The 144,179-nt window shown below is 41.9% G+C and overlaps 1 protein-coding gene across 1 annotated transcript; it reads left to right on the top strand.

The window, feature by feature from the left end:
• The first annotated feature begins 33,680 nt into the window (after positions 1-33,680).
• Positions 33,681-110,244, top strand: SFRP1 (secreted frizzled related protein 1). Its single transcript, XM_043987889.1, has 3 exons — positions 33,681-34,329; positions 42,090-42,167; positions 109,903-110,244. Exons 1-3 carry the CDS (start codon positions 33,786-33,788, stop codon positions 110,223-110,225), a joined length of 945 nt encoding a protein of 314 aa, XP_043843824.1. The 5' UTR covers positions 33,681-33,785; the 3' UTR covers positions 110,226-110,244.
• Positions 110,245-144,179: the final 33,935 nt, after the last annotated feature.

Here is a 144,179-nt window from a genome sequence, read left to right as displayed (position 1 = left end):
AAAAAAATAAAGAGGTAAAGCAGATATATCTCTTATCTGTGCTGGTATTTGACATAGTCCTGGATATACTAGCATTGCCAATAAGACAAAAGAAAAAATAAAAGTATAAACTTTGGTAAATACATAAAATTATCCCTATTTATAGATGATGTGATGACTTACTTAGAAAACCCTACAATCAGCTTTAGTAAAATAGCAGGATGTAAAATTAAACCACAAATATTAAGAGCTGTTCTATATAGTAATAACAAAAACTAGGAGGAAACAATAATATGAAAAATTCCATTCAAATAACCACAAAAGGCATAAAATATTTGGGAGTTAACCTACCAAAACACAATGAAAGCTTTTATAAATATGATTACAAAACACTTTTTACAGAAATAAAAGAAGAAAAATATTTGGAAGGCTATTCATTGCTCATAGTTAGGCTGCACCAATAAAATAAAAATGATGCTGCTGCCAAAATTAATTTATAGGTTTAGTACCATGCCCATCAAAATAACAAGGGGTTACTTTATAGAAATAGAAAAAATAATAACAAAATTCATTTGGAGGAACAAAAGGTCTATAATCCCAAGGGAAATAATGAAAAAAAAAGTAGGAATGAAGGAGGCATAGAAATTCCAGACCTCCATCTATAGCATAAAGCAGTAATCAAATTTTTTCAGTACTGGTTAAGAAATTTTAAAAAGTGGATTAATGGAATAGGCTCAATGAACCATAATCAGAAACAAACATAGTATTGCTGTGTGTTGGGGTAAATAGTCTGGGAATGACTTATTGAATATGAATTTCTAGGAATACAGAAAAACCATTTGGCAAAAGATAGGTTTAGAGTAACATTTTATAGCATATGTCTTCAGGTGTCCCTTGTCCCTATTGTCCCCTACATTCTCCCTTTTTCCTCCCTCTTCTCTCCCCAACAAACCCTAGACCACATAGATCAGATCCACCCTGGGGGTCTGACCTCTTTCTCTGCTATTTTAATGTGCCCACCTGAGAGTAGAACTCAAGGAATAACTCTAAAACAAAGCTTAGGTACAGCTCATGTTTAGGGTTTCCACATATATATGTAACAGGTTCCCCTTCTACAAAGGTGCTTAAAGTACAATATGGATATTAGGCAAGGGATAGCTTTTTTTTTTACTCCAAAACCAAAAAGACAAAAACAAAAAACCCAACCCAACAACAACAACAACAAAAAACCCTATAAGACACAAAAGACTCACATGATGAAATACAGGAAGCATAAAATACTCGAATAACCCATTGTACTCATTTTACTACTCTGGAAGGTAAAGACCATTTGAAGATTCTCAAACAGATATTGCCCATTTAACTAAGACTTGAACAATTCAAGCAACTTATACCAGTTATCCTGAATGGTTGGCAGATCTTCTGACTCCTCATCACATGACTTAAGTCATAGTATCTCATAGGATTATTGATTTTGAGTTCAAAGGACCTCAGGTCATATAGTTCAACCCCTTCATTTTATAGAAGAAACTAAGTCCCTGGGAGGTTAAAGGACTTGTCCAAAGTCATATTTCAACTAAAGGACAGAAGTCCTCCAATTGGTAGCACTCTCCTTCTCTAAGAAGCATGTTATAGAGGAAATCTTCTCCCACTGGGTGGCAGGTGTCTGATTCAAAATGACCTATGATATAACCCCTAAAGCTGGAAAAATCCATTTCTTAGGGTTCCCACTTATTGCTTTTTGCAAAGAAAGTGTAACGATTGGAATGACGCCACCCGCTGGATACTTACTGTAGAAGAGTTCTGCCCATGAAGGGAAGGTCTTTGAGGGCAAGACCAGGAGTCAGGAAGTGACGCGAGCTAGTGGGAGGAGGAAGGAAGAGACTGGCGCTCAGTCTCCCTTTTTTTTCCTCTGGACTCTGGTGGAGAGCGGAGCTAGAAATGTGCTCTCCCTTTAATAGATAGGAATCTAGGCCTTTCTCTCTCTTTACCAAATTCTTATTCTCCTTAATAAATGCTTAAAAGTCTAACTCTTGCTAAAGCTTATAATTTATTGGCGACCACTCATTAGATATTTTAGACAGTTTAGCTAGAATTTTAGCCCTTAACAGATGGCTGACCACAAAGAGGAAAGCTGAACCTCACTTCTGATCTTCCGGTTGGGTAAGAAATTTCTCCTACCCTTTAAACTGCTAAGTACTGGCGCACTGGCTGTGTTTTCCCTTTAAATTTTTTCGAATGGACCTTTTAAACTCCCTAATTACCCTATTTTTGATTTTAGTCTGTTTAACCAGACAAATGGGAGATAAGATCATGTTAATGCTTTGTTTTTGTGGATTTTCTATTTTTCTTTTTCTTTTTGTTAAAAGAGCCAGCAACTTACTCACACAAGGAAATATCTCTCCCTCTCCCAACCATGCTTTTTCAGAGAAACCTGAGGAGATTCCCGCAGCTTTTCCCAGTTCTAACACTAATTGTTGCTTTAATTTTGCATGCCTGGAGGCAATGACCCACCCTCTAGAAGTTTTTAATCCCCTAGCACCTGGAGGCAAAGTGGGGGAAGAGGAATCCAGGCCTGAGTTCAAAATCAAGTCTGATTCAAATTGTGCTGGTCCCTCCCCTCCTCTCCAGACCCCACCCTTTACTCCTCCCATGGCCAAGCCCATTGCTTCCCCTGCCTGGGAAGTCCAGAGATCTGATGCACATGCGCAACTTTCTGTAACTACATTTGCAGCTTCAGGCTCAGCCCTTCCCCAACCTGGATGTGCTTCTGAGACAACCTTAGAAAGCCCTTTAAATTCCACATATGCCTGTTTTGTTCACAATTTTGCTAACCTGCTTTTGTCTTTAATTAGTATTCTTATAAAGCATTTGTATGGTGAAAACACTGACAGACAATATAGAGGGGTTAAAGAAGAAAACCTTAAGCTGAATAAGGATGACAATCATCACCATAGTTCAAGACTCCGCTTCTTTTGCCATGGAAGGGTATATATTGTACAGAAATGTAGAAGTAAGCAGCAAGGTGTTGATATGAGTATTGGGGATTTTAGATACCGAAATCAGAAGTGTTCTGAATTCACTCAGAGTATTAATGTCAGTTCAGAGGTTACATAGAATTTCTATGCTATTACATATACATTTTGAAATTAATGGTATGGGTTTATTTTCATAGAGATTTTCATGCTTTTGAGATTGTGTCTTATACTTAGTTTCTAAAACAAGGAGAATATTTGTAAAAGCTTTTTATAGTCATGTGATCAAGTTTATATTTTATAATACTCTTATTAATATTAAGTTCACATTCATTTAGATTTCCCTAGTTTGAATTTCATTGTCTTTTATTGTTCCATGTGTATTTTTTTCTATTTATTCATCTCTCTAATTTTGAAACATTACAAGATGGTTTTGATTTCATAATACAATGTTAATTCTAGGAGTATTGTGCTCCCATATTCTGAGTTGTTTGTTTTTGTTATTTTTTCTCAACTGATTATTTGATCAAACTCTTTAAAGCATTTCCCTGGCAAATTGGTTGCCATGGCAAGTGTAAATTGATTCTAGAAGTATTATTTTTGATAAGCATATTCCAAAAAAAAAAAAAAAAAGAGGGGAATGTTTGTAAAAGTTTTCTTTTTTCAAAAAAAGTTTTCTTTGAGATTCTGTTGTGCTTTAACTTGTATTTAAATATGTTCTGATTTTTCACAAAAGTGATTGTATACTAAGTAAAAAAAAGGGGTATTATTTGAAATTGTTGCATAAATATATATTGTGTCAAGTCAAGATGTATTCACATTTTTTGCAATCATTTATTATCCTCAATTTTTAAATCCATATGAGACTTGGATTATGGGAACTTATCATTTAAGACATTAATTGCCTTTATTCTGAGTTATCAGATGCCAGTTGGCCAAGATGCCATCCAATCACAAGAGGAATACATGCAAGAGCAGACACTGAACTGTCACATGAGGGGAGACATGCATGAAGTCAAGGTATGGCCGAGGGAACGGCTTTTGACAGATGTTGAGGTTGGATTCTCTTGGTTTAATATTTTGTTCTCTTTTTCCCCACAATATTGTACAGATGGCTGGAAGTATTCATCCCACCCATCTCACTTCTCCACCTGGCTTCTATGCTCCCTCCTATATGCCTGATGCCATGGACATCTGAATCCCATGCATCTGATTAAGTCTGACTCAGTTTCCTCCAATATGTTTGGTGGCATGGACATGTATTCCATCCACCTATTTTAAGCCTGGCATACTGCATGGACAGTATATATTGCTCAAGTGTGGGAATGCTCAAATCCCATCATTTCTCTGTTCTTTTATGGTAACCCCCATAATTATCTCAGGTGTCATGATAAATAACAGTGTTGAATTTGGCCTTGACATCTGTTACTAATTATATTAGATTTTAAAATTTCTCATAATGGCATGAGGATAATTAGGCAGATGATGCAAAAAGTGATAAAAGAAAGATAAAAATTATTTTTATTACTTAATATTGCAGCAATTGTCTTCTCAATTACCCTCCATAAGGGGGGACTATAGTAATATTATAATTTTAAAGAATGTTTCAATTTTTGTTTTATTATATGTTTCATGTGTAACAACTAAGATTCTGAATTCCCTTAGACATGTTTTTGAGAACTTTCATTGTTTGATTTGATTATTGACAAAGCTATTTTAAAGTTGTGTTAAGCTCAATTTTGTAGGAAATTTTCCTGGCTGATTACCAGCATCCACACATCAACCCCTGAAAAGACTTCCATTCCACGACTACACCTAGAGGACATCTGAGAAAAGACTTTCAGAGACTTTAAATGAACAGTTTTGATTTGTTGTTTTGTTGTTTTTTTTCTCTTTCTGTTATAATATACACCATCTGTAACATGTATTCTCTGCAGAGGCCCTCCCTTTGCAAGACTAATGTCAAAGCGTCGGTTCATGAGGACAAAAAAAAAAATCGCCCCTCTGGACAAAACTTTCTTCTCTTCCTTTTCTATATTGTTGTTCACATATTATTAGTTAGCAATAGTTATATTGTTTTTACTGTTCCGTCAAGGAAACATTTTGTTTCTTGAGGAACAACAGGGGGGACTGTAACGATTGGAATGACGCCACCCGCTGGATACTTACTGTAGAAGAGTTCTGCCCATGAAGGGAAGGTCTTTGAGGGCAAGACCAGGAGTCAGGAAGTGACGCGAGCTAGTGGGAGGAGGAAGGAAGAGACTGGCGCTCAGTCTCCCTTTTTTTTCCTCTGGACTCTGGTGGAGAGCGGAGCTAGAAATGTGCTCTCCCTTTAATAGATAGGAATCTAGGCCTTTCTCTCTCTTTACCAAATTCTTATTCTCCTTAATAAATGCTTAAAAGTCTAACTCTTGCTAAAGCTTATAATTTATTGGCGACCACTCATTAGATATTTTAGACAGTTTAGCTAGAAAAGAAAGGATCAAAGTAAAAGATGGAAGCTCCAAATTGGGAAGCTTTTGACCTCCAGTTTCAGGCACACCTGGGCAGTCACATATTTTCCATGATCATGTGCTACTGTTATAAACCCCCATTAATCTTGGGACTGGGGAGGGAGATACAAGAAATCTCTTCCCAATTCACTTGCTGGAATTCCGAAGGAGAGAAATCATGTTAAAAATGACATGAGTCCACTAGGACAGAACCATCCTATAGATTACTCTTCTTGATCACAGAATGGGGCAATTTCTCTGATAATAGCCTTCCTTCCCAGTTCTCAGTTGCCTGTCATTGAGTGGCAGCCCCAGTCACTAGGGTCTAATCAGAGAAGGGCATTGTGTCTTCACAGGAAGGGGCTAGAATTCATGTCTAGCTCCGTAGGAAATTCCCTCTTCTAACTATGCCCTATGGCAATCTCTTCAGCTTTCTTGGGAGACTTATCAAGGGTTCTCCTTTTAATCCCTACTACAACAATTTCCAAATGGATAGGCCAATTAAATATAAAAGGTTACTTCATAAATAAATTAGAGAATAGGAGGATATCATTTTCACAACTATGGGTAGGGGAGGAATTCTTATCCAAAGAAGGAATGGAGGTGATCATAAAAAAGAAAACTATTTCGATTACATAGCATCAAAAAAGTTTTTGCATGATTAAAATCAATGCTGTTGAAATAAGAGAAAGGGTCAAGGGAGAAAAATCTTTGCATCAAATATATTTAATAAAAGTCTGATATACAAGATTTACAGAGAACTGAAGCAATGTTATAAATAAGACCAAGAATCGTACCTTAAAGAACAGTGGTCAAGGGATTTGGATAGTTTTCAAAAGAATTGCAAACTCAACTACCATTTGAAATATTGCTCTAAATCACTAATATTAAGAAGAATGCAAATGTAAACAACTCTATTGGTTCACTTTTCACCCTCCTAGAAAATTAGCAAAGGTGACAAAAGACAGAAAAAATTAGTGTTAAAGGAGCTATGAGAAAGCAGGTACCTTAGAGGAATTATATATTGGTTCCAGTATTCTGGGAAATAATTTCTAATTATTTGGGGAAAATCACCAAACTGTCTATATGCAGGGAGCCAGTATATTTGGGCATATAACACAAAAGGGTCAAAGACAGAAAAATATTGTATAATGGTATGTGATAATATTGTATGCATAATATTATTATATTAATGTAAATATATCTAATATATCATCATATATACATTAAAATACATGTATCAAAATATTCATAGTAGTACTTTGTGTAGTAACAGTACCAAACTAGAAACAAAATAGACACACTGATTTTGGAGTGACTGAACAAATGGTATTTGAATGCAATGGAATATTATTATAGCAGACAGATATAAAATGACTTCAGAGAAACTTGGGAAGACTTGCGTGAACTGATGTAGAATGAAGTGGATAAGGACTTTAGAGTTGTACATGAAAATTACATTAAAATGAAGTAAAAAATCTGAGTGGTTGTAATGACCAATCTTAGCCCTGAAAAACAAATGATGAAATGCATCTCCTTCCTTTCAATCAAGAGGTGCGAGACTTCAGATATGGAATGTTGCATATGTTATCATATGTGGTCATTGTGTTGGTTTAGTTTGCTTAACTAGTTTTCTTTCCTACTAGGGTGTTCCTTGTGTGGTTGGGGAGTATGTACAGAAATGTCTCTGGGACAAAAAACAAAATCATCAATAAAACTGATTTTTCTTTAAAAATTCAGAATATAACACAGCATATAATTCAGAGCTGTTCTGACCAGAGGAGAGTGCAATGGGGATTATCACACTCCTCATTCTGGACATGATAATTTTATGAAGTCAGCCCAAGATTGCATTAGCTTTCTTTGGCTTCCATGTCACTTTTTTTTTTTTTTACTAATATCAAGATTGTAGTCCATGAAAAACCCTAATTCTACCCACCAAACTGGTGACCCTGAGCTGGGTGGAGATACTCAGCTTTCCCCTGAAGGGTTGGAAGTGCCTTTTGTGAACCACTGAAGCAAGGCATCGTTAGTGAGCAGAGAGGAGGAGAGAACAAAGAGCAAAGAGCCCAATTATTAATAAGGCAGCAGTCCCATCCATCTTAATGAGACAGGGCAAAGAAAACAGCAGCCAAGCAGGCAGTATACAATTACAGGCCTCATTGTCCTATAACAAAATTTAATTTAATTGAAAAAAAATCTCTCCTAAACTAGAAAATAATCCCCAAATCTACATTTTCTGGGATCCTCAAAGATGGTGTTACCAGATGGCAGAGTTGTGCTCGCCATATAACTATTAGTATTTAATAATCTTTAGCAGCTCTTTAATAAGTATTAATTAAGTGCTTACCTTGGGCCAGGCAATGTGCTAAGCATTGGGGATGGAAAGACAGAATCAAAAATAGTACCTACTTTCAAGAAGCTTACATTGTACTTGGTAAACTATCCATATCTAGATCTGTGTATATGTATATGTATATGTATATGTATATGTATATGTATATGTATATGTATATGTATATGTGTGTATGTGTATGTGTATATGTATATGTATATGTATATGTGTATGTATATTATATACACATAAATAACTATATAGAATATTATATACATATAATTTATCATATAGCTATTGTGATATACATTATACCAGGGCTTCTTAAACTTTTTCCACTCATGACTCCTTTCTGCCTGAGGAATTTTTATGCAACCCTGGGTATATAAGTATAATAAAATAGGTATAAAAATCAAACATCTACTTCTAAATTTTTCTCGACCCCTACATTCAGTTACCCAATTCTATATGGGGTCACAACCCATAGTTTAAGAAGCTTTGCATTTATATATAGCAGTTTAAGGTTAAAAAAAAAACACCTTTCCATGCTTTATCTCATGTGATCCTCCCAACAACACAGTAAGGTAGGGGCTATTGTCCTCACTCATATTATAGATGAGGAAACTGAATCTGAGAGTGGTTGAGTGATTTACCTGGCTAGTAAGTGTCTGAGGCAGGACTTGAACTTGGGACTTTTACCCGCAAATCTATAAGATAATGTATAATAGATTATATGTAATCTGTTATAAGATAATATATACAATATATAATAGAATAGAATAGACATATGATATATAGATATCTCTATATATTTTATATTGATAAATCTCTATCTATTGAGAGAGAACCAAATGCAGAAAATATAAAAAGTAAAAAGAAAATAATATGAAGGTGGATGTTAGGGTCCTAAAAGTTGGAGAAGCCAGGAAAGACCTCATGTAGGAAGTGGCAGTTGAACTGAGCCTTGAAGGAAGCTAGGATTCTAAGGGACGAAGTTCAGTAGGGAGTGCATTTCCAGTATGGAAATGAAAGTGAATACTAGGTACAGATAGGGTCCCTGAAAAGGCATGGAGATGGGAGATGGAACGTCATGGATGGGGAATAGTAAGTAGGGCAGTTTGGCTTGAACAGAAACCATATGAAAAAGACTCATTTGTGATGAGCCTGGAAAGGAAGACTGGAGTCTCTGGAGTGCTTTGATTTCTAAGCAGAGAAGTTTGTATTTTATTCTCAGAGAAATAGAGGCTATGGTAGCTTTTTTTTTTTTTTTTTTTTTTTTTTTTTTTTTTTTAGTGAGGCAATTGGGGTTAAGTGACTTGCCCAGGGTCACACAGCTAGTAAGTGTTAAGTGTCTGAGGCTGGATTTGAACTCAGGTACTCCTGACTTCAGGGCCGGTGCTCTATCCACTGTACCACCTAGCTGCCCCTATGGTAGCTTCTTGAAAAGGAAAGTGACATGGTCAGAACTATGCTTTGGAAATATCAATTTGGGAGCCAGGGGAGGATGGATTGGGGAGGGGAGAGCCTGGTAGCAAGGACTTCCGCTAGAAGTTTATTGAAATAATGAGGTGAGAGGTGAGGAGGCACTGAATTAGGTTGGCAGCTGTGTTAGTAGAGAAGGGGACAAATGTAAGAGATATTGTGGAGGTAGAATCCATAAGACTTGGCAACTGACTGGATTGTGGGATGAGAGAGAACGAAGGGTCAAAGATGATGGCAAGGTTGCAGACTTGGGTGACTGAAAAGATGGTGGTGACCTCAACAAAAGTAGGGAAGTTAGGAAGAAGGGTGTTTTGGACATTTATGGGGCATCTGGATGGAGATGTTCAGCAAGTAGGTGACAGTTCAGTACTGGAAGTCATCTGCATAGAGATGACAATTAAATCCATGTAAATAGATGAGATTCCTTTGATTAGAGAGAGAATCTAGTTTGGAGAAAGAAAAGAAGGAGGCTTTCTAGGTTTGATAGGATTTGTTGTTGGAAGGGACTTTAGACATCTTCTGTTCTGATTTTCTCATTTTACGTGAGATGAGCCATAACCTTTGGCTATCAACATTTCTGACTGTTTTATTGGGAAACCAAAAGGTAGGATTTTGTGCAACTGATACATGTTCAGATACACTGGTCATTGAGAGGGAAAGTGATTTGCTCAAGATCATACAGAGCTAGGAAAACTGAACCCATCTGACTTTTTGGACTCAAAACCCAGGTTTTTTTCAATGATACCATAGGAAATGGTTCTAGGGTCCTAAATATACCTTTCAACTGAAACCTCTGTACATGGCTCAAGTGAATGTGATCTGGTCTGGGGCACAAACACTCACCTAGGCAAGGTGTAAGGCTGGAAAATTGGCTTAAGGTATTTATATCTTATAAAAATTCACTAGTAAGAGTGTATTAATTCTTTGAAACTGGTACCTCTTCCTCTTTCTGTTCAGCCAGGGGCAAAATAGGATAGAGGCCAATAAAAAGGGAATGGGTATTAATTGATAATGTCCAATAGTTAGAAAGATGGAGGGGTGAATCTGACAGCCTATTGGAAAGAGTGATTCAACTCTGCCCATTGTGCCAGATGTCTGGGGGAGGTCTCCAAGGAGGGGGTGGTGAAGCAATGATGGGAAATTGCTCAATTCATCCATGCACATAATCAGTCCTTCTGGGGAGGTTGGGACTCATTCCATTAGAAGATGGATCATTATATATGTGGCTGCTAGCATTTCTGACTGGTTCCTTGGGAAAAGAAACACGAAGATTTCATGGCACTCACATGTGCTGCAGGCACACTGGGGTCCCTTGAGCTGCCAACCCTCATTCTTATATCTGCCCTGCTCTACTGTTGGTGGAAAAAGCACTGCTTACCCTGTGGCGCCCTGGAATCAATGCCCTGCCTGGTGTTTGCCGGAAACTCAGGCATCTGAAGAACATGTTTTTGCCTTGCAGCACCTCTTGCCATCTCCACCCTCCCTGGGACAGAGTCCAGTCCCACAGAGGAGGATGCGTTTTAGATGGCAAGTTATTACAGGATGAGAAATACCTATGTATTTTCAATGAGCAGCTGCCAAAAGTTCTCTCCTGGTATGACATGGTCTATGACCATCCAAGTCTTTCTGTTTGGCACAGTTCTGAGATATGGGATTACTGCAAGCAGCTATTTCTTTTCTCTTTTTGTGTGTGAGGCAATTGGGGTTAAGTGACTTGCCCAGAGTCACACAGTAAGTGTCAAGTGTCTGAGGCCGGATTTGAACTCAGGTCCTCCTGAAGCCAGGGCCAGTGCTTTATCCACTGAGCCACCTAGCTGCCACCTAGCTGCCCCCCAGCTATTTCTTTAAGTAGAAAATAATACAGGGTATGTAGGCACAGGATGGAGAGTCAAGAGGCCTGGCTGCTGATTTAGTTTCTTTTTTTTTTTTTTTTTTGGTGAGGCAATTGGGGTTAAGTGATTTGCCCAGAGTCACATAGCTAGTTAAGTGTTAAGTGTCTGAGGCTGGATTTGAACTCAGGTCCTCCTGAATCCAGGGCCAGTGCTATATCCACTGTGCCACCTAGCTGCCCCTGCTGCCTTTAGTTTCAAAGCTGACTTACTGTGAATTTGGGCAAATTATTTAAATTATTTGAGCCTGTTTCACCACTGCTTGCCCTTCAGGCTGCTTTTGAACTGTGTGTGTGTGTGTGTGTGTGTGTGTGTGTGTGTGTGTGTGTGTGTGTGTGTGTGTGTAATGGAGCCTTTTGGCACTCAGTCTGGTGAAGCCCATGGGCCCCTTCTCAGAATCATGTTTTCAAATGCCCAAAATAAAATACATGGGATTACAAAGGAAATCAATTATATTGAAATATAGCTATTAAAATATCTTTAAAAAAATTTTCAAGGACCATAGGTTTAAAACTCCTGTTTTAGAACAATGGGGAAAATCCTTTGCACAACCTTTTCCTGTTTTATTTTTTAAGGCAGTGGCCTTTTCTGCTTCTAAACCCTATGACCTATGAAATCTGATCATGTTTCACCTTTGCTCAGGGATTCTTAATATAATAATAACAGAATGCAATAAAAGCCTTTAGGCAGTCATGCCACAATGGAGGTAGGTAGGTTCTAGCTTGCCTTTTCAGACTTATTTCCAAGGCAGTCTCCTTCACTCATACACACACACACACACACACACACACACACACACACACACACACACACGCACATGGGACCCTGATCTCACTCTGCCCATTCCTGCTTTGGTGTTCCCCATTGCTACAATGGATTGCCTCCTATCCACAGACTTCCTTTGCTTTTTTTTCTCCGTACACCCCAGGAACTGACTCTCTCATGAAGCCTCTCTCCTCTTTGCATCTTTTTGCCCACTCTGTTTTACATCTTCTGTTCATGAAGTCATTTTCTGCTATTTATTGTATCATAGTTTCAGAATACTTTCCTCCACCATGGATCCCTATATGCATGTTTACTTTCCCCACTACTTCATTCACCAGAATATAAGCTCGTTTTTCATGTTGGTCTCTTCATTGCCCAGGGCACTGGATCATAGAGCTAGAAGGTACTTTGGAGGCCATAAAATCCAATCCATTCATTTTATAGATGAAGAAGCTGAGGCATGGATTGGTTAAATGACTTGACTAGGGTCACAGAAGTAGTAAGTGATCCAAGGCAGAATTTGAACCCAGCTCTTTCTAAGTCCAAGCCCAGTGCCCTCTCTGCTTTGTCATGCTGCTTCTCCCCTGCACACTCAATGATGGTTCATTGAATTGAATTGAATTGAATTGAGATGGGGCCAGGGAAGGGTCAAGGCATCTCTAAGTTACCATGTTTTATGGAAAATATGCTAGAAGTATAATGCAGAATCTGCAGGTTTCCTTTCAGTGTGGAGACTAGAGGGCAATGAAGAGAGGACAATGGTAGAAGAAAGACCTACAGTAAAGGGTTATGCTGCATGCACACCCTTCTCATAATGTTGGGGAGCTGAGCTGGTATATGTGTGTGTATGAGGGTAAGGGAAGGAGTTACTTATCTTTTTCTCCATTAACATATGCATTTTCAGCATGAAATTTTAGCTGCTTGATTCCAGGTCCAGGTCTGGATTGTGTCTTTTTCTGAGGCAGTTAGGTGGCACAGTGGGTAGAGATCTAGACTTGGAGTCAGGGGGAGCTAAGTTCAAATCCTGCCTCTGTCACTTAATAGCTGTGTGATTAGTTGTTGAGAGGATCAAATGAGTTAATATTTGTAAAACACATTGCAAACCTTAAAGTGCTATGTAAATACTAGTTATTCTGATTGTGATCCTGATTCTGGTACTTGCAGAAATCTCAGGGGACTGGATTTCCATGGCAAAAGAGAATGGAGGGGCAGCTAGGTGGCACAGTGGATAAAGCACCCGCCCTGGATTCAGGAGGACCTGAGTTCAAATCTAGACTCAGACACTTTACACTTACTAGCTGTGTGACCCTGGGTAAGTCACTTAACCCCAATTGCCTCACAAAACCAAAAAAACCCAAGCCAAACCAAACTAACAAACAAACAAAAAAAGAGAATGGAAAAGGGTGAAGTGCAAGGAGCAGTAGTCAGGATAATTGTTTATAGTTTGAATGAATGTTATTAGACCATCACCCCAGTCTTGTTAAGTCAAGTTGTATTTTCATGTGTGTGTGTCCTTCCTTTAAAAGACATCCACAAATACCACAAAAGAGCACAGATGAAATCTGACATTAGCTAATTGTTCTCAGGAGAGTGGAATGAATTTGAAACAAACTTTGTAGTTTGATAGACACCCTTGGAGTGTGAGTGGCTTGTGCTTGAGTTCCGATGATTCCCTGGGACCTTTCCCTGGGAGAAGTGCCCAGAATGGGAAGCACATAGGGATCTCAGGTAGAGCTTGAGACTGAGTATCTGTCTACTTGTATCCGTGTGTAGGCCACTTTTACCAGACCCAACCCAGCAACTGAATCACTAGTCCCTGGAGAATACCCCTTTGTCATTGGGTCTGTGAGATTATCCCATCTGCAGCCCTAAGAAGACTTTCTTTGGTGGTCCTGCCTCTTGTCTAATGAACTAAAATCAGTCATTTGGTAAAAATCATCTCAGTTGCTGCTATTGTCCTTGCAGAGGTAGAGCTGAATGGGGCAGGAGGAGGGAGGGAGAATTGGAGAAGGGAGATGGATAGGGGAGGGCCAACAAATCCACCATGCAACCAGGACAACTAATATATTCTATTATGCTCCTTGAGGCTGGCCTCTGGTGAGGGAAAAACTTTTAATCTGAAGGTTTAGGAAGATTCTACACCAGCATGTCCCACTCTATCTCGAACACTTGAGGGCCCTTATCCCAGAATCAGCCTGGGAGCAACTGTACAAAAGGGTTATGGGGCTTTGGGTAATCTTGTATGATAATCTCAAGTAAACCCACCAGAAGGATGGGCTGGCCTTATGGAATCTGCAAAGCTGGGGGAAGGGTCAGAAGGAAGAGTGGTGTAGTTTTGAGTTGCATTGATTTAGGCGAGTATATCTGGAGCAGGGGAAACTGAGTCTGAGAGTCCAGGGAGAAAGCCTCCAGGTTCAGCAGTGAGAAGGTGGCAAGGGGAATGTGGGTGACTGAGATTAATAGGCTGATGAAGTTTGTGAGAAGAATAGTCAGGCCTCCTGGAGTTTACCTGCCCAGGCCCACCTCTCACTCCCCATTTTTCCTGCCTAACAACTCAGATGTGCAGGGAACGCTCACCTCACTGTGCAGTCTGTGTCCGCTAGCCCTCTCTGTGTCCCAAGGCCCCTCTACCCCCCCCCCCCCCCCGCAGATGTACCTTGAAGTCTGACTCCACCAGAAACATTCCTCCCCCAGAGAATAATGGGTGGGAGACAGTGTTCCGCACAGCCCACGGATCTCATGTTCCGAGGCTAGTTATCCTTGGAACAATGGAAATATTACGTGTCAGAGACAAGCTGAGAGAGTGAAAGGGTTTGAGGAGAGAGGGTCATGTTCTCAAGCCTTTATCATGCCCTTTCAACTCAGGAAGGGGGGATTTGCTTCCCTGGGTTTTTTTCTCAGCAGTCTGGGTCAATGCACACGGTCCCTGGTTGTTCTTTTCCCCCTCCCCCCAACGCTGACCCACCTCTACTCTGGAATCCACTTCAACTTGTAAAGGCTGGAGCTGAACAGGGGAAGCTGAGGGAGAAGAGGCAAGAGCTCCCTGAGGTAGCCTAGGATCCCAGCTTTAGCTCTGCAAGGGAAGGGAAGAGAATATAAAAATCTTCATTTAAAAAAAGGAGAAAATTGGGCCAAAGAAACTACTTGTCCAGGGCCGCACAGATGGTAAAAGTGGCACAGCTGAGATTCGAATGTAGTTTCTTTCCACACTGTTCCACACATGATATGGTATTGTTCAGTCATTTCTGTCATGTCCAACTTTTCATGAACCCATTTGGGGTTTTCTTGGCAAAGATGCTGGAATGGTTTGCCATTTCCTTTTCCAGCTCATTTTTACAGATGAGGAAACTGAGGCAAATAGGGTTAAGTGATTTGCCCAGGGTCACACAGCTAGTGAGTGTCTGAGGCTGAGTTTGAACTCAGGATGATAAATCTTGACTTTAGGCCTGGCACTTTATCCACTGCCCCACATACCATATGTATTAGTACATGCAAAGTATGAAGGCAGAGGCTCTAGGAAATTATACTGTTTCCCTTCCACTTATCCTCTGCTTCTGAGACTGGCGGAGAGTTTTGATAACACTGTATCCCATTTTCTGAACCATATGTCTCCTTGGCATTCCATAACCAAGTGTAAAGGATACCCGTTCTCATAACCAATAGCTTATTTAACCTTTCGTCTTCTTCAGCATTGGTATCCAGATAGGAGAAGACTCTAAGCCACTGTCACTGGTACCTGTAGGAAGGTGCTTACTCTCTTGCCCTGTAGGTCTTGTTTTGTTTGTTTGTTTGTTTGTTTTTAGTGAGGCAATTGGGGTTAAGTGACTTGCCCAGGGTCACACAGCTAGTAAGTGTTAAGTGTCTCAGGCTGGATTTGAACTCAGGTCCTCCTGACTCCAGGGCTGGTGCTCTATCCACTGTACCAGCTAGCTGCCCTCCCCCCTCCCCACGTTGCTCTTTAAGAACAGGAAAGGCTACCAATTTGGCAGTCAGTCATTAAAGATTTATTGAGCACTTAGCATGTGCCAGGCACTGTGATGAGCACCGAGGACACAAGGAAAGGTAAAAGATGGAGCAGCTAGGTGATGCAGTAGATAGAGCACTGACTCTGGAGTCAGAAGGACCTGAATTCAAATCCAGTCTCAGACACTAGCTGTGTGACCCTGGGCAAGTCATTTATCCCAATTGCCTCCAAAAGCCAAAAAAAAAAAAAAAAAAAAGAAGAAGAAGAAGAAGAAAAAAGAAAAGAAAAAAGATGGTCCTTGCTCTCACGTAGGTCCTAGTCTAATGGGAAAGACAACATGCAAACAACTGTGTACAGTGAAGTTATATACAGGATAAATTGGAAATAATCAATAGAGAGAAAGTACTAGAATTAAAGGCTTTCTGTAGCAAGTGGGATTTTATCTGGGACTTGAAGAAAGCAGGAACGATGGGAGGCAGAGATGAGGAGGGAGAGCAGTCCAAGCATGAGAAGTAGTTGCTGAAAATGGCAGCAGGTAGCAAGGAATGTGGCAATCAGAGGGTGTGGGAGGAGCATCCAGCTTTGGAAAGGATATTAAGAGATGGAGGGTCTTGTCTGAGGAATAGCAACAAGTCCAGGGTCCCTGGCTCACAAATACTGTGTGTGTGTTTGTGTGTATATGTGCGTGTGCATGTGGTCTAAAGTTTAAGAAGAATAGAAAGGTGGAGGGGGGCAGGAGAATTTAGGGAGCCACTGGAGTTTATTGAATAAGGAGATGGCATGGTCAGACCTGGGCTTTCATAAAATCACTTTGGCAGTTAAGTGGAGGATGAGCTAGGGTGTGTATATATTTTTCTGGATAGTTTTAGGTATAGAATTATTAAGAGGCTATAAATTAGCAGCTAGGTGACACAGTGGATAGACTTCTGGCCCTGGAGTCAGGAAGACTCATCTATCTTCCTGAGTTCAAATCTGGCCTCAGACACTTACTAGCTGTCTGACTTGGGCAAGTCACTTAATCCTGTTTGCCTCAGTCTCCTCATCTGTAAAAAATGAGCTAGAGAAGGAAATGGTGAATCATTCCACTATCTCTGTCAAGAAAAATGCAAATGGGGTCACAAAGAGTTGGACACGACTGAAAAATGGCTGAAATGACATTTAGAGGGAGATTTTTTTTTTCTGCTCATATAATATCCAGAACTGGAATGAGATTTCTCTGAGCATCATTCATTCATTTATTCAGCCAACATTACAGAGGCAGCTAGGTGACACAGTGGAGACTGATTTGGGGGTAAAAGTCCCAAGTTCAAATCCTGCCTCAGATACTAACTAGCCAGGTAAGTCACTCAAGCACTCTCAGCCTCAGTTTCCTCATCTATAATATGAGTGAGGACAATAGCCCCTACCTTACTATGTTGTTGGGAGGATCACATGAGATAAAGCATGGAAAGTTTTTTTTTTTTTTTTATCCTTAAACTGCTATATATAAATGCTATGTCTTAACAGTCATTAAGCACCTGCTTTTTGCAGAGCACTGTGTTGAGCCATAGGGGAAAGGAAGAGATAATCATATGTTAATTTTATTTATTATTTTGTGTGTGTGTGAGGCAATGGGGGTTAAGTGACTTGCCCAGGATCACACAGCTAGTAAGTGTCAAGTGTCTGAGTCTGGATTTGAACTCAGGTACTCCTGAATCCAGGGCCAGTGCTTTATCCACTGCGCCACCTAGCTGTCCCTAATCACATGTTTATTAATTGACAATTATGTACCAGGCTCTGTGCTGGAGATAGAAATGAAGCAGTCCTAGATACAACAGAGAAGGGCACAGGGTGGGGCTGGAGGGGTTATGATACATAAATAAAAATTGCCTAAGTATTTACACATGCACTAGTCATCCTTCAGGGAAGACTATGACAAGAACATATGAGAGATCCAAAATACCATGTGATGTCTGTGGAAGAGATACCGATTTCTGACTGCTTCATGGAGGAATTGGCACTTGAACTAGATCTTGAAGGATGGATGGGATTTCAACAGAGGGTGGGCACAGTTCCCCAGTGGAACAGCAATGAGGGCTCCCTTGGAAGATTACCATTTGGTATTCTTTCTAGAGTTTCAATCTCTTCCCCTTGGCTGGATAATCTCTTAGATAAGGGAGAGATACATTTTCTAAAATGGAGTAGAAGGAAAGCAGATGGGAACATGATCTAGTCATATGTCCTTTGTGTATATTTCATCTTCCCGACTGACTGTATATTCCTTATAACCTTTTCCCTCCACCCCCCACCATACCTCCAGAGAACACACTGGACTTGGGATGCTTGGGATTAAATAGGGAGAGATTATTAGTATAGGGGATATTTGCATTGGTTGTGCAACATACTGGGCTGGCCCCTCTCCCTTGTCCATATAGTAAACTTGCCAGTCAGTTCTTTAGCCCTGCATTTCCTTTTTTTTTTGTCCTGCATTTCCAAGACTGCCTCTGGACTCTCTTCTGTTGTGGGAAAATTGGGAATTGGGGGGGATTTAGAATACTAGCTGTGTGACTTCAGCAGCTAGGTGGCTCAGGATAGAGTACCAGGACTGGTGTCAGGAAGACTTCTTCGTGAGTTCAAATCTAGCCTCACACGCTTACTAGCTGTATGACTTGAGCCATGTTTGCCTCAGTTTCCTCAACTGTAAAATGAACTAGAGAAGGAAATGACAAACTGCTTTAGTATCTTGGCCAAGAAAATCCCAAATGGGATCACAAAGATTTGGACACAACTGAAACAACTCAACAACAGCTGTGTGACTCCTGTTAGTCCCTCCACCTATATGGGCTTTAGAGTCCTTATCTGTAAAATGAGTGGATTAGACCAGATGACCTTTTTGGGTCTCTTCTATGGATCTATAATTATAGATCTCATCCTCTCATATTCCTTGCATCTTCTGGTGTGCACTTAAATCTAACTTTCTCCTGGGAAGATCACCACATTCATACATGTGTACCTTGGTACTCATCTGATGCCTTCAGAAGTGTTATTCTTATTTTCTCCCTCCCTGACCCCTGTCTCTCAGAGCACCCCATCTTCTGGTGCCCCTTCTCAAAGTGGATGTTCCTCCTCTGATACTCAGGACCAAGAGGAAGAATTGTCCAATTCCTTGCTCCATGATGCCTCTTTCAGAACTGCCTTCTGCTGCTTTTGGTTAGCTTTAACTACTTTACCATCTTGTCCAGATCCTTGTTATCACCTTCCAGGGTCCTCTGCCAGCCTTTGCAATAAGTTCAGAAGCTAACTCACTGTTTTCTTCACCCCAGCTATCTCTCCCTTCAATTATTCTGGTTTTCTAGTTTGTTGACTTCCTTAGCTCCTCCAGTCTGTCTCTGATGTACTTCCACCACATTCTACAGTGACCACAGACACCATTCTCCTACCATCCCAGTCTAAATAGAGCCCATAACTCCTGGTTATGGTTCTGGCTAGGCAGAAACTCATAGACTATTAGAAAGAGACTTTTAGAAAGTACTGAATTTTGTTTTACAGAGGAGGAAACTGAGGCTCAGAGAAGAGTTATGACTTTGGATCATAAAACTTTAATAAAACTGGAAATTAATTAAAAGAGCATGTAATCCAGCCCCTCGATTTACAGAAGAGGAAACTGAGGCCAGGGAGGTGAAATGATTTGTCAGAAACATGATTAATGCCTAGGTCTCCTGACTTCCATTCCAATATTCTTTTCTTTTTTTTTAAATTAAATTTTATTTTTAAAAACCACATTAGCCTGTGATTTTTTTGAGATCAGGAACTACCCCCCTTTTTATCCCCAGAACCTAGCACAGTGCCCAGACCATAGTAGGTGCTTAATAAAGGTTAGTAGATTGATTTTTTTTCCTCTCGCTTTCATCTCCCAGACCCTCACAAATTGGGGGGGGGGAGGAAGGACAAATAAAACCTTTGCAACAAATATGCACACTGAAGCAGAACAAACTCCCACGTTGGCCATCTCCATCAATTGGGGAATGGCTGACCAGACCACGTTATAGTATTTGAATGTAATGAAATCCCTACTATGCTATAAGAAATGAGGAAAGAGATAATTTCAGGAGAACCCGAGAAGTCTTGTATGCAGTGATATGGAGTGAAGTGAGTAGAAGGAGGAGAATAAACTATAGTATAATTGTAGCAACTTTGTAAAATGAAGAACAGATGGTAAAAACGAACAATTCTAAAAGACTTAAGGACTCCAGCCAATGCAGTGACCAACTGGGATTCCAAAGGACCAAGTCTGAAGACTGCTATCCATCTCCTGACAGAGAAGTGTGACGTAAGACATTTACACAATGACATCCCTAACTGGGTGTGGCCAGGGCTCTCTTCACTGTGCTCAAAGCTTTCTAAGGCAGGAGTGGGAGAGAAATCAAGGTTAAAAGGTGCAGACTAGAAGTGCTCATTAATCACTCAGTAGCAATTCTAGACGGGTTAGAAGTAAAATCATGATGCTAGAAAAGGTTGGTCAGTTACAATAATGGGAAATGCTACAGCATTTCAACTTTCCAGGAGAATATTTTATTCTGTCATGGGACCAAGGATAATGGCAATAAAACATAAAGGATAGTATTAAGGATTACACAGTAATATAAGAAGCAGCTAGTTCTATATTTACGGACTGAAATCACTGGAAAAACCTTACCACTGGAGGAGTTAATGTAGGGCTTGGAGAGGGCTTCAGGCTTAGTGTTCCTATTTGGGAACTTGTTACTTATGAGGCTTTATATGGTGTATTAAGCAATTTGGGGGTCTAGACCGTAGTGAAAAAGCAAAAAGGAAACAACAACAACAACAAAAATCCTTCATAGACAAATTAGGTTCTGTCGAGAGTTTATGGCTTTTCCTCTGATGTTATGAGGGATTTGATAAAAGGCAATGTTCTTATAAATGCAGATATTAAATATTAAATACTTGTTGATTGAGTGGTGGTGCAAGGGACAGAACGTGGATATTCTAAAATCATAGACAGGAGAGAGAACAAGGGTCACAGACTCGTAGGCTTTTAGAGTTGGAAGGGGTCCTGATCCAATGGCCTATTTTTTTTTTTTTTGAGAAAGAAACTGAGGCCCACAGAAGGTCAGTGACTTATTCAGCATTACATAGTGGCAGAGTCAAGACCCTGATGCGGAATTCCTGATGTTGTGATTGTCTCCTATTTCTAGGAAGAGGAGGGAAAGAAGTAAACAAGTATTTATGAAGAGCTTACTATGGCAAGTCACATAACCCTGATTGCCTCAAAAAAAAAAAATTGGGGCAGCCAAGTGGTATAGTGGATAGAGTACTGGCACTAGAGTCAGGAGGACCTGAGTTCAAATTTGACCTCAGATCAAATTTGTGACTGTGGGTAAGTCATTTAACCCCATTGCCTCCCCCACCCCTTCCCTAAAAAAAAGCCTGCTATATACCAGGCACTGTGCTAAGTGATTTTTACAAATATTAGCTCATTTGTTTCTCAAAACATCCCTGGGAGACAGGTATTATTATTATCCACATTTTACAATTGAGGAAACTGTCAGAATTACACAGCAAGTAAATGCATAAGGCCAGACTCAAACTTTATTGGAAGATGCTCTAAGTTTATAGAAACCTTATAAATAGGCTAGCTACTCACATCTTGGGGGCACTGTGAACGTTTTCAGAATGGTAGTTCTGTTTAGCTTAGAATCAAGCAAAGGAAGAGATGGAGCCCATGCTTATCTCTCTTGGTCTGCCCAGGTATTTCCTTGGAAACACTGTGAGTAGCTTGTGGGGTTGGGTTTCTTGGCAGAAGTCTCACTCCCCGCCCCCATCCCCCTGAACTAGAATATTGTTGTAAATTGAGTGTCTGAGTGATGTATGTTGCTGGAAGGTTGCTGACCTTTCAGAGCTCCGTATTCTTTGTACATGTCTGTAAAGTGGGGCTTTCATAGGTCTCTTCTACTAAGCTCTCTTGAGCCTAAACTGATACTACAACAAGGACTCCCTATTACCTCTAGGATCAAATGCAAATTTATCTGTTTGACTTTTAAATACCTTGTCCCCAACCAACTTGTCTAACCTTATCTTCTCCCCCTTGGCCTCATTCCCTTTATTGAATTTAAGCCAAATTGGTAATCTTCCTGTTCCTCACAGCCAGGTGGCAAAGTGGCTAGAAGGCTGGACTTGGTATCAGGAAGTCCAAAGATGGCCTCAGACAATTATTAGCTGTGTGATCCTGAGCAAGTCACTTAACCTTTGTTTGCCTCAGTTTCTTCAACTGTAAAATGGGGGTAAATAATAGCAACTACCTCTCAGGGTTGTCGTGAAGCTCAAATGGGATAATATTTGTGAAGAACTTAGCACAGTGCCTGGCACATATTAAGTACTTAATAAATGTTTATTCCTTTCTCCCTTCTCTCCTTCCTTACAAACAGCACTCTATCTATGCCTTTGTACTGGCTGGAGTGCTCTTCCTCCACTTCTACCTCTCAGAATTCCTTGTCTTTCAAAATTGTGCTCACCACCTTCTACTGGAAGCCTTCTTTGATCTTTTCAGGCATTAGTGTCTACCCCATTAAAAAACAAAATAAGGGGGCGGCTAGGTGGCACAGTGGATAAAGCACTGGTCTTCGATTCAGATCTCTTTCAGATCTAATACTTCATGATTCTATCACTCTAAAAATGAGACACGTATATGCTATAGTTTAACATATGGTCTAGGATTACATAGAATTTAGATGAAATGAGAACTTCTATCCCTTGACACTTACTAGCTGTGTGACCTTGGGCAAGTCACTTAACCCTCACTGCCCTACCAAAAAACAAAACAAAACAAAAAACAAAAACAAAACAAAACAAAAAAATAAAACAATACTTAGTATTTAGCTTGCATATACTTTTTTCATTTTTAGAATCACAGAATCATGAAATGTTAGAGTTGGAAGCTTTCTTATAAATCCCCCTTATTTTGCAGTTAAGGAAAATTTTACAAATATACATACATGCGAATACATATATTTATCTATATCTATACTATATTATCTATACTTCTACATTGTCTCCCAAATTTCCTTGAGGATAGGAACCGTTTCGTGTCTGTATCCTTAGCATGTGACTTAACCATAATAGATACTTAATAAATGCTTGATGATTGATTGATAAGTAGATGGACAAGGGGCAGATAGGTGGCACAGTGGATAAAGCACCGGCCCTGGATTCAGGAGGACCTAAGTTCAAATCCGACCTCAGATACTTGACACTTACTAGCTGTGTGACTCTGGGCAAGTCACTTAACCCTCATTGCCCTGCAAAAGAAAAAAAAAGGATAATTAGATGGACATAAGCAAAGGTTAGAGGACTTTGTATTTTTATTAATCAGTTAAAAATGTTTATTAATTGCTAATTACCTAGAATATTCTGGCTATTTTACTGCTCTTCTTTCACAGAATCCAGGGATCTGAGAGTTGGAAGGGACCTTAATGGGTATACTGTCCAACCCATACACTAAAAGAAACCCCTGTATAACATGCCTGAAAAGAGGTCATTTGGGCTCTGTGTAAAGATTTCCAAAGAGGGGGAACTCCATCTCTCAAGGTAGATCTTTCACTTTTTGGAGATCTCCAATGGTTAAGAACATTTTTCTCATATCCAAACCAAAATTGACTTATTTTTTTGTTGCAACTTCTATCCATTGTTGCTGGTTTGACCTCCTAGGGCCAAACAGAACAAATCTAACCACGTTTCCACCTGCTAGACCTTCAAGTCCTTGACAACTGTTGTCATAAGCCCCCTTAGTCTTCTTTCCCCTAGGCTAAACATGTCCAGTTCCTTCAACTTCCATCCTCTTATGTCATGCCCTCAAGGATCTTAAGCATCTTGGTTGCCATCTGGACGCTTTGCAGGTCATCGATGTCCTTCCTAAACTGTAGCCCCTGGAACTAAACATCAGACTCCAGATAAGGTCCAGTGAAGGTAGAGGGGCAGTGGGACTGTCAACTCCCTATTTCTGGATGCTGTGCCTCTCCTGATGTGCACTTAAGAACATATTAGTTTTTTTCTGTTTTTACCTCATGCTTCTGACTCTTCTGGGGCTTGTAGATAATTTTCAGAACAATTGCTGTCTGTTCATACTTCTCCCATCTCATACTTGTGAAGTTGATTTTTTCTTGTATCCAAATGAAAGAATTTACAATTATCCCTATTACCTTCCATGTCATTAGATACAGCCCCAAACTCTAGCATTTGATAACTAGAACACTTGGTCAGAAGAGGGTGCTGACCAAATGCAAGTCTCCTCCCCTTTCTGGGATTTATTTTTCCAATCTGTAAAATAAAAGTGGTTGGACTAGATTATTTGTAAGATCTCTTTCAGATCTAATACTTCATGATTCTATCACTCTAAAAATGAGACACGTATATGCTATAGTTTAACATATGGTCTAGGATTACATAGAATTTAGATGAAATGAGAACTTCCATCCCTTGAATCTCTATTCTGCTGCTGGAACTTTGCCCTAGGGTTCCCCTTTGGTTGTGTTTTTCTTAATTAAAAATTATTTTCAGTTCCAAAATCTCCCTTTCCCTCCACTCCCTCCCCCACACATTGAGAAGGTAAGAAATTCAATACCTATTATATATATATATGAAGTCATGCAAAACATTTTTCCATATTAGCCATGTTGTGAAAAAAACCCATTAAAATAAAGTGAAAAAAAATATGCTTCAATATGCACTCAGAGTTCATCAGTTCTCTCTCTGGAGGTGTATAACATTTTTTCTTTATGAATCCTTTGGAATTGTCATGGATCATTGTGTTGACCAGATTAACTAAGTCTTTAACAGTTGTTTATTGTTACAATAAGCTGTTACTATGTACAATGTTCTTCTGGTTCTGCTCACTTCACTTTGCATAAGTTCATATGAGTCTTCTCAGGTTTTTCTGAAACTATCCTGCTTATCCTTTCTTATATCATAATAGTATTCCATGACAGTCATATACCACAATTTCTTTAGCTATTTGCCAACTGATGGGCATTATCTTGATTTCAGTCCTTTGCCACCACTAAAAAAGAGCTGCTAATTTTTTTTTGTACAAATAAATAATTTCCCCTCTTCTTTGATCTCTTTAGAATATAGACCTTGTAGTGATATTGCTGGGCCAAAGGGTATGCACAGTTTAACGGCCCTTTGAGCATATCTCCAAATTGTTCTCCAAAATGGTTGCATGAATTCACAACTTCATCTTTGGTTGTTTTCTACAAACCATTCAAAAAGTCCCAACGGATACAACCATTCACATTATAGACTATTTGAGTTGGAAAGGACTTCAGGGCCATTGAGTCCACATCCCTATTCAAATCAAGAATTTCCATGATAACATCCCTGACAAGCAGACATCCAGTTTTGTGGTAGTGTTAAAACTTTTTGTGTTCAACCTGTGGTAGAGCCTTCCCAGCTTATATTGGTCTGATCAGCCACAGTCAAACACTAACATTATGATGTCATTTTGTTTCTCTTCAGGTATGAAGGATAAAAAACAACAGTGTTAAAAGCATTGACCATAGAATCAGAAGAGCTGCATTCAAATACTGCTTCTGATACTAATGGATGTGATCTTGACCAATGATTTAATCTTTTGGGATTTCATTTTTCTTGTTTGCAAAATGAGTGAGTTGGATTAGATGACCTCACATATTGTTTTCAGCTCTAAAGTTATGATTTTATGACCTCCAGTGACTGGGAACTCCATATCTCTCAGAGGAAGCCCATTCAGTTTTTGGATAGCTCTAATTATTAAAGTTTTCCCCTTGTATCAAATTGAAGCCCATCTCTCTACAACTTTCGTCCAGTGCTCCTAGTTCTACCCTATATTATGTATTTTATTACTTCTGTTTATTTCATCATATTTCATCACTGATAGTTGGTCAGAGGGACAGTTTCTGTTATACACTGTCAGTTTCCCCCAATTCACATGTATCTTTTCATAGGATCATAGAAGTTTAGAGTTGGAAGGGACCTTAATGGCATTCTAGTCTAATTCATACATGACAAAGGACCCCTTCTATGACAAAGACCTACATTTCTACCTTTTTTCTCTATCTAAACTTGCTCTCTCAGTAGACTATATGCATGGATTCATTCCTTAAAATCTTTCCAATATGAAGAGTTAATGACTGATTATAGTTTAGTGGATTACTTCTTGGCAAGGTATGGGGGTGGAGTTACAGTATAAGGGGCATGTCCTAGACTTGGATCCCAAATCATGATTCTGGTGGCATTCCAGCCATGAATGATGGTGTAGGAGGAGAAGACAATGTGTGTTTGTATTTGTGTGTGTGTGTGGGGGGGGAGGGGGATGGTAGGCTCTTGGAAGTGTTCCTACAACCACACCCTATAGACAGTCTTGCTCCCATGGCCATTGGTATGAAAGGTACCCCTGGTAGGGACATGGTTGGGAAACAGATGGCAACTCATTCCTGCCCTGCAAAACCCACCCCTCCTCCCACCATAGCTAGGTCCTTTGAGAAAGGCAAGTGGAGGCCAGGGCACTTTCCTGCCATGAACAGGTTAGGTAAACAAGCACCAGGCTCCATGGAGAATGCATCCTGGCTCCTAGTCTCCTCCCCACAGCCATCCTGGCAGATTTATGGGCCTCCTGTCACTGAAACATGTGCTGCTTCACTTTCGATTTCCTAGAGCCTCCCAAAGTGGAAAGAGGTGGCTCATCTGTCCTACTAGCTATTGGTGGTCTTCTTTTGCTTCTCTTGCCACTCTGGAGAGAATACTAGGACATCTTCCATCACTATGTAAGGGTTTCCTCATCCTTTCCTCTCTCCCCTGAAACTTTTGCTAAGAATGTCTACAACTTTCCATGGTAGGCATGAGTATGTCTGCTTCTGAGTCCCTGATTTCCTGACTGGACTGCTGACAGTGTGGGAAAGATTGGAACCTCTTTTGAAAAGGGAAACAATGTTTTAAGCTCTTCTTCCTTTCTTCTTTACTTTTCTTCTTTTTTTTTGTTCCTTCCCTCTCTCCCATCTCCCCCATCCAGAAAGGAAAAAGGGCTTGCTTCTCAATTTACAGATTGGAATTTTGGAATTCTCTGACTCTATCAATATGACAGAGAATTCCCCAGAACTTAGAGTCATGGAATCTAAGCTCCATAAAGTTCTCAAAATCATATAATCCAACTCTTTTATCTTACAGTTGAATAAATTGAAGCCTAGAATGGGATATGACTGACCTAAGGTCAATAATATTCTATAGAATCCTCTGTATGCCTCTTTTCCATCTTTTTCCCTCCTCCCCCTATCACCACTCTGCCCCCCACCCCATACCCTACTAAGGAACAAAGAAACTGAACTTCCACATACAAAAGTTGAGCAATGCAGTGTTGCAATTCATTGTGAATCATTGAATTTTAGATTTGGAAGGCAACTTAGACTTAATCAAGCCTTTATCCCTTTATGCACTGTCCCTAATGAGAGGTTGCCTAGACTCTGTCTGAAGACCACGTGTGATGGGAAACTATCCTACCCTCCCAAGGTATACCATTCTACTTTGGGACAACTCTCACCATTAGGAAATTTCCCTTGTGTTTTCATAGTAGAAAATGGGGAATAAGCATTTATTAAATACCTACTATGTGCCAGACACTGAGCTAAGTGCTTTGAAAATATGATCTCATTTGATTCCAAAGTTGGACATATCCTGAAAAAGAAAAGACTACATGTCAGTCAGTCTGGCAAGAAGCATCTACATATTTTAAAACATTATTTATTTATTTAAAATAATACAGGATAGGCCAAAAGTCATGATATTTTAATAACTTTTTGAGAATTATTTTTTCTTTACTTTTTGCCATTTACAAGATTTTATTTTTTCCCATATAATGTAAATTCACTTCCTATATATACTGCATATGATGCTATAGTATTGTAAATTAAGAAAAAAGATAAAGGAGTTATTATATATTGAAACCCCTTTGTACCTTTTGGCCCAACCTGTATTCCCTACTCCCCCCCCCATTACATGGAAAAACAATTTTAAACATCCATTTTTAAAAAAAGGTTTTGAGTTCTAAATTCTATCCCTCCCTAATCTCTCCATTCCCTGAGATGGTAAGGAATCTGATACAGGTTATATATGTGCAATCATGAAAAACATATTTCCATATTAGTAATTTTTTATTTTTAATATTCATTTTAAAAGATTTTGTGTTCCAAATTCTCTCCCTTGGCAAACAATATATAAATTGTTAAGGGCTAAAATTCTAGTTAAACTGTCTAAAATATCTAATGCGTGGTTGCCAATAAATTATAAGCTTTAGCAAGAGTTAGACTTTTAAGCATTTATTAAGGAGAATAAGAATTTGGTAAAGAGAGAAGAAAAGGCCTAGATTCCTATCTATTAAAGGGAGAGCGCATTTCTAGCTCCCTTCTCCACCAGCATCCCCAGGAAAAGAGACAGAGGCAGAGCTCCCGGCTTTCCCTTCCTCCTCCTACCAGCAAACGTCACTTCCTGACACCAAAGAAAAGACGCATGGTCCTGCCCTCAAAGACCTTCCTTCATGGCGGAGCTTTTCTACAGTAAGTCTCCAGCAGGTGGCGTCATTCCAATCATTACAAAATTATACATGTGAAATCATGTAAAACATATTTCCATATTAGCCATGTTGCAAAAATAGGTCAATTTTCACTTAGAGTTCATCAGTTCTCTGTGGAGGTGGATAGCATTTTTCATCATGAGTCCTTTGGAGTTTTCTTGGATCATTGTCTTGATCAGAGTAGCTAAGCCTTTCACAGTTGATTGTCCTTATAATATTGTTGTTACTGTGCATAATGAGCTCCCACTTCTTTTCATTTTACTTTGCATCAGTTCATATAAGTCTTCCTGATACCATCCTGCTAGTCATTTCTTAAAGCACAGTAGAATTCCTTTACAATTATATATCATAACTGCAACAAACATTTAGTAAGTGTTTATTGCATTCCAGACATTATCCTAAAGTGCTGGGGGATGAAAAGAAAGGCAAGAACAGTCTGTTCCCTCAAGGTATTTAAATTCGAATGGGGAGACAATATGTAAATAACCAGGCATCTATAAGATTCATATAGAATAAAAGGGAGGTAATGCCAGAGGGATAGGATAGGGAGAGGACAGGGAAGAAAGAGAATGAGGAAAGGCCTCCTGCAGGAGACAGGGCTTCAGCTGAATCTTGAAGGGAACTCAGTAGGCAGAGATGAGAAGGGGGGGGTATTTTAGGCATGGGACAGCCAGTGAAGAGGCACAGAAAGAGTAGAATGTCATGTAGTAGCAGCAGCAAGAAGATTGATATTGCTGGATAATGGAGCACATGCAAATTTTAATATGGCAACAAACATAGGAAGGGGCCAGGTTGTAAAGAACTTGAAATGATAATCAGAGGATTTCACATTTGATTCAGGAGATAATATGGAGCCATGGGGGTTTATGGAGTTGAGAGCTGCATGTGACGTGCTCAGACTTGTGTTTTAGGAAGATCACTTTGGCAGCTGAAGGGAAGATGGAACAGAGTAGGGAAGACCCATGAAGCAGCAAGACCAACCAACAGTCTATTGCAACAGTCCAGGTAGGAAGTGATGAGGGCTGTTGTGTGAGTGGAGAGAAGGGTATTATGTAAGTCATATTGTGAAGGTAAAATGACAAGATTTGGCAACAGATTGGATATGGGGGGTGAGTGTGAGTCAACAATTGAGGATGACACTGGGGTCGTAAACCTGGGGGTATGGTGGTGCCCTCAACACTATGGATAAAGCAAATCAACCATTCTGGCACAATATAGCCCTTTATAATGTGTTCCCATCCTCTGGTAGAGGCTAATAGTTACTCTACTACTGGGAACTATATCTGGCAACAATGAGATGACCATGTGAATGGAGGCTTCCAGGATAGGAGTTTCTTACATAGCCAGAACAATCCTGGGTTTTTGGTTTGGGGATATTGCTCAGTGGGTATTCGAAATTGGGACACATAGACTCTCTGCCTTTGTCCTTGAGACAATTGCATCCCATCACTGGTCTACTGGCCCAAAGCTAGGCCAACAAGAGTGTTTGGAAAGGAGTAGGGGTATTGTAAAGAGCCAGGCCAGAATGAAAATTCAAGAAGGATTTTAGCTGCCATGCCATTGGCTGCTTAGGTCTCTGAGACAAAACCTCAGCAAAGCTGGAGATATTCATAAGGAAATCTTGTTCAGGAGCACTAATGATTCTTAAGGTTTGATTCAAGTCAACCTCCACTCCATTTCCCCCATAGTTTGATACGACAAGGGATAAGGGATATAGAGGGTTAAGGGGCTGGTCATCAGAACCAGTTTGGGGAAATTTAAGCTGGGGGAAAGGCAACCAGGCAGCTAAGTGACATAGTGGATAGAGTGCTGGGCTTTTTCCTGAGTTCAAATCTGGCCTCAGAGACTTACTAGCTGTGTGACCCTGGGCAAGTCACTTAACCTTTTTTGCTTCAGTTCCTCATCTGTAAAATGAGCTGGAGAAGGAAATGACAAACCACTCCAGTATCTTAGTCAAGAACTTCCCCAGACCCTCCCCCCAAAAAAAGAGGGTGATGAAGAGCCAGGCAAGACTGAAACAACTCAACAACAAGAACAACAAAGGCTATCATCCATGGCAAACAGGAGAAGAGGAAGAAAATTGAAGTCCAGTGAAGTCTGGGTTGGGGTAGAATGCATCTGTCTGCAAATACAGCCCCTCACAAATATTCATTAAGCAGGGAAATTTGGCTTGGAATTAAAGGTTGGACTAAACAGCAGAACTATTCCAGAAGCAAACAATTTTTTTTTTTCTCTAAATGTCCCTTGAGCTCCTGCTGGCTAGTTTCTTTAAGGAGTATGGCCCCATGGACTCTTGAGGCAGAGCATTAGCCATTGTTTCTGGATTAACTTCTTGTCTCCCATAGTCTGTCTGCATCATTTCTTTGGTCCTAGGAAGACTTTGAATACTCCATCCCAGCACAATTGAGTCATACTTGTGTCAGTGGTGCTATGTCTTTAAGAAAAGAGCTCTATCTCTTCACAAGTGCCATAGTTTTCTTTGGAATCAGTCCAATAAGAAATGAGGTCTGTGGGGTTGAGACCAAGCTTCCCTAAAGCATTCTGGAGCCTAGCAAACAAGCTAGAAGAGCCAGGCTGAGTTTCTGCCATGCCTGTCTTAGTCATTCAGGTCCTTGAGTCCTTGTGCCAGGTGGGGTGGCATCATGCCAAGGAAAAATGGTATAGTTGAAAGGATGATGGATTTATGATCAGAAAATCTGAATTTGATTGGAAGCTCCACTGTTTAATTTTTTTTTTTGAGACCTTGAGAACATTGCTTAACTTCTCTGGCCCTTAGTTTCTTCATCTGCAAAATGACGGGGTCAGACTAGATAGTCTCTCAAGGCGATTTCAGTTCTAACTTTATGATGTTATGACCTTTCCAGCTTGAGATCCTTTGATTCAACTGGAATATCCATGAGCACATGCTGGCTTTCTAGAGAGCTGTCACCTCTACTCCATCCGTATCCCAGAATACCCACAAAATAGGGGAAAAGGGAACTTTGGAGTAGACTTCTTTCTGTTGTTGAAGTTGCTTCTGAAAATGAGTCACATACATGGTGAAGTGAGAAGAGTTCTGAACTAATGGTCTCATGTTCCAGGTCTGACACTTACCTTGTAACTGTAGGGGAGTTACCATACTGCTTTGGTTCTCACTTTTCTCATCTATAAAATGGGGATGGTAATCCTAGTGTGACCTTTTCCCCAAGACTATTGTGAAGATCCAAAGAGAACACGTAGATAAAGGACTCTGTAAATCCTGAAATGGGCTCTATAAATCAAGTGTAAACTCCTCAGCTTTTTATTTATTTATTTTTTAAATACTTTTCTTTTTTTTGGCAGGGCAATGAGGGTTAAGTGACTTGCCCAGGGTCACACAGCTAGTAAGTGTCAAGTGTCTGAGGTCAGATTTTATAGCTGCCCCAGCTTTTTATTTAAAGTTCTTCAGAAACTAGCCCTTTCCTACCTTTCTCATCTTCCTAGCTATACCTTACTTCTTTGTATGCGTTCTTCAATATAACATTAGCCTATTTTCAGTTCCTGACACTATCTAGTCTCCTTGCTGTCCTAGAATGCTGTTCCCCACCCCCACCCCTTACCCTTCCCTCATTTTCCCTGGCTTTCTTCAAGACTCAGCTCAAAGCCTATTTTTGACAGGAGACCTTTCTTTTCAAATGAAACTGAGACACAGAGATGTGAACCGACTCACCCAATGTCGTTGTCCCTTGTCCTCAGGTTTTCTGACTCCCAGGAGAGTTGTTCCCCCTTTAGTGCAGAGTGGATACAATCCCAGAGTGGAGACAATAGTCCTCAAAGTTCCCTTTGTTTCTGCTTTGTGTGCCCATTTTCCTGGATTGGGATAGAATATGGGTGAGAGCCCCATGGAGGACCAGGCCATGGTCATGGATGACATCCCTGTTGTACTATGCTTATTTATGTTTCTGGTCTAAACCCCATCTTACAGCCTGGGTACCTGAGTTAGGGATGAGATAGAAGTAACGCTGATATGTGAGTATGTGTTTCTAATGTCTTGACTAGCATACACAAGTGTATGCATGATATTCGTATACCATCATGGTTAATGACTCCATCGATGTTAATGTTTAAGCACAGTATAAAACCATAGGATCATGGATCCAGGATTCTTTTCTCAAGTATGAACACAAAAGTGGTATTTCACAGAGCTCTGAAATTCTCCTGGGAATCTTTAATATTGGTTCAGGGCAACTTTCCTTAATACTGTGTGAAAGGTGGTGCATTTCCAAAACAAGAGGCATGTCAACCCCAACCAACCCCCTTGACTTGGCCAGAAAGTGGCTTCAGAAACCCCAAGTTATTGGTGTTGAGGAGTTAAGAGAAATTTGCAAATTGTCCTATGTGGAAACTTCTCAGCCAGTTAATCTTTCTGAGATACCTGTCCACACATCGCCTGCCACACCCTGGCTAGCTCTGAAGTGGCCAGTAGCTACAGAGATCAGAACATAGGAATTGACCTACCAGCCTGGTGCTCGGAGGTCGGTGGGTTAGCAAGAGAAAAGAAAGAATAGAAAATTGTCCAAATGTCGGATGCCTGTTAGGGTCCCTAGGATCGTAGACTTAAAACTGGAAGGGACTTTAGAGGTTTGTCAGTCATTTAAAGTTCCCTGCTTTTCTGCAAAGCCTCAGTTATAGCATTAGGCATTTTTCTTTCTGTGTGTGTGTGTGTGTGTGCACGCGCGCGCGCGCGCGCGTGTGTGTCTGTCTGTCTGTCTGTCTCTCCTCCTCCCCCCCCCCCCGCCCTCTCTTCTCCCCCTTCTCTCTCGGTTTTGTTTTAAGGGGTGTTGACCTGTATTTAGCTTTACCAAACTGAGTACTCTTGCAAGTGAAACGATTGGTTAATTGAGGCCGTGACTGACACGGGGGAAAGAGTGCAGAAAGGCGCAGCTCGGAGCTGATTGGCTGAGAGGCTAGACTCCGAGGGTTCTTCTAACAAGAGCACGGGGCACACTCTCCAGCCTGCAGCCTCCGGGAGTCGGTGCTGTTCGCCCCGCGGGCCAGGGAAGGAAGGAGGGAAAAGACGGACAGACCGGGCTGTATTTGCTCCGCTCCCTTCCCCTCCCCTCCCCACCCATTGCCCACCACCCGCCACCCACCCAAACCCAGAGGGAAGAGTACAAGGTTTACTGGATTGGGCAGGAGTGTGCAGCAACTGGGCGGGTGGGGGCTAGGGGTGGAGGAGGCTTCTTTTGTCCCCGAGGATCACTGGCAGGAGCCTCCAAACTTTCTGCACGGTGAGACCTCTCTGCGGCCAGAGAGAGCAGCCCCAAAGTTGATCTGACTCTGGGCCAAGGATGGGTAGGGCGCACCACTCCCGGGGCCGCTGCTGGCCCCCTGTGGGGGTACTAGTGGCCTTTGCTGCCGGTCTCTGGGCTGGTGGCATGGCCAGTGAGTATGACTATGTGAGCTTCCAGTCGGACATCGGCTCTTACCAGAGCGGGCGGTTCTACACCAAGCCCCCTCAGTGTGTGGACATCCCAGTGGACCTGAGGCTGTGCCACAATGTTGGTTACAAGAAGATGGTATTGCCCAACCTGCTGGAGCATGAGACGATGGCCGAGGTGAAGCAGCAGGCGAGCAGCTGGGTGCCCCTGCTCAACAAAAATTGTCACATCGGCACCCAGGTCTTCCTCTGCTCCCTCTTTGCCCCAGTCTGCCTGGACCGGCCCATTTATCCATGCCGCTGGCTCTGCGAGGCTGTGCGGGACTCCTGTGAACCCGTCATGCAGTTCTTTGGCTTCTACTGGCCAGAGATGCTCAAGTGTGACAAGTTCCCAGAGGGAGACGTCTGCATTGCTATGACCCCTCCAAACACCACGGAGGCCTCCAAGCCTCAAGGTAAGGCGAGCAGCCCTCCTTCCTTCCCGTCCTCAGACGTGTTTCATCTTCTGACACACTTTGGGGCTGGGGGTGGGGAAGGGGAAAGGAGGTGATGAAGTTGTAATCCCTGTAAGAATGAGGCATCCGTAAACTCCTTTCTTCCACCACCTTCTCCAGGAGTAAGGTAGACCACTTGCCAAGAAGTTGTCCTGAAACTTTTTAGAATAACCACAAAAACTTCTGCTGTCTCCTGGAGCTAGGTGCATGTCGAGTCTCTGCCTTGGCTCCCATATCCACGGCCGTCCCCTTTCACTGAGTTCTGAATGCCCCATGCCCATTCCTAGCTCAGTGTTTCTCAGAGTAAGCCCTGCTCTCATCCCCACATCCCACCCCAGCAAAGTCCATTTTAAGTGAAAGTGGAAAAATCCCTTGCACCATCCTATGGGAGGGATGAATGTTCCCAAGGAACATTTTTTTTTCTTTTTTAAGAGAAAACTAGAACTCCCAAATGAAGTCAGTTGTGTGTGTGTGTGTGTGTGTGTGTGTGTGTGTGTGTGTGTGTGTGTGTATATACCTACGCGTATGTGCAAGCAAGTTTCGGGAGAATGCTAAAAGCTATTTTGTTTATTTTCATAGGTACAGTGAGGCTTAAACACCATCTTTAGCCAGTCATTCAGCAAAATAGCCCCAGGATAGCAGTGGGGCTAGCTGGAAAAAAAAGTTTAGAAACTGCTGTGATTCTTCCCCCTCCCCCCTCCCTTTCAGGTTAGGACTGTTAATCTGGCTCTGCTAAGGGATCCCTTTCCCTCTCATCTTTGGATTCCTCCACTTCCCCTCACCGAACAGTTACACAAATCCCCGGGTAATTAGAAGGAGGAAAAATGTAATTAACTCATTGTCTATTGTCTCAATGGGGGTGAGCATTAGCTTTGCTAGCTCTGGATTTAAAATCCTCCCAGATGACCGGTCTATTCTCTCAGAAGCTCTTAGCAAGTGTTTCCTCTCAGACTTTAGAGATAATTCGTGGTTGGGGGTGTGTGTGGACGGGGGGATGCGGAAATAGACCAAGACAGAGAATTTTCTACATTCACGGGTTTAGGAAAGTCATCCGGTCTCAAGAATGGATTATCACACTTAGACTGGCAAGCCTCAGGTGTGTGTGTGTGTGTGTATTTTCCCGTTGGGAGATGCTAAGTGGTTTAGACTGGAGGGAGTCTAGGTGGTACTTACACATTTACTAAGCCACCTTGAAGCGTAGTGAGTTTGACCTACTCACCCCGTATCGATTCATAAAGAAATAGTAAAGGTGGAATGGGTACGGAGTGGAGATGTTATTTAATTTCAAAGATCCATAAAGATGAAATAGTCTCAATTCAGCGGGAGTGTGTGTGTGTGTGTGTGTGTGTGTTCCTGTTCGTGTGTGTTGGGTGGGTGTTACTTAACTTCAAACACAGTTGATTGTTTGAATGGGATGTGGAATAAGGCGGGGGGGGGGGGAGTATTGTGAAAGGTGCGGTTCAGTCATTTGAGTCTATGACTAGGGGCTCTAGGGAGTCCAGGCCACAATGAAATGAGTTGGGGGCAACACGATTGACACTCCTCTGTCTACACAGGGTTAACCTTACGGGAAATTCAGCTCCTTTCGAGAGCCAGCCGAGCAATTACCTTGAGCAAACAAAGCACGTTGTGTTCTGCCCATGTGGAACGGTCCGTCGCCTGCAGCCTGGGCAGGCTTTTCCTTCTCCCCTTCCTCTCTCCGCTGGGGGGACGAGCCCAGCGCCTGCCCTGGCAACTACGCTTGCCGGCTCGCCCGCCTGCCCGGGTGTTATTGCACACAGCCCTCCTCCGATTACCATGTAATTGCCACTTTCGGGGACCGGAAGCGGACACGACCTGGGATAGAAGAGTCCGGGCTTTGGAGGGGGTGGCCCATTAGAAAATAGCTGTGAGGCTGGTGATTGGGGACAAGTAGATGTATGCACTGAGAGAATGCTCTCCTTTCCTTACCCTCATTCTCATGCTTCTGAGAGAGGTGAGAGAGAGACAGAGAGACAGAGAGAGAGACAGAGAGAGAAACAGAGAGAGACAGAGACAGAGAGAGACAGACAGACACAGACAGGGAGACAGAGACAGAGAGACAGGGAGAGACAGACAGACAGAGAAACAGAGATAGACAGAGACAGAGAAGAGACAGACAGAGACAGAGAGACACACACAGAAACAGAGAAAGATAGAGACAAAGAGACACAGAGAGAGACAGAGACAGAAAGATTCAGTGATTTCCAGGTATTTGTTTGTTTGTTTGTTTTTTTTGCTCAGTGCTTCTTTGCCAGAGTTTAACTTGTAAAACCCAAGTGGTTTCCCCCATTTTCTCACCTCTTTGCCCTCACCAACTTGCCTTTACCTAGGGGGGCTCAGGTAGTCACTTCTCCCTGTTTAGCCTAGATTGAACAAAGGAAGAGGAAGACTATGTCCTACAGTTGAGAAGCCAGGAAGGGAACTTGCTTGCCACTCATCCTCCCATCATTCCCTTGGTGATTATGACTTTCTCAAGTCTCTTTTTCAGCTGCCTAAGGCTTCTTAGGTTTGACATCAAGAAGCTTTCCTCTTAGCTGTAAGAAGGTGTGTGTTTGATCTTCTGAATGAAGTCAGTGATATAGAATGACAACAGTTTTCAGAGACGGACACTGAGCAACTGGCAATTAGGGAATATAAACTGGTGGTTTTGGATAAGAGCAGCCATGGGCACAGCTCTCACAAAATCAGAATTAAAGAAGTTTAAGACTTTGCCCACTGCAGAAGTGACACTAGCCATGGAACTGTTACTCTGGTCAGTCATTCAATCAATAAGTGCTTACCATGTCCGAGGCACTGTGCTAAGTGCTAGGGGAGTAAAGAAGGGCAAAAGACAGCCCCTGCTCTTCAGAGGCTCACTGTCCAATGGGGAGGCTACATGCAAACAACTATGAGCAAATAAGCTATAGGTAGAATCAATTGTAAACAACTGATAGAATTAAGGGAAACTGGGAAAGGTTTCTCCATGAAGATTTTAGCTGGGACTTGAAGGAAGCCAGGGTAACAAGCAGGCAGAAATAAAAATTCTTGATTGAACTAGTGTTAGATATTGTCAGTCTCATGTTTCACTATCCATCTAGATCTGCTGCTATACCAGATCTCTCTGCTTAGCACATATGAGCATGTTTAAATATTCAAGTAAGTGTGCACACATGCACATGAGTGCATATACACATACATCTGTGCATTCCCTGGACTTTGGGGATTGGATTCATTGGCCTGATCCACGTTTTCCTTTAGATAAGCCTAGAACCATCTAGAACCTAGAACAATGAACTAGAAGGGGACCTGAGAGATGATGTAGTCCAAACCCTCTCATTTTACAGGGGAGGACACTAAGGCTCAGAAAAAGGAACTGGCTTGCCCAAGGTCATACAGGTAGGATGTGACCTTATACTCATTAGGACTCTGATACTCAGAGCCAGGATTTGAACACAGCTCTTCAGACTTTAAATCAGATGTTTTTGCCATTATACTAAACCCCCTTGCTTGCAAATGTTAGTTCAAAAGCCACCTTTCCTCAGAGCAGATGCCAGGCCTCTGTGGGCTATTATTGGACAGGCAATTGCATACTTTACAGAAGAGTGATTTCTCAAGCACTTCAATCCCATCAACACTTAAAACCCCTAAAGCCACACACTTAAAAAAAATTACCAGACTTAAGTTTGAAAAACTTTCATGTTCTTGTTTCATTTTCTTTTGTTTAGAAATTCTAGCATATATGAACTATCCAAGCTGATTTCCTTCTCTTCTATAGATTGCAGTTGTATAAGAGCCACCATCTTACTATGTTTTTGGGTTCTCTTTCCTCTATGGTTCTCCTAGGAGGAGAGTGGGTGCACGTGTATGTTCTTTTCATCAAAGAACAGAAACTTGTGTGATTCCTTCCTTACTCTTGAGTCTTCATGATATGAGAGGGAAAATGAATGAATGAATGAATGAATGAATGAATGAATGCTCTAAGATGTGCCTCTGCTTTTGAACCCCTGTCTTTTCACCAAATGAAGGCTGTCAGAATTAAATTTAAAATTAAAATTTTTTAAAATTACTTTTAAATTTATGTTTTAAAATTACTTTTCCTCCTGTATTTGTAGTTAAGAGGTGGTAAACATCAACCGAATTTTGGTCTACTTGCCTTTTGTGTTTGTATGTTGGGGTGTGTGTGTGTGTGTGTGTGTGTGTGTGTGTGTGTGTGTGTGAGAGAGAGAGAGAGAGAGAGAGAGAGAGAGAGAGAGAGAGAGAGAGAGAGGAGAGAGAGCTAGAGGCAGAAAGAGGAGAGAGACAGGTAGAGAGAGAGGGAGACAGGCAGAGAGACAGAGGGAGAGAGAAAGAGAGAGCAAGAGCGAGAGCGAGAGCGAGCGAGCGAGAGAGAGAGAGAGAGAGAGAGAGAGAGAGAGAGAGAGAGAGAGAGCTAGTGAGACAGGGACAGGGACAGGGAGGCAGGGAAAGAGAGAGGGAGAGAGAGGGGGAGGGAGAAAGGGAGAGATATTAAGTAAGGGTATAATTCCTGCTGTGTATGGGGTTTAATTCAATTAAAGAAAGTCCTAACCTTAGTGCTTAGTTTTTCCTTCATGTTTTACCACCACTACCACTACCACCACCACAACCACCACTACTGCTGCTACTATCACCCCCAAGTCTTTCAGGATTTTCTTCCTTTTAAAATAAAAAAAAACTAAATGATTTTTACACACTTTCAAATTGGGATTTGGCTCTACTTTTCATATGGATGACCTGTTGCATTCCTCCTGCTGCTGTGGGCTGTAGGGCCCCCAAGTACATATCAGGAGAGTCACAGATTAATATTGCATTGCACATTCCTTCTTCTCCCTTTGGAATAAAGCTGCTTCAGAATTTCCCATAAGGAAACGGGCACAATGGAGAGAAGTAATGTGGAAAACATAGAAGTCACTGCTTCCACACTTGCCATCTTCAGAAGTAGTAAACTGACCTCCCGGGGCCAAATGTAGGAGTAAGGAAACTACCCTGGCTGTGCTTTCCAAGCCAGTTTTAGGTTACTGAGAACTCTGCACAGAGCAGGGACGCAGAGTTTGTACAGAGGGGGAGACAAATGTGTGGGAGCAGATTCCAGGCCTCAAACATCCCGACTTCTGTGCTCCTTGTCCGTCAAGATTCTGCTCTTTCAGCTTTGCAGCACACAAAGGTTTCTAGGTTTTTTCCTTCTTTAAACCCAAACGGGGACAAACTTGAAGCATTCCACCCGTTCAAAACTTCATTGCTACTTGGGAAGGAACAACCATTTTTCTAGCAGTGAAGGGATATGTTGGCACTGCTTCTTATAGTTGTGCACTTAGGGGAGCTCCCCCCATCTTTCCCCAGCCATCACTACCTCCCACAATATACAGAGATTATGGTCAAAGCATCAAACTCTAAGCTAGCCTTGGTTCTTGTTCAGGAGATATTGGCACCATCACTCATCCTCCAAAATCTGGGTGAAGAGTCCACTGTAGGTCAGTCTGACAGACCATTGTTTGCAGGGAAGGTCCTGACTCCTTTGAGACTGATGGGAATTTATCTGATTGTTATGCTCCTTCTGAGAATGAGTGGATATGTGTGCCTGCCCCTTGGAGCAATTAAATGTGTGTTTTTGTGTGTGTGTGTGTGTGTGTGTGTGTGTGTGTGTAAGTAATCCTTCTGCAGATCATACGTCTAGTGGACTTTAACACAAACTGTCTCCAGACTGTGTTGGAAGTCTGCTTGGAACGAGGGAAAAGATTACATACCACCATGCACCGCATTGTCTCCTTATTTCTGACACAGCATTAATCCCCTAGCGGTGGAGTGTAGGTGTTCTGAGTGCAACATTAATGTGTTGGGAGAAGTTATTTGTCATTCTCCTTCCCTCTTACCGTGGGAAGACGGGGTATGACACTGTGTGTGTATGTGTGTTTGTATGTTTGATGGTGGTGGCGGGGGTGGGGTGGGGGGACAGCAGGAAGCCACTGTCTTCTCACTATCTGTGTCCCATGCTGAGGAGCCCCTTTGATCTGTTTGATGAGGGAGGAGAAACTGCAGGCCACTCTCTTGAGGGGGGATGGGGAGAAGAGAAATAAGGTTGGGGACATGTTTCTGAGCAGAGGACACCTCCACCTGAAACCATCACTAGCTCTTTCCTGAGTCATATGAAGTCTTAACATGAGATCTCAACAAATTCAAAGGGCTCAGGGCTAGAAGGGACCTTGGCTGTTCTTCAGACCAAATAGGATTTGAACCCAGGCCTTATGACTCCCAGATCCTGGACTCTTTTAACTGTGCCGATCTACCTCTCCTTCCCAGGCTTTTTTTTTTCTAGGGCAGAGAGCTGGCTGCAGGAACTGCTCATGGAAACCTCAGTCTACCAAGCCCCAGCCCATTGATATACAGTGCTCCATTGCTAAACATTGTTGTTTCTTCAGCAGGAATCCCTTTAGACTGTGTAGCCTCCTTTGCCACTGGGTCTTTCTGTTATGACAGCTGCTTTCACTGATTAAACTCAGTGTTCATTCATTAAAAACTTATTGGATTTCTTCTTTTTATTGGGTGGTGGTGGGGGGGGGCGGAGATCAGGGAGATTTTGTGAAGATTTCACTGAGTTAGGCCTTGATTCTTTCTAAAACTAAGCGTCTGAAAGGCAGAGATGAAGAAGGAATGCATTCCAGGCAGGAGAGACTCTTGTCTGAATGCCTGGAGGTGGGAGACAGAAGGTGGAGTTTGAGAAGCAGTTCATTACTAGGTGCTGGCATTTCAGTGGCTTCATGTCAGAGAAACAGCCACTCTCCATTAGTCCTCAGAAGTTCCTTCCAATGGTGTTTGGCCCCTCCCCCAGTACTCCTCACCTTTCAAAGCCTTTTACAGGCATTCACTAATTAAAGTCCACTGAAGTGCCTCTCCCCACCAATTTCTGCCTTTCCATTTGGCAGCTCTTTTTGGTGACCCCTCCCCGCTCTCATTCCCCTTCCTCATTTCCTAGAAATTCTGCCCTTTGCAGAGTGATGCTGGGTGAGGATGGCAATGTCCTGGGAATGGAGTTCATGAATAAACTTAGAATTCATTCTTTTTTTCTGCTACCATCCAGGTTCAGTGTATCATAGAGGAGTATCTTGGTAAGATCACATTGGAGAAAGGGCAGGGCAAAGGGTGGAATAAGAGGGTCTGCTTTTTACTATTGATTAGAGTAGTGAACAATATGCAGGGAAGAAAGGAGAAAGACCTATAAAATAGAACAAAATCAGTCTTTGTCAGGGAAAACAATGCTGGAAATAATCTAAGATTCACCAGGAAGTGAGTTGTTTCAACCATTCCCCATGTTTCTTTCTCCTTTAGACAGTGTTTATTTAATGAGAGTCAGAAGCAGTTCATATCTTGGACGTAGGGCAATATTTTCTCTTTACCCTGACTGGCAGAGATCAGGAACACACAGAGAATTCTTCCCTTTGCAGGATCATATATTTAGAGAGTGAAGGGACCTTAGAGGTCACCTGGTTATTTTGCAGATGAAGAAACCAAGGATAAGAATAAAAGAGTCAGGATTTGAACCCAGGTCCTTTGACACCAATTCCAAGGCTTTTTCCACTGCACCATGTTCCCTCCCTAGTATGATCCTGATGATTGGATTCAACCAGGGGATGCCCTCCTTCTCCAGCTGCTCTTCACTATTTTCAAGTTGCTCATTACATTTTCTCTTGTTCTTTTCCTTCTCCTAGGCACAGCTGTGTGTCCACCCTGTGATAATGAGATGAAATCTGAAGCCATCATAGAACATCTCTGTGCCAGTGAATTTGGTAAGCATGTCTTTATGGACTCCACAGGTTTGGAAATCCACATGTTCCCAACGAGGAGCCAACTTCCCCTGGTGCAGAACGTGAATACGGCTGCTTACAGCTTCCTTATTTCCCTTCTGGGATGCCTGATCCCTCTGAGGAAAGAGGCAAACATGGGGAGCTTTCCACCAGAGGATTCTTGTAAGAACTCGGAAGCCAGAGGAACATAGATATCTCTTTTCTGAAAGGGAAGATTTTGTCTGTCACCTCTGGGTTTCTTCGGGGAGCCCAAAGGGCTTGTGCAAAATTGCTGCCCCAAGTTCTGCCCCTAGGTGTCAGTATTACTCCACCAAAGTATGAGAATGATGGGCGGGAGGCTACCTCCCCAGGGATGGAGAGACCACAAAGAATAGAGTATACATGTGGATGAAGGGTGTCCATCCTCTCTGGCATCTGGGTAGCCCAGCCCATGGAAGCCCGGCATCATAGTGGGCTCACATTTTCTTCTTTTTTCCCCCCACAGCTCTAGCATAAAAAGAACTTAGACTTAAGGAGAAGGGGGGGGGGGTAGAGAGGACACTGCTGAATTTGTGTTACAGCTTCCTTTGTGGGAAGGTTTCTTTGTAGGTTTATCCAAAAGCTAGAAGAGGGGCTGTCCCTTCCAGGGACAATTTTGTAGCTATTCTACAGCTTCCCATGACTTTCTTCCTCCATCTAAGTTATATCTCCTGGCTCAGTCCTGCTCTCGGTGGTGTTTGTCCCCAAGGGCTAATGCAGAGCTTCTGCCCATAAGTGGGTTGAAGTCTTTTCAGGTGGGGATGGAATACCAAAGCATTCTCCTCTACCAGCTTATGTCTTCTGCTCAGACTGCTAAATTGAGGGGCAAGGGGGCATTTGATGCTTTGAGGCGTGGCTCATGATCTCCCCCTGCCCACAGAGAGGAGAACGGCTCTTTTCTCCTTCTCCATGGTGGTAGTTAGGGTTTGGGGAGGACAAAGGGTGATACACATCTGACTTTTGGAGCTCCAAGGGATGTTGGAGATCCAGTTTAACCCTCCCGTTTTACACTGGAGGAAGCAAAGGCATGGAGAGTGGGAGTGAATTTTCCAGTGAGTTTCCTCAGATTCAGGACTCAGATTTCTTGACTCAGTCCTGGTATTCTTGTGACTGTATTGTGCAGTGGAGCTGCTTTACTGACCCTGGTAGAATCACTCTGGGAAAGACTGAAATTTGGGACTTAGGTTCAGGGTGATCCACCAAGATCCTGCTCCTCTCCCTCTCTTTCTATGAAGGAACTTCCAAACTGTGCTTTTGACATTTTCAATATTGTCATCCTGGAGATTCATTCCTCATGTGCCCCAGGGGAGTCATTCCCTGTAAACCCCTCCCTGCTCCCCATATATATGCTTTGTAAAAGAAAACAGAGCACTACGTGCTCTGTTTCACAATGAACTTCATGTTTGTTTGTTTGTTTGTTTGTTTGTTTGTTTTTACTGGATCTTGCCCTGGCTAGAAATGAAAGGGGCTAATCCTAGGCCTGATGTCACTACTGATTGTCTCAGAGGCTTTGACCAGGTTCCTTTCAGACCTGGGTCAGTTTGACCCTCCTTAGGGAGCCTGGTGTACCATGCCCCCTTTCTGTGTGTTCATTGTATTTTTACTTGGGAGTCTCCACAATGACTTAGTGCAGACATCTGATTTAGTCCTAATGCAGCTCAGAACTTCCGAGCACAAGTCATCTGCCAGCCTTGGCTTCCCCCACTAACAAGGAATGTGTGCCACCACAGCTAGGCTATTCAGGGCTTTTAACTGGGAACAAACAAGGATAGGTTACACATATCTTCCTCATTCATGTCCATCCAGACATCCCTACTATCTAGTTCCACAAATATAAACTGAGAAAGGGAACTAGCATTATAACTAGGTGTAAGCAGTCACCAAAGCAATGGAATTGAATAAAATAAGAGGGATAAAAAAAGCTCAGTCCCTTTTCTAAAGGAGGAGTTGTGGCTCCTTGACAATGATCAGATTTACTTGAACTTTATCCATTTTTTTGGGGGGGGAATTCTCTTTCTGTACTCCTGCTTTTGCTAGAAATGAGCTTTTTCCAGAGGTCTCATTGGATAAAATCCATTATTTATTTCTCTGTTCTTGGAGACTTGGCCTTCTTTCCTACAGCTACTTCAACTCCCATCCAATCAGGCTAGATGACTTGGCATGCCATTTTGCATGTGAATGAGATCTGCAAAGCCCTAGTACCTCTTGCTGTGACTTGCTGTAATAGAGAAGTTCAGGGTGGAGGCTGTTAGGAGCAGGAGTGTGGTATAATGGATAGAGTGCTGGAAGACTAGGGTTCTATCTTGCCTGCCATGCAGTAAACTGAAGCTGTGTGAGCTTGGACTTAACACTTAACCTCTCTGGGCTTCACAGCTTCCTCCTCTGTAGTCAAGGTCAATAAGTCAATAAGCATTATTAAGTGTTCACTATGTACCAGGCACTAGGATTTATGCTGGGGAAACCATGAAAGGTTAAAAAACCCCAGTCTTGGGGCAGCTAGGTGGCACAGTGGATAGAGCACCAGCCCTGGAGTCAGGAGTACCTGGGTTCAAATCTGGCCTCAGACACTTAACACTTACTAGCTGTGTGACCCTGGGTAAGTCACTTAACCCCAATTGCCTCACTAAAAATAAACAAACAAACAAACAAACAAATAAATAAATAAATAAATAAATAAACACCCCAGTCTCTGCCCTCAAAGAACTCACAGTCTAATGGGGAAGACAGTATGTAAGCAAGGATATACATACAAGATATGTACAAGGTAAGTTGAAGATAATCAAGAGAGGGAAGGCTCTGGATTTGAGGAAGATTGGGAAAGGGCCTCTTGAGCTAATATTTGAAGGAAGCTAGGGAATCCAGAAAGTGGAAGTGAGGAGGGAGAGAAGATTCCAGGCATGGGGGGACAACCAGTGAAAAGATGCCGAGTCAGGAGAAAGGGCAATACCAAGGAGGCTTGAATCAGACAATGAATAGAGAAGAGTGAAGTGTGAGAAGACTGGAAAGGTAGGTAGGGGCCAGGTTGTGAAGGGCTTTAAAAGCCAAACAGAGGATTTTCCGTTGTCTGGAGGTCCCATTCATCTTTAAATCTATGATCATTTGGTAGATTTTCAGATGCTACAAAAAGATTGGTAGTTAGATCCAACACATTCATTTAGTGCCTGTTGTTTGCAAGGCACTGTGTATTAAGTGCAAGGGGATAAAATGACAAAAACAAAGTGGTCCCGATCCCGAAGAAGCTTACATTTTACTGGGGATAAGGCATGTGTATAAATAAACAAAGTAGAAGGAAAATCATTGAAGAAGAGAGCTGACGACTTGGGTTGGGGGAGAGGATCAGGGGAAGACCTCATGTTGTAGGTGTCACCTAAGTTAGTCCTTGAAGGAAGATGAGGATGTTGAAAGACAGAGAGGAGGAGGCAGTATATCTCAGAAATGGGAATGGACGTAGCTTGTGTGGTAGATGCCCAGAAGTGTGAGGTGGAAGGTTGGGCTTGAGGAGTGGCTGGTAGTTTAGTTTTTCTGCAACATAGTTTGGAAAACAAGGGTGGAAAGGTAGACAGATCCTGCAGGGACTCTGATAAAGCAGCCACAGAATCTGTCATAGAGAAGGAAATGGTGAGTCCCCCTAGACCTTATGCAGAATAAACTCTCAATAACACAAATGCATGTGAGGCTTCTTTCCAAAGATGAATTGTTTTTCTTATAAGAAACAAGAATGTTCCATAAAACCTTTCTGCCTAAGAATTCCCAACTGGATGTCTGATACAGCACAGCCGTCAGGATGAAGAATATCACTCAGCACAGGCTATGAGAAGAGAAAAAAAAAGAGAGGAACTGGGAAATGGCTGGAGATGTGAAATCTTCAAAAGACCATTTTAGCAGATAATAGTTGATTGTAATTGCTCTTTGCACTGGTGACTTTGGCAGCCTTTTGCCAAGAATATGATAATTACAGATCATTCTTACCTGGGTGAGGTGTCCAGCTAAGGCACAAAAAAGTAGAAGAGTCCATCTCTGAAGAAACAATTAGGAGCTCTGTGTGCATCAAGCAGCTGGCAGTTTGCCATATTGGCAGGGAGAAGAGTCATTGGAAGCCACAGAGAACGGCTTATCTCAGCTGTAATAGGCATGGAAAGTGAGGGAACTATTCCAGTGACCCAGACAGTGCTATCTTTGTATTTATTCTATAGGCAACTATAGAACAACCAGGTGTCTACTAAGTTCAAATTGGTTCTCTAGAGGAAAAGGTGAAAGAGTTTGAGGACAGTCTCTGTCTTCTTTGGCTTATCAAGGGACGATGAAGTCTTCCATGATGGGATGGAAGAAATGATTAAGGTGGGAAACAAAGAAAAAAAAAACTAGTCAGAGGAGGCAGAATGGAATTAAAATATGTGTCAGGAAGTGAGAGAAAAGATGAAAGAAGAAAAAATTCTGAACCTAATGAGTGTTACCCGTTTTTCGTGATTCATATGGAAATAATGATATTTATAGAAAGAATCCTTAGGGGTTATGAAGCCTTGGATGGAAAATTGAAAGGTTTGGGAAAATGGGTGATTATATCACTACTTCCCTTTGGAGGCAGTGATTTTACAATAGAAAGGAGGATATGAGAAACAATTAGGTAGCTTAGAGGATGGTATAAGAGAGTGGACTTTGGCTTTCTGAACCTTGGCTTAAGATCTAGCTAGCAATTACATACCCTTTGCCAGGGATGGAGTGTATCTAATTAGGGCCAAGAAAAATACTTCTACCTGGAGACTTGATGATCCGCTAAATGGATTTTTAAACTGAGAATGGAGAGGAGAGGAGGAAACTTTTCAGCTCCAGCTGCTAAATCATATACTGTGGAAAATAGTAGGTTTTTTGGGAGAAAGAGGAGTAACCAGAGAGGTGTCTAATAATTCAAAGGAGATGACATGAAAGAGGAGAAGAAATGATACAGCCTTCGATGTCAATACACCAATAGGCAGAGTAGGTATAACAAACAAATTGATTACTCACACTTAGTAGGATGTTATTTATGATTTGAATATGACAGTAGAAGGGCCATCATACTCGATAGGAATAGATTATTTAGAAGGAGCATTGAGAGTAGCAATATATAACAAGAAGAGCATGAAGCAGTTGGGTAGCACAGTGGATAGTGCTGGATCTGGAGTCAGGGACTCTGGAGTGCATATCCTACCCCAGATTTTTATTGACTTATGACTCTGAGCAAGTCATAGCACCTAATTCCCATGGTTGTTGTGAGGATCAAATGAAAGATAATATTGTAAAGTCCTTTGAAAACCTTAAAATACTATATAAATTCTTTGAAGAAGAAGAAGATGATGATACACAGATATGTGGGGATCTACAAACCTAGGGGAGGAAGTATGTTAGAGGGCATTTGCATAAGGATCAAGGAGGGAGAAAAAGAGGTGACACAATGTTAGGATACAAGACCACTTGGCCACAAAGAAGGAATTAAATTATGACTTTCTAATACAAATCACAAAAGCTGGTGTGGAAACAGAATATAGGGATGAAGAGGTACAGTTAGATCTCTGTTTGATCAGAACCAGAATGTCCTTCAGTGAATTGGTTACTTTTTTTCTTCCTTCCTTTCTTCCCTCCCTTTTTTCCTTTCTCTTTCTTTATCTCACTATTTACTTTCTATTTCTCTCTTTTGTTCCCTTCCTCTCTCCCTAGCTCTTCCAACAAATTTATTATTTATTATGTGTGAGACTTTCTCATCCTATTGAAAATCAACTTAATTTTCATATCAATCTTATGTAAAATCAGCTGAATTTTTATAATTCTCACCTCTTACTTATTGGTTGGGCCTCCTAAATCCCTTTGAATTTCACCAGAATCATTAACCCCTTTAATAATCTTTTCATATCATTAACCACTTTAATAACCTATTAATATCACTAGCCCCTCTTTTGTTTCTTAACCTGGGGGATTGGAGCCAAAGGGACTCTGGAACATGGTGGATATTAATGATGGTGGAGAATTAGAATTTTTTCATTGCTGTCCTTTTCTTGCTTACTCTGCAAAGCCTTGCTGAATCCTTCTATATTTTGTTTAGAACCCACCCATGTGGAATTTCAGCTTTAGTTATCTCCCCTGAGCCCATTTCCCATTACAGATTTTGGAACCCCTGGGGCCTTGTGGCAACTAGACAAATTGGATATATCCCAGGGAAAAACTGGAATAGAACTGAGTCTTTGGGAAGGGTTTGAGTACTGTCATACATCCTGGTAAACTTACCAGGGGATGTGTGCTCTTTATCTGATTCAAACTATAGAATAGGTTTGAGGGCCATAGGGAAAAGCCTTAATATCTGTACTGCACCAATATTGATGAACTCAGTTAGAAACTATTATACCCTTGCTCTTTTTACCAGAAAGAGATTTGTTCTTCATTCATTTCAGTCATATCTGACTCTTTGTGACCCTATTTGGGGTTTTCTTAGCAAAGATGCTGGAGTGATTTGCCATTTCCTTCTCCCGTTCATTTCACAGATGAGGAAACTGAGGCATATAGGGTGAAGTGACTTGCCTAAGATCACACAGGTAGTAAGTGTCTGAAGCCAGACTTGGGTCTTCCTGACTCCAGGCCCAGTCCTCTATCCAGTGTACCACCTGGCTGCCCCACCTGAAGGAGAGGCAGGTCCTAATTTGATAGTCAAATTTTGGTAAATCTGTGTCATTGGCAGTTTGGAACTGGGGCTTAGGGCAAAAGGAAGTTTTCTTCTTTGGCTCATGGAATCACAGGAAGCAGAAATTGGAAAACATGCTGGAGATCATCTTATCCATCTCCTCCCCGCCCCCCAGGTGTGGGTGGATGCAGTGAAGTCTCACTTACTGCAAGAAGCCTTTTCCAGCTCTGCTTAATCTTAGTGCCATCCCTTGGAGACTCATTCCAATTTAGATTTATAACTTGTTTGTACATGGTGGTCTGGATGTTGTCTCCCTCATTTGACTGAGCTCGAAAGCAGGGAATGGTGTTTTTTTTCTTTGCCCTTCTTTGTATGCCCATCACTAAGCAAAGTGCCTGGCACATAGTAGTTGCTTAATAAATGCCAGTTGACTGATTGATAGCAATAGTTGGTATCTGTTCCTGACAGTTCCTGGGCACACAGTAGGAATTTAATAAATGCTTACTGACCAATTGTCATACTATAGTTTCTTTTTTATGTCATCATGGAGCAGCAGGACTTCATAGGTTCATTGAGTCTGTCTCAAAACTTGGAGCTAGAAGAGACCTCTACATATCACCTGATCTAACTCCCCTCGTTTTGCAATGGAAAAATCTGAGACCCAGAGAGGGGAAGTAATCTGTCTACATTTACAGAGCTAGTAAGTAGCTTCATCTAGACCTCCCACTGGGGCCAAGTTATGCCTTTCCAAAAGGGTCCCCACCTTTGGCCAGATGGGTCTCACTGAGGTGCTCACATACCAGCACCATCATCGTTGAGGTAACTACACAGCCACCTATGTCAATATGATTTGCTTGGAGGGAGGGAAAATGAAGCTAAGTGCACACATAGCAAGGAAGAAAAAAAGTACTAGGATTTCTTCTTCTTCTTTTTTCATTAGCTCAAACACAGCAATAAATAGGCCTGACATCCCAGAGCGGAAAGAGGATGTAAGTTTCCTGGAAGGCTCTCCGCAAAAACGTGGGTCCAGAGGTGGACATTCCATCGGGGTTAGCATGCTACCTTTCTTTGTGCCAAAGCTTCCTCAGGCCCGACAGCCTCTGGGGTGCTTGGGCATGCCTGGCCTCCCATTAACTTCTCTTCTGGTAATGAATTCTCAACTCTCTTGTGGGTCTGGATGGTCACAATCTCTCTCTCCCCCACCACTCCCTCCCCTTTCTCCCCCAGTTTCAAGCACATTTTTTTTCTCCCAATAGGGAAAAAGACCAGCAGGAACACCTGTGTGTTGCTGCTTAGGAATGTGGCTGGCTTGGCTTGGATCAAGTAACAGATGTTAGAAGCCCAAAGTTTGATGGTGCACAAGCTCTGAATCCAACATGGCAGCCAGCCTGCTTGTGGGGCTTGGGCTGGGATGCTCTCGACTGGCTTTATTGTTGTTGTTTTTCAGATGAGGAAATGCTGCCCAGACTGGAGTCTTCTTTGCTCTCTTTGCCATGGGATTTATGGCTTTCCACCTTGTGGTGGAGCTGAGACAGAGTTCAGTGCCTGGTAGTCATCCTTCTTACTGGCTTGTTGGTTCCTTCCAGATGATATGATGTCATTTGTGCTTCAAATGAGATTAGGGTCTTTCTGTCCTTGGCTGCAGATTCATGCCTCTTTTCTACTTGGTATCTCTAAATTCCCTTAAGCACCTCAGACACAATCAGACTTAGCAAAGCAATGCATATTTTCCAAAATGTTTGACAGTTATCTCCTCCATTGAATTGCCTTTTCTTTTGCTTCTAAGAGATTTCACAGGGCAACTTCTATCTGCCTCTCTTCTTTTCTTTTTTGCAGGGCAGTGAGGGTTAAGTGATTTGCCTAAGGTCTCACAGCTAGTGTCAAGTATCTGAGGCTGGATTTGAACTCAGGTCCTCCTGAATCTAGGGCTGGTGCTTTATCCACTGCACCACCTAGCTGCCCCCATGTCTGTCTCTTTCTATGGATGAAGGCTTTCTTTGCTATCAGAAACTTTCTTGTTTCATAGCAGAAAAGTTTTTCTAAGCTGCCCATACCTTTGTTTATACTGTGACACAATCTTTTAGTATGATTCAACAGACACTTATTAAGTGCCTGGGGTTTTCAAGGCATTTTTCCCAGATGCTGGATAGTGGTGCACATTTCTGTAATGTTTTAGGGTTCCCAAAGCCCTTTTCTTACAACCACTAACATGTATTACCATGCCTGACACATAGCAGGTGTTTACTAAGTGATTTTTCACTGACTGATAGGAGGAAGATAGGAAGGAAGGAAAGGAGGGAAGGAGGGAGGGAACAAAGGAGGGAGGGAACAAAGGGGGGAGGGAAGGAAGGAAGGAAAGAAAGAAGGAAGGAATGTCAACCCCCTTTTACAGATGAGGAAACTAAGTCCCAAGAAGGGTCAAAGGACTTGCCTGTAATCCCAATGAAGGCACTGATATTTGAACTATGGTCCCCTAATTGTGAGTCTGGCACTCTGGACATTGTGCCTGAATCAATTTTCATGTCTTCTTTCCAAAGTGACCCGATTACTTTGCTACCAAATAGTTGAATAGTCAGTTTAAGGATGGTCTGCCTATCTGATTTTGAAGAACTGAACTCTTTAAGATTCTCTTCCCTTTGCCAGACACTGGGAACTGTTCACCCCAGAGATGAGGATACCCCTGGCGGATAGCTCAATAATTGTAGGTTATTGAATTAATTAGTAAATTGTCAAGTTTTTGGAGGATGGAAGCTGTATATTGCACTAATCTGTGCCATGGCCATAGGAGGTAGTTCATTACTATTGATTGAAAGAAATGAAATAATTGGGAATGATGTGCTTGGGAGGGGAAGTTGAACTTATTTTCCACCAAGAAAAGGGCTCATATCCAAATTAATATGCACCATTTGTTTGAGAGCAAGGACAGCTATGAGCTCTTGCTTAGGGGTTGACTTTGTGTATATGTGTATGTAAGGAAAAAAGGCTATAATCTAGAAATCTATTTCAGTCAAAGTCAAATTAAATAGACATGGGAGAAAGAGCTATTACCCTGGAGTGGTGTTGGCAGCCTGAAAACAACTGGTTTTTATTGTTATTGAAGATCTCTAAAATACATATCACATCCTCAGATATTTCAGTCGTTGGAAGGAGTTGTTATAGCATTTTGTTTGTGGGAGAGCAGAGGACTATTTATTTAGTAAGTGAAGTTGACGTTCAAACTGCATTCTTGTAGTTAATGTCCTATCTTAAATATTCTTCCCATGTCTTGGATTGAGTTTTACAAGTACAAAAATGTAAGGCCAAACCAGAAATATTCAAACTCTGGAATGGTTTTGTGGAATAAACTATCTCCCCTTCCCATCCTCTTCCTCCCACCCCCACCTCCTTCATTGGTCCCAACCCTATGATTGTTACAGATTGTGGAATTCTTGAGAAGAAACTGGAACCTGTGGTCCTGGCTGTAGATGCACAGCTGGGCCTTGGGCAGTTTGGGTTGTGGCCATAGGATGGTCATGTTACAATCTGACCCTGTGTGGGGTGTCCATGAGCAAGGAAAGGAGAGAATTGGTTTGGCCAAGATAAGAGGAAAGCCAACCTCTCCTTTCTGAAGAGCCAGATTCAACTTTTTTCCATTTGATTTTCTTTTGGTTCTTCCTGTGGCATTGAAACACCTTGAAAAGGAGCTGTTTCTACTTAAAGTCCATCTTCAGGAGGAGAAGATTTTTAGGAAAATGATGTCTTGGAGCTGGAAGAGACCTTGGAGATCAGCTAGTCCAATCCTAGATCTGAGGAAGAATGCCCACTAGGTGGTTATTCAGTGTTTGATGGCTGATGTCCAGTGATGGACACCTCACTGTCTTCTAAAGCAGCCCATATCACTTCTGGGCAGTTCTTTGCCAAAGCATCTACTTTTAGCCTGAGCTTGTATAAATAGAAACACAAAATAGCATGTTTTCAGATTCATGGGCCCTTCAGTCCAGGATTCTGTCGCTGATGGAGGGTACCAAGGTGCCCATGAGGATGTTGTATTTGCTTTTCATCATCTCAACCTCCAAAGTTCCCCCAATGTTTTCTCCCAACATTTATCCCTTCCAGAATTAGTTGAACATTTTTTGAATATATATGTATATATATACATATACACACATATACATGCATATATATATATAAACATAACTCATCTCTTGGCTCAAGGATATATCATAATTCTATTTTTAATTTGTCTCATAACTGCCTTAGTCACAATTTTGATCTGGTCATAATTAGGTCTTCTTGTTGTTGTTGAGTCTTTTCAGTCATGTCTGACTCTTTGTGCCCCCATCTGGGATTGTCTTGGCAAAGATATTAGAGTGGTTTGCCGTTTCCTTCTCTAGTTCATTTTACAAATGAGGAAACTGAGGTAAACAGAGTTGAGTGACTAGGCCAGGGTCACACAGCTAGTAAGTATCTGAGGCCAGATTTGAACTCAGGAAGAATAGTCTTCTTGACTCCAGGCCTGGCACTCTACTCTATCTACTGGGCCACCTAGCTGCCTAACGGCCAGCACAGGGCTTTGTCACTGTGCATTTTTGGTTGGAGAAGGCCCCTGCAGATTTGGAGGCAATCAGGGCTACAAGGGGTCTTAGAGATGTTCCAGCCCAGGCCCTGAAGCTTAGCAAAGAAGAATGAAATGACCATGGTTATCTTCCTCTACACTTTGGACTGTTTGATGAGTAAAACTAAATGTGTGGTCGCCTTATTCCTGTCCCAAGTGTAGGGAAAATTAGCTAGGGTTTCTAATATAAATTAGAAGCCTTCGCACTAGTTTTGGGCATTAAGCATTTATGAAAGCATACCAGGTATTAGTAAAAAGAGAACACCTGGGGCAGAAAGTTAAGAAAAGGCCTATCTAGCTTAGAGCTCCAGCCTGATCTGGTTCTTCCTCAAGTCCTCTACTATGAGCCTGTCTGAGCACCAAAACTGCCAAGTAACTGTGTATGGAAACCTTTTATGGGTCCAGAGGAGAGTCAGTCATTACATTTGCTTCACTGTAAGTCCTTACATTAACTGCTTCAAGTTAATTGGCTAGCATCAACCAAATTTATTGATTCACAGGACTTGAGGGTGGTCCTGTGTTGAGGTCAGAGTTCACGGCCTTTGAGAACACTCTCTTGGGAGTCAGGCAGGTGTGGTTTTAATCAAGTCAACTTTGAGTGAGTTAATCAGCTAAGTCAATCACTCTCAGTCAATCCAATCAGTCCAAATCAATCTGGGGTCTTTGGGTGTTGGCAAAAGCCCAGTATTTTCTTACAGTTGCACAAGGGACAATTTGTCATTTAATCCCTTTTCATCATTTGGCACATATGTGAAATTTGCCCGAGGAAGAGGTAGAAGAAGATTCAGATTCAGCTAGGTCTCTGGGGTTTAGATTGTGTATGTGATGGTGATCATTGAAGGACAGATGTGTTTACATCTCCAATTCAGGCTGTCTATTTCACTGGCACACTACTGCAACATCCCCTCCCCCTGCCCCCAAGTTATCTCTTCTATCCCAGGTCCTAAGTGGTTGCCTTTGCGTCCCATTTGGTTCCATTTCCCTTGATTCTTTTTGTTCATATGTGGACAAATGAAAGTCTTTCTGAGACACACACACACACACACACACACACACACACACACACACACCCTCATTTCCATCCCTTACTCTCCCCTCCTCCTTCACTCAATGGCCATTTGGTCTGTTAGCTTCCCTTAAGAGAGAAGAAAGATGTTTTTCCTTCTCTAAAAATTATTCAGGATAAGAGAGATGATGGATGACTCTAGGAGTTGTTATTCTTTCATTCATTCAACAGATATTAAATTCTCACCAGGTGTGAATCATTGTGGTAGACACTGAGGGTGATTCAAGGAAAAATAAGTCATTACAGTCTCCATCTTCAAGGACCTGATAGTGTAGTAACAAAGCTAAGACAGACCCACAGATGACTACAATCCAAATAGCACACAAGTGCGTTAGAGAGACATGGAGCCAACAAATAGCGCAGAGGAAGAAGAAATCCTGTCTGACTCAGGAGGGTTAGGGAAGACATCATGCAGGAGGTAGCAATTGATTTGCTTCTTGAAGAATGAGAGTAGAGTTTATTTTTAATTAAGAGAGCTAATGCTTTATTGATGCTTTTTAAAAACATTGCTATCATGTGAATCTTTCCATTGACAGACACTTGTGTCTCACTGTGTGAGGCTGTGGAGATACAAAGATAAAAATGTGAAACAATCCCTATTCTTTTTTTTTTTTTTTTTTTGGTGAGGCAGTTGGAGTTAAGTGACTTGCCCAGGGTCACACAGCTAGTAATTGTTAAGTGTCTGAGGCCAGATTTGAACTCAGGTCCTCCTGAATCCAGGGCCGGTGCTCTATCTATTGCGCCACCTAGCTGCCCCATCCCTATTCTTAATAAGCTTATGTTCTGGGACATGGGGAGGGGTAGCCTCAGTGTGCAGGGACAACACGTTCATGTCCATAGGGATGGGGACTGGACCTGTGATTTCATTGCTATAGGGAACTCCCAGATGAGGGGACTCCCTTTGCTAATGCAATCTGGTACCTTCTCTGTGATTTATAATGTTAGAGAACTGCCCTGATCCCTGAGAGATTAGGTGAGTTGTCCAGGGTCACATCGACAGCATGTGTCAAGGATGAGACTTGAACCCAAGTGTGTACTGTCACTGTGGCTAGCTCTCTAACCACTACACCATACTGCCTCTCAGAACATATACATGCATGCATGCATGCATACACATACATATGTGTTTGTATATATACACACAGAAAAAAAGATAAACTAAACAAAAGATAGGGAAATACACTATGTTTTCCAATGACCTTTTCTCTCCCCAACAATAGAACTATTTACTCCTTATAACAAAGAAGTATAATTAAGCAAAAACAAAAACAAAAAATCAACCCATTGGCCCCATTTGACAACATATCACTCATTCTGCAATTATGGTCCACCACCTTTCTGTGCAAAGGAGGCATGCATGCTTCAAGTGGTTCTCTGAAGGCACAATAGGTCATCACATTGGTCAGCCTTGAAGATTTTCAGTTTTAATGTCATTTATGTGATTGTGGTCAATGATCACTTGTTGTTCTACCAAAGGCAGGCAGGTGGTGCAGTGAATAGGGCAGCTCTGGATCTAGAAACAGAAAGTCCTGAGTTCAAATTTGACCTCACACACTTATTAGCAGTGTGACCCTGGCAAGGGCACTTAATCTGTTTGCCTCAGGGGTCTGGGGGGTCTTTGAGGTGTTTTCCTGCTTTAGAAATATGATTCTTTGCTCCTATAATGGAAATGTGGATCCAGCTTCTATACTGGCTGTATGATCTTGGACAAATCCCTTCTTGGTGTCTAAGTTTCATAATGTGAAAAAGAATGTTGGTTTCTAGAAGATGTCTAATGTCCCTTTAAGCTTTATATTTTATGATTCTTATTTGAGCTTGTTTTTTACTTTGTTTATTGGGTTCTGGTTAATTGATGTTTTATTGCTGGCTTCCTTCCCCTGCCTCCCCACCTGCCTTGTGTTTTATTCTCATTCTCATTCTCATATTCTCTCTCTCTCTCTTTGCGGTGCAATGAGGGTTAAGTGACTTGCCCAGAGTCCTACAGCTAGTGCCAAGTGTCTGAGGCTGGATTTGAACTCAGGTACTCCTGAATCCAGGGCTGGTGTTTTATCCACTGTGCCACCTAGCTGCCCCCCAACTGCCTTGTGTTTTAATAATGAGAGTCCTAGATTGGGAGCCAGGAGACTCTGGTATTGGTCTTGTCTCAGTCTTTTTCTAGCTGTGTAACCTCAGGCACACCCCTTTGCCTCTTTGCAAAAGAGTTTTCTTATCTGTAAAATTTTTGCTATTTGGTCTTTTCAATCATGTCTGACTCTTCTCGACCCTATTTGGGGTTTTCTTTTGCAAAGATACTGGAGTGGTTTGCTATTTCCTTCTCCAGTGCATTTTACAGATGAGGAAATTGAGGCAAAGAGAGGCAAGTGACTTGCCCAAGGTCACGCAACTAGTAAGTATCTGAGGCCAGATTTGAACTCAGGAAGATGAGTCTTTCTGACTCTAGGCCCAGCCCTCTATCCGCTGTGCCACCCAGCCTCCCACATCTGTAAAATAAGGGTGTGAATTATATCCCTTGTAAGGTCCCTTCCAGCTTTATAAGTCATCTCACCTTCTTGATTTTTTCTTATATTATCATAGGATACAGAGTGGAAAGAACTTTACAGACCAAATCTAGTTAAAATCCCTCTTTTTACAGGTGAGGCCACTGAAAAGGGAAGCGAGTAATCCAAGGTCACACTGCTACTAAGTAGCAGAGGCTTCTCTGGACTCCTTCAAGATTTAGCTCAAATCTAGCTTTTTGAGGGAAGCCAGGTCTTCCTCCAACCCCCCTCCCCTCCCTTACTTCCCACCTTGTGCCTTCCCTTGGTGTTTATGGGACCTAGGTCTTTCCACTGGGCTCCAGTGACTCTGGAGGAAAGAGTGGAGCTGATGACTTTGCATAGCTCTGACTTACTGAAATCCAGTTCACTTGCATGTTAAGACATCACCCTCCTTGGGGCAGCTAGTTGGCACAGTGGATAGAGCACCAGCCCTGGATTCAGGAGGACCTGAGTTCAAATGCGGCCTCAGACACTTAACACTTACTAGCTGTGTGACCCTGGGCAAGTCACTTAACCCCAATTGCTTCACTAAAAAAAAAAAGTGAAAAGACATCACCCTCCTGATGTCATTCTTTGAGAAGGAGGGATGAACAACAATTTTCAGTGCATTGCTCTAGGTTATACCAAGTTGTTTGCTAGTTGTCTCTAGTAGATTGTGAGTGTCTTCAGGGAAAGGACTATCTTTTGCCTTTTGTATGTCCAGCACTTAGCATAGTACCCTTAATAAATGTTTATTGATGGTGATGATGGGCTCACATTTAAGGGCCCTCCAAATCTAAATCTAATGTGTCTTTTTCTCTCTATACAAATGCCCCTCAAGCCTTACTAATGATTCCCGACTTTTGCCTAATGTGCTTTGTAAATGTAGTAAGCAGCAAGCAACAGATATGCATGGTTTATTTTTTTCTTAGTTGCTTAAATTCTGTCCAGTTTTGCAGAAATAACTCAGTAAATCCAACCGGCAGCATTTCCTGCCCACCCCCCCTTTTAAGGGGGAACAAATGGCCAAAAAAAAAAAATGCCAGCATGTTCAGGACCTTGCCCTGCCCCAACCTGCTTGGATCAGCCAATTAAAGATGCATTAGCTTTTGGAAAACTTCTCAAAGGGCTATAGATTGCTCTTGAAATCTTTGTTTAGTCTTTCAGGAGTACTGTCACACGGGTGATTTATCAAAGAAAGTTGTTTATCTGGCAGTAAAATAAACTCCCAGGCTGTTCAGACTAAAATTTCCCGTGAATTTCCACCAAGGTAAACACGAGTAACTGGCAGGTTGCAAATTCCGTGTGAAAGCCAGACGCGTACAATAAATATTTAAAGGAGAGCTTTGCTTGTGTAAGAGGCCCCGGCCTGTCACTCCAGCTGTCATGCCGACTCTGCCCTGGAGGACCCTGACACCGGCCTGGCGGGCTTGCCTTATCTGCGCAATTAGAGAGAGCGCAGGAAGGGCCCTCTGCCAGGCCCGGGAGCCGCTGCTGACGTGTGGGCCTCTTTCCAGGCCTAGTGCCGCGCTTAGAGCTGGCAAACCAAGACTTCCTGGTTCAGAGAAAAGATTTCAAATGGCTTCCCTAAGTACCAAACAAAACAGCCTTCGGATGAGTTATGGGGAAAATGAGCCAGAAGCAGGCAGCTTAGGTTTCCCTTAAAATTGACCCACATTGATTGGAGCATAGAATTTGAAAAGACCGGCACCATTTAGTTCAGGGGTTCTGAACCAGGATTACAAAGAAAACCAAAGGTCGTTGAAAATAAAGATTCCATTTTCCCCCTCCAAGGCCACAGATTCCCCCCCCCCCCATAAATCTACACATAAAAAAACCACCCCCCCCAAAAAAAAAACACACATCACATTCACTTGACTTATTTTGTGCTGGAAGGCCATTAAACTGTCTAGATCTTTTTCTGGAGAACTGATGTCTGGTTACATCTTCTGTCTTTCCCTTGTGAGATACAAATTTCAATGTCCTGTCTATCATTTTAAACTCTCATTCAGTTAACCAAATTGGTTTGGGTGGGGAGGAGCAGAGTTTGCATTTGCAGGGCAGGGCATTTGCAAATGAGGACTAAGAAGTGAAATCACCATTTGGGTATCTCTTAGCTTGAATTTTATTTTCAGAATATCTCAGGTGAAATGGGTCAGTTTGGCATAGTGGATAGACTGTTGGACTTGGGGTTGAGAAGACTTGAATTGGGGAGCAACTAGGTGGTGCAGTAGATAAAGAACTGGCCCTGGATTCAAGAGGACCCGAGTTCAAATACTGCCTAAGATACTTGACACTTACTAGCTGTATGATCCTGGGCAAGTCACTTAACTCTCATTGCTCTGCCAAAAAAAAAAAAAAAAAGAACACTTGAATTGGGTTCCAATCTCATCTCAGGCACTTACTATCTATGTGATTCTCACTTAACCTCTCAAAGAGTCAGTTTTGTCATCTGTGAAATGAGACAGTTAGAAGCAAGTCTGAGGATACTATGAACTGGGAATAAAGGAGATAGAGCAGTTAGAGTGCTAGATGTAGCACTGCTAAGTTCTTAGAACTGTTAGAATATTTTTGAATTGACTAGCCTAATTTTGGGGGCTGAAGCTGACTGGAGGACTAATCTGGGGACTTTTGACAATTTGGCTATCTGACTTCGTTAATTTAATATGGGCCGTTTATAAAGTTCCACCACACTGCTCCCAAACTGATAGACTAAAGATTAAGAAGCCCCTCAACCAAATAATCAAAGCAGAGTTTATTTATGAGATACTATTTCAAATTAGGAATACAGGGAAATAAAGCGTACAACCTGACTGCTTTCCTGCGGTCTCTTTCCACAGCGTCTCTTTCGCCCCTGCTGTGCTTCGAACTTCTTGAATACAATAAGGGCCTTAGATGCCTCCGGCCTCAGGGCACGATACACTTTCCCTGGTCAGCTATTTTCTTCTAACTCCTCTTAATCTTCACTTTCTCCAACCTGTACCCTGTGCTGACCTGCTTCTGTGCTCTCCGCTGCCTCCCGGTCAGTCTGTCTTCTGCTCCATCCTTGTCCGCGCTCCCCTCTAGTCAGCCTCTCTCCTGGTCCGTCCCCCTCCTAGTCTCCTTCCTCGCTCTAGCCAGCCGTTCTTCCTCTTTCTATCTAACTCCCAGGTTAGATATCTTTTCTTCTCTCCACTCAAATCTCGGGGCTTCCCTCGCCCCCACAGACCAAGCCAATCCGCCAGCCAGAGCTGCGGCTGGTGGGGGGGGCGGTGCGCTCCAAGTTTCACGTGCCCCAGCACAGGCTATCCGGGATCCGCCCAGGTCAGAGGGAGCTGGGGGCTTTTTTTCCCCCCCAGCTGTCTGACATGGCATCTTGTATAGCCCACGGGGCTTTTTCACTCAGCTGAAGCTGAGGAGGAGGGGGGAGACCCTGAGGGCCTAAGGCTTTCTAATCTTAGCCTAAAGGTAGGGTCCCCAAATCAAAATAAATTTCCACAGAACCATCTGGTTTTGCTGCCTCTTCTTTTTCACCATCCACTCACTTCTCCACCTCTTCTGGTCTTCTTTTCCCACCACTTTTATACAAAGTTTCTGAAGCCTTCATCCTCCTTGACTACTATGCAGCTTTAAGTGCTGGTGAATACCCCATCTGCCTGGATAGGCTCTGCCCCCTGTTTTGGTGACACTGCTCTCTTAGTGTCTCCTCTTATGTGACTGATGGCACGTTCATGGTCTCCTTTTTTGATTTGTCATCCATCTTCTACCTCCTCGACACTGTATCCTGTCTCCCTTGGAGATCAGGTTCCATGGATTCAATTATTATTTCTACTCAGCTTGCTCTCTCTCTCTCTCTCTCTCTCTCTCTCTCTCTCTCTCTCTCTCTCTCTCTCTCTCTCTCTCTCTCTCTCTCTCTCGTTCTCCCTCTCTCCCTCTCCTTCTTCCCTCCCCCTCCCTCTCTCTCTCCACACACACACACATACACACCCACACATTCATACACACACATACTTTCAACACTTTTTCCTTCTTGTACTGTAGTCCCCCATTGCCAACTTTGTGTGGATGTCTCTACCTAGATGTCCCATAGCCATCTCAAACGCAATGTGTCCAGAATAAAACTCATTACTCTTTCCCTTTGAAACTGTCCCTCCTAAAAAACTTCCCTATCATTTACCCAATCATTAAGTTTTGTAAATACCAAATTATCCTTGAACCTTTCATCACCCTTGACACTCAAATCTAAATTAGTTGCTAAATCTTATTACTTTTATCTCTAAAACATCTCTGGTATCCTTTGCCTTTTCTATACTCACATACCTATCATTTTAGGCTCTTTACCTCTTGCCTGGACAATTGCAATTAACACTTAATTGGTTTCCTTACTTCTATTCCCTTCCCCAATATATTTTCCTCTTGGCTACACATGTGTTGCCATCCCATATACCATCCCCTTTCCCCAGGAAGATAAGCTCCTTGAAGGTAGGGACTGTTTCACTTCTGTTTTTGAATCCCCAGCACATGGCATAGTTCCTGGAATACAGTTTGCATTTAATAAAGACTTGTTGACTGGTTGATTCCTGGATTTTAGTGGTATTTTATTTGCCAGACTATATCTAGTATATCAACAAAAAAGGTAGGTGAGAGGTGTCCAACCCTGCTGTCCACAACACTCGGATTAAAATGTAATTGGAAAATAATTAACAAAATGAATAAAAACATAATCACTCTGATGAAAATGTAATTGGGAAATAATGAAACAAATAAAAACAATATAAATCATATTAATATATGGCTTTCTAAGTCAAGAGATAGCTGTAGGGATCCTGATGTACATTTACTGACACCCCCCCCCCCCCTTTTTGATGACACCTCTGGACTGGATGTTTCCTGAACTCAACATTACATCCTTCTCCTCTGCATTTGCCAGATCTGTTTCCTGGACCTGGAATGCTACTTCTCCTGATCTCTGATCTTCACTTATCCCCTCCTATTTTTAATGCTTGCATTGCATTTATTTTTCTATGTACATATCCCATTAGGAGACTGTTAGTTCCTTAAGGGAAGAAACTAATTTTTATTTTTATCTTTGTATGCTCCCTGCCCATCCACACCTTTTGAACTGAATTGAATCAGAAACAAAGATAATGAAGATGATATCTCGGGCATCAAGGGGCTTATGGTTTGGTGGAAGAGCACTGCTTTTAGAGTTAGAGTGACCTGGGTTTAAATCCCACCTCTGACACTCACTACTTGTGTGACTCATAAGTAATTTAACTTTTCTGATCTCTAGTTTCCTCATTGTTAGAATAAAAGGGCTGCTTTAGTTGGCCTCTGAGAAGTCTTGTAGCTGTAGACTGATGATCCTCTGAGTCTAGAAGGGAAATTTACATTGCCTTACTTCTGAGGCTATGATTACTTCTCATAAAGTTTCACAAGGCCAGTTCAATCCAACAAAGGTGTACAAAGCATGTTTCTCTCTCTAGCCCTCCCTTTCCTCCACTGTCAAATTGAGGGTTCATCTAGAGCAGGGCTTCTTAAACTTTTTTTCACTCACGACCTCTTTTTGCCTGAGAAATTTTTACTTGACCCCAGGTATATTGGTATATAAAATGGGTGTAATAACCTTTTACTGTTGCCAACATTTTTGCAATCCCTACATTGAGTTATGTGACCCCATGTGGCATCATGATCCACAGTTTAAGAAGCTTTTATCTAGCTCTGAAAATATGTATGCTCAAGGATTCCATTTAGACACAAAGCTACAGGCGCCAAAGGTGAGGCGCCAATGATGTCAGTAAGGACACCATTGGAGTTTGGGGTAAGCTTCTGGCTCCACAAGCTGTGGGAAGTAACAGATCCCTCCTGTGGCTCACGCCACCAGGAAACTTTTGTTTCGGGTGGGTTGAGTGGGTATCCAGAGCATGTAATCAGCCTGTACCTCAGTCACCACAGAACTGGTCATTACCAGGAGACATCGTCATTAGGAGCCATCATAAACCTCCCGTTGCTTTTCTTTCCAGACCTTGTTAGTGGCCAAGGACAGCAGCCAATGCATAGCTCCTGAAGCTGGCCTCATGATTTCTGGATGTGTAATGGCCTTTGTGAGGGCCCCACGGGACTGGGGCTAGTTCCAGAGATTGTTTTCTCGAGGGACCATTTCTTGTGGCCAAGTGCTGGCTCTTTTGGTGAAGGAGAAGAGAAGAGAGAGCAAGTGAGAGCGGGCAAGTTTGTGAGCCTAATACTGCCAGGACGTGTGTGTGTGTGTGTGTGTGTGTGTGTGTGTGTGTATGATTGTCTTCATGTAGCAATGAGTATGGATGGGGAATTTACCAGCTGGGGACTGACTTGACTCTCCTGCTGCCCCCTTTCTCAAGTGGTTTTAAACAAAAAGATTTTAGGAACAATTATTTTGCTTTGCTAGTGCTAGTGATGGCAGAGATTTCTCCAGGTGCTGACAAGGTTCTGGGAACTTGGGTTCTTGCTATCTCTCAGGTTCATTGTATTGTTTTCCATTAGGGTTTCTTTACATCCATGACTCTGAGCTAAGTGGTTGCACAGTAAATAGAACACTGGGCCTGGAGATAGGAAGATCTGAGTTCAAATCCTCTTGATTTTCTCAATATGAACATTGTACTGCTTTCTGAACCTAAATAGAAGATGAGCCATAAGAAAAGATATTTAAATTGATGATAACCCTGGTCATCAAAGATTCAAGTCCAATTCTAACTAGGAAATTGGACTCTGGTACAGAAAAAAAAAAACAGATTTAAAGCAAACCAGATTTTAAATAAGAGTTTCTGCTGCTTCTCTTTTCTCTAGAAAATTAAATGAACAAATCACATCCTACCTCGAACATTTTGCTAAGTTAAGGTTTCATTTGGCTTTCCAAGTATGATTATGAGGGAGACTTCATTTAAAAATTTTAAAATGCTTTCCAAACAACAACTCTGTGAGGCAGAAAGTACAAGGATTATTCCTATTTCACAGATGAGTAAACTGAGGATCAGAGAGGTTCTAACTTGCCCAGGGTCATGATACAATGGAACAAGTCCTGTATTATGATGATGATGATGACAACGACGACGACGATGATGATGGCAATGAGGGTTAAGGGACTTGCCCAGGGTCACACAGCTAGTAAGTGTCAAGTGTCTGAGGCTGCATTTGAACTCAGGTCCTCCTGAATCCAGGGCTGGTGCTTAATCCACTGCGCCTCCTATGAGTCCTGGATTTGTAAACAGAGAACCTACTTTGAATCCTGGATCAACTATGTAAAACCTACATGACCTTAGACAAGTCATTTAACATCTTTGGACTTTAGTTTCCTCATCTGTAACATGAGAGGTAAATATCAATGACCTCAAAGTCATCTTCCAACTCTAAATCTATGACTGACTCTAAGAGTCTTATAATTTAGGTAACTCAAACATTGACCATGTGTCAGAACTAGAATTCAAACTCAGGTCTCCTGATTATATGTCTATTGCTCTTTCCACTATTGTGATACATGGTGGGTATTCTATCATAGAGCAGAATCCCCCTTTTTTTCTGAACCTCTTCTATCACTCTCTCCTGTTCTTCTGAGACACTGGAAACAGAGGAGTGGTTTGACAGTCAGCATTCAGGGAGGGAGGTGGGAAATCTACCATGACACACTTATAAATTTAATCTGGGGGCAGCTAGGTGGCACAGTGGATAGAGCACCAGCTCTGGAGTCAGGAGTACCTGAGTTCAAATCCAGCCTCAGACAGTTAACACTTACTAGCTGTGTGACCCTGGGCAAGTCACTTAACCCCAATTGCCTCACACCAAAAAAAAAAAAAAATTAATCTGTATAATTAACATTTTCTCAATCACTTTCTTAAGTCTAGACAATCAACAACATAACAAATCAAGCTTTGATTTATAACATTTGTCAATTTTTGAGGTGTGGATGTTCACACTGAAAATTAAACAATTAGCTCTTATGGACCAATTTAAACTAGCTCTAGTATACCCTTGAAACAGAAAGACCAATTAGGAAGTTATTACAGTAATTTAGATGAGAGCTGCTGGTAGTAGCCGTGTGAATGGAGAGAAAGGGATGGATGTAGAATGATATTGTTGAGGTAAAAATGGCAAACTTTGGCAACAAAATGGATGTGGGGGAAGGTGAGGGAGAGAGAGAGTCAAGTATAACTCTGAGGTTGTTAATCGGGGTAACTGGGAGGAGAAGAGTGGTCCTGTTGATAAAAATAGGAAAGTTTGTATCAGGAGCAGATTTATGGAAAAGATGACAAGTTCTACTCTGAAAATGTTGAGTTTCATATGCCTACGAGACATATGGGTGGAGATATCCAGCAGGAAGTTGGTGATATGGAACTAGAGTTCAGGAGAGAGATTAGGACCAGATGTCAGCCATGTAGAGATGAAAATTGAATGTTTGGGAACAGTTGAGATCTCTTGGTGAGAAATAATTAAAGGTCCAAGGACAGAGATGTGAGAGACACCCACATTTTAGGGGCAAGAAATAGGTGATCGGGGGCGGCTAGGTGGCGCAGTGGATAAAGCACCGGCCCTGGAGTCAGGAGTACCTGAGTTCAAATCCGGCCTCAGACACTTAACACTTACTAGCTGTGTGACCCTGGGCAAGTCACTTAACCCCAATTGCCTCACTAAAGAAAAAGAAAAAAAAAAAGAAAAAAAAAGCAATAGATGATCGGCCATCAAAGGAGGCTAAGAAAGAGATCAGTTAGGTAGGAGAAGAACCTTAAGAGAAAAATCATGGAAGCCAAAGGAAGAGAGTGTCCAGGCAGAGAGGGTGGTCGACAGCATCAGAAGCTTCAGAGGTCAAGTAGGAGGAGGACTGAGAAAAGGCCATTGGATTGAGATTATGGATACAGTCAAATCTCATGTGCAATTAACTTTCTCAACTTCAAGCATTTGTATGATTTTATTAGTAGCCTCATTTTCATTTTTGCATTGGCAAATGTGTACCTTCATGGCCATGCTATGAGTAGTAGAAAAAAAATGTTTGTGCTACTCAGTTTCCAAGTTTAAAGAATGGCTTGGTGTAATCGACCAGCTGGTTAGAGACTTCCAGGCTGCCAATCCCATCATCAATTGCTGCTCAAGGTTAAACGTCAGCTTGCCTCTGCTATGCTCCCATACTCCAAGACCTTAAGGATCTCGAATGGTGTGTGAAGCAGATGTTGCTGACAGATTATTTCCAGCCTGTATTTTCTTCACAATCTCTAACGCTTTCCACCAGCAGTGAAGAATAGAGTGTCAGAGCTGATGTCGAGACCTTGCCAGTCTTGGTGTCTTCTGACATCATTGACTAAATTCTCAGCAACCTGTCCCTTGGTTCTCAGAGGGTGGCCAAGGTAGAGTCTATAGTACAACACCTTCACACTGCCACCCAACGAAGTGAAAGGTAAGATTCAAGTTTTTTTTGTTGTTGTTTTGTTTTTTTGGTGGGGCAATGAGGGTTAAGTGACTTGCCCAGGATTACAAAGCTAGTAAGTGCCAAGTGTCTGAGGCAGAATTTGAACTGAGGTCCTCCTCAATCCAGGGCCGGTGCTTTATTCACTGTGCCACCCTGATGCCCCCCAAGTTTCAGGTTTAAAAATGTTTTGGTTTTAAGAATTTTATTTGCTGGATATAGCACCAGTCCTGGAAATAGCACCTGAGTTCAGATCTGGTCTCAGACACTTACTAGCTTTGTGACCCTGGGCAAGTTACTTCACCCTGTTTGCCTCAGTTTCCTCATCTGTTAAGTGAACTGGAGAAGAAAATGGCAAACCACTCCAATACCTTTGCCAAGAAAACCCCAAATGGGGTCATGAAGAGTCAGGCATGACTGAAAAATGCCTGAAAAACAACAAGCAAACATGATTGGGGGAAGAAGGTTTGTTGATCCACCAGAAAAGGGAATCGTTGTTGGGCCAAGTTAACTCCTGGTATCAGTTCTATGTCCTGATTTCCCAGGAAGGAGAGAGGCTATATCAAGATGGTCATGAGGATTTTAGGGGACTTCAAAAGGGGTGCCTTGATTGTTTGCCAAGAGTTCCGATGGGGGAATTATTATTTGCTATCTCATTAAAGTCTGTAATTATGGGTGACTTAGTATGAGGAAGACAATTTGATGGTTTCTCCACCAGATTGGGGATGGCATTAAGGGGTGGCCATAGAATCTAGGATGGTACCAGAACAGACCTCTTTAGTTTGGATAAAAGGAAGCTTGGGAAGAACAGTCCCTCTCTTTGGTATTTGAATGGCTGTCCTGTAGAAGATGAACTCTGTGAGTTCTGATTGGACTCAGAACTAACAGCATTGACCAGGCCAGGCATGACTCAGATTAGTTTAATGGTTCAGGTTCAAGACTGGAATTAAGGGAGACACTCACAGTTCATTTTTAGTAAAAGAAGACTTATCTATATTATGGAAAGGATATTCAGCAAGAATATAGAACTAGCTCAGCTAGACTTATTCCTCCTTGTTTCCATACAGAAATGCATCTGGTCAGCAGGGCATAGTGTGGTAACATGAAGAGCCATGGGACATCTGTCAACTCTGAGGAGGCAGTGACTCCTTGTGGGTTGACTTCATATGAATTTAGGAAGCTAGGTGGCACATACCAGATAGCACTGAATCTAAAGTCTGGGTTAAAATCTGGCCTCAGACTTAGCTAGCTGCATGACCCTGGGCAAGTTACTTAACCTGTCTTCTATTTCCCCAACTGTAGAATGGGGACAAAAGTAAAACCTACCTACCAGGATTGTTAAGAGGAAAAAATTAGATGATATTTGTAAATTCTAGCTACTTATCCTCCTCTTCCTCCTCTTCCTCCTCTTCCTCCTCCTCCTCCTCCTCCTCCTCCTCGTACCCCCCCCCATCATCATCACTTAAATTATCAATAGTTCAAACTTTAGCCCTCAAGTCTCAGGGATAGCTTCAATGCCTTTTAGGGGAAAAAAAAAAACACTATCCTGTCCTACATAGAAGGGGACCCAGGGAGTTCTTTCTCTTACCACATATGAGATAGCTATCGCAGGGAAATAGATTTCAGCTAAATGTAAAGAACAGCTTTCTAAACATTAGAACTGACCCAAGTGGAGGGGGCCGCTTGGGAAGGTGGGATGTTTCCCATCACTGGAGATCTTTAGGTGAGAGGTGGGTAACTGGCTACTTGGCTGGAATGTTGTTGAGGGGATTCCTTCCTGGGTATGTGAAGCATTGAAGAGCCTCCGAGCTCTCTTCCCAATCTGAAGTCTTAGGAGTGTGTAGACAGAGAGGCGCTGAAATTCAAAGAACAGGAGCAATCCTTCTGGTATGGAGGAAAAATGCCTCAGAGTGGGGGTTCTTGACCTTTTCTGTGTTATGCCTCAATTTGTTGACTGGTAAAACCTATGAACTCCTTTTCAGAGGCAGGCTTTTCGATGAATAAAGCAAGATACGTAGGATTACAAAAGAAACACAATATATTGAAATACAGTTATCACAATATTTTCAAAAGCAAGTTCACAGACCCCAGGTTAAGAACCTGTGACCTAGAGGGCACTAATTGAATAATTGGGTGATTTTTAGCAGACAAGGGGATCAGAATCTTCCTGCTGATGATTTCAGCGCCTTTCAGTTCCCCCGGCTCCCGTGGCAGCTGAGCCCACAACCTAGCTTTTGTCTAGCACCACTTGGGCTCAGCCCGATTGACATGCCCTTGGCATTCCCAGACACCCATGTCTTAACTCTGACACCCATGTGGCATCGCAGGAAGCCCCTGAGCACCTAATCACAGTGGAATCTTGCTGCCCTGCTCGGAGAGCCCCAGGAAAGTCTTTCTGTTCCATTTGAGGTTGCCCGGATACCCAGTAGGGCCGTTGCCCTGGGTGTTTGTGCCAGCAGCCCACACACTCAGCCTCTCTCTTTTCTTTAAATGGCATTAATGTATTTTGCAGACACACCATTTCTGGAACAGGATTGTAACAATAAGGTCTCTCTCCAGGGAGCTCTATACAGTTTAGAGATGATTAAATTACCACCCAACCTGACCCCTGACCCCTTCTGGTGAGCTTGGAAGATGGACAGTTTCTATTAGCCCAATTTCTAGGTGAAGAAACTGAGGCACAGGAAGTCTGATGATAGAGGGGGTTTCATGGTGACAATCCAGGCTGTTTCAATGTCCGCTTTCTATTCTGTCCCCAAGGAGGTATCAATTTTTTCAGCAGGATCTAGTGCTCAGGTTTCAGTGGGGATATGAACATGGTAGAGTGAATATACTTGAGGATGCATTGTATAACTTATAGATTATACAAATACCTGGGAGCCAACCGAATTTGACCACAAATCAACCACTAATCTTATAGTATTAACTTGGGTAAATCTGTGGCAACCCAGATAGGAATGGGAGGGCTCCAACACCTTGTATAGATGGATAGCCACATGCTATTATGCATATATTTGTCCTTGAGTAAATATCAGAAGGCATAGTATGCCAGGGATGATAATTGACATTTATTAGTGCTTTAAATTATGTTAAGTATGTGACATATATTATCTCACTGAATCATTACAACAATTCCATGAGGTAGGTAACGCAGGTATTAAAACTTAAAAAAAGATAACAGAAATGGCATTGCCACCAATCATAATAATTTAATATAGAAGTTAAGACAATATAAATTAATCATGACAACAAAGAGATCATAAGAGCCTAGGAAATGCCTAATTCAGTAAACTTTTGACTTATTTGCCAATTGGAAAGAGATGCCTGCCAAAGGCAACATTGGGTTAGAATATAAACTTGTCTGTAAAATCTTACAAAAAGAAGATGATGGATGATTATGAGTAGCATTGTCTCTTAAAGCAGAGGGAAGCAATGGAGGGTCAAACCTCATAAATATGGGCAAGATATTCAACTAAGTAAAATCATCCCAAGGGCATTCAAGGATTAAATGGAAAGAGGACTACAAACAGAAGAAAAAATGGAAAATATTTGCAAAAATTATTTTGATAAACAGTTTTTTTTTTCCTTATTAAGGATAGTGGAACCATCACACATGGATTCTATCATCAGAATCCCTGAGGTGCTGATAGTGGAGGTAGGGATGGTGCTAAAGAGAAAAAAGTCAAGAAAAGAAATTGATTGGATCAAGTATATATAGAAGAGATATATGCTGTATGTCATTCAGTTATGTGGTCATTGAGGGACTGGTCATTCAGAATTCTTTGGACGATGTAACAGCAATAGTCATTCTGTTTAATCACCAGCTGATAATAAATGTTACATGAGGCATAAATCAGAGAGGTTTGTTCTTGCCAGAAATATTGCCACTGTGATGGAGAAGATCCAGCATAGAATCTAAGTGGAGGAGGAGTTCTCTGTCAATGATAAAGTCCTCCAGATGTTTCCTTTCTGTGGATGACATTGTGTTGGTTGCATCAAGCCCCCAAACACTGCAGAAATTCCTGAAGGAGATCTGTAATCAGGAGTTTGGACTCTCCGTCCACACAGGAAAGGCCAAATGGACAAAGAATGTCTGTTGTCCAGTTTCAACATGCCTGTGAATAGACACCATATATAGAGTTTGTCCAATAAACAGTTATCTGTGTCTGGAACAAGCAGTACATAGATGAACAATGAGCTGGACCCAGAATTGATCAGGAAGAGAGTGGGTTGCTTTGCTTTTAGGAAATCATGAAGTACTTTTACTTGTCCCAAGGTTTCCATGACAGCAAAAGTCCAATGTTTAGACACAAACATCTTGATGGGGTGTCGTACAGAAGTAAGACCTTGAATATCACTGCTTCTGAAGAAGTAAGGATAAGTGTCACACAGAGGGCAGTGGAAAGATGCACAAAGGTAGATGCAGGGAAAGATGGCTATAACATATGCCTAATGAAAAACTCCAAAAACAACGAAGATTGAATGATATCATCAAGGAACTGTATGAAAGAAAGATGGGCTGGTCACATGTTGAGAGGGCTTCATTGGTACCCTCATGATAGAAAGCAACAAAGTCTTTCAAGACTTTGGTTGGACCCCTGTAAGGCAAAATTTCAGAAGGACAGAGTCAGATGTCATATAAGATAGGCAGACATGGGATGCAGTCTGCATTCTTGGAATGAACCCCCAAATTGATGAGCTCAGAGGTCCATTTGGGTATTTAGTGTTTTACAGGTGAGGGAACTGAAGTCCTGGGATCTTCTCTGACTTGCCCAGGATCACATGATTAGTAAATGCCAGAGTCGGGATTTGAACCCAGGTCTTTTTACCCTGGTTCTGGTGTGCACTCTGCCACACTCTAATGTTTGCCCATTTAACTCACCAATGAATGAAGTATAGAATGAGATGCTGCCATCACAATAGGCCTTCTTTGCTGTCCTCCACCCCACCCCCATCCCTTTTTCTTCCTCCTTTCCCCCACCATTCTTCTCACCCCTCACCCCAGGATGGAGTCAGCCCATCTGTACAGCCCTTGGAATGAATTCTTCTAGTGATTTTGTTTATTGTTTTTGCTGTTCCCAGTGTAGGGGAAGGGGCTAAAGAGTGGGGGTGAATATGTGTGTGTTTGGGGGAAGGGAGAATGGATGCTGAACATGAAGCTTCCCCTGCCCTGGAGAAGGAGAAAAATCCCTATGGTCTGTTTACTTTTCCCCTTGACTGACAGGTCCTTGCCTGCAGCCTTCTTCTCTTACAGCCTTAATGTGTCTTCTGGCAGCTTTCCTTGTTTTGAGTGATCTTTAAAGGAGAGAACAGTCAGGCTTAAGAAAAAAGAAGAGCTTTCCCTTTCTTCTCCTCACCACCCCCCTCCTATTTCCCCTTCTCTCAGGGCACTAGAGAAGTAGCCGGTGCATACAGGAGACCTTTGGAGAAGATCCTATTTGACCCTCCAAGAGTCCCCATCCAAATTACGTGTTCTATATGAAGAACTCTGTGTGTTCTGTGACTGGAGGTAAACGCAGGGAACCTTTTTGCTCATCCCCATGGAGGGAGCGCTTAGCTTAGAGGCAACTGAAAGCCATGGAGATCAGGGGAAATGCTCCTAGGGTTGTAGCTGGGGAGCTGGAAGAAACCTTGCAGAACATTTAATGCAGATCTGACTATGTCACTCCTTCCTCCTGCCAAACTTTCAATGGCTCCCTTTTGCCTTTGAATGAAATATAAACTCAGCTTGTAATTTACCACTTCCACAATAAGACTCCCACATACCTTGCTGGTCTTTCATATTACTCGCCTTCAAGTATTTCAGTTCTAGTTATACCAGCCTGTTAAGTATTCCCCATACATGGAAGAATTGTACAACTGCTAGATCCCCACAAGGTTTAGCTCAGGTGCCTTGAATGCCTAAAGGAGGCCTTTCCTGGCATTTCCTAGTTATTCGTGCCCCCATGTCCAATTATTTAGTATTTATTTTTTATATATTTTCTACTGCTAACTTATCTGTGTATATGGTGTATCAGATGACAATGAAAACTCTCCCCAGTATCTAAGCACACAGGACCTGGCATATAGGAGATGCTTAATAAATGTATGTTGAATTGGATTGAATCTCCATCCTCAATGCCTTTGCACAAGTGGATCTCATTTCTGTAAAGTATGTGCTTCTTTCCTTCATCTTGCAGAATTCTTCCCTTCCTTCTAAGCCTGAGGCCTGTCCTGATCCCCTTAGCCATTAGCATTCATTCCTTTAGGAAATTACTTTGAATATGTACTTAATCTTTATGTATCTAGTTAGCATACATGCTGTATTCTGTTAGTCAAATGGAAACTGTCTGAGAATATTTCATTGTCCTCTTTGGAGCTCTCCTATCTAGCCCAGTACCTGGCATATGTTAGGCCCTCTCTAAGAGTTTGCTGAATTGAATTGGATCTAGAAAGGAAAAACCTCTCATTTTGCAGGTGAGGACACTGAAAACAGAAGAAATGATGTGACTTGCCCAAGGTTACAAAATAGTAAGTAGCAGTCAGGATTTGAACTCAACCCCTCTGACTCCAAATCTTCTGGAACAGGACCAAATAATGGTCCTGTTTTTGCTGTTTATCCTTCCTTCTTGAAGAGGAAGTCCCTTCTTGAAGGAGGAACGGTGGGGGCACCCACAAGCAATAAAGGCAACTGAGTTTAGGACCTGCTTTCAACATAGTATTTATAGAAGTGACTGTTATTCTAGTTGTACTCATAAGTCCCCACATACTTTGGGGTATAACCTCAGAATCTCTATATTGGAAGGGATGTCTGTAGGCATGGCTGGAAAACAGAGGACTCTAGGGGAGGGTCAGATTCACTTTATTCAAGTATTTCAAGGTCTTTGATAGGGAAGAGGGGTTTGACTTCTCCCTTACCTCAGTGGGGACCTCAAAGTAAGGCCAATAGCTAGAAGCTACAGGGAGGCAGAATTCAGCTTAATGTAATGATTATGTGTAATTATCAGAGCTATGCATAAATGCAGTGGTGACAAGAAGATGATAAATTACCCTTGTTGGGATTCCTCAATTAGAGAATGCATGACCAGGGATGTTATAATAATAACAATAGCTTTGCAAACCTTAAAGTGCACTTTGCAAATGGTGATGAGAAAACTGAGGCAGACAGAGGTTAAGTGACTTGCCCAGAGTCACTCAGCTAGGAAGTGTCTGAGGTAGGATTTGAACCTGCATCTTCCTGATTCTAGGTTGAGTCTTCTAGCCACTGTGCCACCTAGCTGCTGTTAGAAGGGACTTTTCTTCATTCAGGGAGTGGTCTAGATGGCCTCCCACATTATCTTCCTACTTGACTTGGAGATTCTGTGATGTTGTTGCTCCCAAGCCCTCTTCTAGCCTCTGTTTGAAAAATTCCAGCAACTGGGGATTCCCTGGTCTGAGGCCGACCATTTCACTTTCAGGTAGTTCTTTAAAATTTCAAATCACATCTTGTCTCTGGCCTTTGGGTTCTTTGTCTCTAAAATGGCTAGCAAGAGAGAGAAGGCAAAGAAATAGAGGTTACTTCTCACTGGGTCTCAGCTTCTTCCTTTGTAAAATGAGAGATTGGATTAGATGACTTCTAAGCTTCCTTCCAGTGCTTAGGCCCAAAAGTTCCAGGAATGCTGGGCAGTTGGCAAGTACCTTTGCATGAATGTACATAACCCCTCTGCTCAGTGGTTAGGGAAGAAGGCCTGGGTAGCTCTCCCAGCTTCACAGGACCATAGACAGAGGAAGAGATCTTAGACGCAATTTACTCCGCCACTCCTTCCCCTCCCTTTGTTTTATTGGTGAGGAAAATGAAGATGAGAGGGTTTCAATGACTTGCCCACAGTCACTCCAATAATATGTGGCAGAGGTAGGATTCAAACCTAGGTTCTCTGACTTGATTCCTCCCAATGTGCCCCTCGGCTCATTTGCTCTTTCTCCCTCCTGGCTTCTTGGTGCCTCTAGCGGGGGGAGCTTTGGGCTCACAGCTTTGCTATCAACTGCTGCCCTGCTTCTCAAAGGAAGTGATCTATCTGATAGTGAGATAGATTCAGACTGCAGGCTTGGAAGAGGACTCAGCTTTCCAGTTTTTGGCAACACGCACTGGCTCTGAGACAAGAGACAAGGCTCTGACTTTTTTTTCCCCAGGGAGATAAAATGGGTGAATTCTGAGCTTGTAAGCTTTGGAACACACAGGAGGGTGAGGGAGGCTCAATGCCCCTATTTCTGAGGTGGAACTGATGAGTGGAGGCCTAAGTGAGAAGAAAAAATACACAAGGAACAACGCAAGAAAGCCAAGTTCTAGTATTACCTTCTATGGGATGTTCAGGAGGACTAGCACCTCTGGTGTCAGGGCTGCTCATCCACCTTTGGTGTCTACCTGTCATCCACCTCTCACCTGTAGCTCCAGGAAGCTGTAGCATGTACAGTGGCCATAGCCTGGTAAACAGTCTCAGCAGACAGGCTAAACCAAGTTGAGAGTAACTGACAGGCCCCAAACCTGTCTACTCCAGATGTCTACTCCAGACATTGAAGACTTTCCCTGATGGAGTGGGCAGATGAGGACAGTTTGCTCCAGTGGTCATGGAGCTGGCTGAAGCAGGCACTGTGGATCACTTAGAGCTTGGCTGGACATGGAAGACACCAAGGACACCCACTGTATCCCAGACCAGCACCCGTCAGCCTGACTTTTATCTTGCCACTGGACTTCAATTACTCAGAAAGAGAGAGTGAGGCTGACAACTTTGTGTAGCTCTGCCTCACTTCAATCCAAGTCACTGTCAAGTGAAGACATCACCAGTGATGTCACTGGTCCTCTTCAAAAACAAAGGACACACAACAAAAACAAACTTTTAAAACTTGGGGCAAGTCACTTACCCCCTTTGTTCCTCCCTCTGAAAAACAATGGGATTAGGTGGTCTTTAAATCCTTTACTACTGATATTTGGTGTTTCTGTCTTCTAATGTCCCTTTCAGTCAGTACTGACATATATGACCAAGCACCTACTCTGTGTTAGGCACTGTGGTGTGCACTGGGGATATGAGATTCAGCAAGGCTGGCCTTAAGAATTCTTGGGCATTGCCATCCTCTTTGTCGTTGAAGCCTTCCATCTTCAGGTCTTGCACAATACTAGTATTGATTTTTAGGCAATTTGTCCATCTTCTTGGGCAGTGAGGTGGCAAGGTAGATAGAGCACTGGTCCTGAATTTGGGAGGACATGAATTCAAATCTCACCTCAGACACTCACTAGTTGTATGAGCCTGGGCAAGTCACTTAACCCCTAGTTGCCTTAAACATCCTGGGACATCTCCAGTTGTCCTAATATATATATATATATATATATATATATATATATATATATATATATATATATATATATATATATATATCTTGCCACTGGACCCAGATGGCTCTGGAAGAGAAAGTGAAGTTGGTGACCTTGCACAGCCCTCTCTCACTTAAGTCCAATTCAGTGTAAGTCATGACATCACCCCGATGTCATGGTCCTCTTAGGGAATGAAGGACTAACAACAACAGCCTCCGCTATAAAATGGGAAAGTTGAATTGAATGACCACTAAGGTCTTTTTCATCTATAAACCTATGACTCTTACAGCCTTATAATCCTGGCAAGGGACCTGGAGATGGAAGGCTTCAGCTGCATTTCCCTATATATGTGAGTTTCCTTACTTAGCCTCCTTTGGAATAGAGGCTGTCCTTTTTATTTGAGTCTTCTGCATTTCAGCGGACTTCTGGCACACAGCCAGCAATTAATAAATGCTTTTTCTATCATTCTTTCATACATGTTTCTCCCAGTAAAATGTAAGCCTCCGTGAGGGGGTTTATTATTTCTGGTTTTGTGTCCTCAGTGCCCAGTATAGTGCCTGGTGCATAGCAGGCTATTAAATCCTTATTCAATTGTTCTGATTTCTATCCTGAGTGAAAGAAGGGCTGAGACACTTCCCTTGGCCTTTCCTTCCTGAGTTCTGGGTATGAAAACCTTTACCAGGCTCCTCAGCAGAATGGCTACCCAGAGAGATTGGAAGTCAGTCCTAATCAAAATCAGGTATTCTCTAAATTGTCCCAAAAATCTTGGTGCAGGTGTCAGTTCTAATCACTTTAGTTTTAAGCTATGAAGGCTTAGCTACACTAGAGCTTTGGGGACACCCTATAGAGATGGAACAGTAGTTACCTCAGAGAAGACAGTGTCAGAGGAAGGAGACAGAAGAACTTTTTGCCAAAAATTCTTTGTAGAAAAAGAGATGATCTGAGACATCCTAGGATTTAAAATTGGAAAGTACTTTAGAGATTATCTACTCCCAACACCTGCATTTTACAGATGTAGAAATTGATACTCAAATAGAAGAATTGACTTTCTAACGCTATACAGCTCATAAGTGGAAGGAGAAAGATTTTAATCCAGTTTCTTGGACTCCAGATCTAGTGTTCTTATGGATTCATATTGCAGGCTCAATAGTGCTTGAATCAGACCGATTGCTTTGCCTAACTCATCTTATATGAGCATTCCAATACTCCAGGAAGGATTCATCTCCTTCAATGAAAGCAGATGATGGGATAGCAGAGTGGTCCCTCAGAACACAAGAGCCTCTCTGTCAAATACCACTGAAATATGAGCTGATATTATTATAACTAATGTTGTAGGAAATTTATCAGGGACTCACCTGCCCTCCCCCCAATCCCCTTGCTTAAATTATAGGAGCAGAAGCAATGATCAGTAAGGGGGGAAGGTCTGCTTCAGGCTTGGAGTGGGCTAATTTATAGGTTGGAAGGGTATGACCCTTGTAGACCTTGACTGATCCGTTTGCATACTAAATTATCAGAAAAAAGACCATGGATAAACAAAGTAATTGGGTCTGCCATATGCCCTTTTCTCTGCCTTCTCAATGAGTGGGTAAGCTAGGATGAGTTGACCTTGTTGGCAGTTAAGAGTTGAGATAACTACTGAAGAGTCTTTCTAGAAAGGTACAGTCAAGTGCCTGGAAATTACAGTGTAACCCAGCCCATTGAACAATGTACTTGGAAAATATTTAACAAAATAAGTAAAAACATATAGTAAAACACATGTAATGTTAATATATGATTTTCTAAGCATGAAGCCTATGGGATTCTCATGATTTTGTGGCCCCCATTTCTACTTGAGTTTGACATCACTGCATTAAAAGGAGAGGGGGGATTTCTCTCTTTCTCCTTCTTTAACAAATGTGCATGACAGCAGGAGCACAGGGGTATATTCAATAGAGTAGAGAGCAGTCAAGTCAAGTCACCAATAAAAGAAGGAACCTTGGATGGTGACCATTGCTTGGGAAATGATTGTCGTCAGAGGTGAGTCTGAGAGAGCAGAATTAGTTAGGGTCCTGCTGATTCTAGGGCAAGGGCTCTGGTTCTTTCCAGAAAACACAATAGGAATCCCCTAGACTAGGATGTGAGGGAGACAGAAATTGGAGGTGAAACAGCCTCCATCTGGGACTGAGAGGCTGAGGTCCATGGGAGGAGTGTGAGGGCATCAGCATCTCTTGAGGCATCAGAGGTATAATGTGACCTTTGTCACCTGGGCCACATAGGTTTCCTACTCATACCTCATCCCTTCTAAATGTGCAAATTCAGCCATTCAGAATTGGAAAGAGATACCTCTTTATAGATTGTTGTCTTTGTTTCTTGTTCTTTATATATCCTGTATTGATCAGAGATCCCCTAATATGCTATAGTTTCCAAAGCACTGTGCTATGAGGTAGAATGTAAGTGGTATTGTCTCCATTTTAAAGAGGAGGACATTGAGACTCCAAGGTCAAGTGACTTGACTTGAGACCTATTCTTCTGATCTCCAATTCAGTGATCATTCCGCTGTTCTGTTCCACTGTACTGGAAAGAGCCACCATATACGGATGTGGCTATGGGGCCTTTTGGAGTGCTGTGCTGGGGAGACAACTAACTGGCCAGCTGATTCTGAAAAAAAATACAATACATTGTCACTCTGGGAGCAGAGGGAATTCTAGCTAGCTTCAAGTCCTGGGTTCTAGCTGGCCCCAGGATGGGCAGGGAGTGGGACAAAATGTAGGTAGAGGCTCTCCTCTTCAGCTGCTTTGATGGGATTTACAAGATGTAATTTGTAACATTACAGACTAGCTTTGTGAGTAAGGCCAAAGAAAACCCAGAGCCACAGGACAGGCATGCCCAGAACATTGGAGGTGAGAGGATAACAACTTTGGAGCCAGAGGAGAGAGATTCAGATGCTCAGCCTGTAAAGAGAAAATGTCCCAAGACTCCCTCCCCAGACCTTCCCTCCCTGGAAGCTGTGTCCTGAAGTGAGGCTACAGGGCCCTTGGGCTGACTTTGTATTCGAAGAGTGCACTGTGGGGGAAGGAGGGCTGCTCCTCCCAGACAGAAGAGCTTGACTGGAGTCCAGGCCCTTATAAGCACTTAGTAACTTCGACTTTGGACAATTTACTTCACTTTCTTGGGTTTCAGTTTAATCTTCTTTCACACGAAGATGGTAATACTCACATCCCCTCCCCCTTGCTGTAGGGATTGAAAAAGAAAATGGACACTGAGAATCTCCTAGCCTTCAAGTGCTGTAGAAATGAGCTATCTTGTTCTCCTGATTGCTCAGCCCCCTCTCGAGATCACTCAACCTCTTCACTGGCAGCTGAGGGCTTTGTTTAATTCTTCCCTCCACTTGAGGAAAATATATGCAACACACACTTTTATATTTAATTCACGTTATTAACATTTTCCTAAGTCTAGACAATCAACAAAACAGTTAATCAAGCCCAGGTTTGTAGTATTTGCTGATTTCTACAAGTGTAAGGTTCAGTTATGTCTGACTCTTCATGACCCTGTTTGGGATTGTCTTGGCAGAGATACTGGAGTAGTTTGCATTTCCTTCTCCAGCTCATTTGACAGATGAGAGAACAGACAAACAGCACTGAGTGACTTGCCCAGGGTCACACAACTGAGGTCAGATTTGAACTCAGGTCTTCCTGACTCCAGGCCTGGCACTTGATCCTCTGCACCACCTAGCCTCCCAGAGTTGTAAATACTCACACTGAAAATTTAAGTTAGCTCTCCTGAGCTTGTTAGAGCTGGTTCCAGCACACTTTCATCCTCACAGCACAGTTTCCTAACTATCCTTTATATTTTGTCTCCTGCAAACTTCTTTAGAATAAGAGCCATCATATTTCCATGTATTTGTGCTTATCACAGTGCCTGTCACATAACAGGAACTTAATAAATGCTTTATTCTATTCTATTCTTTCATTCTATTCTTAACTATAATACTCAGTTGCTGCTAAAGCAACTATGATGTTTCATCATCGTATGACAATGGACCTAGGCTCTCAAAGACTCTACTAATGGAACCCAGGTTCTACAAAACTAGAAAGGCACTGGATATGGAGCTGGTGATGGACTGGCATCTGTTAGGGAGAGAGAACTGGAGGAATAAAGACCTGGCATCTGTCATGGTCAGCTAGCCTAGAAAAGTGCTCTTTGCTCATTGGCTGAGGTTTGGTCACCAGATGAACTCTGCTTTTAGCCTCAGCAAATCTTAAAAGCCGTCAGTAAAAATGATGTGGGGATGGAGATATGCTTCCTGGATGGAGTACAATGATGATGAAGTCTGTTATTTTTGAAGAACAAAATCATGCTATTGCACAGCAGAGATCTGGGGATGGGATAGCCCCATTGGGGATTGTCTAGTTTAAACCTCTCATTTAATAGATGGGGATATAACTTGCCCTAAATCATACAGGTAAATGTCAGAAGCAAAATTTGAAACCAAGTGTTCTGACTCCAGAATCATAGTTCTTTTCACTGTAAACATATATACAAAAAAAAATCATGACAACCATCTTCATCTGTGACATCCTAAAGAATTGCTTAACACCCAGAAAACTAGAAAACACCCAGTGAAGCCAGAACTCACTTTCAAATTGTATCTTTTTTATTGTGCATGTATAAGGTCAAAGTAGTCACACCCCAAAGACTTAGGGTGTTTTCCTGGTATTGTGTTTTACATTGAATTTTTCTCTCTCTTTTGCTCAGTTACTTGAATTACTTGTAAAAGATATTTTTTCTTTCTTTTTTTTGTGGGGCAATGAGGGTTAAGTGACATGCCCAGGGTCACACAGCTAGTAAGTGTCAAGTGTCTGAGGCTGGATTTGAAGTCAGGTCCTCCTGAATCCAGGGCCAGTGCTTTATCCACTGCACTACCTAGCTGCTACCTAAAAGATTTTTTAACATTTATTTTTAAAAAAACTGAGTCCTAAATTGTGAACTTGAGAATGCAAGCAGATCTACATTGCATATCAAGTAAAGCATTTTGGGTTAGTGTCTGATATTGACTATGACAAGTGCAATAAATCTTCCATTCTCTTTGGCAACTTGCCTTCTGAATTATAGTCCCATATTCTGAATTCTAGTTGCAAACAGAACATAAGTAGAGATTATTTGGGGTTGATAAAGTACCTTAGCCATAGCTGCTTGAAATAGTAGTGATACTTCATCTTCAATGGGGCAATGAAGGAATCCTTTGATTTAGAGGTGAGTTCAATTCAATAAACATTTATTAAGGATCCACTTTGTGCCAGGCACTGTCTATGTTCTAAATAAGGAGATAATAATCGAACTCTCTTATTTTACAGATAGGAGAAATAAATTCCAGAGAAGTAGTGATTTATTTAAGAAGTAGAAATAAGATTTGAACCCAAGTTCTCTGATTCCAAATCTGGGACTCTTTTATGTTTCTTAGGTGAATAAGGATTTACCAATTACAATCCTTCCAATAAGATGGGAGAACACTGGATCTTACCATTTGTTCTGTCACTATATCTTCCAGACCTCTGGACATTACCATTTTATCTGCCAGTGTGACCTAAGGACTCTGAGGCCTTTCCATTTCTAATGCTGGTGTAGAGCCACTAGAACTTTTGATTTGCTCTTCATCTTTATGGGTTGCCCCCCTCATTTAGAACATGAGCTCCCTGAGAACAGATACTCACTTTTCTATTTACTTAGTACAATGTGTGTTGTTTAAAAATCTAAATGGGGGTTCTAATCTGTTCCCCCAGTTTTGGGGGAAACTGGATAAAATCACTGAAAAATTCACCAAGAGTTTAGGCTTTTAAGGGTTTATTAAAAGATACAAGATAGTAAAGAGAGAGAAAGATAGAGAACAGATTCCTTATAGCATGGAAATCCTAGTCTTCCTAACTTCCCACGTGAAGTCCTGCCACCGAGCCTATGTCTCCAACCGAAAAGAGGAAAAACACCCTCCACCAGCGTCTGCTTCCTACTTCGTGTTCTCCTACCAGAAATGGGAGGCTCCTCAAGTTGATTGGCTGATAGTTTTGATAGACAGTACCCACGAGCAAATGTCACTTCCTGATGCCAAGGAACTTGACCACATGGCTTGCCCTCAGATGCCTTCTCCTCATGGCGGAACTTTCCTACAGTAACTCTCCAGCAGGTGGCATCACTCCAATCATTACAAATGTTTGGTGCAAAATAGGTACTTCACAAATGCCTATTTATCCATTATTTCAAATTATTAAGGATAACCTAATACTGAGAGGCAGTTAGAGTATCCGAAGTCCTACACCAAGATGGCTAGGAAAAGTGGGTTCTAACCCTGGCCTTGCTACCCATTTGCTATAAACTGGAGCCAGTCACTTATCGTCTCTTGGCCTTAGTCTTCTGTAAAATGAAGGGGTTGTGCCAATGGGTCTCTATGGTCCCATCTAGAGCTACCAATCTGAGACTCCACTGGTGTTTCCTACAAAACACCAGCATCTAGTAATATTATACCTCACTTTGTAATCATATGAGCATGGATCAGTTGACAACATTTATTGAGTTCAAGCCTTATGAAGAGCACCCCAAAGTGTGCCCTGTGACAAAGGAAATAAAAGATGCCCCCCCCCCCCGGCCCTCAAGGTACAAGCAATAGGAAATGAAAACAGCACATAGTATGAAAGCAATCCAAAGCATGGCAGAGTGTGGCAAAAAGGGCTGGACCCTGAGTCAGGAAGAACCAAGTTCAAACTCTGTTTCTGATGTTTTGTGACCTTAGGCAGATTTCTTAAACTTAGACTCTCAGGTGATTCCTGATCATCATTGGTGGAGGGATGGATAATGTGTTTGTGAAAGTGCAGAGATGTTATGTCAAAGAATGATTAGAACTGCGTAAGGTTTAAGCAGAAGCTTGTGAGTAGGCATCCTGCCCCACAAGGGATGGTGGAGTATAAGGGGCATCAGACATGGGTTCAAATTGCACTTACTACCTGTGTTGATTTTAAGCAAGTCTCTTCCCTTCCTGGGCTTCCATTCCCTTCTCTGTAAGACCAGGGATTGTAGGAGATGATTTCTAGATACTATTTTCCACTTCTAAATGTAGAAGTTTTAAGACCTGTTCTCCAATTCTATGGGTATTACCTATTTGACATACAGTAGGGAGGAGGCAGCTAGATGGAGCCATCATGCACAAAGTGCAGGGTCCAGAGTCAGGAAGACCTGAGTTCAAATCAGAATTCAGACACACACAAGCTGTGTGACCCTGGGCAAGTCACTTAACCTCTGTTTGTCTTAATCCAATGGAGAAGGAAAACTTCAGTATCTTTGCCAAGAAAACTGAAGAGTTGGACATGATCAAATAACAACCGGGAGAATGCCAATATAAATGACAAGTATGGTAGATGATTAAGAATTATACCCTTTAGATAATAATGTATGAATGTGTCCAGTGAATACTTGCTGATTGACTCAACTGGTGTGTCCAGTGAATACTTGCTGATTGACTCAACTAGTGAGTTTCAGGAAGTCTCAGAATGTGTAATGGATGTATTTTAAATAGCTTTTAAGCACCAACTATGTGTGAGACTGTGTTGTTTTTGTCTTTGTATCCAGTAACTAACATGGTGTCTGACATAATAGGTGCTTAAGAATGACTGTTGTGGGGCAGCTAGGTGGCACAGTAGATAGAGCACCAGAGCTGGATTCAGGCTGACCTGAGTTCAAATCCAGCCTCAGACACTTAACACTTACTAGCTGTGTGACCCTGGGCAAGTCACAACCCCAATTGCCTCACTAAAAAAAAAAAGGAAAAGAAAAAAAGAATGACTGTTGGATTAGTGAAGATACAAATATGAAATATGATATAGACCATGTCCTCAAGGAGCTTGCAACATAACAAGGGAGGACAATATGTATTCAAATATCATTTGGGTGGTACCATGGCTAGGGTGTGGGGCCTGGAATCAGGAAGACCCAGCTTCCTGAGTTCAAATCTGGCCTCAGACACTTGCTAGCTGTGTTGACCCTGCCATTTTACCCTGTTTGCCTCAGTTTTCTCATCTGTAAAATGAGCTGAAGTGGGAAATGGCAAACCACTAGAATATCTTTGCCAAGAAAACCCCAAATGGGGTCACAAAGATGCGACTGAACAACAACAAAGAACAAATATAAACAAAGACATATAACTACACACATATACACACCCAAGAAGCCACAGTGCAATAGAGAATGTGATATGTACAAAGGAGAAGTCTGGACAAAGGGTTATGAGAAATATGAGGAGGGGAGAAACATTTTTAGCTGGAGGTGGGGGGCAGGTGTGAAATCAGAGAAGACTTCATGAAGGAAGTAACACTTGCCTTGAAGAAAAGAAGGAAAGGCTGGATTTCAGTATGGATGGAGAGGGCTCATGCAAGGAGAGAACATGATACAAGAGCATAGAGTTGGGAGAAGGGAAGATTCCAAAGGAGACAGTCAGTAGTCTATTTCTACTGGAATACAGAGTGTATGTAAGGGAGGGAGATAAGGAAGGTGTGAGTCAGATTATGGAAAGCCTTGAGTGCCAGGGGTCAGGTTTGTTGTTGTCGTCGTTGTTGTTGTCGTTGTTATTGTTTTTGGTTGGGGCAATGAGGGTTAAGTGATTTGCCCAAGGTCACAGAGCTAGTTAGTGTCAAGCGTCTGAGGCCAGATTTGAACTCAGGTTCTCCTGAATCCAGTGCCACCTAGCTGTCCCACCTGGGTCAGGGGTTTTGAATTTTAATTGGGAGGTAGTAGGTAGTCTCTAAATGTTATTGAATAAAGTAATGCTGGTTTGATAGTACTGCAGATATATTCATTTCCCAAGCCCAGCCAAGACAGCTCTCTCCCTCTTGGTCCTAGCTTTCCATGTCTCCACAGCACTATGTTTCTCTTACCACCATTTAACTATGCTTGCTGGAGAAGCCAAATAGTACCATCTATGTAGATTGGAGATATTTGCCAATTTAAGTTTTGGGGCTTTGCAAGACTTCTCTTCCAATGTGCATCTAGCATACCTGAAGGACTTCCCTGCCTCTGATCTCTTTTGTTCTCATAATCTATTTATGAGGCAGATGTTGTATTGCTCATGTTATAACTAGAGAACTATGCACAGAGTAGCTTACTTGAAGATTGGACATGGAAACCAGGAATCCTGACCACCAGATCTCATCTATATTTGTGCCAACTGATTCTGGACTGAGAACTCTGAATAAAAGGGCCCCTCTTTCCTGAGAGCCTTATCCATGGGGCTTAGTCTTGATAAAGGTCTCGGAGCTAGCCCCTGTGAACTCCTCAGCTGATTTGCTATTATCCAGAATCCATTTTGAGCCAAGACAGATGTCAATATTTAGGAACCAGTATCCCTTTCTACTCTGTTTTATGTGAGCCGTAATCCAACTGGACACCTACATGCCTCTGGCGGCCCTTTGTCCATGCTGACGATAACTGAGCCATGTGCTCACTGTCAACCATTTTGGGTTCTTTATAGTGAGGGCCAGAGCTCTGACTTCCCACCATGGGGAAAGGCCAATGAGTATGTGAAATTGGCCTGCTTTAGGGTGCCAGATTATTCTTGTTGCCAAGGGGTAAGGTTCAGAGCACTTGCCATGACATATGTTGTCCAAACTACTCTGCTATTAATTTTCATTTCAATATTTCAAGAAGCCATGATTTGGTAGATGTGGATGTTCCTTTCTCCGATGCAGAGAGACAACTCTTCCAGGCTTCAGGAGACAGTCTTCATGAGTTATTTTAACTAGAAAAAAGACCCTGTTGGTTAAACCTCTATTGATAAGCTTCTCCATATTTAGCTAGGTGAGTACTCAAACCCGAGAGCCACAGTCCATCACCAGTCCTATACAATAAGACTTCCCAGCTTGGTGGAGCCTGCCAGAGATTGTATCCTGATCCAGATCAGGCTTAACTTCACCCCACAATGAGCTGTTGGGTGACTTTAGTGGAAGCCTTTGTCTAAGTGTAAGGAACTGGGTAGATGTTTGGCATCTCAATTCTGAAGAGTAAGAAGCAGCTTACACCATTGTGACCTGAACAAAAATGGAAGTTGAGATAAAGGGTACCTGGCTGGAAGTGGAGGGTTGGTTCAGATGATGGAGGGACAGCTACACAAGTGAAGGGCCTGGGAAACAGATCTTTCTTTCTGGATTATTTGGTCCTTTTGCTTTTGAGTTAACTGAAAGAATAATGGACAATTCTAGCTAAGGGGAAGCCCTCTCCTCCTCTGAATCCTAGTTTTGGAGTAGCCCTGGGAATCCAGGTAGGAGATGGGATGGTCACAGAATCTCACTGTTGGAAGGGTCCTCAGAGGCTGTCTAATCCAATCAATAACTGAACAAGGATTCCCTCTAACAAACTCACCAAAAGTAGTCATCCAGCCTTTGCTTGAATTCCAATAGGAGAAGAACTCATGACCTCCTGAGGCAGCCCATTCCACTTTGGGGTACCTCTAACTATTAGGAATTTTTTCCTTAGGTCCAGCATAAATTTGCCTTTTTGAAATTACCATTCATTTTTCCTAGTTTCCTATCCCTCCTCCTTTCAGAAAAAAAAATGTTTAATCCTTTACCCATGTGCTATCATGTCCTAAGACTTTTTTTTTCTTCTCTAGACTAAACAGCTTCAAATCCTTCAAGTATCATCTTGGTTATTCTTCTTTGGATTCTCTCCAACTTACCAATGTCTTGAAAATGTAGCTCTCACAACCGAATGCAATACTCCAGATGTGTCCTGACCCCCATGGAACTGTCACCTCCCTACACCAGGATACTATGCATCTCTTAATGATGCTTAAATTCAAATGATATATTTTTTTGACTGCCATAGCATATTGATATAGAGGCAGTATGGGGTGGGGTACAGGGAAGGATTTGGAGTCAGGGAGTCTTGGGTTCAAATCCAATCTCTGATACTTAAGAGCTCTGTTACCCTGGGCAAGTTACTGAATCACTATGGGTTAATGCCGCTTCCTACTAGGTTCATAGATGGGCTTGTGTTCTGCATTGGTGGATGAATTACCACACCAGGAGTTCCCCCCAGAAACTTTTTTTCTGCTTGTATCCAAAGGGGTGAAAGCAAACCTGGAGAAATGGGTGGTAATTTCAAAAAGGCAAATTTATGCTTGACCTAAGAAAAAACTTCCTAACTGGGTCATGGCTTGCTCTTCTAGTGGAGGAATTCAAAGGCTGGATGACTAATTGGTGAGTTTGTTAGAGGGAATTCTTGTCCAGCTATTGATTGCTTTAGAAGGTGTTCCTAACCAGGATTAGAAATCCCCAGTTGTCTGTATGTGTAGTCCTGTTTCACTTTGGTGACTTGCATGGAGCTTGAAGTCCATTAAACCCCACAGATCTTTTCCAGACCAACATTTATGAAGGCCTAACTCCCTTATATTATTTAAGAAGTTGATTTAAAAAATATATAAGGTCATAATTTTACATTTACTCCTATTAAATTTCTTCCTATTTTATTGGTCCCTGAATTTTAACCAGGTGGGACCTTTTTGGATTCTGACTCTGCAAATGATATAGTAGGAAGGATAGCTACTTTTGACAAGTTTAGTAAGCACACCATCTAAGCCTTTAGCTAAGTCACTTTGAAAAATATTAAATAGCATAGAGCCAACGACAGTTGCCTGTGGCACTCCCTTGGAGACCTCCTTCCAAGCTGACATTGAACTGTTAAGGACTACTTCTCTAAGTCCAGTTATTTAAACAGTTTTGGACCTACCTACATATACTACCATCTTATCCATTTCTCTCTATTCTTTCTAAACAATCAATCAACAAACATTTTTAAATTCCTACTATGTGCTGGGCACTGTGCTATGTGCTAAGGATACGAGCAACAACAACAACAACAACAACAACAACAACAACAACGACAACCCAATCCCAGAAAAGACTGCCACTTTTTGATAAAATCTAGGTAAACTATGTTTACAGAATTCACTTGATCTATTAGTCTAGTATCCCTGTTAACAAAGGAAATGTAGTCAGTCTGGCATGATCCATTCTTGAGAAAGCCATATTGGCTCACTGTTCCTTTTCTAGTTGTTCACTAACCATCTCTTTAACAATTGTTCTGGATTTTTCAAGGAATCAGAATATATCTCCTGGCTCAAGTAAGCACTTAATAAATGATTGTTTTTGATTGATTGATTCTCACTGACATGGAATTTGCTTATTGCAAATCCCGTTCTCTTTCCTTTCTTGAAAATTAGGACATCTGTCCTCTTCTGGTTGTATGTAATGCCTTTTCAATTTTTCATGACTTTTCAGAATTCAGTACCCTGGACATAGTTCAACAGGGACTTGGACACATTAAAGCCAGTCAGGTGATTTCTTACTATCTTTTTTTCTCATCTTGGGTATTGATTATCTATTTATTAGCTTTTTGAAAGGGTATTCTCTTTGGTATAAAAAACAGCAGCAAAAATAAAAGACAGACAGAGATATGGATAGAGGGGGAGAAGAGGAGGGAGGGAGGGAAGGGGAGAGAGAGAGACACAGAGAGAGAGAGAGAGAGAGAGAGAGAGAGAGAGAGAGAGAGAGAGAGAGAGAGAGAGAGAGAGGAGCACATGCTAGCAGATAACTAAAATTCTCCATGCTTTAATACTGGACTTGTGATCTTGTTCTCAAATTCCTCTTTCTGACCAGGTGACCTGTCATAGCCATCATAAAATAATAATACTTTCATCATGTTCTGTTGCTGTTGATCTACACTCAAATGCTTTGCACTACACATTTCCACTCTGTAGTCTGAGTTTCCTTACATAAGAATGTTTTCTCAGCATATAATCCTACCCTGCTATTTCCTTTTACCTATCCTTTTCCTAGCATTAGAAGAGAACTTGGGAATCACCTAGGTGTGTCCTGGGGTTTTGTCCTTAGTCTTTTTCCATTCAAAGCTTTTAATCAATGACTTGGATGAAAGGTATGAGTGACATGTTTATCAAGGTTGTGGCTGACATAAAGCTGGAAGGGATAGCTAACATGTCAGATGGCAGAATCAGCATCCAAAAAGATCTCAGCATGCTAGAATGATGGGCCAAATCTGACTTCAATAATTCAGGGGAATCATGACGTCATCGGTGTGCATTCTCCTTCCAAGACTGCGGTCATCCTGCAACCCATTGTTATTAAAGGCTAAATCTAATACGATGAAAGTTTATAGGGATAAGTGTAAAGTCCTGTATTTAGGTTAAAAAAAGATTCAAATTTATAAGTATTCTACAGGGGCCATATGGCTAGACAACAATTAATGTGAAAAAAATCCCGGGAGGGTGGTATGGGGTTAGCTCATTATGAGTCAACAATACAGTGTAGCAGCCAAAAAAGCCAGTACAAATATACGCTTCACTAGCAGAAGTGGAGTTGCTAGAGGAGTGTGTGTGTGTGTGTGTGTGGGGGGGGGGTGATTGCCCTGTTGTTTTCTGCTCTTGTTGGTTCACATCTGGAGCTTGGGGTTCACTTTTGAGCAGTGCATTTTAGAAGAAACACTGATGAACATGAATGCATCTAGAAAAGAGTAACCAGGATGGTGAAGGATCTCCAAACAATCCCATCTGAGAATTGGTTGAAGGGCCTGGGACGATTTGGCCTGGACAAGTATCAGGTGGCTTCAAGGAGGATGTTATCAAGGAGAAGAGGGATTAGATCTGCTTGGTCCTTGAAGATGGGACTTGGACTACTTGGTTAAATATGTAGAGAGGAAGATTTCAGCTTCCCATAAAGACAAACCTCCTAATTAACAGAACTGTCCAAAGATAAGATGAGTTTTGTCTCATAGGGTAGTGAGTTCCCCATGACTGGAGATATTCAAGTGAATGCTTGATGATTACTTGTCAAGGGTGTTGTAGAACAGATTTCCTATTTGTGTAGGAGTTGGACTAGGTCATGTGTAAAGTTTACTCCAACTCCCAATATTGAGACTTTGAGTTTTTGATATCATTTAATCCCTACGTCTCATTTTCTAGATAGAGCTATGTAAGGAAGTCCTGGTCTCACTGTGGTACTAACCAGCTTTGTGACCTTAGACAAATCAACTCCTCTCTGAGCCTCAATTTTATCTCATTTGTAAAATAAGTTAAAAGCAATATTTTCTATAGTGCCTCTTTCTAATAGTCTATGTAATGCAGACTCTAAGATCTTTAAGGAGAGTTACTTTGTAATTTCTAAAACAGTGTTTTCCCAAATTTCTCAGTGATATCTGTGAACCTGCTGAGGCTCCTCTGGATGCACTGGTCAGTGGGAAAGGCTGGGTTGATAAAGAGTGTCCATCTTTCAAACTTTTCGATACTAGCAATTTACTGGCATAGCCAATTGTCAACCCACATCTCAACCAATCATATTTTTATACAGAATGGTGGACCTGGAAACCGGAAGACCTGAGTTTGAATCTTACATCTCATACATCTGTATGATCATGAGCAAACTATTTAGCCACTTTGAGAATAAGGCAACTTTCTAAGACTATCAGTCACAGATGGGTTGCCATAACTATTGGAGGAGTCAGTTCCCTTTGTGACAGCTCTTACACCAACAAAGACACATGTCCTTGGCATCATGACATATGTATGCACATACATGCAGATAGGCATCCTCCTTCTACCTCCGTAACTTGTACAAAGGATGTGATATTGAGACACACCTAAGACATCTTCACGATGTGGTGAAGTGTATTAGGATCATAGGATTTCCATCTGGAAAGAGCCTAAGATATCTAATCATTTAGGTGGCACAATGGGTAGAGCACTGGGTCTGGAGTCAGGAGGACCTGAGTTCAAATCCAGCCTCAGTCACTTACTAGATATGTGACCCATGGCAAGACACTTAATCTCTGTTTGCCTCAGTTTCCTCAACTACAAAATGGAGGTAATAATACCACCTACTTCCAAAGGTTGTTGTAAGGATCAAATGAGATAATTTTAAAGTGCATAGAATAGTGCCTGACACAGAGTGTGAACTATAAAAAGGCTAGCTATTGTTATTATTATTGTTGTTGTTATTCTTATTAATGAGTAACAAAGGTAGGTGTAACCCAAAGAGGTTAAATGATTTGTTCAAGGACACGCAATATATGGCACAATTAGAATGTGAAACTAACTCTTCTAAATCCAGAATCAATGCTCTTTCTACTATACCTTCTACCACACAGGTTGGGAAAGCATGGTTGAGTATAAACAAATAGGTATTTAATATCTTTAATCAATGTCATCATCTTCTCTCTATGTCTGACCAGCTTTCTAACTTCCCCCTTATCTGTCAATGGCAGCTTTATCCTCCTATTCATGGTGGTTTTCAACTTTAGCATCATCTTGACTCTTTTCATTCCCACACACAAAATCATCTTTCAGATTTTCCTAGGCAATATCGTTCATGTGTCCCCTTTTTTCCACTCATACTGCCAGCATCTTATTTTGGCCCCTCTTCACCTCTTGCCTGGATTATTTATATCAGTTAACCTCCTTAACTCATCTCTCTTCCTCCATTCCTGACCTCTAAGGTCTTTTCCTTGCATCTGTGGTCTAATTTTATGGTCTCATGATCTCCCTTCTTCAAGTCATCCTTCACAAAGTTGGCCAAAGAATCTTCTTGATCGATAGATAGCTCCCTATTGCCTAAAGGATTAGCTATAAACTTATAAACTTGGCCTTCAAGGCCCTTGATAGTCTGTCTCCAACTTCCCTTTCCAGCCTTCTCCCTTCACCACATGACCCTCTCCCCACTTACGTATTCTAGCCAAACTGGGCAGCTTGCCTTTATTGGATTTCATCTTGTCCTCTCATGCCTCATTCATTCATGCAGCTTCCCCACCCATGCCTGGAACATGCTCCCCTTACAGCTCTTAGACAGTTAAATACTTTTCTTCTTTCACAGCACAACTGAGATCCTACCCCTTTCCATGAAACCCGCCTTGCTCCCTCCAGATAGAAGGGATCTCTCCCTCCTGAAGTTTCTCATAGCATCAGGTCTGGATTCTCTCTTTCCCCCCATCCCACTTTATTTCAAATCATACTTCTATATGCATATATTATCCCCTTTCTAAATACTGCAGGTTCTTTGAGGTCAGGGACTATATTATTGCTCCTCTTTGTATCCCCTTTAGTTCTGAGTACTGTGCATTGCCCATAGTAGGTGCTTAATAAAAGGCTATTGAATCAAAGTGAATGGTGATGCCTCTTGGGATCTCTAATAACATCTGTTTTTTCTAACAATGCCTGAGGAGGGAGCAAAAACTGTTCACCTGGGGACCAATTAAACCAATAGGCCCAGTGTTCAGAATGTAATTTAAGATGAAAGTTGGTGTTGTCTCCTCAGTTCAGTGGTGTCTTACTAGCTCAGAGCTCCTGAGATGATTGGTTTTCAGTTCACTACTAGTGCTTCTATACCAGAGCATGTGCTCCTTATAGCTGTCATTGCCTTCCTCAGTGGAGCCTGGAGATTCAGAGCTGGAAGAGATCATAGAAACCATCTCATTCACCTCCCTCAGTCTGAGGGTGAGCACACTGGGGCCCACAAAAGTGAAATGATTTGTCCAGGCTCAAGTGAGTAGCTGGGCCAGGACTTACATCCAGGCTTTTGGATTCCAAATCACATTTTCTTTCCCCGATGTCATTCTGCCTTCCAACATTTCTTGTCTTCTCAACTAAATCATAATTGGTTTGAGAAGTGACTGTTTATAACATTTGTTTTGCATGGCCCTTTTTCTCAGCATTATTTCTTAGCTCAATGTCATAGCTTTTGATCCAGCAAATATTCAGTAACTATTAGTGCTTTTCAACAATTTCAAAGTACTTCACAAACCTCCGTAAGCGCTTTTCAGTGATCATGGAAGGTGTGGTGACAGAGAGGGACTGATTCTTCCTCATTTTACACACCCAGAATATAGAGGTGCAGAGCCAAAAAGTTTACCCAAGGGTACCCAGTGGGACAGAGCTAAGAACATAACCCAGATCTCCTGAATCATTGCCAGTGACCCTAGTGTACCATCTACTGCAAAGAATACCCTACAAATACGTCTTAAAGAATTTGTATTTAGCTACAAGGAAATAGTCAAACATGAGAAGTGACTGTCAATGTTTGGCCAGTCTTTATGGCTCTTTGGATCTTCAAGAAACCTCTCAGGACCTATTAACAGACAGACTTATTTATTAAAGCCAAAAAGTTGTTCTTTCCTCCCTTCCTCCCCATTCCACTCCAGGGGATTGAAACTCAAAATTTACACATTTTTCTTCATTTCTTAATTCTAACTCACATTTGTATAGCAATTTACAATCTACAGAACATTTGACTTGATAAAGAGAAGTAAAAAACCTGGGGAGATAGGAAGTGTAAGTATCATCACCTTCATTTTACAGGTGAGGAAACTGAGGTTGAGAGGTCTTCAATGATTGCTTAGTCACATGGATTAATCAATTTTAGAGGGATCATTTGCACCCAGGTCTTCTGGCTAGCGTTCCACTGTTCTTTTTGCCATACCATACTGCTTCTGATAGCCAATATAACCAAGCCTGATGTCACCAAACCAAGGACTTCCATAAGGGAAAATAGCTCCAGGGAATCTGGAGAGACCTGCTGAGAGAGACCATCAGCTATTGGATAATGGGCTCAATTCCTTGGAGGCTATGAACAGGGAGTTGGGGATAGAGCTTCCTTTCACATAAGAGCTCATGGAGGGTGTGGTAAGTATGGCCTTATTCACTGTCTGGCTCAGGGTTTCTTGAATAGTGCTACACCATGAAGTTACAATGACCTTATGGGGCCATCATAATGGGCTGGGTTTTCTCTTTTGATTTTGGCTCCAGCTCCTACTCCAGCAGACTTCTATGAGGACCACTTCAGACCATACACTTGGCCTTCTCTCTTCTTCCCATCTCTGCCTTAGCCTCTTCCCCCATTTTCTCAATATGCCTGACAACAGAATAGAAACTAAAATGGAAGAGGTTGAGGTTGGGTTAAGTCTTCTGGGGCAGAAGACAACCTAGTTATTATTGGTTTATCTGGTGTTACATGGCCATCACATTATAAAGCCATTGAACCACAGAGATCAGGTAGTCTCACCAATTGAGGGCAAGAGAGGAATCAACGTAACCAGCTCACACATCTAGTTAGAAAAGACTCAGGGCCGACCTTACACTCTAGGTCTAAGGACATGAATTTACCCAGCAGCCTTGACTCCTGTGATGCTTACTCACTGCATAGACACTGAGATACAATGTGCCATGTTGTATAGAGTGCTATACCTGAATTCAGGAAGATTCCGTTTCTTGTACATATTTGTTGTGGAACTCACAAGCAAGTTGCTAAACTTCTCTGAATCGATTTCCTTATGTGTAACATTGTAATGATAGTCCTTGTGCTCCCTACCTCTTAGATTGGTTGTGAGACTCAAGAGATAATATAGCTTAAAAACTTCAACTGCTAAAGAAATGTCAGTTACTGTTACTCTTACTAGTTTTACTCTTCCTATCACTCTTATTAATATCATCTTTTTGGTGGTGCTCAGAGAGAAAGTTTACTAAGACAAGTTGTTCTTCTGCTATTATCCTTTAACAGGTTGTATTCTGTGCAGGTGGATAAAATAACTGCTTGTTGTAATTGAATGAAGGGGGCAGCTAGGTGGTGAAGTGGATAAAGCACCAGCCCTGGATTCAGGAGGACCTGAGTTCAAAGCTGACCTCAGACACTTGACATATACTAACTGTGTGACCCTGGGCAAGTCACTTAGCCCCCATTGCCCCCCCCCAAAGTAATTGAATGAAAGGATTGGGATGTAAGTTTATATGTACTCATTGAAAGCATCTTTGGGACAGCTCCAGTAGCAGACAGAGTGACAAGCATAGAATGTACTTCATCCTGTTTACATGTGTTTTTGATTTCTTCCAACAGCTTTTCATTCTACATAGTTTGGAGGTTCTGAGTATTTGGTATGGAGACATCTATTTAAAAGGCTGTTCTTAAATTTTTATGGAATGATGTTATGTCTGATCTACTGTAGGCAACATTTTTATGTGATAATAATAATACTACTACTAATAACAATCACTAACATTTATGTAACACTGAACTATGTTCCAGGTACTATGCTAAGTGCTTTATAATTGTTATCTCATATTACTCTATGATAATACTCTGATTCCAATTCTGAGAACTTTTGAATTCTCAAGTATATTTTGGAAGCTATATTTAGAATCCAGAAATTTATTGCCTATTAATTTATGAAGGAAATTTATCTTCTGATGTATATTTCTAGCCACCCGATTGTGTCTTTTTATGAAAATTTTTATATTGCCCCCCAAGTACATGTAAAAATAACTTTTAATATTTGTTTATAAAGTTTTAAAGTTTCAAATTCTTTCCCTCCCCACTTCTTGAGAAATCAAGAAATTTGATATAGATTATATGTATAAAGTCATATAAAACATTTCCATATTAGCCATGTTGCAAAAGAAAACAGATTCCTCCCCCCAAAAAAAATTCCAAGAAAAATAAAGTAAAAAAAATACTTTGATATGCATTAAGACTCCATCAGTTCTATCCCTGGAAATGGATAGCATTTTCCATCATAAGTCCTTTGGAAATGTCTTGGATCATTGTATTGCTGAGAACAGCTAAGTCATTCATAGTTGATCGTCATACAGTGTTGCTGTTACTGTGTACAATAGTATCCTGGTTCTTCTCACTTTACTTTGCATCAGTTTGTGTAAATCTTCCCAGGTTTTTCTGAAAGCAGCCTGTTCATCATTTCTTATAGCACAGTAGTATTCCATCACAATCATATACCACAACTTGTTTAGCCATTTCTGAATTGATGGGTGCATCCCCTCAATTTTCAATTCTTTGCTATGTCAAAAAGAACTGCTATAAATATATTTTTTGTATATATAGGTCCTTTTCCTTTTTCTTCAGTCTTTTTGGGGTAGAGACCTAGTAGTAGTATTATTGAGTCAAAGGGCATGTATATACAGTTTTATAGTCCTTTGGGCATAGTTCCAAATGGCTCTCCTGAATGATTGGATCAGTTTTCTACTCCACTAACAGTGCATTAGTGTCTCTATTGTTCCATATCCTCTCCAAATTTGTTATTTTCATTTTCTGTCATATTAGCCAATCTCATAGATTTGAGGTGGTACCTCAGAGTTGTTTTAGTTTGCATTTCTTTAATCAGTCGTGATTTAGAGTATTTTTTCATGTGATTATAGAGAGCTTTGATTTCTTCTTCTGAAAACTTCCTGTTCATATCCTTTGACCACTTATCAAATGGGGAATGCCTTAGTTCTCTACATATTTGAGAAATGAGGCCTTTATCAGAGAAATTTGCTATAAACATTTACTAGCAGTTTACTGCCTTCCTTCTAATCTTAGCTACACTAGTTTTGTTTGTGTAAAACCTTTCTAATTTGATGTAATCAAAATTTCTCACTTTACAACCTGTAATACTCTCTATGTCTTGTTTGGTTATAAATTCTTACCTTATCTATAGATCTGACAGGTTGAAATATTCCATGCTCTCCTAATTTGCTTATGATATCACCCTTTATGTTGGTTATGTACACATTTTTTCTTTTTCCATAAAAGTATTTTATTATTTTCAGTTAAATATAGAGATAGTTTGCAACATTTGTTTTTATAAGATTTCTAGTTTCAATTTTTTCTCCCTCCCCCCTCCCCAAGACAGCAAGCAATCCGATATAGGTTATATATGTACAATCACATTAAACATATTTCTGCATTAGTCATGCAGTGCAAGAAGAATCAGAGCAAAAAGGAAAAACCTCAAAAAAGAAAAACAACAACAAAAAGATAGTATGGTTCAATCTGCATCTAGATTCCATAGTTGTTGTTTTTTTTCTGGATTTGGAGAGCATTTTCCATCATGAGTCCTTTGGAACTATCTTGGACCATTGTATTGCTGAGAAGAGTCAAGTCTATCACAGTTGATCAACACACAATCTCCTCAATTTCCAATTCCTTGCCACCACATAAAGAACAGCTATAAATATTTTTTGTCATGTACCCATTTTGACCTTATTTTGGTTTATGGTATGAGATGTTGGTCAATACCTAGTTTCTGCCCCAAACTTTCCAGTTTTCCCTGCAATTTTTGTCAAATAGTGAGTTCTTGTCTCAAAAACTTGGATCTTTGTGTTTATCAAACACTAAATAACTATGGTAATTTACTACTGTGTATTATGTACCTAATCTTTTCTACCAATCTCTCACTTTATTTCTTAGCCAGTAGCAGATTGTTTTGAAGATTACTGCTTTGTAGCACAGTTTGAGATCTGGTACCACTAGGCAACCTTCCTTTGCATGCTTTTTGACTCCCTTGATATTCTTGATCTTTTATTCTTCCAGATGAGTTTTATTATTATTTTTGCTAGCTTTATGGAATATATTTTGGTAGTTTGGCATGATACTGAATCAGTAAATTAATTTAGGTAGAATTGTCATTTTTATTATATTGGCTTGACTCACTCCTGTGAAATGGATATTTCTCTAATTGTTTAAATCTGACTTTATTTGTGTGTAAAGTATTTTGTAATTGTGTTTGTATAGTTCCTGGGTTTGTCTTGGAAGGTAGATTACCTGATTGTATCTTTCTAGGTATTTGATAGGTAACCTGAAGCAATGTGTCAGACAGTTTCTATCATTTCCTTGAATAAATAATCCACATAATTCATTAAGTCTAGGCTTCTTAAGGCTATGTTGTTCAGTTGTTTCAGCCACATCTGACTCTCTGAGATGCCATTTTGGGGTTTTCTTGAAAAAGATACTGGAGTGGTTTGACATTTCTTTTCCCAGCTCATTCATAGATAAGGAACTGAGGCAAAGATGGTTAAGTGACTTACCAAGGGTCTCACAGCTAGTAAGTGTCTGATGCAGGATTCAAACTCATGAAGATAAATCTTCCTGTTTTCAAGCTTAGTGATCTATCCACCTAACTGCCCTTAAGGCCAACCTTGGTGTAATTTCTGGTGATAATTGCAGGCAGGTGGGCAGGCAACAGGTATTAATTAAGTGCTTCTTATGTGCTAGTAGGAACTATGTTAAGCACTAGGAAATACAAATAAAAGTAAAAATAAAGCACAAGTACAAGCAATAACCTGGTCCTTAAGTGCTATCACAGCCCCTTCATTTCTGTAAACAAACCCAAATGACTCAGCCATTTGTTCAACTTTCTCTTGTCAACATTGTTGGTTGAATTAATGTGTATATTCCGAACAGAGGGCCTTTTAATTCCATTCTTGGATCTCTAGGTTTCAGTTATCGCTTAAATAGTTATGAAGAGCTGCATGCTAGGCATTCAGGAGATTCGTGGCTAAATCCAGGGAAGACTTAGAGAAGTTTTGATTCATTCATTCAGTCACCATACAAGCATATATTAAGTACTTATTATGTGCCAGGCATTATTCTAGGTGCTAAGACAAAAAGACAAAAAAAAAATCACAAAGAAATTCTCACCCTCAGGGGAAATAATGTGCATGCATATAATTAAATAAATCTATACCATATCTGGATCTATATATTTATATTTATGGTTCATTCTGTCTCTCCCTTTTTTCATCTTTGTCTCTTCTCTACCTCTACCTCTCCCTCACTTTTTCTTCCTTCTTCCTCTCTCCTTTCTTTCCCCCCAACCCCTGTCTCCATCCTTCTCTCTGTGTGTCCATCTCTTTCTGGCTATCTCTCTGTGTGTCGTTCTCTGTCTGAGTCTCTCTATCTCTTTAGCCCCATCTCTGTCTTTACTTTGATGGAAGTAGTTCTTCACCAGGAATTCCCTGCATTTCTCTGCATTTTAGGTTTTAGAGAGTTGCCTGGGGACACTGATATACTAAATGACCTGTCCAGAGTCCCATATCCAGTATGTATCAGGGGCAGGATTTGAACTCTGATACTCATGACATGCAAAATAAGTTTGATGGGATGGTTCTAGTGGCTTGGGGCGGGGTGGGGGGGAAATCAGGCTAAGTCTCATGTGAGGCGTGAACTTAGAAGCAAGTTAGTGATTCTCAAATGAAGAGGCAAGGAAAAAGCATATTCTAGACATGTGGGACAGTCTGTACAAAGACATGGAGACAGAAGATATAATGATGTGCATGGCTAATAAATAATCAGCAAGCCAGCTTCATAACTTCACCCCATGGCCCGGGGCTCTCACTTTTATTTATTTTTTTTTAGGTGGCAATTGGGGTTATGTGACTTGCCAGGGTCACACTGCTAGTGAAATGTCTGAGGCTGAATTTGAAAACAGGTACTCCTGACTCCAGGGCTGCCCCTTAGGAGTTTGTTTTGTTGTTTTTCAGTGGTGCCTTCATGACCTCGTTTAGGTTTTCTTGGGCAATGACTTGTAGTTTTATAAATTTGACTCAGTTTTCTATATATTTGAGAAATGAGGCATTTGTCAGAGAAACTTGTTTCAAAAATTCTTTTCCAGTTTTCTGCTTCCCTTATAATCTTTACATTGGTTTTGTTTGTGCAAAACCTTTTAAATTGTATATAATCAAAATTATCTATTTTACATTGTTTTGCTTTCTGTATCTTCTTTAGTCCTAAATTCTTCCCCTGTCCATAAATGTGACAGATAAACTATTCCATGTTCTCTTAATTTGTTAATGATATCACACTTTATGTGTAAATCATGTACTCATTTTCACCTTATTTTAGTATACAGTGTGAGATGTTGATCTATGCCTAGTTTCTGCCATATTGTTTTCCAGTTTTAGAGCAGTTTTTGTCAAATAATGAGTTTTTATTCCAAAAGCTTGGATCTTTGGATTTATTATATACCAGATTATTATAGCCATTTACTATAGTGTAATTTTTACCTATTCTATTCCACTGATCCACTTCTCTATTTCTTAGCCAGTACCAGATTATTTTGATTATTACCACTTTATAATACAGTTGGAGATCTGGTACTGCTAGACCACATTTGGGTTTTCTTGCCAAAGATACTAGAGTGGTTTGCAGCTTCCATCTCCAGTTCATTTTACAGATGAAGAAACTGAGGCAAAGAGGGTTAAATGACTTGGCCAGGGTCACACACCTAGGATCTGGTATTAAATGCCCAGTTGCCTGTTAGAAGGGTAATTTAGTTGAATCAATTTCTAACACATATTCTTTAGGCACTTTCTATGTGCAGGATCCTGCCCTAGGTTCTCTGAAGACAAAGTTGAAAAAATAACATAGCTTCTGCCCTCAGGAAACTTACAGTCTAATGAGATGCCACATTTATATAAATAGGGAGGAAGGAAGAAAGCGATAAGGGCAAAGGAGAGATACAATTAAAATTTGAGAAGGAAGGGATCACTTTCATCTGGGAGAGGGAGGCAGAGGAATCAGAGGAGGCTTCCTGGGGGACTTCACATCTGAAGTATGGAAAGATGTCAAAAACAGATGGTAGAGAGCAGAGCCATAAATAGGGCAGGGTCACCAGGGATTTACTGCAGGATGCCTATATTCTATAAGGGAACCTTCCCTTGCACCCAAGGGTATGCTGGTAAATATTTTAAAATTGGCTTTCTGGGAGAAAAAATGTTAATCTGAGTTAATACCAATTTCTTCATTTTCTTAAGTGTAGACAACCAATGAAACAATACATCAAGAATTGATTTGTAGCATTTGCCAATTTCTGAAATATAAATGCTCACACACAAAATTTAACAATGGGCTCCAATGAGCCTGTCTGAACTGGCTCCAGTAGGCTCTTGCTTGCACTTCTCACCCCTAGGAGACATTTTGCAATCTTCCAACCCCAGAGGCTCTGTGCCAAACAGTGTGACCTGGTTCCTTCTCTAGCCTGCTTTTCTATCCTCAGTTCCCTTTGTGCCCACTGATCTCTGTACCACCTACCCCCTCTTCCCTCCTACTCTCCTTAATTCTTAGCTACACTTCTAGGAGAGAGAACATTATGTTTGGTTTTGTCTGTGAAGTCTCAGTGCCCAAAACAGTGCTTAGCATAATAGGTGTGTTTAATAAATGTGTGTTAAAATGTGGTGGTGTTGTTCAGTTGTGTCTGACTCTTCGTGACCCCATTTAGGGTTTTCTTGTCAAAGATACTAGAGTGGTTTGCCATTTCCTTTTCCAGATCATCTTTCAGATGACGAAACTGAGGCAGGGTTAAATGACTTGCCCAGGATCACACAGCTACTAAGTGTCTGAGGCCAGATTTGAACTCAGGAAGCTGTCTTCCTGACTGGGGGTTCGGGGGGGGGGGGGTGGGGGGGTGGGGGGAAGGGAGAGGGCTCTATCTATCTACTGCACCACCTAGCTGTCCTGTTGAATGAATGAATGAATGTATGATTGACTAAAGGAGATAAGAGTGGAAGACAGAGTAATTGTCAGAAAAAGCCTTATGTTTTCACGGTGTTCTGATGTAGGAGAGTCTAGGTGTTTGGGACAGGCCCCTCTTCTGGGAAAGGGTGACCTATTGGAAAGTTTTGATAACATAATACCCCGCTGGGGTCAGCTTATTCCAGCAGGGACATTCATGTGAAGATCCCGCTGACTTCAGCCTGAATCTACTGTGAGCTTTGAAGGGCTGCCCTGGGCTAGCTCTAGACTTGGCCCATCTGTTACCAAGCCTAATTCCTCAATGTGCACCCATGGTGAAAAGCCAAGGTACAACCGTTCTCCCTGCCCCCATTACACCCCTCCTCCACCCTCCCCATCAAACCAAACTGAAAACCCTAGCCCCTGAAACATTCCTCAGAGGCCTGAATAGCTGATCCCTTTTCCAGTTCGTTGGATCTCTGCAACGCTTAACCCCTTCCCTGCCCCCTTCCAGCAGGGCTGATGAGGATCCTCACTGGCCTTCCTCATTGCCACTGAATTACTGCTGGGGCATAGGGAGCGGGGTGCAGTTTGGGCAGGGGAATTGAGGATGGAAAACAAGAGCCCTGATGGCAGAAAAAGCTGTTTGCCTTGGCAGCCCATCCTCAGACCCAGAGCCAAGGTTCAATCCATCTTAATGATTGACTTTCTTGAAGCGCTGGGCTTTCTTTTCTCCTTGGCTCTGTGTGGGTAAAGGGGTTTATTGGGAAGGCAAAGTGCTGAATCCATTACTTTCCCTAGGCCTCAGGCCCCTGTTCCTTCTGCCTCAAAAACTAAAGTCCAGTCTCCCTCCAGGAAGACCACAACACAAGAGGTTTTGTTTTCAGGTCCCAACACACTATTCCATTATTACGGCAGCAGGGACCAAGCTCACTGAATGTCCTCCCATCTGCCCTGGGGAGGGTCCAACTTGGGGCTTTCCATTGGGGCAGATATTCATCTCAAAGGGGTGCTGCCCGGGGAGGGGTCGGCCCCCACTCTTCACCTTAGTAGTCATGCACAGCACTGTCCCACCCGGCCCTACACTCAGGTGTCCAGGGCCAAGTTGGGAAACTTGTATCAGGGCAGATGTTTACCAGGAAGAATTGCTCCTCCCACACTCTGGCACCCTTGCACAACATTGTCCCACCCTGCTCCACAGCCAGGCATCCAGGTCAAGATCTGGGGGCTTCCAGCAGGGCAGACATTCAGAGGGAGCACTGCTCCACCCTGTTTGCCTCCATAACATTGCCCCTCCCCCACACTCACAGGTGTCTGGGGGCTGCAAAACAGCTGGGCTCCAATTAAATAATCTGTCCCATCTGAGCCACCCAGGAGCCCTTTCTGTGTTTGAAGTGTATGGTGAACAAGATGAGAAATGGAAAGCTGCTTCCAATTCCTGGTCTGTTGGTCATTCCTGCCCATGTCTCTTTAGTAAATCAGGCAACTCAGGCATTTGTGGTTTGTGGTTGGTGGGGAGGAAGGGCCTTAGCTATTGTGACAACCAGGGAGTCCAGAACCTGGATAAATGAATTAATGTCTCCCCATTCATCCCTCCCCCCCAACCCAGCTGTGAATAGCACAGTCTCTAAGCTGTGCCTTTGTTCACTGTCCTGGTTTGTGCCCTATTGCCTCAGAGCCAGCTCCTCAGCCTGTCCTGAGTCCTGGGCTGTAATTTCACAGGGAGGCTGCCTGTCCTCACGGCCTCCAGCCCAGGGTCTGTATAAAGTGCTGCTGGCCAAATTGGATTTGCACAGTTGGATGGTGGAACTGGCATTTCCCCAACCAAGGCTGCATCCCGAGGTCTCCTGTGGGCTTGACCTTGCCCACCCAAGAGACTTCTCCAAACTAGACCAGGGAGATGGGATTCTTGCCTGCCCAGTTCTCTTTTGAAAACTTTATCACACCCTAGGATTTGGGTTAGGGAGCCCCAAAATGGGAACAAGGGAGTGACTTGAGGGGTAAGCATGACCATTTCTAGCCTCCAGGCCCCTTTAAGACTGACAGGTCTGACAATCAGGGGTCTGTCCCAAGCAGCTTGGTCACATGCCATGTCTTAATGAGAGTTTTGCACTTTCCATCCCTGGCAGTAGCACAACTCCCATGCCCTTCTAATCCTCTGTGGAGGGGCTTTGGCCCTTGTGAAAAAAGTAATGGAATTGAGTATCAGACTGAACCATGTGGATGGCAGGCCACCAAGACCATTTTTATTAAGGACTGTTGGAGAAAATATATCCAGGTTAATTGTATGATTGGTCCTCAGTTCTCCACAAGCTCACCAGTTATCCCTGCTGCTCTTTTGTCCAGAAAAAGCATGGAATACTGAGAAAAGTCCTGGGTTCTAATCTTGCCTTGATCATTAACTTGTTATGAGCAAAACCCTTCTTGGGGCCCCCATTTCTGTATCTGTAAAGTGAGAGGGTTTAAGTAAAAAAATCTCTAGGATCCCTTTCTGGTTTATGATTCTATGTCTTATCTTGTCTAACTGGACCATGAGTTTCTCAAGTGTAGGGAGCTTCAAGTTGTCTCCTCCTCCCCATCTCCTGCAACCCCTCCAACACTATTTTAGTGTTTAGTCTTTAGCCAATTTGCTAAGTATGAGGTGTGACCTTAGGGTTGCTTTGATTTGGATTTCTCTTAGGTATTTGGAGCATTCTTTCCTATGATTATTCATAATTTACAATTCTTATGAGAATCATATTTGACTTCCATTCTAGACTGGAAACTGTTAGGAGTTCAGCAATCATGGCTACTTCTTTGTTTTTGTGGGTATAGTCTAGCTTTCTCATGAGACTGGAAGCTCTTTAAGCATAGGGACTGTAGCTATGAGAACTTTTTATTCCTCACTGTACTCATACTTGTCCCAATGTCCATTGAGTGAGTTAGTAGTCATTTTGCAGGTGAGGAAAGAGTTTAAAACAGGTCATGAGTTTCTAATGTCAGATATTTAGGTAATGTCAGTTAGGACTAGGTCTCCTGATGCTTGGATTCCAGTCTTATGCCCAGTTAGGAGAAGCTTCAATCCAGGCTTCTTTCAGATTCTGGGGCTCTTTCCACCAAATTCATGCAGAGTACATATAGTGCAGGTGTTCCCCAGTGTTGTTTTGAAATAATGTGAGGAGTCCTCTTGTAATCATTGTAAAGTAAAAAGGAGAAGAGAGAAGGAGGAAAAGATGGAAGGAAGAGAAAGGAGGAGAATGGAGGAAATGAAAGTGAAAAGAGGAAGAGGGGAATGAAAATGAAATGGGGAATGGAGGAGAAAGCTTGCTGGCAGGACAACTGGGGAGAAGATAGGAGGACAATGTAGGGGAGACAAGGTACAGCAGGTTTGGGATTCTATCAAGCTTCTTGTTTCCTTCTACCCTCTCCAAAATTGTCTCCTTTGTCCTGTTGTATTTAAAACAGTGTTTTAACATTAGGTCGGGTGCTTATGGGGACTGCTGGGGAAAAGTCTGGCCTGTTTAGGTTTGAAGTCAGAAGAATAGGTGTCAGGATGGCTGAAGCCAGGGTTAACAGCTGACAACCCGTGGCTTGTGGTCCCATTATCACACATTGTTTTTATGTACAACTTGAGATGTTTCCAAATGACTTATTTCTCCTCTCCTAACAATCAGGAAAACATGTGGAAGAAATGGCTGTTTGTTGAGAGCTATATGATTGGGAGGGATTGTGATTATTATTTGTTGTTGGAAGGGCTCAGGAGGGCCTTGTGCTGCAGTAAGTATCAACTTTACATGCTTGTCACAGTGCCTGAAATTCCATCATTAAAGATCCCCTCCTCAGTAACTTGGGAGATTTCAGGTCTGTTAAAACACAGAGAACCCTGGCAGGGGTCACACCCTACACAGGTTTCACCCATTAGCTTCAGGGATTCTTTTTAGCAGATCTAGTCATGAAAGGCCTTATTCTCACTAGTTGTCAGGGGTAGAAAATAGATTCAGGAGAATGATGTTGGGGGAAAGGGTGTTGGAAAGATAATAGAATCATAGATTTAGCACTGGAATGGATCTTAGAGGTCATTTAATGCAATGTCCAATTAGATTCCTAATAGGAATCAAAGTTTACAGATGAGGAAACTAAGACACGGGAAAGAGGAGAGCTCAGAAAGAATCGGCAGAAAGCAATAATAAGAATAATGATAAGGGCTGACATTTACATAGCACCTACTATGTGCTAAGCTCAGAAAGAATCGGCAGAAAGCAATAATAAGAATAATGATAAGGGCTGACATTTACATAGCACCTACTATGTGCTAAGCACTGGGTTAAGCACTTTACAGTATTATCTCATCTGATCCCCACAACAACCCTGAGAGGAAGGTGCTATGATTATTCTCATTTAACAGTTGGAGAAACTGAGGCAAACATAGCTTCAGTGACTTGTCCAAAGTTAAACAGTTAGTGTTTGAGGCTGAATAATAAAACTTGGCGTATTTAAAAGTTATGCTTGGGGCAAGACCCACTTACAAGCCTATGAAGGTTAAGCAGGTATTATTATAACCCCCATTTTGCCAGTGAAGAAGATGAAGCACAGAAAGCAAAGGGTTCAGAAGATATGGGCTCACACCCCAGTTCTCCCATTGACTACCCACAGATCACTTAACCTCTGTGGGCCTTAATTACATCTGTGAAACAAAGGCCTCCAGTTTGTGAAGTGGTCAACAAGGCCAGCTTTCCCAGTCCCAAGAACCAAAGCTGGGAGGCCAGCTAAAAGTGTGTGTGCATGTGTGGGGGCATAATCAATTGCAAGCTGCCCAGCCATTGGACTAGATTGGCTCTAGTCCATTCTACACCCCACTCCAAGCCCCCCACCTCTGCCTAGCACCAATCCCGTCCCCATGTTGCAGTGGTGTTGAGGGCACAGACATATCCACAAGGCAGAGGACAAGCAACTTAGGACACTAATTGCCTCTCCAAACATGTTCCCAATCTGCATCCCTAAAATAAACCCCTGAAAGATGGAAAGATGTTAGTAATTTCTGGCCATATGCACTTCCTCCTTTCGCTCTCCCCCTCCTACCCAAAAGAAAAATGGGTAGAGCCAAATGGCAAGAAACACAGATTTTTAACGCACAACACATTTTCATCATTTTATCCCCCTTGCCCTCCCCACCCCCTCTCCCACGTAAATGACATTCCTCTACATGGTCATGGCAAAGGAACATTAATTTCTGATTCGGGTTGTGATTAACTTATAAAAAGCAACTCAATCAAAAGGGCGAAATAGTTTCCACTGAAGTAAGATCGTGAGAAAGGCGGCATGGCACGGTTGGGGAGAGGAGTGGACTTGGAGTCAGAATAATTAATACCTGGGTTCAAATCCTAGCTTCCCTGCTTACTGCCCATGTGATCAAATCGCTCCCCACCTCTGGATCTCAGGTTCTTCTTCTGTAAAGCAAGGATGCTGGGCTAAACTTCTATGGTACTTCCTAGCTCTCAATTCTACCATATGCTAAACTGCATGTCTCTATTAGAAGAAGGGGGGGGGGGGCGGGCTACATTTGGCATGTTAGCCTAGGTAAAGATGCCCTCTTCAGGTTCTATTCTTCCAAAACAATAACCTGGACTACTGGGTTTTTGTTTTTGTTTTTGTTTTGTTTTTTATCAGGCCCATTTCCTTACTGGCAGGCCTTTGAGAAGCAATCTGAAATGATTTTCTCCAAAGAAATTAATCATCACTTGAGAATTTTTTGGGGGAGGGAAGCTGGGGTTAGGAGTGTAAAGGCCTTTTCTGATATCCCTTTCAAGTCTGAAGAGCTATGATATTTAGATATTAGGATGTGTTTGAAATCTTGGCATGGTTCATTCATTCAAGATAATTGAATGGTCTTATAATGGGGATATTGAGCCTGGAGAAAGGAAAGCTAACAAGGAACCTATCAAGAACTTCAAGGATTTAAAGGTCTGTCATGAGGGGAAAGGGGTTTTTTGGGGAGGGGACACATGGAGAGACCGAGAGACAGAGACAGAGAGGCAAAAACTTCAGACTGAGGCATAATAGTATGTATGGAACAATAAGGCTTACAAAGTACTTTTCTCATAAAAGAGGAAGTACAAGTATCATTATTTTTATTTTCCTGATGAGGAAACTGAGGCTGAGAGGTTAAGTGACTTGTCCTTGTACATAGTTAATAGATGTCAGAGCAGAATTTGAACACAGGACTCCAGACTATAAGGACTCTTTCCATGACATTGCAGCTATCTCTAGGAAACCAAATTTTTTCCCTAGCTCAGAACATCTGGACCATTAGTGTTCAGCATCTGAAACTCTTCATTCTTTGTTGTTGTTTAGTAGTTTCGGACGTCTCTAACTCTTCACGACCCCCTTTGTGGTTTTCTTGGCAGAGATAAAGGCGTAGTTTGCCATTTCCTTTTCCAGCTCATTCAACAGATGAGGAAACTGAGGTAAACAGGATTAAGTGACTTACCCAGGGTCACACAACTAGTGTCTGAGGCTGGATTTGGATTTAGAAAGATGAGTTTTGTTGACTCCAGGCCAAGTACTCTACATTCTTTAAAATAAAACAAAAACATGTAGGCCATCATCAGTGTGCTGAATTTATTCAGGGAATGGCTGGTTCAGAATTATTAAGGTGGGGCTTGAATTGTGTAGGCTTTCTGGAGAGAACTTTTTCTTTTTCCCCATTCAGTATTGTGAGAAGGAAGTAAGAAAATACCTAGGCAAGTGCCAGGTGCATGATGGGTAGTCAGATATATCTTTATTTGATTTAAAGATCCTCCACTGAAGTCCCCTTCTAATACCTCATTGTGACATGAAGGTGACTTTGGTTTCTTTTTTTTTTTTTTTTAGTGAGGCAATTGGGGTTAAGTGACTTGCCCAGAGTCACACAGCTAGTAAGTGTGTAAAGTGTCTGAGACCGGATTTGAACTCAGGTACTCCTGACTCCAGGGCCGTTGCTCTATCCACTGCGCCACCTAGCTGCCCCCGACTTTGGTTTCTTAAAGGCATTTTTTAAAGTGCCTATTATGTGCCAAGCACTTTACAATTATCATCTCATTTGATCGTATCAATCCTGGGAGGTAGATGCTGTTATTTCCATTCTAGAGCTGAGGAAACTGAGATAAACAGAAGTTAAACCTGCCCAAGGTGACACAGCTAGAAAGTGTTGGAGACTAGATTTGAACTCAGGTCTTCCTGACTCCAGGCCCAAAGCTCTACCCACTGTGCCACGTAACTGTCAGAAGACAAGCTCCAGAAGACTCTACAAAGTTCCAAAAGCTTTAAGTATAGTCTTGGTGATGGGCTGTGTGTTGGACATCTGAGGAACAGCCTAGCTTCAGTTCAGAGAGGCATGTCTCCAGAAGTTGGAGTAACAGGTGATGAATTGCTTTGGACTCCAGAAGTCCTGAAGGTCATATGCTGAGGCATGGAGGGTCTGAGGGAGGGCCCCACTGATCAAATCATGGCTCTGGTAACATCCTGAAGTTTGGAAACACTGGCAAACGAACCCTTGCCAACAAAGGGAAAAGCGTACCCATGGGTGGGAGGGAAGGGCAAGGGAGAGTCACAAGCACTGACTTTGGCAGGGAGAAGCCTCTTTCAGCTAGCTACACTCATTAGGCAACTCTCATTAGACAAATGCTCAGTCATGGTCCTCATTTCAGTACAAGGTGAAAGGAACAGTGGAGTAATAGAACAGATCTAACTGCTGGGTGACAGTTCTCAATCTATCATCCTTTTCATTCATTCAGCACTGCAGATGTTGGAAGGAGGGAGGGAGGGAATGAGCAGCAAAAGCTTTCCCAATCAGTCATTCAACAAACATTTAGCAAGTACTTTCTAGAGGCCAATCACTCTGTTAAGCCCTGAGGTTACAAATAAAAAAGGGAAAACCGACCCTGCTCTCAAGAGGCTTACATTTACATAAATAGGCGTAGAGGAGATAATATATCTCTAGATATCTGTTTGTTTGTTTTTTGTTTGGGCAATGAGGGTTAAGTGACTTGCCCATGGTCACACAGCTAGTGTCAAGTGTCTAAGGCTGGATTTGAACTCAGGTCCTCCTAACTCCAGGACCAGTGCTCTATCCACTGCCCCACCTAGTTGCCCCCTCTAGATATCTTATGCAAGGGAATGTAGTAGGGAAAGCTGTGGGACCCTGGGGTGGGGAAACTGAGAAGAAGGAGGTATTTGAACTGAGCCAGAGATCCACAGAGGGAGAAGGGAGGAAGGGAGCAAGCATTTATGAAGCATCTGATATGTACTGGGTACCTTGCTAAGTATGAGTATCATCTCATTTGATCCTCACAATGAATCTTGGGAGGTAGATACTATTACAACTCCCAATTTAGAGTGGAGGAAACTAAGGCAGACAGAAATTAATTGACTTGTCTAGGGTCATACATCCAGTAAGTGGCAGAGGGCAGATTTGAACTTAGGTGTTCCTGACTCTATGTACTGCATCACTTAGAGGTAGAGTTGAAGAGGGTATTACAAGAGAGACCCCTGCCACAAACATGGTAGATTCACTTAGTTGTCATAAATCTAGATATTGGAATGATTGATATGTGTGTGTGTGTGTGTGTGTGTGTGTGTGTGTGTATGGAGTCGTAACCAGCACCATGTTTTGCATAAAAAAAGCAAGTGTTCCTCTTAAATTTCTGTGGCATTTGACCACATCACCTTTCAGGTTGTCTTGGTGGGCTCAGGAAAGGGCAGTAAAATTTCCCTCTATTGCAGTTATATATTTGGGTTTCTGGTTTTTTAGAAAAATTTGATTCTAACATAGTTTCCTTTCATTTTTTCTCCTTCCCTCCATTTTCTCTCCTTTTCTTCCCTCCTCCCTCTACAGCACTGAGAATGAAAATAAAAGAAGTGAAAAAAGAAAATGGAGACAAGAAGATTATCCCCAAGAAGAAGAAGCCGCTGAAATTGGGACCCATTAAGAAGAAGGAACTGAAGAAACTCGTTCTATACTTAAAGAATGGGGCTGACTGTCCTTGTCACCAGTTGGATAATCTCAACAATCATTTCCTCATCATGGGGCGGAAAGTGAAGGCCCAGTACTTGCTGACGGCCATCCATAAGTGGGACAAGAAAAACAAAGAATTCAAAAACTTCTTGAAGAAAATGAAAAATCATGAATGTCCCACATTTCAGTCAGTTTTCAAATGATTCCCTCCCCAAGGGTGGGTTTGAGGAGGGGGAGGGTGGGCTGGGGCAAGGGGTGGGGGTGTGGGGGGGAGAACACAGCCCTGGAACCTTGGTGGTTCACACATATGGCTCCTTCTGTTAGTAACAGATGTTGTATCTATGTTGATTGTGTGTGTGTGTGTGTGTGTGTGTGTGTGTGTTCTGTAACTCCCTTCAAAGCTTCTACTTCTTTTTCTTCCCCCTCACCTCCCTCTCCTTCCCCTGAAATCCCTTCCTCTCCATCCTCACTCCAACTTCTGAGACAAGTCAATATTGAAAATAAAGAAATGGGGTCTAAGAGGGGCCAGTGACACTGGAGAACCATTTTAAGACCTGCAACATCTAAAGACCCCAGGAAATAGCTAGAACCAGGTATAGATCCATTTCCACCAAGAGGCATGAGTGTTTAGGAGGAGGAAGCCAACCAGGGAAAGGGGTGGTGATGGCGGTAGGGAAGGGACAAAAGAAAAAGGGAGGTGAAGCCAGTTAATTTTGCGAATTACTTACACAGTGAGAAAACCCTCCAAATGCCAAATTCTACAACTTTGCTTATTTAGCTGATAAAGCGCTCATGAATCCATCAGCAAAAATCTACCCTGGGGGACGAACCAATTCTAGCTAGTCAATAAATCAAGTGGCACCTAATTATAGGTTATTTTCCTTTTCTATGTTTCTGTATTTTTTTTTTAACTTCAGACCAATAAAGTAATATTCGCAGAGAGGAAAAACTTTAAAGTATAGTTTGCTGGCCCCCCACTCCCAACCCAAAAGCTAGCAGCAAAGCCACATCAATGCATGCCCTTTCAAAAAAACCTGTCCATGGTTTCTTCAATCACCTTTCTAAAGAATTTCCTTCCTTCTGCATGCAATGCCATCCATAGCCATTCTCAGATGCCTTCCTAGTAATGCTTCGTGATGGGCCAGGGTGCATGAGCAAAGGTCAGTTTTTCCTGTGCTTCCTTTCAAGCGGAGGCAATACCATGGGCATGAAGCTGCTGACGTGAAACAGATGACTTTTTTTTTTTCATTGACAGCACTTTCAGACAGAGCCTGAAGGCAGTACTTAGTGGTTCCCAAAGAAACTTGTTTAAAGGGGGAAGGGAGCTGGGAAGCTGTTTTAAAACAGCTTTGCAAATAAGTACTCACCCAGCATAAATCACAGGTTAGCCTGAGTAAGGAGCACAGGGCTCTGATTTCACTAACTTTCCTGTTTTTGTACCTCCTAGGGAGAAGGAGATCTGGCAATTTTGTTGTTGTTGTTGCATTGGTTTCCAAGGCTTAGGAAAAATAATGCCCCCCGCCCCTTGCCCCCACCATGTTTTGTGGTTCAGTGCAGAGGAGAGGTGAAGACAGACCAAGATTCCTGGATTGTTTTTAGGCCTCTTTCCACAGGAGTGGCATTCTCTCTAGGAAGTATTAGCTGGTTTTGCATTCAATAGTAAAAATACTACTAGTAGCATTCATACAGTGTTTGAAGGTTTGCAAAGAACGTTACAAAGTAATTTCATTTGATTCAAGAGGCTTAAGACTGCTGGTGCCAAGAGGTGGGTTCCTCATGGTAGGATCATTACGTTCCAAGTACATCTTTATCCTTTTTACTCCGGCCTCAAAAAACAAAAACAAAAACAAAAACAAAACAAAAAACAAATTAAGAAACACTCCACTTTAAATATTTGAAGTTAAGCCAGAAGTTGGTTATTTGAAGTTTAAGGTCCATTGACGGAAAGCCAAACTAACCTGCCCATCCCATCCCTCTGTTTTTCAAGGCTCTGATTTCTGCCCAGCAAATCTTCAGCTGTCCCTAGCCACGGTCAAAGAGCACCACTCACCATGTCTAATGGTTTCCCTCAGGCCCCTCAAGAGATTTCCTAGAGCCTAAGTGTTTGATAAATTGTGTTAATGCTTCACTTCCAAAAGGACCTTCCTTTTCCTGGAAACTCCTAGAAAGACATTTATTTTTTTCCCCCTCGTGTTTTCTTTGTAGTCCAGCTTAGGGTAGTTAGTCACCAGACTTTGAAAAATGAAATCAGTTCTGATTTCTGGACTGCCAAAGTCTGTAGGTACAGAACACTCTGGGGAGATTCCTGTGGCTCCTCCAGCTTGTGGCAGAGTTGGGAAGACAGGCACTGGTCACTCCCATCAGAGACAGAAATGTCTCAAAGTCATTGGAGCCTTTATAAGAATTCTATTTCAACTCCCCCCACATGCTGTTTGGGTTGCCTGCTTAAGAGGTATTAGTCATCATAATATAATTAATGAATAACAGTTCTTTTGAATACCTGGCTCCCCTGTCCCTGATAAAATGCTGGGGAGGACAAGGTAGAGTTGGTTTGATTTGCGTGTAATATTTCACATGAGGGTTTTGTGTTTGTTTTTGTTGATTATTTTTACACATGTATGTACATTAGCTGATTAGAATTTTTTTAAACTTTCCTGTCATCAAATTAAATTTAAAAGCAAGTCCATGACTTACATGGAAATAGATTTTAGATTTGAGTAAACTTAAGCATTTTTGGTCTGTCTGGCACTTTTGATCAAGTTGATAGCACCCAGGAAGATGTTTGTACAATGTGTCAGCCTTCTTTCCACAATTATCTCAAAAGATATTTCTGATATAAGGGTTGACACTAGGAGGAGAAAGAAGTTTATGGAAGAATGAGAAACTACTTCCTGTTGATCTCCATTAAATGAGGAGTCTAAGTAGGTGACATTTAGGAGAGAGGTAAATAATAAGAAAATGTGGTTTTCCATTTCTTATTATTTTCTCTAGTCTACAACAGTCATCTGCTAGTGTGACCTCATCTTCCAAGTTCCTGAACTTTGGGCTTTTACTGTGCATGTTACAAAGACTTTCACTTATATATAGCAGCCAGCCTCATCTGTGACCTTGCAAGCAGTATCCAGAAAAAAAGACGGAAGCTTTGAAAACTTTTTGTCTACTGAGGGCAGCCATTCCATCTGAGACACTGGCATATCCTGAAGCCAGAGCAACCTTAAACCAAACATCTGAACAGAACTAAGGGCTCTATCTCTGAAGGTTTCCACATGGGGATGCCTAGGATGAGATGTGATACCTGCTGCAAGTTGATTTCAACCCCCAAAGTTATAGCAACTAAAATTTGAAAGACAACACAATCAATCCCCTTTCCCCTGCAATCACCAAGCCCTGTTCTGGTAATAGAGCTGAGAGGAAGCTCATAGACACATAAGAGCCAGCAGCAACAGAAGAAGATGGTCTGTATGGTACAAAGAGAAAATTGTCAGTCTCTTTAATGGCACATTGATTTAAGCTTGGTACCAAGGGGAGCTTACCCCTGCCCTGGGACAGAAACTATCCTGAATGATTCTCACCTGTAGTAGCTCATAGTGGGACATGGCTTTCCAAAAATCTTAGTTTTCATTATTTCTGCAAATTGCAAACTTTTTAAAACTTTCATAAAAAATCCAAACAACAAACCAAAAGCAAACCCGGCAAACCCACTGAAACAGAACCCTGCCTCCTTCCAGGACTCCAAATTGTCAGAAGAGTGCCTGCCACCATCTTCCTGGGAGTTTCTAAGCTTCCTTTGGTTACTGTCATCCTCATTCTCTGAGTATCTGTTTGCTGAGCACACTTCAGGCAACTTGTAGCAGGAAAAGACTAGCAGCACCCACCCACACCATCTGCCAGCAAATATGTGGAACATGGTGGTGAAGAAATTGTGCATCCCTCTGGAGCCCTCAGCTTCTTTTCTCTTTTATTCTCCATATCTTATATGAAAGCTTTGAATACTGTGAAGATCTTTTCCATTCCATCTCATTTCAGTGTTGTTTTTTTAAAATCTGCATTATTTTACCAGATGTTTTGATGTTATCACTTATGTTAATAGCAAGTCCAATATTTGTTCATCTTATTCTCATGCTTTTCCTGCCATGTATCAATATTCACATAACTAAAATTGCTCAATTAATCAATGGCAATGTCATTTTTTTTAATCCACCAACTCCCACTCAGGCCCCCCCCCCAACAACATGACTCTCTGCATTCCATTTTTTGTAAAGATGCTCATTTCTGCTCTCAGCTTGATGGCTTTCCAATGTGGCTTGGGGACCAGGGTGGGTTCGAGTGAACATTTGGGATCCACTGCAGGATGGATGAACACCCTGTGTATTTAGACCATCTGCTGCTATTAATAACTTCCAGAAGTACTTCTCCTGACTGCCTGTGTGTTTCAGTTCAGGCAGAGAACATCAAATCCGTGCTCTCCAAGTATACATTGTCCAGACCTAAGAAAGCTTCTCTTCCATATTTTTGCCTTTAGAGTTTGCTTTCCCCCACCCCATTCCCTTGATTATACTCTTTCCGACAGTTTCCTTTGATATATCCTGTCTCCAGAATCACAGAATCTCAGAATTGTTAGGAACCTCCAAGGCCATTCAGTCCAAACCATCTCTGAAAAAGAACACCCTCCTCTACAAAATACCCAACGAGGGATTGTCCAGCCCCTGATTAAAGATCTCCAGGGAGGGAGGGAAACCCGTTCCATTTTGAGGTAGCTCATTCCAGTTCTGGACAGCTTTAATCATGCTGTTTTTTCCTCATGTCAAACCTAATTTTGCCTCTGTCCAACTTCTGCCCATTCTTCCTCATTCTGTCCTATGAGGCCAAGATCAACAAGAAGAATCTTTCTTCCATAGGGCTGTCTTTCACATACTGAAAGGTAGTTATCATTTAAGCCTTAAGTCTTCTTTTCTCCAGGTAAAACAAAACCCAGTTCCTTCAACTAATCCTCATATTTCAGATTCAAGGCCCTCCACTGGGTGCTCTGTAGCTTATCAATTGCCCTTCCTATGTTGTGGCACCAAGGTTCTGGATACTATCCTTTAGAGAAGTACTGACCAGGGCAAAGTTCAGAAGAAAAACCTCCTTGCTTCTGGAAGCTATTCCTGTATTAATGCTATTCAAAGTCACATTGACATTTTTGGCTGCCATTTTGCCTTTGGCACTAGGATGGTATAAATCTTGGGTTTACTAAATGTCTCCTCCTTGACTACTCACCTCCCAAGCTGCTGGAGACTGTATTGAAGGGAAGTCTTTCCTCCAGAATGAAGGAGGTTAGGAGTCCATTAGAGTCTGGCCCATGGTCACATGACTTCCTTGCCTCACCATGGTTAGCCCCATGTGGTTTCCATGCAAGGCCAATAGCATAGGTGGAAAACTGCAGAATTTGATCAGTCATGTCTTTGTTCAGTAGCAAACAGACGACTGAATTTAAATCATGAAATATTAGATCTGGAAGAGACATGAGAGATTACCTAACCTGTTCCTTTTACAGAGGAGGACATGGAGGCCCATAAGGTGGAAAGTAATATAATCATTTAATGGCAGATATGGGTCCAGGACTCTGGCCTTATTACTCCTAACCCTTTACTTACAAAAGCCTACACTTGTTTGGAAGATCTGCCCCACGCTAGACCTTGCTCTAACCTGGGGAGGTCTTCAATGCCATTATCAATTCTTTTTTTTTTTTTTTTAGTGAGGCAATTGGGGTTAAGTGACTTGCCCAGGGTCACACAGCTAGTAAGTGTTAAGTGTCTGAGGCCAGATCTGAACTCAGGTACTCCTGACTCCAGGGCTGGTGCTCTATCCACTGTGCCACCTAGCTGCCCCACCACTATCAATTCTTCAAAATAAGAGCAGCAACATCTCTATGGGAGCAGTTCCCCAATTAATATAGCAATCTCAAATTCCAAACCCCTTGTATTTTAGCATAGTGAAAAATAGCACAAAATAACATTGGGCAAATACTCCCCACATGACCCAGAATACAGTTCACATGTCTTAGCCTAGGCTAGTGCCCTTTCCACTTGGCCACACTACTACTGCATACATTTTTCTGCAGATTGAAGTACTTAGTGAGTTGGATGGTAGTTTTATAGCCCAGTAAGTTAAAATAACCCCTTTCCCTTTTGAGTTCCCTCTATTTGGCAACTCTCCCCTGAGGTCTTCTTCCTCTGCCTCATCTTGGAATGGAGTTTAGCTTGAGTTCCCAAAGGCAGGGGTCATAAACTGTAAGTTCTCAGAGGTTCTGCTAATCTCTGCATGTGAGCCAGTGAGTGACAGATGGTACCTCTGCCATGTCCAGACATTCTCCATAGCTAAGTGCAGAAAGCCTCATCTCTAGAAGCTAGGGCACCAAATGAGGCATTTTGTATCACTACAACTCACAATGGGCAGCTAGGTGGCTACTAGAGTGGCAGACCTGGAGTCAGGAAGATCTGAGTTCCAATTTAGCCTAAGACACTTACTAGTTGTGTGACCCTGGGCAATTTGCCTCAGCTTTCTCATCTATAAAATGAACTGGAGAAGGAAATGGCAAACTGCTTCATATCTCTGCCAAGAAAACCCCAAAAGGGGTCATGAAGAGTCAGACACAACTGAAATGACTGAACACTAACAACACCCCAGTAGACAAATTTCTCTGTTCTCCCACAAAATAGCACAGAAGAATATGATAAAAGCACCCCTATAACACATTTGTAGGATCTATCTTGGGACCAATCCAAGGATTTGTTCACAGTATGTCCAAAGCACTTTGTTCTTTATGCAGTGGTCTTGCCTTTAAGGAAATCCCATGGCACTGAAGGCAGAGGATGCCATTGTGGAGAGGAAATATGATCATGATAGTGAGGGGCCTTGAGACCATGGGATCTGAGTATTAGCTGAATTAGCTTGGAGAAAGAGAAGCCTTAGTGGGGATATGGTGATTTTCTTTAAGTACTTTAAGGTATGTCAGTGGAAGAAGCATTCGTTTTATTCTCCATGGCTCCAAATGATAGATGGGTTAAGATGCAGATAGCCAGACAATAATAGAGACCTCCAAACAGGAAATGGGCTGCCTCTAGAGGTAGTAACTTTTCATTCTTGAGAGACCCTGGAGCCAAGTCTGGATGCCCACTTGTTGAGAGTGTTTTAGAGAGGATGGAGTCCTATTCAGATTGTGGGCTGGACTATGTCATCTTCTGAGATCTCATATAATCTTGAAATTTTGGCTTTCTGCCTCCTACTTATTACTTCTATAAGAAAAGAAGAAAACGTGTCCAAATATAAAAGGGCATATGATATTTGAAGTTGGGAGAGGAAGGGATTATTTTTTGAGCTTTTTCTCCCCTCATTAATAATTTACTTTCTTTAGTATTTTACATACCAGCAACAGTAATATTCTTTTTTTTTTTAGTGAGGCAATTGGGGTTAAGTCACTCGCCCAGGGTCACACAGCTAGTAAGTGTTAAGTGTCTGAGGCCAGATTTGAACTCAGGTACTCCTGACTCCAGAGCCAGTGCTCTATCCACTGTGCCACCTAGCTGCCCCTAGTAATATTCTTTATAGTTTAAGAAATATTTATAGGATTATTGATGGAAGGGAACTGATAAGTCATCTAGACCAACCTTCTCCTTTTACAGATATGGAGACTATGGCCCAGAGGAATACAATAGTTTTCTCAAGGTCATAGAGATAGTAAATAGCAAAGTCATGATTCTGAACCAGGCCATCTGATTCCAAATCCACCTTTCCCTCTGCCAAATTGTACTGTTCCTCTAATGAGCTGTAGTAGTTGTTAAAATCACAGGATTAAATCCAAACTCAAGTCTTATAGCTGAACCCTAACCTTTTTCCAGAACTAGGATAAGGACCACAACATCATAGATATCAAGTTGGAAGGGAACCTAGAGGTTCAACTTCATTTTGCATAAAAGAAAACTGAGGCACAGAGAGGTTAAAACAACTTGCCCTAGGTCACCCAATGGAAGAATCTTGCAAAGACTTGAGAATTGTACCACTCCTTTTATTGCTACTACACGATTGGAAGCTTTGAGCCTTTATTATAACAATAATACCTTCCTTCTTTCTTTCTTTCCTTCCTTCCTTCCTTCCTTCCTTCCTTCCTTCCTTCCTTCCTTCCTTCCTTCCTTCCTTCCTTCCTTCCTTCCTTCCTTCCTTCCTTCCTTCCTTCCTTCCTTCCTCCCTCCCTCCCTCCCTCCCTCCCTCCCTCCCTCCCTCCCTCCCTTCCTTCCTTCCTTCCTTCCTTCCTTCCTTCCTTCCTTCCTTCCTTCCTTCCTTCCTTCCTTCCTTCCTTCCTTCCTTCCTTCCTTCCTTCCTTCCTTTTTTCCTTCCTTCTTTCCTTCAAGACATTGACCAGATCCTTATTGTGTGTACAGCACTATGTATTAAGTGCTGGAGAAAGTATGAAATTTAAATGGGACATGGTTTCTGTTGCCCTAGAACTCATTTTAGGAGGGATAAGACAAATAGAAAACTATTGTAACCCAAGGATTTTTGACTAACATGGAGTGGATATAACTCTTGTGGTTGGGGGAATGAAGAAAGAAGGTCAGCCCCCCTTAGCTCATTTCTCTTACCTATAGCTTATTCCATTAAAATCTCCAAATATAGCTTATGTGCAGATTCCCACCAATGTGATTGACCCCCAGGTCCCTTAAAAGAATTTGAAGTAACAAATGTATACAGGATATAAGAACAGACTTTGCTTCATCCTGCTGAAACTCCAGAAAGTACAAAGGGCTAATGAGAACCCATAAATGGATGAAGAAGACACCATGAGTCAAAAAATTCACAGGAGTTAATGCTAACTAAGCATGTATAAGAATGATTCCTACGCAGGAGGGGGGCCAGCTCAAGCTCTCTTTTTGCTGGTGGTGGCCAAAGCAAAACATACCTCAAGATAGCATTTCTTAGGGCAAAGAACAAATCATAGAAATAATAGAAAATGTCCTTAAAGATAATGACAATAATCTTAATCCTAACTCTAAGCCATAGAACAGAAAGAAAAAAACACACAAAATACTCAAAGGATATAAAATTATGGGTTTAAAGCTAGAAAGGACCCTAGAAGATTTTGAATCCAACCTCATTTTACAGATGAGGAAAATTAGGCAGAGGGAGGTTAAATCACTTGCCCTAAGTTACACAAGATTCAAGGGGCAATGCTGAGATTTGATGCCAGGTCATTTCATTCCAAATTCTGCCTACTTTCCAGTGCACCATGGGATCATACCCTCAAAAAGAGCTGAATTTGGGGTTGCCAGTGGGGCAACATGATGAATTCCTAGCTCTCCTAGAGGATCCTGCACAATCCCCCTCAGATTTATAGACCCATCTATAAATTAGACTTCCCCTAGAAAGCATACATCCTCATGACTATGTAGTCAATTGTATTTGAATTGGATATGAACTGTCCAAATAACTGCAGTATCAGGAGGTAGCAAGGTCCTATTGTCTCCCTTCCACCCTCTATTTCTTGGTATTATAAAGTTGCTATCTAGCTATACTGTCTAAAATCTAATGAGTGGTCGTCAATAAATTATAAACTTTAGCAAGAGTTTAAACTTTTAAGCATTTATTAAGGAGAATAAGAATTTGGTGAAGAGAGAGAAAGAGACCTAGATTCCTACATCTATCTCAGAGAGCCAGCGTCTCCTGCTCTGCTCCTTCCTGAGGTCCTCGCGAAAGAGAGCCAGCGAGCAAGCCTCGCCCCTTCTTTGTCCCACAAGCTTCCTGTGAAACTGGGAACATCCCATCCACACACACACACAACTCCAAGCTAATTGCCTGGTAGCTTTGATAGACAGTACCCATGAGCAAATGTCACTTCCTGACGCCAAGGAGCTGACCTCCCAACCACATGGCTTGCCCTCAGACGCCTTCTCCTCATGGTGGAACTTTCCTACAGTAACTCTCCAGCAGGTGGCGTCACTCCAATTGTTACAGTGTGATGGGGAAACTAGTTAATGAGAGCCCAGCCCTTATGAAATGAGCAGCATGCTCAGTCTGATGGCATCCCCAATACGCACTTCAGTCTTCTATGACTGTCTCCTGTTCACTGACTGCATGGTGAAGAAAGGGTCTCTTTTCCTGACTGGTAAAGTGGATCTGAGCATGCATATGAAGGACTCTTATGAGGGGCAACTCAAGCTCTCTTTTTGAAAGTGGCAGCCAAAGGAAGATATGCTGTAAGATAATATTTGTTGGGTCAAAGAACAAATCATAGAAATAATAGAAAATATTAATAAAAACAATGACAACAATGAGGCAACATTCCAAAATTTGTGGTATGCTGTTAAAACAGTTCTTAGGGGAAAATTTATATCTCTAAATCCTTTAATGAAAAAGAGAAAGAACAGATCTGTAAATTAGGAGTGCATTTAAAAATACAAGAACATATTTTAAAACCTCAATTAAATATCAAAATATAAATCCTGAAAATTAAAGAAGAAATTAACAAAATTGAAAACAAAAAATAACAACCATTGAATTGATATATTTATCAATTATAAAAATTGAAATTAAAATTAGGAGCTTAAAAAACCTATTAGCTTGTTTGATGAAAAAGAAATAGGAAAACCAAATTTCCAGGATCAAAAATGAAAAAAAAAAAGAATTCACAAAAAAAATGAAGAAAAAATAAAGAATAATATTAGAAACCATTTTGCCCAATTAAATCAGAACAAAACCAAAAATTTTAATTAAAAAAGTGAATATGTTGTTTAAATTGTCTTTTTTATGTTTCATTCATTTGAGATTTGGTTTTCCTAATTCTTTTTAATCATTAGATAATGGATTATTTATATTATTTTTGGAAGCAGTTGGGGTTAAGTGACTTGCCAAGGGTCACACTGCTAGCAAGTATCTGAGGCCAGATTTGAACTTGGGTCATCCTGACCCCAGGGCCAATACTCCATCCACTGTGCCACCTAGCAGCCCCAGTTTATATGTATTTTAAAACCAAAAACCAACCGGTGCCTAGTTTTACTTATCAATTCAGTGGTTGTTTTTTGTTTTCGATTTGTTAAAGCAGCTACTGCTATCTCTTAAGCTGGGAAAATCCCCTATTGGGAAGTCTCTTAGGCTGAATGAGTAACTGTAACTTCCCTGTACTTCAGTCCTAAGGTAGCTATTATGTTTCTGAAAAAAGTGACTTCCTATGTTCAAGCTTTTACTAGCCCTAGAATATGGGTCCTCTTTAGAGCATTCTGGCCTTTCTTCTCAGAAAAGGAAAAAGCTGACTGGCTTGTGGTTCTTTATAGTCTGGCACAGAGGAGCAGTTCCTTCTGTAAGATTCTATCCCCTCCAGAACCTCAGCCAATCAGTTATGTTAGAAGTGGACCCTGGACCTGAAAACCAATCAGGAATTTCCTGACTTCTCTGAACAAGGCACCAATGGAACTCTCCAAGGGAGGTGCCTCTCAAGTGCCTTAAACAAAGAAAAAGGGGGCACCTAGGTGGCACACTGGCCCTGGATTCAGTAGGACCTGAGTTCAAATGCAACCTCAAACTCTTGACACTTACTAGCTGTTTGACCCTGTGTAAGTCACTTAACCTTCATTGCCCCACAAAAAAAAACAAACAAACAAAAGTTCATGCATGGTAAGTTCACTAAATTGGTCAGGGAACTCCCTAGCTTAATCTTCCCACCCAGCACCCAAATTGTAGACCACAATGTTGTATTAAACTATCTGTAAACTCCTGGAGGGCAAGAACTGTTTTGTTCTTCTTTAATCTACTTAGTAAACTCCAATGGCTCCTTAGAATTTACAAGATCAAATATAAGATGCTTTGTTTGGTATTTAGAGCCCTTCACAACCTGGCACCTTCCTACCTTTCCAGTGTTCTATACTTCCCCCTCCCCTTCTCCACATCCTAGCTACTCTGGCCTATTTGCTTGTCTTTAAAAATGGCCTTCTATCACCCACCTGCTGCCAACTGCTCTCACCCATCTCCCCAAGCTTAGAATGTTTTTACTCCACACTTTCACTTCTTGGATTCTCTGGCTTCCTTCAAACATCAGCTCAAATCCTATTTCCAGGAGTCCTATGAGTTATTCTACAAGTTCTTGCCCACCTGGTCCTCTCCCCTTAGTACTGACCTTACCCTTTTCCCTGGGACCAGACACTTAGGTTTCTGCTACTTCCCTTGATTCCTCTGGAGGGCTGAGTATTGGAATGCTCATGTTCATCAGTTGGCTTTTAATGGCAATGCTATGTCTTTGCCTCTGTATAGGGTATCAGCACTTGGAAATTCTTTACATTTTAAAATCCTTCATTGGGAGTCTAGAAAATGACTATAGTGAATATATATCAATGGAGAACTATTCGCTAGCCCCACTAACAGAGGTAAGCAATAGAATGGATAATCCCCACATTGGGGCAATTTAATCTTACCAGTTAAGTAATGCCTTCTTCCACACAAGGCACTGTGGCCAGATTGTTTCCATTCAGGAACTGGCTGCTGCCTCAGTGATTCTAAATGAGAGCCCTCCCTCAGTCAGTCTCTTCCTCTTCTTCCTCAGTCAGTCTTGCAGCAACACAAGGGATCCCCTTGTCCAACTTGGACTCCTTTCTAGCAAAGAGAATGTGCTTCCTGAACTGTCAATGCTGTCACCAGGGCTAAGAAAACCTGGTTCACTGAGAACACCTGGAACATTTTCCTTAAATGTTTTACCTTGACAGTTAAAGTAGGACTGAAAATCTGATCACAGAACTGGAGCTTCTCATCGTGACATCTTTTCACATCTGGATAACTTTAGGATTGTGAAATTGGGAGATGCGGATAAAATGGAGGCAATGAAAAAGGTCAAAAATCATAGGACCGCAGATTTTTGAGCTGGAAGAAAGCTTAGAAGTCAGCTAGTCCAACCCTCTCACTTATAGATAAAGATCTTGAAGTCCAGGGAGGTTAAATAACTTGCTCACATAAGTAGCAAATATGATCATCAGGATTTTAACTCCCAGCCTGCTACTCTTCCTACTGCACCATATTGTTTCTTAAAGATTCTTTAGTTATGATGCTTTTGGGAAGAATGAGTGACCCCTTCCTGGGTGATAAGGACATGGGTCCCAGAACAACCTTCCATGTAGGAGAGAAAGGTTAATAATATGATAATATCTGTATACTATTTAGATAAGAAATAACTGCTCTGAGAGTTGTTTGCTTTAAAAAAAAAAAGAAAGTTGTGCTTTTTTTCCCTTTAAGGAAAGGTGGGAAGAGAGGAGAAAGGTAGGAGGGGGGAAAAAGGAGGCCAGAGTTTTTCCATAGCAGAAATTTAGACATGTGGCTTTCATTTGAATGGCCTCCTTCTTCTCTGGAAAGCAGGATAGAGGAAGAAGGTGGCATTGGGCAAATCTCTTTATTTTCTGAGTCTCAATAATTTCTTTACCTGTCATATGGATTGGTTGATCACTGAGTTCTCCTTCAATTCTAAATAAAGCCAATGGTCACCTCTGTAGTCTCTTCCAAAATCACAATTCTATGATACCCAAGGTCAGGTGTTCAGTGCTCAGTGGGGCTTCAACACTAACCTCTTAGTTCCCTTCTTTCATCTTCATGGTGGTGGCAACTTTAAGTAATCTAGGGAGGAAATGTAAGACTTTGGAGACCAAGATCAAAACAGCTGCTGTCCAGCATTGCCTGATGCTGTGTCGTTATAATAGAGTCTCTCAGCGGTGTAATGGTTAGACTGCTGGACATGGAGTCAGGAAGACCTGAGTTCAAATCCTGTATAACCCTGGATAAGTCATTTTGATTCTCTGTGCCTCAGTTTCCTCACCTGTAAAATTAGATGGCCAAACTCGGTGGCTTGTAGAGTCATTCTAGATCTAAATCTATATTTCTATGATCTATTATCTGTTGACAACCCAAACATGACATTAATTTAATTTGCTATTTGTGTGTGCGTGTGTCCTTGTGTGTGTGTGCGTGTGTGCGTGTGTGTGCTCATACTCACATGCCAAGATATCCTCAAATTATCTGATCATCTACAACCAAAAAGTTGAATTTAACAATTAAAACCAGGAATTCTGAGAATTCCTCAGAAATGAGGGAAGAAAGAAAAACAATGATCACAAATTGTATACTTAGAGTGTGTTGCTATAGTTCACTTGCTATGATACTTAGTCACGGCCTAGTCTTTTATTATACCTGAGATAGGATTGTACCCACCTAGTAATTAGGTGATTATTTGATTTGTTCTCTCCCCTGAATCTCAGCACACATTAGTTTCCTAAGTGGCTGTGGCTCATCTGGTTTGGTGCAACATACATTCACAACTGGGTACTAGGTGGTGCAGTGGGTAGAGTGCTGGGCCTGGAGTCAGGAAGACCTGAGTTCAAATCCAGCCTCAGACACTTAGTAGTTGTGTGACCCAGGACAAGTCACTTAACCCTGTTTGCCTCAGTTTCCTCATCTGTAAAATGAGCTAGAGAAAGAAATGGCAAACCACTATCTTTGCTAGAAAACCTCAAAAGGGGACACATAGAGTTGGACACAACTGAAAAATGAATCAATAGGAACAAATTTTCACAACAATGAAAATCATGTTACTTTCTGGAACAGTGAATGGGCCTTGAGTTAGGGAGACCTGAATTCAAATCCTTCCTTAGACACTTACTAGCTCTCTGACCCGGGCAAGTTGCTCTTAACCTCTGTTTGCCTCAGTTTCCTCATCTATAATAATAATAACAATAATAGTTTTTATAAAGTTCTTTAAGGTTAATGATAGTACCTGCCTCCCAATTTATTGTAAGGATAAAATGAGATATCTGTGAAGTATTTTGCAAACTTTAAAGTGCTATATAAATCTAGTTATTATTAAAATGATGAAGACATCAATTTAAAATCTCTAACTTCTTTAAGCTGCCTATTGCCATTTTCTGGAAGCTCATCCTCTTTTCATCAACTGTAAAAAAAAGATAAGGAGGAAGGTTTAGAGGTGCCCCTAGAGAAGGCTTAAATAGCCAGATGGTGTGGTGGAGAGAACTCTTGACTTGGAGTCCAGGAAGTCCTGAGTTCAAATTTGACTTCAGATACTCACTAGCTGTGTGATCCTGGGCAAGTCACTTAACCTGTCATTGTTTCAGTGTCCTCAGTTCAAAATCAGGGTTAGTAATAGCACACACCTTCCAGGGTTGCTGTGAGAATAAAATGAGATAACACCTCTAAAGTGCTTTGCTATCCTTAAAGGACTATATAAATGCCATCTGTTATAAGTTTTGGAGAATGAAATGGCAGAACACTCCAGTATCTTTGCCAAGAAAACCCCAAACAGGGTCACGGAGAGTCAGACACAACTGAAATGATTGAACAACAAAATTGTAAGTTTGCCCAATTCTTCGAAAAGTGATTGAGTACAGACCCATGGAATGGGGGAGAAATGTGAACACCCAAAGAAACAAACTGCTGTCCCAGAGTGATGTTTGCTTAGCATTTCAGAGTTAACTGAGTGGCACCAAGGTCTAATGTCTCTCTTAACATTTGGCAACTTGGGGCCACAGGAGGATCCAAGTTTGGACAAATCTCTCCTGGCTGGTTTCTTGGTAAACACTGGAAGCAGAAGTCTCCTTAGGGTATGATAAATCAAGGCAATTAGCTCAGAGCCAAGACAGCTGGAGAAGGGGAGAAAAGAAGGTAGTAGTCATGCTCAAAAATACAATTAGCATTAGTACGGCAGCTGTGGCAGAGTCAGTCTGCCAGAGTGAATAGAGAACCAGCCTTAAAGGCAGGAAGGTCTAGGCTCAGTTCCTTCAGACACTTACTGGTTATATGACCTTGGGCAAGTCACTTAAGATACTAATGCTTTCATCCAGGCAATTCTGAAGGACTTGAATTTGCTGAGACAGTGCTGCTCTGTGTTGGTAGAGGGATTTTCCTATTGGGAGTCCCCTACATCAGTGAAATCCCAGGTCCAGGCCCTCTGCCTGTTCCTGTGTGAACTTAAGAACAGATGGGATAACATCTCATTGCCTTGGGTTCTTCAAGGTCCTGCCAGCAGAACACAAACTACAGCAGGTCTTACCTAGGTTAGAAAGCTGGGGAGGTGAGTCCTGTTGATGCTTCAAGGATTGCCCAGCTCAGCTGAGAGAGGTCAGTGATCAGTTTGGGTCAAGGTGACTTCTGAAGATGGTCCGCTGAGGGTATAGTCATCACTGGTGGAGGGAATGGTCAAGACAATGAAAATGTGCAACTTCCTAATCACTGCATCTGGGGACAATTGGTAGCTCAGTGGATACAGCACTAGGCCTGGAGTCACTAAGACCTGAGTTAAAATTCAGACAGTTACTAACTGCTTGATACTGGGCAAGTCATTGAAAAAATCTCTTTGCCTCGGTTTCCTCAATTGTAAAATAGGGATAATAATTGCATATACCTCCTAGAGTTGTTATGAGGATCAAATGAGATAAAAATAAAAAAGTACCTGGCATGTAGTAAATGCCAGGCCTTCAATCAGGAAGACCCAAATTCAAATTCAGCTTCAGACATTTACTAGCTATGTGACCCTGGGCAAGTCACTTTAACCCTATTTGCCTCAGTTTCCTCATCTGTAAAATGAGCTAGAGAAGGAAATGGCCAACCACTCCAGTATCTTTGCCAAGAAAACCCCAAATGGGGTCATAAAGTGTCAGACACAACTGAAAATGACTGAACAAGAAAATTGTTATTGTTGTTATTGAAGGAAGTATATAAGAAGGCAATGGACATCAATGTAAAGCTTTCTTTGACATACCTACTTCCTTCTAATTCCCTCAAGCTACCTGTAGTTATTTTCTGACAGTTCATCCTCTGTTTCTTCATCCATAAAATAAAGTAGGGGGAGGCCTAGATGATTTCTAAAGTCCCTTTCCTGCCTTAACCTATATGAGCCTGTAGTTTAAGGTGGTATACATGGAGTATGCACAATTAAAGCTTATTAACTTGAGTTGAAAACTGAATGGAACTAGGTGGTTGACCAGAGGTGCACACATGAACTTGGACAGTATTAGCTCTTGAGGAGTTATCTTTTGAGATCCTGGTCCCTACCTGGAAGTATATGTGTTTGAACCCATCAGAAAAAAAGGAAAAAGGATAGTTGGTGGGAATCACAACTGGAGCCACCCTAAAGAAAAAATAAGGTCATAACTACTGGCCTTCCCCAGCCCTGATCATTAAGTTATTTTAGAGTCAGGATGACTTGGGTTCCAATCTCATTTTGGGTACTTAATAGCTATGTGATCCTGAGCAAGTCACTTAACTTTTCAGCGCCTCAGTTTCCCCATCTATAAAATGACCCAATGGTCTCTCCTGTCCCTTCCATCTCTAAATCCATGATCTTTTGGCCCGTGACCTTATGACTTCAACTTTGGCAATTTGCCCTGTCTTGAGAAGTGAACACCTCACTCACAGCAATATTTTTCTTTTCAGGCCTGGGTATTTCTCTGCACCTTCTAGATGCTGCCCAGGGTCAGTGCAGAAGGAGTCCCTCTCCCTTTCCCTCCACTCCTTCCTTCCAAAGCCTTGTCCTTTATTCTTGTCCAAGTGAATGGAAACATTTCTATTTGGGATAGGTAGTTTTAGCCGAAGGGAAGAGCCAGCAGATTCCCAGTCGAGACAAATGTACTTCATATGCTGAAAACATGCATGGGCGCACACACTCCATCTCTCACTCTGAGTGAGGAGAAGGTCATAGACCCCTCCCTCCATAAGGAGAACATTCCTTCCCAGCCAGGAACATTCCCCGTCTTAATTTGTTGCTATCGTTTTTTCTAAGTGCTGTTGTGTGTTCAGATGATTATGAGTGGCATTTGGAATGTGTGTCCTCATGTAATTGCTTGTTTCCTACTGAAATTTTGATATCAAGCTTTCTTATGTTCTCCTCATCTCACACTTCCTGACAATGGAGAGCCAATCACAGTTCTGGGGTTGGTGTTGATTATCAGAGCATCCATTCCTGCTTTCCCAGACATCAGGTGCCTGTCATGTGCTAGGCCACAGGAATTCCAGTGTATTCTTTTTGCCTGGGTCATTTGTGGAGGTAGAGGGGCAAGAGGAAGGGAATGATTGGTGGATAGGGCCTTTGCTGGGCCAGGAAGTGGCTAAATATCAGAGAGCTATGGGTCTGACCTGCTTCTGGGATCTATGTAGCTCCCACATTGTTCTCAACAGGTTTGGGGGCACCAACAGTTGCCCCAACTCACTCACATGTTTGAAGCCTGTCAGTTACCCTCAACTTGGTTTAGCCCATCTGCTGAGATGGTCTTACCAGGGTATGGCTGCTGAGAACGCTATACTCCTACCAAGTGTGCGTCAATACTCCAGGGGACTTGGGATTATATAAATTTGTGTGTTTCTCTATCCAGTAAATTTCAAAGAAAAATAATCTCTGTGTTTCTGACTCATTTCCATATAGAATTCATCAATATGTTGATGCGTAAGAGGTATGTGATGTGCAGAGAGGATTTGGGGCCCCCCCCTCTCTTAAGCTCTTTTTTTTCTCTCTCCCAACCCTCCCTCCCCCAGGAAGTCTTCTTTTCTGAAATGGGAATCTGCATTCCAGGAGGAAAGAAACTTGAACCTTAGAGAAGGGCAATGTCGAACTCACAGAATAAGAATGGGATCGAAAACTGGACAAAGCGTGTGCTCCCCAAACCTAATCAGAACCACCTGGACTTTCTCAAGGCCCAATAACTGGCCAGGAGGCATTAAGCATTTGAACTTGACCTGTACTGAAATGAAGCCAGGCTGTACAGAAAGCAAAGTTCATTGTCAGTTTACAGGAATAAACTTACATCTCTGGAGAGGCAATGTAGTGGAAAGAATGCTAGATTGGGAGTCGGTAAGAAGGAAGCAAGCATTTTTTGAGTTCCTACTATGTGGCAAGTACTTTACAAATATTTTCTCAATTGATCCCATTTTTATTACCATTTTGCAGTTGAGGAAACTGAGGAAAACAGAGGTTAAGAGACTTGCCCAGGGTCACACAGCTAGTGAATGTCTGAGGCCAGAACTCAGTTGTATTAGTGGTGGTGGTCATGGTGATGGTGGTGGTGGGTGTGTGTGTGTTTGCTTTTTTTTTTTTTACTCCGGGTCTAGTGCTCCAACCAGTGGAATACCTAGTAAACAGGAGACCTATTTTCAGTACCTATGTATAAAGAATAAGTTCCTTTGACAGAACTGCTGGGACAGGCACTTTAAAAATGTACTTGAAGCAAGAAGCAGAAAATGCTCTCAAATCATCTTTTTAAGACAATTTCCATTGGAAGGTAGGAGTAACATGGCTTTCTAGGTCAACTAATCATCTTTGCTAAGTAGGTGCTGGGCTCAACTGTTTGTTTCTCTGATCTTGATAGTAGCCTTTACATTCTAGCTCTTTGTGGGAAAAACTCCTTTTACCCCATCCCAGTTACAGCTCAGACCCTGCGGCCCAGTTTTCCCATATGTTAAATGAGAGAAATGTCATTCCCTAGTTCAAGGAATCATTTTAAGGAAAGTGTTTTGTAAACTTTGAAGAACTATAGAAGTATGAGTAATCATCAACCCCTTATCCTCGTCATCTCTGGATAGCAGCAGAAAGACTGGTAATAATATTTTGGTTTTGGATTTCCTCTTTTTTCATGGGAGAATCTTAGAATCATTTGTGAAGGGTGGTTATTCCTTTGAAATATTCCCCAAGTGCTCAGGGTGCATGTTAATGTGCAGAATAATACAGAGCAGCTTTCAATCGAGTAATGACAGAACTTGACTGTTACAAACTAGGCCATGAATCTCCTTGATTCTTTTATAAAGCCCTTCCTAAGGAGGAAGTTCTTTTCTTTCTATAAACCATGGACTTCAATTTCAAGATTGGGCTGTGTTTCTAGATTGTGTTACATCACTGATTCCAGCACAAGGTCTTGCAGGTAGAAGAAACTTCTCTGACCACTCAACTCTTCTTCGATCTCCCTTACTCAGGTCCAAGACTAAGGAGAAAACAAGCTAGTATTGTTGTTCTTCATTTTCAAAGAGGACAGATGACATTGTGGGGTGATATCTTGATTCTCACAGGAGTTGGATTTAAGTGAGGCAGAGTTGCACAAAATCATCAGTCTCACTTTTTCTTTCAAGAGTCATCAAAATCCAGTGACAGGACAAGAGTCAGGATGACTGGTGATGGCCCTGAATGGAGTGGATGACCCAGGGTGTCTTCGGTGTCTCACTAAGCTCTAAGTGCTCCACAGAGCCTACTTCAATCACCTTAATGACCATTGGAATAAATTGTTCTCATCTGCCCACTCTGCTGGGGAAATCTTCATATGCTCGAGTAGACAACCCCTTCCCCCAACTCACTTACATGTTTGAAGTCTGTCAATTACCCTCAACCTGGTCTAACCCATCCACTGAGATGGTTTTACCAGGGAGTGGTTGCTGTGCATGCTACAGTTTCTCAGAGCCACAGGTGAGAGTTGGGTGAAGGTTGAGAAGACAGGGCAAGAATAGGGTCATGGACAATGAGGGACACCTAAAATATTACTTGTATAAATGCACACAAAACTCAAAGCTTATGGAGGAAATCACCAAAGCATGCTGACTAGGATTCCTGGATAACCTCCCCTTGGTCCTTAGCACTGCACAAGAAACATAGTATGATCATAGATTTAGAGCAGGAAGGAAATTTATGGGTCATCTAATCCAACCTAATTTTTTTTTTTTTTGGCGGGGCAATGGGGGTTAAGTGACTTGCCCAGGGTCACATGGCTAGTAACTGTCAAGTGTCTGAGGCTGGATTTGAACTCAGGTCCTCCTGAATCCAGGGCCGGTGCTTTAGCCACTGTGCCACCTAGCTGCCCCCCAACCTCATTTTATAGAGGATGGAAATGAAACACACAGGTATTGAGTGGCTGAGCTGACATTGGAAACCTGGAATTTCCTCTGACCCTGAAATGATACTCTTGCAGCATTTGTGTTCTCTCTTAGAGGCAATAGGGAGCCATAAGTGTTCATAATTTTAGAGTTGGGATGGAACTTCAGTATCGGCTAGGCTAACTCCTTTATTTTACAGTTGAGAAAACTGAGGCCCAGAGAGGTCAAGTGATTGCCTAAGGTCACACAGGGAGTAGAACTACAGTTCAGACCTAGTCTCTCTGACTCAAAATTCATTACTCTTTCCATTATGCTACTCTACCTTTATAAATATCTAACTCATATCACAGCCCCATAGTTCCCGTTCCAAATTTTCCTCTCTCTTTGGATCTCTAGCTCCAAACCTATATCTCTCTGCAGATGACATTATGCCAAATTTTTACACAGAGCATGGAGATCATGGGTCATCCATTGTGAACTCTTTGATCTCCTCTATTCCATACCTTAAGACTTATGTTTTCATCTATTCTCTCTTTGTCAAGGACTAACTCTTCCCAATGGTCCTTAGTTTTGTAACTTGCTCTTCCCTCAATGACCCATTACCTCTTTCCTTCTTTACTAGCCCGTCTTTTTTCAAATATGGTTAGCTCTAATTTGTCCTCAAACAAAAATAAAACTTCCCTTTGACCCTGTTACTTCCCCCATCATTGCTGAAATCCTCTAAAAAGTGGTATACATTCATGACTCCCACTCACTCATTGCCTGTGCGCTACCCAGGCTCCTGCAGTCTGATATCTATAGTCTCAGTTGCCAGTGAGATTGCTCTTTCTGAGGTCACTTGGAGGGGTCCACCTGCCATAAATTTGACTGCACATTTCCTATGTTCCTGAGTTTTTGTCCCTTACCATGAGTTTGCATAGAAGGGAAGAATAGAAGAGATGCCACAAGGACACTGATGTGCTATTGTTGTGTTGTAGCCATGTGAGTTATTTGGGCATGGCATGGTGAGAATGACCAGGGGAAAGGAAGGATAGAAGTGTGCCAGGTGTGACCTGTGGACTTATATCACTGATTAAATATGGAGTGAGGGGAAGAAAAAATGAGATAGGCCTTTCACTCCCTTTATCTCTTCCAGGAAAAGTGGGATTTCTCTGTTTGCTAGTCAGTCCCTTGGATTTCATGCTTCCATTGCCCCTTCTAGATTTTTTTGAGTGGTAGGCAGGATGTGGAAGCTTTGTTCTCTTCCTAAATGTTTACTTTCACACTTAAGCCACTACCAATGATAAAATGTATTAGCCAAGAATGTACAATGTACCAGGAGAGATCAAGGAAGGGGGAATTGCCCCTTGCAGAGAGGACAGACTGTTTTGTTCAGCACAGCTGAGCCAGGGAGCAGAGCCACAGAGGGAGAGAGAGGGCCAATTTCATTTCCCATGAGGATTTGCAAAAATGCCCAAGACCACAACGTAGGCAGAAACCCTTAGATTTTGTTTCTTTCCCTTTTTCTTTTATTTTTTGATAATAAACATTTTTATTTAATGTTTTGAGTTCCAAATTCTATCCCTTCTGTTTCTTTCCCTTTTGTAAAACAAGATATTTTAAAAGGCACAGCAAATGAAAAAGCATAGGAGGAAAAAAGCTACTGTCATTGTAGTATGAAAGGTTTCACATATTTCTACCTCCTTGGTGTAGGTGGGGAAGGGAAAGGAGGACTTCCAAGTACATGTGTTGCTTTTTTGTTGTTCAGTTGTTTCTGCTCTTTCTTTGCAGAGATACTGGAGTGGTTTGCCATTTCCTTCTCCAGGTGATTTTACAGATGACAGAGGCAAACAGGGTTAAGTGACTTGCCCAGGGTCACACAGCAAGGAATCGTCTGAGGTCACATTTGAACTCAGTTCCTCCTGACTCCAGGGCTGGCACACTATTCACTGTGTCACCTAGTTACTAAACACAATGCTACCCATGTCTGAATTCACTCATGATCCCCCATAGAGGTTAGATAAGTAACTGCAAAACATATACCAAATATATACTAAATAATTTTAGGATTGTCCTAGCAGCTATGGTGTGAAGGGGAAGAGGGGGGGAAAGAGGCGTGAGGTTCTATTGTAGTTAGGTAGCTCAGTGTATAGGGATCTGGGTCTGGATTCAGGGACCAGAGTTCAAATCCAGACTGATATAATTACTAGCTGGGGGACCCTGGGCAAGTCATTTAGCCTAGTTTCCTTAAATGTAAAATAGAGCAGATCACAATTGTACCTTATTTTTAGGGTTGTTGTGAGGGTCAAATGAGATAATTAAAAAATCTCTTAGTATAGTACCTAGCACACAGTAGGTACTTAATAAATGCCTATCTCTTCCTTTCCCTTGACAAGTTTTAGAAACTGATTAGATATGGCAAATAAATTTGCAAATCTGGGTAACTATTATCATCCCTATTTTGCAGTTAAGGAAACTAAGGTAGACAGAGGTTAGGCAAACTGCCCAGTATTATGTACCTAGTAAGTGTCTGAGGCTGGAATTGAACTGAGGTCTTCTCAATGCTAGGTCTAGGGTTTTATCTACAGTAACATCTAGCAAGGGGTTGCGTTTTGAGTCCCGCTTACAATCTGTATCATTTAAGACTAGTGCCCTCTGGGAACTAGTATAATGAGACAATCAGATTAAATGATATTTAGGGGTCTTTCTGGGGGCAGCCAGGTGGCATAGAGTGCCAGCTCTGAAGTCAGAAAGACTTCCTGAATCTAGCCTCAGATACTTACCAGATGTGTGAACCCAGAGGAGTCACTTAACTCTGTTTGCCTCGGTTTCCTCTTCTGTAAAATGAGCTAGAGAAGGAAATGGCAAACCACTCCAGTATCATTGCCAAGAAAACCCCAAAAGAGGTCACGAAGAGTTAGATATGACTGGAAAATGACTGAACAACAACCAAGGGGTCCTCTCTAGCTCTAAGAATTTTGGAAATGGTTACAATAAACCATACCATATTCAAATACCATTTACGTAGGTATGAACAGGTTTGAGATGCAGGAGTGTGCTAAAGCCAATTCTTCCCAATTGTTCCATTTTCAGTGTGAGCATTTATACCTCAGAAATATGGCAAACACTACATGAATCAGGACTAGATTTATTATTTTTGTTGATTGTCTAGACTTAAGAAATTATAGAGAAAATGTTATTAATGTTCCTTCCTGTCTTCCCCTCCCCCCTCCCCCCTTTTACCCTAGCCAGTGGTCGTTAAACATTTACCAGCACACCCATTTACCCACACACCCTGGTGACTGAGAGATATTTATTGCTGTGTGGGAGAGAAGACAGAAGAGAGAGATGAGTAGAAACAAGCCTAGGGCTTGAGTTGGTTTGTGTTTCTGTGGTCTGTGTGGCATATGGAGCACTGGCCTCAGGGGTCAGAGGTCTGAGCTGAAGTCTGGAGATGGTTCATTTAGAGAAGAGGAGACCTGGGCAGATATGACAGCTATCTTCAATGACTAGAAGAATGGTCAGGCTTGTTTTCCTTAGGGTGGTGGGGAGGAGAGAACTAAGGGCAATGGGTGGAAAAGGCAAAGAGGCAGATTTCAACTTGATTCCAAGGGAGAACATATAACAGCTGAAGCTATCCTGAAGGGAATTGGGTTCCTTTGGGAGGTAGAGGGCTCTATTTCGCTGGAGGTTTATGAGTGAAAGTTAGATGACTAACTGGTTGGGCATATTGCAAAGCAGATTCTCATTTGTATATGGGTTGAACTTTATAGCACCTGAGCTTTCTTCCAACTCGGAGATGCTTATGACTATGGGACCTTGGTCAAGTAATTTTTCTCATCTATAAAACGGGGCTAATAACACTGGAGCTGTTTCATAGGCTAGCTGATAAGTGCAGAGAAAGCATTTATTTTACACTGTTTAATACGTACCAAGCACAGTGCTAAACACTGGAAATGCAAATAAAAGCAAGAAGAAAGACAGTCCATGCCCTCAAGGAAGTTATATTCAAATAGGGGAAGGTGATATATTAAATACATTAAAAGGGTAGCCAGGTGGTACAATGGATAGTGTGCTGAGCCTGAAATCAGGAAGACTCATCTTCCTGAGTTCGAATTTGACCTCAGACACTTAATAGCTGTGTGATCCTAGGCAAGTCACTTAATCCTGTTTGCCTCAGTTTCCTTATCTGTAAAATGAGCTGGACAAGGACATGGCAAACCACTCCAGTATCTTTGCCAAGAAAATCCCAAAGGGGGGTCACAAAGAATCAGACATGATTGAAAAATGACTGAACAACAAAAATTATATTAAAGGGGACTAAAAAGCGTGTCAGAAAGGAGATGGAGGGGTTGGGTGGGAGAGCAGTCCAGAGAAGAATCAGGAGTAGAGCCAGGAGTACAGTGGTTGTAAGAAAAATGCTTTGTTAAAAAAAGGGGTGGGGTGGCTAGGTGGCTCAGTGGATAGAGCACCGGCCCTGGAGTCAGGAGGACCTGAGTTCAATTCTGGCCACAGATACTTAACACTTACTAGCTATGTGATCCTGGGCAAGTCACTTAACCCCAAATGCCTCAACAACAACAACAACAACAACAACAAAAAGGAAAGAAAAGAAAAAAAGAAAAATGCTTTGTAAATCTTTAAGTCCTTTAGAAATGTGAGCTATTATAATATTCCTGAAGAGCATATATTTGGGAACAAGAAAATCAAGTAGCTTCCCCCAAAGACACTATCCCCTCTGCCTTGTGCTGAGGGCATCTTGGATTGCCTGTACCCCTAATTAACTTGATTGCTTTTTCCTTATGAGAAGGAAAATAGTGAATTCATCTGTGTAGATTTGGATGTATTCTAGATTGCTCCTGTCTCCCAGATGGTGCCCATCAGTTGCTGACATACAAATGAAATTAGAGGAAATTTGGTTTCCCAGTATTTCCTTGGCAAAGCATGCAGAAGCTGACACTGAATCAAAATTATGGTGCAGAAAGTAGCAGGGCAGGACCCTGAATTCCTAGTTCTTAGGAGATACTTTCAGCTTCTTATCTTTTTGGAACAATTGAAAATGCTGGCTGTTGGATACCAGTCTGTTCAGGAATATTTAATGGTCATCTGGGATACTGTCTTCTAGTCAATATACTGTGAGCTTTTTGAGATCAAGGACTTTCTTTTGCCTTTCTTGTAACCTCAGTGCTTAGCTTAGTGCCTGGCACACATTGTAGTTGCTTAATAAATATTTATTGACTTAATACAGATTAGAAGATCTAAACCCAGGTTTGCAATGGACCTCAGAAGCCATTTAGTCCAACATCCTGATTTTACAGATGAGAAAATTGAGCCCCACGGAGGTTAAATGACTTGTTCATAGCCACACAAATATTAAATAGTAAAGACAGGTAATAAAATATTCAGTTACCCAGGGAAGGGGGTGGGCATGATTTCTACTCAGGATCTTTAGCAGAAGTTGACTATATTGAAGATTGTCTGCCATCATGGACAGGACTCTGGATTTAGAAACCTGGGTTCAAGTGCTGGCTCCAATGCTTATTTGTTGCATAACCTTAGCAAGTCTATCTTCCTGGGGATCAATTTTTCTCTTCTTTAAGATGGAGATGACAATTCATACACCATCTGCAGCTGGGTGGATAGAACATAGAACTTGGAATCAGGAAGACCTGAGTTTGAATCTTCATTTAGACACTTACTAGCTGTGTGACCATAGGCAAGTCACTTACCCTCTATTTGCCTCAGTTTCTTCATCTGTAAAATGGGGATAATATTAACACCTATCTTCTAGGGTTGTTGTGAGGATCAAATGAGATCATATTTGTAAATTGCTTTGCAAACCTTAAAGCACTATATAAATACTAGCCATAATAGTGATACTATCATATTTTATTAAATATATTTACTATCATTCCTATTCCACAGGGTTCTGATGAAGAAAGAAATTTGTAAATATCAAAAAGCCCCAGAAAAAGGAGCAATGATTTTCTCTGGGTGCTTTCTTATGTAATGGTATCTAGGGAACAGAGGTTGAATGGAAAACAGGGCCCCTTTGCTCTTGCAAGTTCCTGGGCTAGCAGAAGTTTTTCAGACTGGGAATATATGAGTAGGAAGCACTGGGTGGGGTTGACTATTGGTCCTAAAAATCACTTATGCAGTTTCGTGGCCTCTCAGTGGAAAAGTCTTCACAGTTAGCTTCCCCCCCTTCTGTTCACCACAATGTGGATTAGGAGAAAGGGGGGGGGGAGGAGGGAGGGAGGGAAGGAAAAAGGGAGGGAGGGAAAGAAAGATTCTATCAAAATCAAAAGTAATCAGACCTCTTGAAGAGGCAAGATTTTTCCAGCAACCCCCTCCTAGTCCCTCTCACCCTCCCAGCCTGCCCTCCTCTGCAACCTCCTTACCCCAGGACATATTAACATTTCCACCAAGTTCAGCATAGTCCTTTCAGGGAGAACTGACTGCTTTCATCTACTTGTCTTCTCCAAGATTGAGAGATAATTCTGTATCCCAGATCTTCAGGCTGAATCCATCTTCCCTTGGCCTGCCTGGGAATTACTGTTTCTGTTAGAAGAGGGGGTGATGTTCTTGGCACTGGGCCCCTCTGGTTCCACTTGGTGGCCAAGTTCTGGAGTAAAGCTCTGCACAAGCTTGTGCCTGATGTCCTCAAGGCAAATATAAGCAGTATTGGAGGCACTTTTCTGGTAAGGAACCCTTAGAATAGTTAGGAAGGAAGAAGTGGAAGGAAGGGAGGAAGGGGGAAAAGAAGGAAGGGAGGGAGGAAGAAAGGGATGATAGATGTACTAAGCATCTACTATATGTCAGGCACTGTTCTAAGCACTTTGCAAATATCCTTTCATAGTACTTATACTCATGAGTAGTACTCATATCACTACTAATAGTAGTGATAGCTGGCATTTATATAGCGCTTTAAGGTTCTTGCAAAGCACCTTGCCTGTGTTGTCTAATTTGATCCTTTTGGCTGGATAACCACTGATGTTCTTTCTAGAGCATAATTCTGGAAGCTTGAAGGATCTTAGTTCTAGATTTAGGTTGCTACAATGTAGTATGTGCTAAATGCTGGGGATACAAGACGAAAAAACCATGATACTGACCCTGGCCCCCAAGGAACTTAGCCCATCAGAGGAAACATCAAGCATATATAAATGTTTACACAAAATACAGACAGTAACAATAGCTAACATTTATTAGTGTGCTTACTATGTGTCAGGCACTGAGCTAAGTGATTTACAATTATTATCTCATTTGATCCTCACAACAACCCTGAGAGATAAATACTATTATTACCCCCCCCAAACCCCCCTCCTCTGGCCATTTTGTGATTGAGGAAACTGAGGCAATCAAAGGTAGTGACTTGTCCCCCGAGGTTGGAGTATGACCTCCGGTCTTCTTGACTCCAGGTTGGGTACCATATCTATTACATCACTGAGCATACAAAGTCATCACAAAGCAATTTGGGGATGGGGGAGGACAGCACAGGATCAGGAGATGACACTTGGGCTGAGCTCTGAGGGAATTTTGGGATCTCAAGAATCAGTTGAATGGGGGGAGGAAGAAGTGAGGGAGAAACTGTCTATGGAAAGCATGGAGATAAGTGATGGAAAGGACAGAGTGAAAAAAAGGGCTTGGCTGGAGTCGGGACCCTAATTCCTCCTCTCTCTACTTCCATTTCTCTCCTGTCAGTTTTCTCTGTGGCTTTCTCATTCCCTTCTTGATTCTCCTCCCTCCTTTATCCCCTTGGGACTACAGATGATAGTAGGAGATACAAATCCTTGGCTTGGGGGAATCTGTTTCCAAGAAAGACACCCAAAGCCCCATGTAAAGAGCTAGGCAGCAGACAGGACCCGGAGGGCAGGCAGCTTGGTGCAGTGTGCAGGAAGTCTGTTACTGTTTTAGAAAGGTCAGCATGGCCACCTTTTGCAAGGCAAAACTCCATGGCCTTTGCAGCTTCTTCACATTCCTCAGTGGGGCCAGTTTTCATTGCCTTTGACCTGGAGAAAATCAAAGCCAGTTTATGGGAGGGCCATGGGAGCCCAGTTTAAGGAAGGTAGGACAGGGACCAGGCAGCCAGCCCTGAGTCAGTAGATAGGAAGTGTCCCGTGCGTTGTGTGGGCACGGATGCCTCTGGTGCTGTCCCCGAGAACAGGAACCAAAACAAAACCATGCTTGTTCTGCAGTGGGCTGGCAAATTCTTTCCACAGCTCATCACTCTGGAATTGAGCTCCCTTGCCCTCCACGATCTGTGGCGGCATAAACAAAAGTGGTTTCCTTTCACACAACACTGGGCTGTCTTCTGTCTGTCAAGTAGGTTTCCATGTCTCTGGACAACTGGAATTTTGGCTTGATATCAGTGGGACTGAGATGGGGGAGAGGAGGCTTCTTGCTTCTCTGGGACAGGGGAGAGCTGGGCTCCCTTATTTCCTAATAAGGAAGGATGTGGTAGATGAGGAGATAGAGATACAGAGAATCAGAAGCAGCAAAGCAGAGACAGAGACAGAGATAGAAGGACAGCAATACACAGATATACAATATCAGTACGTGCTGAGGAAAAACATGAAGGGGGAAACCCCTTCTATTTGCTGTAGCATTCTAGAAGGCCTTGAAACTGAAGAACTGTGTGATCTTGGAAAAGTCACTTATCTTTCCTAGGCTTCAGGCACTTTCTCTAAAGCTAGGGGGTTGAATCAGATGAACTCTAATGTCCCTTTATTCTGTAATTCTATACATAGCTATATCTCACCTCAGATACTTACTAGCTGTGACCCTGGGCAAGTCACTTAACCCCAATTTCCTCAAATATCTTGGGCTATCTCCAGTCCTCCTGATCTGTATCTTGCCACTGGACCTGGATGGCTCTGGATGAAAGTGAAGTTAGTGACCTTGTACAACTGTGCTTCACTTAAATCTATTTTACTGCAAGTTGTGATGTTATCCTGATGTCACAGTCCTCCTCTTCGAGAACGAAGGACAAACAACAATGTAGCTTGGGCTCTGGAGTTCACTGTCCCCAAACCCACTCAGTCTGGTAGGTTGTATGCTGTCCCCAGAGGATGGCTAGCTACTTTTCTCCTTAGGATTCTAGGGATAACCTTGAGGAGTTGGAGTTCTTAATATTATTGTTCTTGAGGACCTATCTAGTATGTTTCCCCCTAATATCAATTGACCTGTTAATGGATCCCCCTAATATCAATGAACCAATTAACATTAACTTTTATAGTCAAGTCTAAAGTAAGGCAACATCCCTCCCATCTCCAAATTTGAGAGAATTCTCCCCTCTACACACCCACTCTGTCACTGGGGAGAGTGGATTCAGATTTAAACTGGCTGCTTCAAAACATCCATTTCCCCACTCAATGGTAGGGAATGCTACTTCATGGCCCTGGGACTTCTCTTCTTCCTTTGAAGATCTTCCCCTGCTTGCAGCACACTGGTCTGTTGGGTTGATTCACTCCTGGGCTAGCTCTAACAGCTCACTTATCAGGGTTGGCTCCTTACTGAACTTGACTGTTGCAGCTACTGGAAGCCTCTGTTCCTGTCTCTAGTTGCTGGAACCCCAAGGCTCTTTTGACCAGCTGGACTTAACAAGATTGTAACCTGGGTGTTCCATCTGCAGTACTCATTTGCCCCAAATGAGTAGAGAATAAAGAAAACAGACAGAAGAAAGAGGCGCTATGCATTCTGGATACATAGTCCATAGTTATCAGTAGCTCTTCCTCCTTGAATGCTATTGAGAAGATAGTGAGAGTTCTTCTGATTTAACATGTTGAATGCACACTGAGATCCATTTTAGCAGCCAATTAAAATGCTTTTCTTTACCAGGCAGTAAACCCATAGGAAATGGAGGCTATGGTGTCTGCTCTGAGGTGGAGAGGGAGCATGGTGCCTCCATCCTTCATTTCTAGAGGCTCAGCAGCCCTTCCTTCATGTGGATTGGTACCAGGCGAAAATACCATACATGGGCTGTGGTCTAAACCTTTATCAGTTAGTTCTCTCATTACATGCAAGAGGCCAAGCAGGAACTGGTAACATTGTCCAGCACTCTTCAGAACGATTGCTGTCAATTGAGACAAAGTACATGGGAATATAGGTCTAGCTGGCAGCATGGAAATAGCACTGGATTTGGGAGCACCTTACCTGGGTTTAAATTTAGATTGCTACTCACTACCTGTGTGACCTTGAGTCAGTCACTGCCTCTCTTGTACTGAATTTCCCCAACAGTAAAATGAATTCTATCTCTAAATTCTGTAATCCTGTGAAAATATCTCTTCTCTTCAGATCCAGACAGATCTTATAGTTCCCATGTCATTGTGTGACCCAGTACAACACCCTGAATGCAATTACTGGCTACTAGGGATGAGCATCATAGAATTACTGGGATGGCTCATTCAATCAATCTCTCTGCCTTCAGAATAAGAAACTTCAAATTTCCCCTGAAAAAGAGCAGCTGCTCTTTTACAGGGCCCAGATTTTCCTTCTCAGGTTTCTTCTGGGTCCAATCTATTGTCCACACAGCTGCTAAATTGACATTCCTACAACATGGGTATGGTTGGTGATAGTCTCCTGCTCAAAAAGTTCTGGTGGCTCTCTTGACAGCAGGATAAAATACTAACTGTTTTGTGTGGTACTTAAAGCCCTTCCAGGGTTTCTTTACAATCTACTTTTCATGGCACAGATGACTCTTTTTCATCCACGTTGTTTTCAAGCTGGCCTGTTTGCTGGACTTCTCATCAGCAACATTCCATCTCCCTTCCCTCTGCCTGTTGTTTTTCCCCAATAGAATGTAAGCACCTTGAGAATAGGGACTATTTCCTTTTTGTCTTTGTATCCCTTGAATCTGACAGTGTCTGGCACCATAAATGCTTGTTGAATGAATGAAGTGATGCCCAATTTAACTTCTTCCTTCAGACAGATAACTTCTAGACAATATATACCTTTGGCAGAATAGTTATGATAACTTTTTGAAATTAATTTCATTTCATTAAGGTTAATTCAATAATCATTCAAAAACAATTATTTAGGACCTTTTATTATTTTTTTAATTAAAAAATTCTTTATTTTTCTTGGGTGGGGCAATGAAGGTTAAGTGACTTGCCCAGAGTCACACAGCTAGTAAGTGTCAAGTGGCTGAGGCTGTATTTGAACTCAGGTCCTCCTGAATCCAGGGCCAATGCTTTATGTACTGTGCCACCTAGCTGTCCCTCTAGCACCTTTTAATTGTAAAGCAGTGTGGTAGGGATTGGAGGCAGTAAGAAGATGATAAATGACAAAAGTTACTCTCCTTCTAGTGATGGGATTCAGTTTATCAACACAACGTTGACCTAAAGCAGAGTGAGACAAAGACAGAGAAAAGATGCAAAGCTCTTTCGGAAAATATGAAGGAGAGGTCATTTTCAACTAGGGGTGAACATGTGTAGAGAGGAAAACTAATCATAGAAAGTGTCACGGGGCTTTACAGGAAGAGGAATGTTAAAAGGTGCAGAAATGGAGGGAATTTATTTCTTCCATAAATAGAGGTTAGCCTAGGCATTTAATGCTCAGAGGCAGGAGAATTCAGGATGAGACAAGGGGATATCTCAGTAATCATAAATTTGGGTAGAGAAAGGTATTTGTGAAAGGAGAATGTGATAAACAATAAAAAAATAAGGAGTTTGGATTTCCCTGAAACCTGTAAGGTTCACTTGGGGCGACCGGACCCTACCCTAGACAACTTCTAAAAACCCACAGCTTCCATCGACGTGTTTCTTTTTATTAGTTCTTCAGATGACACAATTAGCTCAAAGGAAAGGCATCTAATGAAATAGCACAGTAAGAAAAGTAGCAATCTAACATTTCCCCCATAACCCGGGTGCATAATCCCATAAATATGCATATGTCGGAACAGTAGATATACCTAAGGAGCAGGTATATAGGGACCACGTGGATGGCCATGGTGGATGTATGGAAGATAATAAATAAAGAACACATATGGCTGAGGTACATACCTAGTGTGAGGACCAGGGTGTGGGGGGTGTGGGGAAAGATTTCTCCCTCCCTCACCAGAGGAACAGAAAAGAGCAACTTATAGGAGACACTCAGGGTACATGGCCCGTGCTTGCCTAGGTAAACCTGAAAGGGGAGTTCCTAGATCTTCCCCTCCTGGGTGCCCAAAGAAGCCTTCCTGTTTCTTCTTCTGAGCACAGGCCAGAGACTGCTCTCAAGGTTAGATGCAGCCGGAAACGGAGTTGTTGCTTCAATGAGAGCCGCCTTCAAGGAATAGGAGGGCCTGTTTTGATTATAATCACAGAAAGTTCTGGTATGCATTTCAGTTCTGCTCCATCTCCTTAGCCAAAATTCCCCCCAAACTAAACAGAGTTTTAGAAGGGCTGAAGGAGAAGGGTTCATTTCAGGGACTACTCTGGCAGTGCTTGGGCCTGTGATCCCTATGGGCCTGATGAACACAATAGTAAGTGAAGACATAGAGACTCATGGGCAGGCACTGGTATTTATTCAGAAAGTCTAGTTTAAGTTCGTTGGTTTTCTGAGGTTTTATATAGTTAATATTTATGTGGTCCTTTAAATTTTGCAAAAGGATTTCTGTATACTATCTCATTTGATCTTCACAACAATCCTGTGGGACAGGTACTGTTATCTCCATTTTATGTACGAGGGAACTGAGGCTCAAAAAGATTAAGTGACTTGACTAGAGTCATACAGCTAGTACTTACTAGCTGTATCAGGGGCAGGATTTGAACTTGGGTCTTACTGACTACCTACTACACAAAGAGCTGCCATTTTGAAGATCATCTTGTCCAAATCTTTCACTTAATGACGATGGACTCGAGGCCTGGAGAGGTTGTGTGATTTGCCCAAGGTTACGCAGTCAGTAGCAGGAACAGCATAACAACCCAGGTCTCTTGACTGCCAGGGAAGAAGTATTCTCATGTTGCCAAGCATAGAAATTCAAACATAGGCCTCTGGGAGTATTTTCAGGCTTTGTAGGGGGCTGAGTGAACAATAGAAGGGTTTTTTTGATGGTGGTGGGGAGAAGTTTGGAAATTCATTGAGGTCTAATGAATGTCTGGTTGAGGTCACACAGTGGGTAGGGCTTGGGACCTGGAGTTAGGAGGAACTGAGTTCAAATCTGGCCTCAAGTACTTACTTGCTATGTGACCCCAGGCAAGTCACTTACCCCTGATTACCTACTGCTCCCCCCCCCCCCCAGTAAAGTGAATGTTTGGTTGGGAGCATATGTAAAATGAGCTGGAGAAGGAAATGGTGAACCACTCCAGCATCTTTGCCAAGAAAATTCCAAATGG

Source organism: Dromiciops gliroides, chromosome 2, assembly GCF_019393635.1.
Source record: "Dromiciops gliroides isolate mDroGli1 chromosome 2, mDroGli1.pri, whole genome shotgun sequence".
In the NCBI taxonomy this organism is placed as follows: Eukaryota; Metazoa; Chordata; class Mammalia; order Microbiotheria; family Microbiotheriidae; genus Dromiciops; species Dromiciops gliroides.
The sequence above is the reverse complement of the archived record's forward strand: the minus strand, read 5'-3'. Positions and strand labels throughout refer to the sequence as shown.

Bases quoted from the DNA above. Each gene is read 5' to 3' on its own strand.
- SFRP1 (XM_043987889.1), top strand. From the start codon at position 33,786: ATGGGTAGGGCGCACCACTCCCGGGGCCGCTGCTGGCCCCCTGTGGGG. The intron at 34,330-42,089 runs GTAAGGCGAGCA...TCCTTCTCCTAG, and splicing joins GGAGGCCTCCAAGCCTCAAG to GCACAGCTGTGTGTCCACCC. The intron at 42,168-109,902 runs GTAAGCATGTCT...CTCCCTCTACAG, and splicing joins TCTCTGTGCCAGTGAATTTG to CACTGAGAATGAAAATAAAA.